Source organism: Miniopterus natalensis, chromosome 8 (assembly GCF_054644295.1).
Source record: "Miniopterus natalensis isolate mMinNat1 chromosome 8, mMinNat1.hap1, whole genome shotgun sequence".
In the NCBI taxonomy this organism is placed as follows: Eukaryota; Metazoa; Chordata; class Mammalia; order Chiroptera; family Miniopteridae; genus Miniopterus; species Miniopterus natalensis.
Genome location: NC_142088.1, coordinates 29730736 through 29852631, shown reverse-complemented (window position 1 = coordinate 29852631; position 121896 = coordinate 29730736). Strand labels below are relative to the sequence as shown.

General features: G+C 40.1%; 2 protein-coding genes across 3 annotated transcripts; one reads left to right on the top strand and one right to left on the bottom strand.

The window, feature by feature from the left end:
• Positions 1–949: 949 nt before the first annotated feature.
• On the top strand, positions 950–37680 carry MFSD6 (major facilitator superfamily domain containing 6). Its single transcript, XM_016216488.2, has 7 exons — positions 950–1475; positions 1606–3215; positions 19417–19514; positions 31601–31762; positions 32654–32752; positions 33936–34216; positions 36167–37680. Exons 2-7 carry the CDS (start codon positions 1657–1659, stop codon positions 36416–36418), a joined length of 2451 nt encoding a protein of 816 aa, XP_016071974.1. The 5' UTR covers positions 950–1475; positions 1606–1656; the 3' UTR covers positions 36419–37680.
• Positions 37681–43645: 5965 nt separating this feature from the next.
• Positions 43646–63786, bottom strand: NEMP2 (nuclear envelope integral membrane protein 2). 2 transcript variants are annotated; one of them, XM_087819699.1, is made up of 9 exons: positions 63591–63786; positions 56876–56991; positions 52677–52899; positions 52461–52533; positions 51264–51357; positions 50139–50253; positions 48313–48538; positions 44809–44985; positions 43646–44073 (listed from the first exon to the last, which is right to left on the bottom strand). In XM_087819699.1, exons 1-9 carry the CDS (start codon positions 63676–63678, stop codon positions 43932–43934), a joined length of 1254 nt encoding a protein of 417 aa, XP_087675825.1. In that variant the 5' UTR covers positions 63679–63786; the 3' UTR covers positions 43646–43931. The 2 variants fall into 2 exon arrangements, with proteins under 2 accessions (XP_087675825.1, XP_087675826.1); XM_087819700.1 differs by lacking the exons at positions 43646–44073; positions 44809–44985 and adding an exon at positions 45043–46642 and having other exon boundaries at positions 63591–63783.
• Between the last annotated feature and the right edge of the window lie 58110 nt (positions 63787–121896).

Below are 121896 nucleotides of genomic sequence, written 5' to 3'. Positions count from 1 at the left end.
ATTTCTTGGGATTTTCTACATAGACGATCATTTCAAATAAAGACAGTTTATATCTTCCTTTTGGATCTGCATAACTTTTGTTTCCTTTTCTTTTCTTATAGCCCTGGCTAGAACTTCCAGCACTATGTTGCGTAAGAGTGGTGAGAACAGGTAGTCTTGCTTTGTTCCCGATACAGAGAAAAAGCATTCAGTCCTTTACCATTAAGTGTACTGTTATCTGCAGATTTTTGTAGGTGATCTTTATCAAGGTGAGGCTCCCCTCTTTCCCTGTTCTTCTGAGACTTTTCATGAATAAGTGTTTAATTTTGTCAAGTGCTTTTTCTTCATCGGTTGATAGGATCATATTTTTTTTCTTTTTAGCATCTTGATATGGTCAATTACATTGATTTATTTTCAAATATTGCACTTTGGAATAGATCCAACTTGGCCATAATGTATAATTCTTTTTAGAGACTGCTAAATTTTCTTTTCTAATATTTTGCTGGGGATATTTGAATCTGTATTTATAAGGGATATTGTTCTGTAGCTTTCTGGTTGTTGGACTGTCTTTTTCTCTGAATGTAGGATTCTGGGTTGACAGTTCTTTTCTTTCAGCACTTAAAAATATTGTGCCCCTTCCTTCTGGTGTCCATGGTTTCTGATAAGAAATTGTGATTTGGGGAGTCGTTTTCCCCCTATTGGTAAATTGTAATTCCTGTTTCACGGTTTTCCAGATTTCTTCTTTGTCTTTGGTTTTCATTTTCTTAAACGGCAATCCATAAAAGCACATCTGGCCTAGCTGGTGTGGTACAGTGGTTAGAGCATCAGCCTGCAGCCTGAAGGGCAGGTACCTTGACTGCAGGGTGGATCCTGGGCCCCGATGGGGGCATGTGTGGGAAGCAACTAGTCGATGTGTGTGTCTCACATCAGTGGTTCTCTCTCTCTCTCTGCCCCCCTTCTACTCTATCTGAAAAGCAATGGAAAAAATATCCTCAGGCAAGGATTAATACAAAACCAAAAAAAAGCATATCTGCAGAAATGTATGTAATATAAGCTATAAGAAGGCTGCTTCCTTACCAGGATGTCCGTGTCATGGCTGTAGTGACCAAGTTCTGTTGCAAATATGCAATTGACTCCCTGTTTCTCATTGCATTTGTGCTTGTAGTTAAGAACTTTCTGGTTTTTTTCCTAGAAACTGAACAGTTTTAGCTACCTTTATTTTCTAAAAATTCTAGACTTCATAGTTCAGTGGATATCTTTGAACAGTAAAACCGAGAAACTATAAATACTATTTCTTTTCAATTCCCTATATTTGGTTTAGACATAATCCCTATCATTTGGACATCTTTCGTAGGAATCGGTGAAAAGATTCGAATGAACCTGAGCTATAAACCTGTCATTGGAAGATGTAATTAGCCAGTCAGTGGCCACAAAGGATATTTGATTTTTTTGAAAGCTTTTTAAAATCAGTATTATATGGCTGCAAGTGATAAATGGTGAGCATTCACTTTCACAATTACTATTTTTCAGCTGTAGTTTGAAACTCCTGTTTCCTGCAAGATGAAGCTTTATAGTTCGATATTGTCAATTTCATCACTAAGCCATTTTTTAAATTTTACTTTACAGATCAACAATCAAGACTGTGAAGGTCACACTTTCTGATGGTGGTGACGAGCCATGGCGACCGATGATAAAGTTGCCATCTTAACTGATGACGAGGAGGAACAGAAGAGAAAATACGTGCTCGCTGATCCTTTTAATGGTATTTCCAGGGAACAAGAGCCGCCTTCTAATGAAACACCCTCCTCCACAGAAACAAATGCTATTCCTGAAGAGGAAATAGACTGGATAGAGAAACATTGTGTTAAAATAAACAATGATCTTCTCATTTCCAAGGTCTTCTACTTTTTCTTTTACGCTGCATATGGCTCTCTTTACCCACTTCTGCCCGTATATTACAAACAGCTGGGAATGTCACCAAGCCAGAGTGGGTTGCTAGTAGGTATTCGATACTTCATTGAATTCTGCAGCGCCCCCTTTTGGGGTGTAGTTGCAGATCGCTTTAAAAAAGGCAAAACTGTCCTCCTCTTTTCTCTTCTGTGTTGGGTTTTATTCAACCTGGGCATTGGGTTCGTCAAACCTGCTACCTTGAGATGTGTACCAAAGATCCCCCCGACAGCTCGCCCCGCCAATTCAAGTCACCTGATAACCATCCTGCCAGTGAATTCTTCCGTTACGTCTTCCATTACCGCATCACCAAGAACGCGTGAGAAAAGAAACCTGCTGCTTTCCAGTGGGCCAGTGATGGCAGACACAGGGCCCAATGTCACAGAAACGTTAATCTTCTCGACGGCTCTAAACAAGACCAGCACGCCCACTCTGCAGCCTCAGACAGGTGAAGTTACAGGCCAGATTAATGACGTGACCTTGCATCCGAGCGCTGGAACCCCTGTCCCCCCCGAAATTGTAACCAGAGAGACAACCACTCCTGTCATCACTACCACCAAATCTTTACCTTCTGACCAAGTCGCTCTTGTTTATGATCAACAAGAAGTAGAAGCTATATTCTTGGTGATCTTAGTAGTTGTCATTATAGGAGAATTTTTCAGTGCCTCTTCTGTCACCATTGTGGACACGATAACCCTCCAGTATCTGGGAAAACACAGAGACCGGTATGGATTGCAGCGCATGTGGGGCTCCCTGGGCTGGGGCCTGGCAATGCTGTCTGTGGGCATCGGGATTGACTACACCCACATAGAAGTGCTGGTTTACGGAAAGGGGTGTAAGGCCCCTGAGTACCGCAACTACCAGATTGTCTTCATCGTCTTTGGAGTTCTCATGACCATGGCCTTGATTGTTGCTACTCAGTTCCGATTCCGCTACAACCACTTCAAAAATAATGGCAATAAAGGAAAAGAGGTGGAAATCCCTCAGGTGGAGAGAAACAGCCCCACTGAGTCCTCTGAGGAGACACCAACCACGACAAGCCCCTCGCAGACTGTCAGCTTTTGGGACTTAATCAGACTGCTCTGCAGTGTGCAGTATGGCTCGGTGCTGTTCGTGGCTTGGTTTATGGGCTTTGGATACGGCTTTGTGTTCACCTTTCTCTACTGGCATTTGGAGGACCTGAATGGAACCACAACCCTCTTTGGAGTGTGTTCAGTCCTGAGTCACGTGTCTGAGCTGACAGCTTATTTTTTTAGTCACAAGCTTATTGAGTTGATTGGCCATATCAGGTAAGAACCTTACTACATCTACCCCATAGCAATTGAACCTATCTTTTCATAGTTTTTTAGCTCCTTTGATCACATTTGTGGATATTATAATTTGTGTTGGGGTGGGAATAAGGCTTTCTGTTGCTTTCTCTTTTAAAAGGAAATAATGAACCTAATTGGATTATCTAAACCAAACAAACAAAATACGCTGCTTCCTCTCAGCATGCTAAGAGACTCTTACAGTAAATGTTTTGAGGCATAGGAACATCAATTTAATGAGCTATATTACCCACAGACCTTGAAGGATTCACCCAACTCAGGCATTTATGGAGGAGGGCTTAAGTGGATAAAGAGGATTATGTTTTTTCAGCCTTCACTTATTCTCAGCCACTTGCTGACACAAATAGACCTTGAATATGCGCTGTATAAAGATGTCTATTATATTTAATAAGGCTGTGATGTGACCCACCATAATCCCTAATTCATGATATTACATGGGGATAATTCTTATATAATATTTTCCTGATTTTTACATGAGTTTCTGTATTTTTATCTACCATGAAGACATGGGACATTTAAAAAATCTTCCTTCTACCTAAACTTTCGCATGTAATCCTTTAATCAAAAATTCTAAATGCCTAGTGTTTCTTCCTTGTAATGTTTCTCACCATCAGTGTTTGTCTGAAGTTGATCAAACAGTACCTTGCTCTTTGTAAGTCTTTTGCTTTGTCATTTGCTCTACAATGAAGAGCTAGCTATACTAAAACCATTCTTACCTCATAGAAAATACATGTCTGTTCCTAAAATTAGAAGTTGCCATAACAAATAAAGCAACTGTGTGTTTGTGTGTATATGGTAATCTTTATATCTGCTGTTTCTATGAGAAATTAGAAAGGAGAAATAGATACTGACAAGATGTGAGAAACATTGATCTCTTTTCTTTTAATTTCCCTTTTACTAACCGAAAAGAATATTTTCTAATTTAAAGTTACGACCTAGAATCATTCTTTTCCCCAAACAACTATAAATATTTTTCCATGTTTGGTTTGGTTTTGCTTTGCTTTGGGAGGCTGTGCCCTGTTCCTTCTCTTTCTCAAATCGTTCACCCGCTTGTTGTCACTAAACAAAGCCAGGCACTGTGTGGATGGTTCCCAGATCCAGAGTCCACAAGGCACTTTCAGTGGGGCCAACCTGCAAAGAGTTTTATAATATTAAGGACTTGGAATGGCCTCTAACCTTGTCCAGGTCATGTTTACTTTCTCTGAGCTGTGTAGATTGACAAAATGCGCGAGACATTTCTCTTCAGATCAGGTGTATGAGTGTAATTCCTCCTCAGCTATTAAAATCAGTCATTTATTTCCAGAAGGTTACCCAGTTAGGTCTCACCAGTGAGAGGAATTCCCAGGTGTCATTATTTAATCAGTCAATAGAATTAATTGAATGTTGACTCAGTACACAATATGTGTATAGGTTCTATTTTCAAAGAAATTGTCCAGTTCTTCTCATATGCTAAAAGAAGTTTCTTTTCTGTCTTTGCCTTTTGTCAGAGGAATATTTTTTCATGATAAAATCCTAGCATGTTTACAACTAATTTTGGTAATTATATGAGCTTACACTTGTGTTTTTCTTTCCTAAGCATTATTAGTTACTCATTACTTAAAAACCTACAGCTTACTTAATTTTTCTGGTTTTATGTACAATAAGCATCTTCCTTTTCTTAATGATGTGATGGAAGAAGGCTCTGTGGTCACGTTGCTGCTCCCAAGAGCCTACTGTGATTCTGTCAATTTGTGATCATTTAGCTCTTTTGGATTTTAATTCTGTCCATTACAATGTATTGTCTTAACCACTTTAAAAATGATTCTCATAGCTGTAGTGAGACTATGCTCCCCACATATTCAGGTAGAACGAATATGTGTGTTTTTTGTGCATGAGAATTTTGGGAGCCCAATCAGGTGGTGGTGGTTGAGGTTTGGGGGTTTGGAAATTTGGTGGTGACAGTTGAAACTTTTCATTGGAAAAATATTATACATTAAGTAACTGATGAAGAGAAGTTATTTTTTTATGGATTCATGGTCTTTATGCTTTCCTTGTTGGACAATAAGGAGGGATCACTATGTAGCTCTTACATATGCATATAGGTTTTTTCAATATTCTGTGACTGTTTCATTGGGGGTTTGTGTTTAGGGGTCAGCACTACCATAAAAATTGTAAACATCCTAATGTAGTCAAAAGTGGATTTTCCACAAATTCTTTATATTCATAATAAAAATTCCTATCAGAAAATAATTTTTGGAAACACAATGTTCAGTTTTGATCCACTTAGTATTTTAATAGCTCTGACAGTTAGGCCCTGTTTTTTCAAGGAATAACCTATCAGTCTAAATACACACACAAACGCACACACACACATGAATAGAGTATGTGATTTCTGATTTTGACCTTAGATTTTGTTCTTCTATGGGAAGTGGCTTTCTCAGGTAAATAGGACAGTGTTTAATATTTCCACTAAAAAAGGTCAATTTCTTTTTATTTGAAATCACAACACTTTGGAATTTACAGCAAGTACATTTCTAGACTAGTTTTTGTAAAGATGATAACTAGGTGTCTTTAACTAGAAATATGAATGTATCTTAAGGGTATATTCAATACCTTGCAGAATGTTTCAACAGCTGTGAGTAGGTTTGTGATCAGAATACATTGCAATTAATCATTTGTAAATGTGTAAATCATTACTATCCAATATTAGGCCATCATCTATGTTATTTGATTTAAATTTATTTACATTTTAAGGGACACACAAAAATCTACGCCGTCAACTCTGACTTTGCCCTGAAATTGTTACACTGCAGGTCAGTTTTGCCATGCACATGTTATTTGGAAGGGGTACTATATTAACCATTATTAGCCATTAATTACTACTTAATAGTAGCGAGGTATCCAAATGAGCTAGCCAATCAGCTTGGGAAAGAAGGAAACTCAGATGCCAATAGCCAGCAGAGGAACAAACAGGCTTTCCTGGTGGGGCCCTGCAGGAAGACCCAGAACAGATAGCAAGATGCTGGGCTACCAGCTGAGGACATGCGAGATAAACATATTTTCTTTGGAGGAAGAGCAGTTAGCAATATAAAAGGGAGGAAACTCTGCAGCTGGAGTGATCAGGGAAGGCTGTACAGAGAAAGGTGAATTTGAGCTGGCCACTGAAGGATCTAGAGAGGATCGTGATTATAATTTCTTTCTTTTTCTTATTTCCTCTTTTGGCCATTTTTGATCCTGGATCCACTGGCTCTCAGAACCTCTCCTCACAATGCAGGGCAGGGTGCTGATTGCCGAAGTCTGCTTTTCCCAGGGCCTGGTCTCCTGGGTTCTGCCTGGGTTCAGCTCATGCAGGGGTTCTCTACCAATTGCTTCACCAGGAGAGCTTTAAAAACTCCTAATACCCAGACCAATTACACCAGGCTCTCTAGAGTATGCCCAGGCATTCATACTTTTTAACAGTCCTCAGTTGATTCCAATGTGCAGGCAAGGTTGACAACCACTGAGTTGGGGAAGGTACAGATGGAGGATTAGAGCGGGGAGGAAACATAGCTCGTGCAGCATCTTGTGTGAGCTTAGGAGAATGCTCTCTCCAATCCCCTGGCCTCTGCTGGTTTCCACACATGCATGTGTTGATCAGTACTCAGCTGAAAACTCGAGGGGAACCCTCTGCAGCTCTCTCGACTCCTGTACTCTGCCTTCTCTCCAGGCTCTCGGCCCTGTCTCCTCCACTCAGGAGTCCTCTGTGCCCTGTCAGGCAGTGTCTCTGAGAGCTGCCGCATCTCAGTAGGGCTCCACCCACGGTGGGTGACCTGAGCTCTGCCAACATGGCCTTCTAACCTAGACCTTGTAGAGGCTGCTGTGGTTCTCCCCCATGCTCTGGCTTCTCAGCTCTTCCGTCACGTATCTAACCTTGAATTAAGACATATTACTGCCTGTTTCCCTTATTAGACCCTGACTCATGCTTAGGAGGACTTCTGATAGCAGTGAAGTCCTTCACCACAGTGAAGGAGCAGAATGGAAACAGAATAGCTCAGTTCTTGATTAAAAGACGAAGAGATCGTAGACCCTAACCAACTCTTTTTTTCTTCTCATTTCTTAAGGGAATATTATTTCTTCCTTAAAAACAACTTTACCACAATAAAAAACAATGTAACAACTTAGTTTTCATAGTAAATTTAACATTATAAGTTGTACATGTTCTAAAGGAACAAGTATTACTCGGTGTCATTTAAAAACTGTTCAGGTTAGTTGAACAGTTATTGAGGCTTAGAGAATAACAGGTTAATAGGATGCAGAGATGAGCACTAAAACAGATGGGGGTGGGAAAAATGGGGGAGATGAAGGCCACGTGGGTGCTGGAATGGGAAACACGTACTTTTTCCTAGGGCAGTGGTGAACCCTAGCAAGGTGTAGAATAGGGAAGGGCCATAGATTTTCACTTTTTTTGGACATATTTGCAATGCAGTGGGTAACTCTGAAGGAGGGAGCCCACTGAGAAGGTTCTTAAAATAGTCTTTAAGTGAGAAATGATACAGGCCTGAATTGCCGCAGTGGCAACAGAAACTGAGGAAGGGATGGATTTGGAAGGTAAAACTGGCAGAACTGTTTGGACATAGAAAGTGAGCTAGATACCCCCACATTTCCATCTTGGGTCCCACTAAACCCAAGAGAGGATTCAGAAGGAGATACAGAATTGGGGAAGCCATTTGAATTCAGTGTTGGATTTGTTGTTGGAAGCTGTTGGAGTGTCTAGCACAGTTGACTATTACAAGCCTGAAGCCTAATAGAGAGGTTAGGGTTGGGGATACAGATCTGGGGCAGTTCAAACCAGGCACATGGAAAAGATTGACAGATATTGTGGAGGAAGAGAAATGGCTGAAAAAGACCAGTTGTGGTTGTTTCCAAGATTTTACTCCCAAGTTTTTGATCTTATTAAAGTGTTGGTCTGTGCTTTATTGTTTAAAGTAAGTATCCTCATACTTAAGAATATTTTGTGTTTTGAGGGATTGTGTTGTATATTATTTACTGTAACCTGTGTCCACATCTTGCTTCAGGAGTAAATGACTTTCTGGGCACCCCTCCAATGCCATCGCCTGAGCCAGGCACCCTCTGTGAGTATTTGTAAGTGGACTGACGACGTATCAAGAGAGAGAGAAAAGTAAAGGGAATATAAGGAACAGAGGTGGAAAGAAATAGCTGTCCTTCCTAGGGAAGGGTTCTTCCTGTCCTTTGTCATGAAAGGCAGCTGTACCCAGTGGTTATACGCATGGACTTGGAGTCAGATTGCCTGGTTCAGGACTTGGGCTCTGCCACGTGTACCCTGTGGCCTTGGGCAAGTTATATAACTCTGTTTTGTCATCTGTAAATAGGCATAGTGTTAGTATCTACCTCTTAGTCTTTTTATGTGGGCTAAGTGAAATGAAACATAGCAATTCTTTAGAACAGTGACTGGCATATAGGAAGAGTTCAGTCCTTTTTTTACTATTACTTTGTCAGTCTTCTGATATGTTGATCCTAACTACAAGACCCATTGAATTTGATAAAAATACGGTGACTTAGTATAATATCAGAAGTGTACAGATCATTAAAGCTGCAAAGTTAAAATCTTTGTGGCTTTCAAAATAACTAACATTCCCCCTCAAAACCATCTTGGTCAAATTGCAGTATTCTCCCCCTAATTTATGATGACTGTAGATTTTTTATGCTATCCTTTGTGTGTGTTTTTAGGGCTTCATGACAGTGAGCTACCAAGTCTGTAATAGTTGGCATACAGAATGATTGTAATTATAGCTATTATTATTTATACATGGGTACATTTCTATTTTTCTATTCCTTTCCCACTTTCCCTGCAATGATGTTGATACTAATTTTTATAGGAAAAGCCTCTTAGAGCTACTTCAAGTATAGATTCTCATTATTAGACTGTAAGCTGTAGAGTCTCAAAAATAGAAGATCTGATGATCAAGAGCTGAAAGGGTGTAACCTGTTTTTTATAGTCCCTTGGAAAGAACATTTTGCAAAGAAATATATTTCTATATTATGTCGTAGCTGTTTGACCCGCTAATGACAGCATTACTGTTAACTGAGCTATTCATAGTTCAGAACAGAGGGCATTGTCGCAAGGTAGTACAAGTGAATCCAGGGATTTTAGTTACTGGTGTCATATCTGGTTTGTTTCTCTCCTACTTTTGGTGGCTGGGTTGATGGAGGCGCTCACTGAATTAGAGAGTGGGGCTAACTCCAAATGAACGGAGGTTCTGTGCTCGCAGACGGCCCCTCTCACCATCTCACTGAGGCAGTGGTCTTTGAGGAATGCACCAGACTAAAGACAGCTCCCACAAATTCATTACCTTGACAGCCAGTGTGAAGACCAGTGCAGCCGTCCATGGAATTGCTGAAGTTGGACATTTCTTATGGCCTGAATTTGCCTTTTAAGGTATATACCTGGAGACACTTGCATGCATGTACAAGGATGCTTACTTGCATACTGCAGCTTTTTGATAATGAAAAGGGAAAACAGTCTAAATACCCATCAGTTGGGGAACGGATATGTTCAATATGGTATGAGTCATAGGATGGAATTTATGCAGAAGTTAGAAGGAATGGACTAGATCAATATGTCAATATGGAAAGCGCTCAGAAATATGTTGAATGGGGGGGAAAGCAAGTTTCAGAATAATACACATTTTGGTACATTTATGAAAATTTTAATAACACATTTCAAAAGTTACACATATTTTATGGATACACCTACATGTACAGAAAGACATTTAAATTTGCAGAGGGGAAATACATCCCAAATTCATATTAGCCCCAGCTTTCTGGACAGGACATAAAAAGAAGGAAATTGGGAGAGGGAACAAAGAAGACAAGGGGAACCTACACTTTCTCTATAGTTTTTAATTTTTTCAAGGAAATATGGCAAAACATTCATAATTTTCCATTCTTGTGCTAGATATATGTAGTCTCTACATTTATATTTAGTATTTTCTATTGGAAAATAGCTTGAAGCTTAAATATACATATAGTGGATCAATATAATAATCCTCCTATAGAAGAATCAAATGTGTGTGTTTTAAAGAGATGTATCAAAATATATCAGGTAAATACTGAAATTTGGGCTCTTAATATGTACATTGCCCATATAGCTTTCCCTCGGTAGCATAAATACAAATGATTAAAAGTCTACTTTATATAATTACCATGGGGTCTCAGGTTTTATTTACCTTTCTTTAAAATGAGATCAGGTGCAGATTTATAGTATCTCATTAGGAATTAATACCAAACTGTACCCAACAACCCTGATTTGGATAGTAATTATAATATTTCTCTCTATATAAAAAGAAATCAAGCTACCAAAATATCCAAGTGACATCCCAAAGATCACAAAGTTTATTACTGGCAGTGATTTTGAGTATGGGTGTTTGCACCAGCTGTTAATATCTAGAATCCCACAGTGTCAATTTACTGCCCTTTTTTTGGTGTAAATAAAAAACCCAAGTAATCTGGCTAACCATATTTCTACTTACCCATAGAAATATTTGGTAGGTTGCAATTATATAATTTCATAGGATACTTTGAAGAGTAGATAAGAAATTTTCTTAGCTTACTTCATAGCATTCCTCTCCGAAGCCTTTCCAACTGGAAGCAAGAATACCACTCCATTCTTATATTTGAACTATCTAGCATCTTTTCTTTGCTTTTTCTCTGCTGAAAACAGCATCTTGGAATAGTAATCCATAAACAGACAAACAGTAGCTTGTTAACTTTTTCTTTCCTTTAAAAAGATAACATGTAGATTAAAGCTCAGACATTATCAGAGAGAATCAACACTAGGTTACATTTGTCTAAGTCCTACATCTCTGAACCATGCTTCTGCGTGTTGCGGTTGACTGCTGAGGACAGTGAGGAACCCTCAGCTGATGGAGCATTGGCAGTGGTCCTTGGTTATGACTGTGAGGTGTTGGCCAGGCATTTCATTCCCTTTAGGAGACTGAGAAAGAGAAGGGAGCCACTTTGTCCAGCCTTGAATCAAGTCATCTTCCTAAGCCCTGGTAGGAGTGCTGGGTAGTCTGGTAGTTATCCTGTTTCCTTTCACTCTTCTTTTTGCCCATTTACCTAGAAAGAGAGAGAGAGAAAGAGAGAGAGAGTGTGTGTGTGTGCTCTTGACCTAGATTCACATCTTGCACCATGCCTGACCTTGGGTATGTGTTAGCATTTAACTCTGTTAATCCTCAGGTTCCTCATTTATAAAATGGGCCCATTCTACCTCTCTGGACCTCTATTTCCTTGTCTGTCTATAATAAAGGGGTTGTGACTTCTAGTTCTCTCATGATCCAACTTTTTACATTGGTTGGTTTTACTATGTGAAAAACCACACATCAGACCTCACCCTTCCCTATTCACCACCCCAAGGACTCAGACTTTAAATGGTTTTTGTTGATAAGTCAGAGGTGTGCACAAAGCCATTAATGTAAGCTCATCCACGCCATGCCCTGACAACGCTGTCTAGTTGCTGATAGGGGATGTGATTTATGATAGCGGTTGCTGGAATCTGAATAGAGAAGTTTCTTTCTTCAAAGCCAGTGGACTTGAATGGAAGTTAGAACCCTAAATCTTAAACATTTACCCATGTTCTGGCTCAGATGGAATTTGTAAAAGACTTAGCTGCTCTTGCTGAAATATTAGCATTTTATTTAATGGTAGCTTACACATTTGCATGTTTTGCAGTTTTACCCTACATGTTCACTTGATCTTTTCAAAACCCTTATCGTATAACCGAGACAGTTAGGACCATTCCTGGGGAAAATCCACTTCCAGGATGCCTGTGTCCTGGATCCCACCACTTCAGCCAGGGTGCAGCATGTGCCACAGACCATTGTGAAAACATGAATTGGCACTGTTTGTCAAAAACTTTCATTTTACAGCAATCACGGGGAAAACTAAACAACAACCCCTAGATAACATAAATGAGTAAACATAGTCAGATTAGGTTGTAAAAAACGCTAACAATCCTCTTCTAAGGATGCAGCCACTATTTTAGAGGCCCAAAAAAGCTGCCACTCGTATCACACATTTTATTTCTGGTCTGAGGAGTAAATGGCTCTTGAATAAAACACTAGCATCTTTCACTAAATTTTGCTTTAATGGTGGAGTTATAAGTAACCTAGGACGTCATTTTTTGTGGGCTGAATTGTGTCCCTGAAAATTCATATGTTGAAGTCCTAATCCCCATTTCCTTAGAGTGTGACTGCATTTGGAGATAGGGTCTTTAAAGAGGTAGTTAAGTTAAAGTGAGGTCATTAGGATGGGCTCTGATCTAATCTGACTTGTGTCCTAATGAGAAGAGGTTGTGAAGACACAGGGACAAGGTGGCCATCTACAAGCCAGGGAGGGGGTCTCAGAAGAAACTAATCTGCTGACAGCTTGATCTCAGACTTCTAGCCTCCAGATTTATAAGAAAATAAATTATGTTGTTTAAGCCGCCTCATCTGTGGTATTTGTTACGGTAGCCCCAGTGACTCGTCACATAGGCCCAGCTTCATCCCAGTTTCAGTCCCTTCCCCCTACTCCTTGGGAGGTGGTTACTCAGCCTTGGCCTGGCTGCTCCTGGTGATGTGGAACTTGCTTCCTCACAAGGTAGCGAAGAGCTTGTGTCACTTAGGACTCCTTTCACTTGAGGTGGCAGAGTGGCATGTGATGCTGTGACCACAAACAAAGGAGCTGAGTGAGCTCAGAAGGGGTGGGACATCAGGTCACACAGGGGCGGGTGGGAACAGTGTGGCCAGTGGGTCCATTTGGCGGTCATGGGCTGGCGGGCAGAGGGCCGGGCAGCGCCTTGTGCGACGGGCCGCGAGGGAAGGTGTTTCCGAGTGGAATCCCGCCTTCTGTGAGCCGCTTGAGGCAGGGGCGCTCGTGGAGCAGACGGGCGCCTCTCTCAGCGCCGGCCTGTGCCCACCCCACGCTCTCCGTCCAGGAAGCACGCGCTGACGGCCGCGCTGACTCGCACACCTTTCCTCACCCTGGGCGTGCCTGTGCGCGTTGCTCACAGCCACTCACAGCAGAGTCAGAGCGCCGAGTAGTGTTGAATGTTCACTAGGATGTCGTGTTGTATTTAGGCCAAAATAGAAACCCAGGTGATGATCCCTTCAGGGTGGAGAGCCGCTGGTCAAACATCACACGTCAGTTACTGTGTCTGTTTATAGCTACGTGAAACACGGTGGCTGATCTCTGTTCATTCTCTGAGAAAGTAGATATACGCGTGGGGGAAAATTCAGTAAAGGGTCGGGGGTCCTAAACATCCTGCAGTGAATGGGCCCCGTACGATAAAGAATTACCCCATCCATAATCATAGTGGCCACATGAGAAACACCATTTTCAAGAAACAGTTTTTCTTTTTGCCTTCATGTTTTATCAGTTCATGTAAGATTATGTTAAATTATGTTACTATAGATTCACTGAGCACTTGAGCAAGGCAGGCTCCTTTTGAGTACAAAGATAAAAAAAGACACAGTCCTTGTCTCTCAGGAACTTACAGTCTTCTGTGTGCAACTGCCGAAGATTGTGACAATTACTGTAATGGAAACAGTGTAACAGAGGAACAGGGGGAGATAGGACCAGTTATACTTGGAGACATCTGGGGAGGTTTCTTGGAAGGAATGATTCCTTTCACAGACAGGACTCTCACAATTAGAGGTACCAGTGCCAGGAGGCGTGTCTTGGAAAAAGGGAGAAATATGTCGTCAGCTCTGCCAAGTCGAGCCAAGTGCTTAGTCTGGGCATGAGGCGTGGCAGTTCCAGCCGCATGGTGCTCAGGTCACTAACTCTGCGGCTGTGTCTTCTCCCCCACCTGACTGCTCTCCTGCCACTGTGGCATGAGAAGAGTACCATGATGGTAGCTCAGGGAATGCCAGCTATGTTCCTTTTAAACCAGCCAGCCCTGGGAGTGGGACACAGGATGGCAGGAAATGCTACCACAAGAGGACAAGAAAGGGGAGAGAGGACAAGCGATTCTAGATAGTTACAATAAAACCCTGTTCTGCTAGAGGGGCGTAGAAACCCTGACAGGACAATTATAGTAACATTACATCATGGAGGTTCGTTGGGAGGAGGGAGATGGATATGAGAAAAGAGGGATTTTTCTAGACTAAAATTTAACTCTTTCAAGGCCTAAACCTTATATTTTAATTATTTTCTAAAGAGTTTGGATGTATATATTTTCCTACCTTCTTCAACAAACCATAGGGAGCGTCATTTTACTAAGGTCATCAGTAGGAATCAGTGATTGTGCTGGAAATAAGCTTCGTTCCCGGGAGGACTGCACTGCTTACATTGAATGCTTACATTAAACACCAGAATCTTGACTGCAGTTAGCAGCTGATGTCTGCCTGGTCTAGAAAGACACCTCTAACAATACCTGAAGGAATGTTAGTTTTTATGTGCAATGACAAGTTTGTATGGACCGTAAAGGATGAGCTGGGAACCATGGAACCTGACCTAAGTGTGAGACGTACTGTTTACCATTCAGAAAACCTAAGCTGAGTCATACCTGAGGCAGCCTCTAGACTGTGCTGCAAGTACCGGGTATTAATGACCAGTCTTCCTCATTAGGAACTGGTGAAAACTCTTGCCGGGTGTAGCTGAGGAAACTGCCTGGGTGATCTGTAACCTGTTGGAACTGGTGCGTTCTGAATCTCGGTTTGGTGCTAGTCTATCTTCATTTCCCACGGTGCCCTTGAGTACCAGTTCTATGCATTGGAACCTGTGCGTCTTGTGACGCAGATTGCAGAGAATTTTCAGTTTACCTTAGATACTTCACTTCTGATTGAAAAAAATTCAAGGTATTTTGTTTTTATCCAGTGGTTTGTTTTTTTAAGGAACTTTTACGTTTTTCCGGTAGAGGCTTTACAAAATGCTCCCTGCAATTCCTCACTGGGCCGAGACTGGGTTCTCCCTGCATGGTGCTGCTCTTTTGTCTCTCAGATCTGAGCGTTGTAGGATAATCCTGCTTAGGTCTTTCTTTGCTGCTCATACCCTGTACTGGCTCTGGAATAAAGAATAATTTCCAGATTTGACTGGACTGGAAAACTTCACTCGTCTTTTTTTTAATCCTGACCCGAGAATATTTTTTCCATTGATTTTCAGAGAGAGTGGTGGGGGAGGGGGGGAAGAAAAGAGGGAGGAAAGGAGGGAGGGAGGGAGGGAAACATTGATGTGAGAGAGACACATTGATTGGTTGCCTCCTGCACAAGCCCTGATCCCGGCCAGGAATCGAGCCTGCAATCGAGGTTTGTGCCTTTGGCTGGAATCGAACCCAGGACCCTTCAGTCCTCGGGCTGATGCTCTAACCACAGAGCCATACTGGCTAGGGCTTCACTCATCTTTTCATAAATCCTTAGACTTTGATCCTTTTTATGTCTTTCATTTTTATATCTTTCAGACACCCTCCCTCTCTGCAAACTCTTGGGGTTTTACAGTCAACCTTTGTTCCCATTGTTCCCTCCGCCTGTAATGCTCTTTCTGTTTTTTTGATCCAACTGTTTCTAACCCAGAGGTCCCTGAATCCCCAGGAACAGCTAACAGCCTCTCCTCTGAGCTCCCACAGCACTTTGTCACTTTGTGCATATCTTTCAACTTACTTGCTTTCATATCTGTCTCACCACTAGACTGTAAGTTCCTTGAAGGTAAAGAGGATTTCTCTTCATCCCCCCCCCCCTTGAATCCAGCATAGTGTATATGGTACATAGCAGTATCTCAGTAAATGCTTGTTGAGCAAAATTCATGTTCATTGTGGTTTAGAGAGGTTCTTGGAGCATTGAGCCTTATTATAGATGGTTACAGTTAGAAAAGTAGGGTGTCATTACTACCTAAACTCTGTTGGGAACTGCAGAATGACTCACAATAAATTTTATCTATATTTAAATACTGTCTGGCTAGAAAAAGAAGTTCCACTTTTATTATAAGATTACCACCAGTCAGTTTGTCCTGCTGTTGTGTCCTCTGAGTTGTGGTTGTATAAGATATTAGAATCTCATAAACCTTTTCTCTTCCTGTTAGGCTTTGTTCAAATAGAGGATCAAGGTGTGTGACCAGTGATTTGGGTTTTCCCTGGGCAGTGTCTGCTGCTGAATCATTTGACCCCTGCCCGTGTTCCTCTTTATAGAAGAGTTCACATACGCCGGCCACCTGTTCCAAAAGTGCCTCTATTTCTTGCCCACCTTTATACTTGCTGACTTCCTGTTGTAGGAAGGAGATAGGAAAGTGCCGGTGCTGTTTCTGAGCTTTTTCATTACAGTTGTTCAGTATCTGTACCTCCCTGAGAAGCCTTTTCAGATTGTTCGTCTATATTTCTAAACTTCACAGTGGCCAGGAAAATTCTAGTACCCTAAACATGTGTTCTATATGCAACATAAAGAATTTGATTGGAGAAAAAAACAATAGAAGAATGTGATTGTCCAGAAGGTGATCTAGTAAATCACATTAAAATTCTAGTTTATTAGCAAATCCTTAATTTCATGGGAGTACATGTATTTGCTAGGGCTGCTATCCCAAAGCACCATGGATTTGATGGCTTTAAAAAAAATGTATTTCCTCATAGTTTTGGAGGCTAAAATCCCAAGGTCAGAGTGTTAGCAGGGTTTATTTCTTCTGAGGACCCATCTCCCTGGCGTCAGTGTCTTCACCTGGTCTTCCCTGTGTGCCTGTGTCTTAATCTCCTCTTCTTACCAGGACACCAGTCATATTAGATTAGTGCCCACCCATATGACATCATTTTACCATAATTACATCTTAAAGGCCCTATCTCCAAATACAGTTAGACTCTGAGGTGTTGGGTTTATGACTTGGGACTTCAACATATGAATGTATTTGGGGGGTGGGGGGAGACACACAATTCGCCCCAGAATAGTGAATAATGTGGCAGTTTAAATATTTCACTTGGATAGTAAAGAAATTCTTAGGTTACTGAGATACTTTTCAGTGACTATTCAATAAATATGTCAACATGTTTCCCTTTTCATAGATCAAAATACTGCCTTCCTTTCTGCCCATAATCTTACCTTTGCTGATTTCTTGAAGTCACTCGCTTCCCCTGAATGGCTGGTGAGGAAGGAATGCTAGTGCTCCTCTCTCTTTTAGAATTCTGGAATAAACATTTTTTCAGAAAACAAAAGGGTACTTGGTTACTCTCCTTTAAAATAATAATAACAACAATAATAATAATGAGGCTACCAAAGTAGTGTGGGCCTCAACATCTGTAGTTTTTAACAGTTACCTGAGTAAATCTGATGTACAGCCAAAATTTAAAAGAACTGCCTAGCTGGGCGTGGCTCAGCGGTTGAGCATCGACCTATGATCCAAGAGATCGTGGCTTGATTCCCAGTCAGGGCTCTATCCCCAGTCAGAGGCGTGCAGGAAGCAGCTGATCAATGACAACTCTCCCATCATTGATGTTCCAACTCTCTCCCTCTCCCTTCCTCTCTCTGAAATAAAAATAGATTAAAAACCCCCCAAAAACTAATGATATAGGCCAGGGGTTGACAAGCTGTACCCCATGGCCACATCTGGCCTGCTGCCCATGTTTGTATGGCCCCTGAACAAAGGATGGTTTCTACACTTTCAAGTGGTTGAAAAAAGTCACAATAATAATAATATTTTGTGACACATGAAATTTAAATTTCATTGTTTATAATTCAGTTTTATTAGAGCACAGCCATTCATGCTCATTCATTGACATTGTCCGTGGTTGTTTTCACACTATAATAGCAGAGTTGAGTAGTTGCAAGAGCCCTACAGAGCCCATTTACTGTGTGGCCCTTTATAGAAAATGTTTGCTGACCCCTGGGTTAGGCTAAGTCAAGTTTACCAACAGAGCTGGTTTAGAATTTAAAAAGGAGACAAAGGTTTGTGTAACTTGTATGTTTGTGTAGTGTATTTTGCATTTAATTTCCTGTGGTCCTTTTTGTTTGTTTCCTAGCGGAGGGACCCTGGTTGATGGATCTATAGCAAGCTTGGTCAACAAATTTTTTATCAAAGAGGATTGAAACATATACTCCCCCCCACCCCAAACATACAAGTACAAAGAATGTAGTGTCCACAGACTATGATAACCCAGACCTTTCCTTTGTAATACCCATTTCCTATCCTATTCCCAACCCCTCAAACTTTTTTGTCTTTCTCCCATCCTTCTGTTCCGTATCTGTAGTTAATACCAGCCAGATGCCTCCAAGCATTTTCTTTCCTTGATCCAGTGTTTGAAAAAAGGACAATATTTATAGGAATGATTTTAATATAAAAGTATAGTTGAGCAAGCAGGTTAGGAAAATACCAGTGATTGTTATATTGGTTTATTTCTTTTACGTCATCCACCTGAATTTAGAAAACGAGAAAAGCATTAAGGCTAGGAAGATGAACAGAAAATGGAAAACAACCAAGAAAGAGAAATCTCTGCCATCAGGTGGTGTTTTGTACAGAGAAGCAGCCACCATTTGCTTCCAACCCAGCCCATCCAGTTCAGAATGAGAACTTGTAACCTTATGCTTGGATACACCACTTTGGGCCTTTATTTATTTTGTTTTTACTAATAGTTTTGGTAGTGGTGATTATGAGGGAGGAAAGTGGCATATGATTTCATGCTTAAAAAAATAAAAATAAAGATGTAACAATTGAACTAATAGGAAAAAGTGTTTGATCTCCAAAGTTTATTATTCATCATTGGATGATAGTTTTGATGACCTTGAGAGTCTCCTTGTGAAAGTGCTTGGTGCCTTGGGAATTGCCAGAGAGGCCATGTTCATATTCATATGTTCTCATTTTCATCCTGTCGTGGCGGAGTAGCTACGCTCCCAGGCATGTTTACCCTGCAGCCACCTGGAAGGAAGCCAGCAATGTCATTACAGATGGCAGTGTGCCCAGCCTATCTTTAAAAAAAAGCATCCTCTCTGCTACTAATTAAGCTTCAGGAAGGGTGATGTTCGCCTTTATATTAACAAACATTTTGAAAGGCTGAGGGCAGATACGTTAGAAACAATCTTCTTATTCCTAGGAGTTCCTCACTTCCCCCTTCTAAGTTTGGAACACTGTCTGCTGGAAGATGGATGGTTTGGGCAGGGGAAAATATAAGTAATATCTGCATGTTTTGTATCTTATACTGGGGCCCCGACTTATTGCCTTTTGCTTTCTTCAGGGTTCTGTATATTGGCCTGGCTTGCAATACGGCTCGCTATATTTATATTTCCTATCTGGAAAATGCCTGGACTGTCCTCCCCATGGAAGTTCTTCAAGGTAAGTTAACAGCTGGAATTATAATTATTTTGCTACCTGACTGTGCTATGACTGAGTAAAAGTTGAGTGGCCTTCAGCACCCGACTCTACAAAGGAAGGGTGGATCTGCTGTTTTATCTGATTCTGAGGTGGTTGTTAAGGAAGAGGTGACATCAGTGGGGCTGGCTCTTAAGTTATTCTGAATGCTGTTCTGTGTTGAGCAAAACAAAGCTGGATTTGACTCACACCCTTTGATTAAACAAAGAGAGAGGAACTCTAGAATAAACTCTTATGTACAGTTGTTAGGCGTATACATCCAAAAGTGTTTTTAAATTGAATGGATTTATCTTTTAAAGATTTTGTTTTTGTATATTAACTACACTTAATGAAAAGAGTTATATAATTATTTTATACCTTCAGTTATTTTTGTCACATCTAGTGATTTATACTAAAGCTATAGCCAGGCTGTTGTTTTCCCTTTAAATCTTTGCTCAGATATGCTGGCCTGAATTCTTCTATTTGCTTTAATGCACTGTTTTCCATTAACATATAACTTTGAAAAAATTCCTAGGAGGCTCTTTCCATGTGGTTAAGAGCACTGAAAACATTGATATCTCTTCTAAGCTCATTGCCATGTTAGCTCAGATATTTCCAGACTGTATACTGAGAATCCCTGTTAGCAGCTAGGCTAAACCATTAAGTGCTTGGCATTACAATTAAAATAAAGGTCAGGACAAGGTCATTGGAGTTGAGGTCTTTTGCGACAGCCCGGGCTCCTAAATCATTATTGTACTAAGTAGTCTGTGATTATATACAATTTCATTGGCTTTATAGATTGCTATTATCATTTTCCCTGACCCTGAGGATGCAAATGCAACATGATCAACATAATTTCTTGTCATGATATCTAAGATGAAAGACTCAAAATTGGCTCTTCCCATAAGAGGGCTAAGGTGACCTCTGAAAATGGTTCCCTATTCACTTGACCCAGAAAACCGTACAGAATTATGCAAATCAAGAGGTTAAAATCTTTGTGTTGAGTTTAAGAACTCTCATGAAACTGCCCAGGCCGTCAAGGGTATGCATATCAGAAAAGCCACCAAGTACCTGAAGGATGTCGCTTTACAGAAACAATGTATGTCATTCCATCGTTACAATGGTGGAGTTGGTAGGTGTGTCCAAGTCAAAGAGTGGGGGATGGACGAAGGGTTGGTGGCCCAAAAAGAGTGCTGAACTTTTGCTGCACATGCTTAAAAAGGCAGAGAGCAATGTTGAACTTAAGGGTTTAGATGTAGATTCTCTGGTCATTGAGCACATCCAGGTGAACAAAGCTCCCAAGATGCAGCGCAGAACTTAGAGCTCATGGGCGGATTAACCCCTATGTGAGCTCTCTCTGCCACACTGAGAGGATCCTACTGAAAAAGGGCAGATTGTTCCAGACCGAAGAGGTTGCAGAGAAGAAAAAGATAGCCCAGCCAGCTGGTGTGGCTCAGTGGACTGAGCGTCATCCCATGCACCAAGAGGTCACTGGTTCGATTCTGTCAGGACACATGCCTGGGTTTCGAGCTTGAACCACACCAGCCAGTGTTCCTTTTGTTTTTAATATGAATTATGTTAAAAGGACTGTTTGCATATAAGTGACTCAAGAAAAGAGTAAGGGAGAGAAGCTTTTTAACGAAATGGTTAAAGGAACAATGCTAGAATTTTATGAGGGGAAAAAACAAATGCTGTTGTGAATCGAAAACTTATCGAAAAGGTATATTAAGTAGCTACTAAGAGGCAACATGCTGGGTACTGGGAATGTAATAAAGCCGTATATTAACTTTGGCCCCAAGGTCTCACCATCTGCTCTAGAAGCCAGATGTGTAAACATATAATTACCGTGCAGTATGTTAGATGGAATCAGAAAATGTGACAGGGAACAGAGAAGGAGCTCCGCGGAAGGAGTGATTAGCTTGTGAAACGGAGTGGGCGGATGAAGATACTGAAAGATGCCCCAAGGAAGCCGCATCCAGGCCGCATTTGGAAGGGTGAGTGGGATCCTCCAGGTGGCCTAAAGAGAACGGGCATTTTGGCCTAGAGAAGAGCCGTGTGCCAGAGCTCAGAAGCGGGAAGCAGAGTGGCATCTTCAGGAGATCTCCGAGGTGTGCCGGGGCTGGGGCTCCGCGGCTCGCCATTCCCAGCTGCTGCCCGGGACATGGCGCTGTAACACTTACATGTACCTCCGGGCGGTTATCCCAGGGTGCAGGGAGTTGGCCATGGACTGAACCTAAACAGGAATTCTCCTTCCTGTGTCAGGCTATAATTTATACCTCTGTGCTTCATTTCATTTTCCCCTGTGCCAGCAGAAACCCACTTACTGATCTGAAGCAAGTAGAAAGGGGGGTCTATAAAAACAAGAGTCTCCTTGTCTCACAGACGGCCCTGTGACCAGTTCCACAGAGCTCTTTGTGTCTAAAGCTGGAAGAGATGGTTTCAGTCCCTGGCAGAAATGAGTGCTGAGTATTTCGGCTGTATAACAAAAACAAAATCCCTTGCCTTTGTTTGACCCACGCCCTCCCCACAGAAAGCAGTACATCATCCATGTGGCATTAATCCTGTGTCACAGGCACATGCTTCAGACTGAAAGGTTTGTTTTGCCAGTCTGGATCCTTGCAAGGCTTATCCAAGCGGCTTTAAAGCCCTGTGCCTAAGGCACCTCTACTTAGAACACAGTAAAGACAAGAAGTGATGATGACAGTCAGTGAGTGATGTAGTTACAGGACACTCTTAGCTGCCCCTTTATCCCTTGACTGGAATTGTTGCCAGATGATTACCAAAGCCCTCGTCTGAAGAGGGGGAGAGTCGGGGAATGGCATGTGGGCGCTTGTCGTGGATGATGTTGACCGTCCTGACATTGAACAGTCACACTTCCACTCTGATTCTCAGCCAGCTTCACACAGGAGGGTCTGTCTCATCTCTCCGTCCTGTCTCCCCTTGCCTCGTCCCCAAACACCCTGAGAACCAGTACCACCCAGTGGGCAGCCGCAGGGGAGGAGGGGAGAGATGCGCTTCATTCGGTATCTCCCGATACCAGCCTCTTCCCCTTTTGTGTGGCGTGACTAGGGGAGGAAGACTCCTTGTTACCCTTCATCCTTGAAGCTCTGGGTCATCCTCAGCGTTAGTTTCCTCAGGCCATGCTGCTGCTAATTAGCAGATGGGAGGGGGTCAAGCAGGTTTTCTCCTCTCTAGGACCCTAGAAAGGAGGCTGTGCAGGTTACTTGGGGATCAAGGTTAGACTGCTGGATGCTGCTGGGAATTATGAGGATGCTTCTTACCCAGAATCTTTCTCACATTTAGTAGCCAATATTCTTTTGCAGACTTAATCTTTTAGCAGTCAAGCAACCATTTGCAGCAGATATATAGTTCTGTAGGCAACTGGTAGCACCATATAAAGAAGCAGGGATGCCCATAAGGAGCCTATAATTTATTTTAAGAAGAGACAGTGTGTCTAAGTGCCTAAAAGCATTGCTGGGTGGAGTGGAGGGGATGTGATAGTTTATATTTATTTCTCAAGATCTCATTTTAAACACCCATAAGAATTTTCTCCTTTACTTTTGTACAAGAAGCGTTTAAACATTCCAGATTGTGGTCAGGAATATACACTTTTGATAAAAATAAAGCCCAAATTTGTTATGTGCCTTCCTATGCAGGTATTGGTTGTGAACCCTTGAAAGACTTTGAGAAGACTGTAATCGAAATTATTCTTTCTATTAAAATATTTGAGTAAGGCCAGACTGGAGTTGCTGTAACTACAGAGGTGCTTTTAAGGTGCTTGAATTAATGGCTCCAGTACTGAAGGGTGAAAATGAGGCCTATGTCAGGTCTTCCTCTGCAGGACGCTGGATCAGTGGGGGCTGGGTTGAGATTCTGGTGAAAGATGTTTTTTTAATGTCACCAGTAGGAGGGCTTGAACTGACATGAAGCTTGCTCTCTCACTTAGTATGCCTATTCAGCTGAGTAAGAACCATGTTTTTCTTCTGGAAGAACATGGAGAAATTGTGGAAGGATTACTATGACACCCTTATCTGTGACAGTGGAAATTCTAGACATGATTTGTCTGTTCCCATCCATTGGAAATTTTCTGTCTGGCTTAACCCTTGAAACATAAGTAGCTTGCCACGTGACTATGCAAGCTAGACAGATGGTCTAAGTTTAGCATTTGAATTGATAAACTGGCATATGAAAGTCATTGCTGTTATTGTTGAAATTAATTTTTAATCAGAATAGTCTTATAAATTGTAATAGAGCAATTTTATTCTTTGTCACTCCCATGCTAAAACTTACTAAAAGTTCTTATATAAACTTTTCTTCAAAATCGATATTATTTTGTCTATTTAGAATTCATTTTAAATGTCTTCTGCTCTAAGAATCCTTTTCAAAAAGGCAATTGCATCCTACACTTAGCTCTTTTCAGAATTGTTCTCAAACTTCTGGACTGTGTCACATGGTTTAGCACTTAATTGCTGCCCACTTATTTTACAAATACTAGTTTTACTTCCTGACTTAGTTTTAACCCTTAAATGCAAAGACCATACCTTGTACTTTTTGAATTCTCTAAAAGATATGCACATAGTAAGATATACTATAAATGTTTGTTGTTTGATTGAATTTACAGTTCCCTGCAAAACGTACTATAGTCGATATTTTCTAATTTTTAAAGCTCTTGAGTAATACAGGAATTTCTATCTCAAAAACTGATAAATATGTGAAGAAAACTTGAAAGCTAAATTTAAAGGCTGACCCTTTAATATGATTGCTTTCTCCTAAGATACCATCCTGCCATCCATTGTACATCTGAAAAACATCAGTGTATTTTAATAATTTACTTATGCTCCTACCTCATTCTATAATTCTATTCTATTAGCTGAGGCAGCTTAAACCAAAATACGTTGTAATCTGGAAACTATAAAGTGCTTAGGCTTGAATTAGATTATTTTGTATTCCATTTCCCCACTCTAAAAGCTCTGTGTCTTTCGGCAACATGCTTAATTTCTTTAAACCTCAAGCTCTTATGCTATGGAATAGACTGATATGAGTATTAAATAAACTGATCCATGCAACTTATTTAGCACATTACTTGGCACATAGTTAGCCCTCAGTAAATGTTAAATAATGTAAAATAACAAAGGTAAAATTTTAAAAATTATAAATAAATAAAAATCAGTACCAGGGAAATAAAGGGTGGGGGGAAAGTAGGTTTACAGTTGTTTGTATAGAAAACAATACAATAATTAATAAATAGTAATACAAGAATAAAAACTGTTTTGTATACTCACAAGTATAAACCCACTTTTGCCCAACCCTGTATAATTTAGAAGATTCTGCTCTAAGAGGTTAAATTGCAATTATTCATTAAAAGCCTGGCCATAAATGACTAGTCAGTGCACACTGTTCTTAAAGTTATCACTGGGGAAATGAAAGTTTAACTGGATTTGATATCAAATCAGTCCTCATATGTGACTTGATGGGAAAAACTGATCATGAAGAATCAGTGTGGCCAGGTTTTGACAGTAAGCACAGTCAGTTTCGGATGGTAGTCTCCTAAAACGTGCTTTAAGGTATGCCAAAGGCATACTGCCAGTATGCAGAACTCATGAGAGCCCCCAAAATGTATCATCATTACAGACTTTTTAAAGCAGCTTTTTTTTTTTAAACTTGCAAGGTGAAGCTTATAGAAGCTTTATTTCCTCTGTCTATTTTTACTCATACATGAGATTTGGGTATTTTCTCCAACCTTACCCAGGGTACCTCTTATCCACAAGTGCTTTCTTCCTCATATCCCAACATGCAGACCATGCCTTAGTTTCATTTCACCATTCTTTTGCTCAGCTGTCATTACATGTCAAGCCCTGTGCTAGGTGCTATGTTTGTTCTCCTCAAGGAGCTCACTCTGCTCCTCCATGTAAATCCTGCCCCCTGTCACCCGTCCGGCTATAAGCCCCATGGTGGCTAGGGATGTGTTTTGTATATCGTCATATTCTTAGAGCAGAGCAGGGCTCAACAAGGGCTGTTGAATGAATGCATGAAGGAGATGCTTGCAGCGCTGTAACAGTGGTGGATGTTGGACTGCAACAAAATTGTTGTATGTCTTATATAAAGTCTCTTCTACGTGACACAGAAGGTTCATGCAGCTGCTGCAAGGTCCACTGCTCTTGGTAGGGTCCCCTGCTACTTTTGGAAGGTCCATTGCTGTTGGTGGCCCTGACTTTGGCATATATATTGGCTTGCTGTTAACCTGCTCTTTCCTCTTTTTCACGGACAAACACACACCAGATTCTATTTCCTGGTCTCCACTGCAATTAGATATGACCACATGACTGATTCTGCAGAAATGGAATGTGAGCAGAAATGACGTGTCACTTCTAAACCCAGCCCATAAATGTTCCCATGTGCCTTCCTCTCCTCCCTCCTCTGCCAGCTGGATATTGGTGCCTAGGGTACCCAGGCACTGAAAATGGTGGAGTCTCTGCAGCCTGGGTCCCTGAATGACTATAAGGAGCAGAGATGCTACTTACCCTGTCTCCTGCCCATTACACTTTATGTGAGCAAGAAAACATCTAATGTGTGAAACCACTAGATTCTAATGTTTATCTGTTACAATAGCTAGAATTACTTTAACTCATACAGACTCCTTCCTTTATTGCCTGTCCAATGGAGGTCTTTTTGTTTGTTTGTTTTTAGGAAAAATAAGTCTCTTACTGATTTTCACCAGGTTGATCTTTCAGAAGCTGTTTTTCATCCCAGCATTTGAGAAGTGCACTGAACTAATTGAAATGCAGGCTTTGGTCATCAGTGGAGAGGGTTTGTCACAACTGATTCAGTGTGCTAGTGCTAAAAGGATACTTATGTTTTGTTCAGTGAGCAGAAGCTTGTGACAGAACAAGAAAAACAAAACAAAAAATTCTAGTTCATCGGTACTTTGTCAGTTTTCACCCCTCCCAGGCATTATGATGTGATTTGCCCAAGCCAAGCAGAATTTTACAAAGAGCAACTGTCAACTTGGGAAGAAAGGATATTTTTCTTGCTCTTATATGCCATGTATTGCAATAAAGCATTCTTGTGGGCCAAGACTGTACAATCTTGAAATTCATGTTACAGAATCAGATACCTGTGTTGAATATTGTAAGGTAAAGAGTTATTTGGGGGCATAAAAAATATTGATAATATATATGATGTGAGCTCTTTAGGGAAGGGGGAAAGAAGGTACTAAGAATATACATTTTTAAAAATTGATAGATGGTTGGGCATGTTTGATATTATCAACAAAACCTCTCACAGTAGATGGTTACATTTACTATAGATTATCCTCAGTAGTTGTTATGAGGATTTATAGTGTATTTAAGCACTGAAGTTCTAAACTTACACACCTTGGGTTCAAATATTGTTCTACTACCCTGTTGTCTGTGTGACTTTGGACAAGAGACTTGAATCTCTCTGTGCCTTAGTTTCCTTGTTGGGAAATGAAGAAAAAAATAGTGCCTATTACTGGGAGGAATAAATGGGATAATCTGTGTAAAACACAGCACAGTTCCTCTTAGATTAAGATGCAGCAATATTATTAATGAAAAACACTTGACGGTAATCATAATTATTTCCAGTGGTTCTAGGTTATTCACATGTTAGTGTGTCCCCAAACACTGAAGATCTTTGGCAGTAGGTGGTATGAAGATACCTCTATGTTCCTGTTAGGTGTTGAAGATAATCCTGAGAAACCCAGTCATGGTAAGGAAGGACTGAGGATCTAAGTTTCTGTGACCTGTGTGGTCCTTGAGAGTCAGTCATTGAATTGCCACTCAAACATACTTATGAAGCACCTATTTATATGAGATGGTATTGAATGATCACTCACAAATATTAGTAGCTTTGTGACAAGTAGCCACGGAAGGGTTAACACATACTGCACGGAGAGTCCATTTGTGTGCCTTTGTTACTGCTATCAGTGTGTGTGTGGAGAGGTGGGGAAGGTAACATCTTTTTATTCTTACTGTTTGATCCACCAACTTAGTTATCTCATACTAAAAGGTTTAAAAAATTGTAGCTCCAGTGTAAACACATTTACCCATGCCAGTGAATAAATTTGCTCATTTATTTCATCAAATGGAGAACAGTTGTCTACTACTTTTTCACAGTTCTCTAATAACAAGTAAAGAAAGTAGAAGCATTTTCTTTTCCCAGCTTATGATACATTTGACCCACAAAATTTTAGAGGACAGTTGTTTTAGGTAGCACAATTATCAAGACTTCCTTTCTTGTCTTACAAATAGGTAAAATGGTGGAGGGTTTTAAATTTCTAGATTGCTTTTTTATTATTTTAAAATTAGAGGACCAGAACACACTGTAGTAAAAACATTGGCCAGAGTTTCAGATTATTAACATGATTACTAGAAGGTTGCATAGTCAAGTTTAAGAACAAGAACCATAATTCTACAATTGTCTTTTGTGTACAAAGGTGATGTTACCAACCCAATCACCTCTTGTGGATTGCTTAGTTTTGCTAGTTTCTTTTCAATGAAACGACATGGATTCTTCCATTTACATGACATTTTGAAACAAGGTGTTTCAGAGAAGCCAATTTAAATTCTACATCTGCTTTGGAAAATGTTGGTGTATACAGGCAGAGTGGCTTTCATCTGTCTACTTTTAGTATCAGAGAAAATGTTTTTTACTGTATGCTTTACTACATGAGCTGCTTTACAGAATGTAGTTCCCATTATCTAATCAGTCTCAGAAAAGCACTAAGGAAACTCTAGCAGTCTTAACTATAGAGAATCCTTTATATTTGCCACTTAATGCCAACCAACAAATTCTAAGAATAGTTTAAAAGTATCCTGACAGAAGTTACCCTGCTGGAAAGACTAATTATCTTAGAAGTCTCAAAGTTTTGGAAAACTCTTAGAATTAAAAAAAGAAAGAAAGAAAGAAAGAAACCCTATTATTGGAAGATTTTGTGCGTGCCCAAGCCTTCACACTTAAGAGAATAACTGCCAGAATTATATTTGATCTAAAATTATAGCAAAAACATATTTGTTATTTTTTTTTGGTTGTATAAATACATAGGCCCATCTTTCTCTACTTGTAAATCCTGCAATTGATTGCTCAAACATGGATACAATAAATTTGGCGGTACCATTAAAGTTTATTTACAACCATTTGATGTGGTTTCAGGTCTTTGATGATTTGTCTTTAAGAAATGATTTCCAAAAGCTCTGTTAGATGTTACTGTTGAATCTAAATTAATTTTGAATAAATTCCTTTTATTTCTTGGAATATTTTTCAGTTTTTCCTTAGTGTTGTTAATGTAAAAATATGTGTATCTGAAAAAGAAATGGAGTTGACAGCACCTTTAATAATATATTTAATAATAGTACTGTGTCAACTTTTATAATTAAGATTCTATACAGGCATTATTCAGTTCTGAGAAAGTCAGCATTAGCTAGGGTACTGAAATTGTTTAGCCAGATAAAGCAAATATTTTATTTGATTTATGTGTAAATTACATAAGTGTGCATGCATACTTCCTCTAATCATCTAGTCCATATTTCTAGTTTAAAAAAATAACCTAGTTGAAATGATTGCTGAAACATATATAAGCCTAAGAGAAACTATTTTGATGTTTTTCTGTTAACTATAGGCCATATAATCTAACATGACCAGTAAAAATAGTGTTTATTCCATTATGGATCTACTTAAGTAAAATCATCCCTGGTAATTTGATTGTTTGCCAGACATTGTGAATTTTTACCTTGTTGGGTGCTGGATATATTTGTAGTCTTATACTCTTGAACTTTGTTCTGGGACACAGCTAAATTACTTAGAAACAGTATGATCCTTTAGAGTCTGCTTTTTAAACCAGAGCAGTGTTTAGACTAGGGCTAATTCTTTCATAATACTAACACCAGGCTGTCCTGAGTACTCTATCAATCCCAGCAATCGAGTTTTTCCAGTTTGGCTGGTGAAACCAGTACTATTCCTGGCCCGGTATGGATTCTGAGTACTGTTTCTGTAATGCTTCCGAGTGCTCTTTCCCTGGCTTTGCAGAGTTTCTACACATGCTTTTGCTGATTAGTAGTGTAGTGCTCTGCTGAATATTTAAGGGAAACCATCTGCAGGTCTCTGGAGTTTCTCTCTGAAGCTCTCTCCTCTCTGGTGCTCTCTCCTGGAACTCTAGCTGCCTTGGTCTCTGCAGACTGTCAACTCCATCTCCTCAACCCAGCGGTTTGAAGCTTTCAAACTCTAACCAGGCAGTAAACAGGGGCTCCTCATTTTTTCCCCTTCTCAGAGATTACTGTCCTTGTTGGTGATGTCCAGTATCTTGGGAACTGTTATTTCATATATTTTGTCCAGGTTTTGGTTGTTTCAGGAAGGAGGGTCAGTCCAGTCCCTGTTAATTACATTTTGGCCGGAAGCAGACTAATGTCAGATTAAGTCTTAAATTTACACTAATCTTTTAGTTTAATTTTCCAAAACATAGGTTAAGAGTTTCTGATGATATTATCTCCAAATGAGATTATTTTTCAGGGAGCAAGTCCATGACTTAGTCTAGGTAGAACCACATGATTTTTTCCCTCCAATTTTTAAGACTATATCTCTACCTTCTTTCCTGATAACAAAATTTTTTTAATATTCAGTATTATTTTATACACACAATTTTTTAATCCCTTCCATTCATGAAAACTATCATGTCATTATCTTTTTATTACATTTAAAGCAGGGCTCTAATAAAGATTTAAATTCAGACAATGTGCAGTTGCTATACATTAACATAATGACCAAATTTTTTTCCTACCAGTTATCTTTATTCTTCCCTCCCTGCAATTAAACTGGTAACGAGTCATTGTAAATGGTCTCTACACTCTTTTGGAAAACAAATTGGCATAAAAATTGTTATGTCTCTTGAACAGTTAACCTCACCTGTAGAATTATAGCCAATGTAAATAATCTAAGATATGTAAAAAGCTGTGTCTCTAACAGTGTTAATCATGTTGCTAATTATAATGAAAAAAAATTGGGAATAATCTTAATGTCAGTATAGGTGCCCAATATATAAAGAACTCCTGCAACTCAACAGCAAAAACACCTCCAAAACCCCAAAACAACCTAACATCCAATTTAAAAAATGGACAAAGTATTTGAATACACATTTCTCCAAAGAAGATATACAAATGTCCAATAAACACAAAAATAAAGTAAAATATACTCAACCTCACTGGTCATTAAGGAATGCAAATCAAAAGCACAGTGAGATATCTGTTATACCCATTAGAATTGGTATTATGAAAAACACCAAAAATAACAGGTACTGGTGATGACGTGGAGAAACTGGAACTTTTGTGCATTTCTGGTGGGAATGTAAAATGGTGCAGCTATTGTGGAAAACAGGCAGTTCCTCAGAGTTTTAAATATATTAATACCCATATGACCTAGTAATTCCACTTCTAGGGATACACCCAAAAGAATTGTCAGCAAACTCAAACAGATACTTGCACACCAGTGTTCATAGCAGTAGTAGCATTAGCAATAGTAGCCAAAATGTGGAAACAACCCAAATGTCCATCAACGGATGAATGGATAAACAAAATGTGTTTTCCACATACAATGGAATAATTAGCCTTAAAAAGGAAGGAAATTCGGACACATATTACAACATGGATGAACTTTGAAGACATTATGCTAAGTGAAATAAACCAGACAGGACAAATACTGTTTGGTTCCACTTATATGAGGTACCTAGAATACTCAGATTCATAGAGACAGAAAGTAGAATAGTGGCTCTCAGGGCCTGGGGAAAGTTATTGTTTAATGGATATGGAGTTTCAGGTTGGGATGATATAAAAAAGTTCTAGAGATGGATGGTGGTGACGGCTGTACAATATTGTGAATGTACTTCATGCCATGAACTATACACTGAAAAATGGTTAAAATGGTAAATTTTATGTTATGTATAAAAGGTATCTTTTACAGATAAGTGTGTGTGTATATATATATTTTTTAATGAGTGACTCATATTTGAAAAAATAACCTGGGGAGTGCTGCTCAGACAACCCTCCATTCCTCTTCCTCTGCAGGAGTGACTCATGCGGCCATCTGGGCAGCCTGCATTTCCTATCTCAGTGCAGCTGTTCCCCCTGAGCTGAGGACGTCTGCTCAGGGCATCCTGCAGGGCCTTCACCTGGGTTTGGGGAGAGGTTGTGGTGCCATGATTGGAGGCGTGTTAGTCAATTATTTTGGTAAGAATGGCTTTCTCTTTTCCCCTCTCTTCTTTGATGAAAACTTACGATTTTTCAGCAATACCTCAGTAAACACTCAAATTAGTCCTGGAGATTGACAGAACCTAAACTCCTGTAGCCATATTCTCTTCCTAGCTTTCATGGTCGTCATAATTGTAAAGCAGTGTGCTTAAGTCATTGAGATGATTAGAGCTGGCCTGTAACTGTGCACACTTCTCTGACAAACAGCTCAGTGAGATGCTACACAGATACCTCAAAGGAGCCAAACAAATGAATAAGCACATGTGCTGTCGGTTTGAAGTCAGCGACCCTAACCTGCTGATTATAATGTTACAGGGAAGGAAATCCATCATTATTATTCCATTAGGAGATTCTGAACCTAACTATATGCTGACTTTGGTAATGTCACTACATCTGTGACAGCACAGTCTGTCTGCCCTGTCAGATCTCCCTTATTGGAAATACAGGGGCTGGGTGAAGATGGGATTATTTTGTTCTAGGATCTTCACTGCTCAGTCATCTGTGGAAGGTGGGCCCTTGGATGTCTGAGTTTATAGCGCTATTTGAGCTCCAACTACAGGGCTGTTAGGTAAATGGTCTTTATGAAGAAGAGAGCGCCACTGAATTTTACGGTGAAAGGCACTGAGAGATAATTGTTTACAAATGCAGTTTTAAAATTTGACCAATGGCAGATCCCATACCAGCCCCTGGGTCTCCTGACACCTACCCAGCCCTGTGTGCTCCCCACTGTGTGGAGCTGATGGCCACTTGCCATGTTCTGGTTCCCCCCAGCCCTGCTGCCTTGCCCTGAACTTAGGACATTGACAGTTCGGGAGGAGGGCTGCCGGCCCTCCCTGGAATCACCCTGCAGGGTGCTGCTTGTTTTCACAGGGGCTGCTGCAACCTTCCGAGGAATTGGCATGGCCTGCCTGGTGATCCTCCTGCTCTTTGCCCTGATCCAGTGGCTGGCGGTGCCAGATGAGGAAGAAGGTAGACATGTCCAGTCTTCCTAGTGGTTCTAAAGGTTGAAGCCGTGGGGAATTCCACACACACCCTCGGAAACCCAGAGGTGGCAACAGTGCACAGTAGCCCTGCTTGGCTAGACTGTCTCAGTGGCGTATCGGTCGACTCCTGTGTACCGTTGATGGAGAGAAGCTACCTACTGTGTTGAAAAGAGTATCGATCATCTTAAGTAGCTTGGGATATTCTTGTTTTTGTTTTGGTTTATTGGAAGTGTTGGTTTTAAATTTCTCTACTATTCTAAAGGTATTTCAAATTTAAATCAATAGATATAAGGCTATACAGTAACTTTCCTACTAGGGAGAGGAAGTAATATTATCTCTATGACTTTATCTTCCTTTGAAAAAAAATGTCTAAACCTTAACTTTGAAGTTTTCCCTCAATTAGGTATGGCCTTCATTAAAATTGTTATATAGAAAGAAAGTTACATCAACTATAATGTTTAGATGAGAACACATTTTCAACTTTTTTAAATCAACTTTTTTTTTTTTTTTTAATGAAGGCCTACCAGTAGAATGGAAATATTCCTGCTTAGCTCCTAGGTCCCAGAAAGGGCTCATCTTCTTTTGTATTCTATCCTGTGAGTGGTGATTGCTTCAAGTACCTGGGGTGCTTGTGTTAGGAAAACTAGATTGTTATAGAAACTCCAGAGACAGATTTTAATTTCAACAAGATATTCAGAAAGAAAGACCGACACTAGTTTTTCTCTTGTTCTTTTATGATCTTAACTGGATCATATCTCTTACACAGCTTAATTTCCATGCCTTCAGTAAGAGGCCAATAAAAATAGCTCTCACACAGCTTTTTCTGTTTTGATGCTTATCTTTAAAATCTCAATCCTATAAGTGGGCCTAAGGCACCATTCACTATAACCTATGCCCCACAAATGTTATATTAAGTTAAATGAACAATACATTTCATAAGTAAATAGAAGTTAATGTCTGTTAAGCCCTATAAGGAGACCCTGGAAGATAAACCTCATGTTCATTTGCTCAGAACTACACCAAGTAAAGAAGCAGCCTTTAGTGTACAGCAATTTATTAATGTCGCCAAGCATGGTAGAATGGGCTTATGGGATTGTCCATTTATTTTTATGTTTGTTTAAATATGTAGAAAACTCTGAAAAATGATTTAAACATGATTTTCTCTCCAGACAAGACAATGTTGGCAGAAAGGATTCCTGTTCCATCAAGTCCTGTTCCCATAGCAACCATCGACTTGGTACAGCAGCAGACAGAAGACGTCATGCCACGCATTGAGCCTAGACTTCCTCCCAGGAAAACCAAGCACCAGGAAGAACAGGAGGATGTGAACAAGCCAGCCTGGGGAGTCAGCTCCTCTCCCTGGGTGACCTTCGTCTACGCACTCTACCAAATTAAAGAGATGATGCAGCTAACAAGAGAAAACCATGCTTCTGAGATCCAGCCTTTGCAGGTAAACTTCCTCTGCTGGCCTACCTGAAGTGGGCTCAGTCTTTTAATTATTCAGTTATTCACTCAACAAGATTATGGAAGGTCTGGTGGGGGATACAGACATGTAGACAAATAATTTCAGTACTCTGTAGCAAGTGCATTGTAGAGCTGTGTACAACGTCCCATAGAGGGAAAATTCTGCCTTATGGGGTACAGGAAGGCTTCACAGAGAAGACAGTGCTTCTTGAAAGAAAGGAAACATATTCTTCTGATTTTGTAGATTTCCTTAAATTTTCAGTATTGATGGATACCAGTTGTAGTGAGGATATATGTCTCTTGCTTTGGGGGAAATTAATCTCTGTAATTCTAAAATTCTAGTGGGCGCAGTGTAAATAATATGATCTTAAATCATGTCTGATGAATTAATGAATACACTGAGTCTTTGTATGAGTCTGATAAGGAAATTTAATTCAGTGGAAGTGTAGTTTTGCTGGTGGCCTCACATAAAAGATAAAATGTGAGATTTTTCTTATCCTTGGAGGTATGATCTCTCCTGAGTAAAGTCAAATCAGGTTGATAAAACTGTGGGCAATTACAACTGAAGCTATATACTGCCTTTGGAAAATGATTAAGTGTCACTTCTATGAACAGTTTGGCCAAAGTAATGAGCCCACTTCCCTGTGTTTATGTTAATCACTCCCTTTTACTTTGTGTCATGTCAGCTCTGTATCTAGAGTAGCTTTAGAGGACACAGGAAAAACAATAAAGGGGAAAGACTTAAAGAGTAATTTGGGTAACTTCCTTTTTACAAAATTTGAACTACCTTTATCACAACTTTGTAAACGTATATTTTTATAATTTAAACCAAACCTCATTCTTCATTGATAACCATAATGCATTCTGGTCTGTGCATGATCCTACTTATTAAGATAATAAACACACAAATCCTCTTAGGAAGGAAAGTGTCGGGTGAGGGGACGTATACGAGATGTAAAGCAGGAGGTGAAGCAGGAGAAAGGATACCTTCTGCTTGAACAGCAGTGTTTTCATTACTTTGGGTACCACTCATCATTTTCACAGAAGCCTCTGAGGCTTAAGTATCATTAAATTTTTTTCTGGTATGTTAAGATTATATGTTAATAAAAACTGGCTAGTATGGCTCAGTCTTATGAAGAAGCCATTATTAAGATTTTTTTTTCATTTTAGAATCAATCACAGAAATAGTTGTTTGTATTTTTTGGTGTTCAGCTATTTGAAGTGATAGGTATTAATTCAGAGGAAAACCTGTTTGTTTGTTTTTAAAAGTGTGTCCTGATTTGTAAAAATCAGGAGTGTGGCATGGAAGGTAGCAGTGTGGCATTTACAGACATGCTATGGGTGATGTGCTAGAGCGAGTGTGGACTCAGTTACTTACAGTTTGTTACATGCTTGTTTACATTCCCTTTTTTTATGTGAATGTTATGTCTTATTTAACTTTTAGTGTATACCTATAAATCCCAAGTATATATAGGACTCTAAATTGCAGGACATTGTTTTCCTGGCCGTCTCTGAGACTGAAAATGCCTTACTTCCTTTTAGACAAGGTGCCTTCCAACTGCTGAATTCTATGGTCCCAGCAAGTGGTCTGAGTTTCAGTTCTGTGCCGCTTGCCCAGTGACTAGCCACTATGGCTGGTGGGAGCTTCGTAAATATTTGCTGATGTAAATTGTATTATTCCTAGTAGTAACAGGCGTTTTGATAGTAATGTTCCTCTATCCACAAGATATGTCTGCTTATAGTGTTTGTGTTTTTCATGCGGCTTTGGCAGTTGCACATAGGAAAAGAGATGAAAGGTAAGACATTCTACCCTTTTTCCTCTATCACCTGTTCCCTGAAGTAGTCACTTGAGGATGATCTCCCAGTGTTTCCTGTAAAAGATGGGTTAGTTTGCTAGCGCTGACCGTGAACCATCTCCCATTTTTTTTCCTTCCAGGGGACCAGTGAGAATCGGGGAGATTCTCCAGCTGGTGGAGCCCGGCCTGTCCCAAGTGAGATTCATTCCGACTCATCTAGAAACCAGCCATCCCCTCAAACAGCAACATCTCAGACGCAGAGCAGCTCTGCTCACCCCAGCGTGGACCAGCATGCAAAGGAGAGTGTGGACCAGCATGCAAAGGAGAGTGAGGGCCAGAATGCAAAGGAGAGTGAGGACCAGCAGGCTCAGCCTGCCACTAGGGGACACTGAGGGGGCCTGCTCGTCTCACACCCTGCATGGAACTGGGCTCCTCTGCCAGGACAGATGGAGAGGTGTCCCGAACCCAGCACACGCCTCACCTTGAGGAGCATCGCACCACATACACGCTTCTAAATATCTGAACCCATTAACATGGAAAACATACACACATAGTAGCTACAGTACATATTGGCAGAAAGAGTTAAAATTCCATAATCCCACTGGAATCACAGGAGGAAAATGGAATTCAGTGAGGACTTTCCGTTCTTTGGTTGGTTAGTTTAAGGACTACAGGACCTCTCTGCCAGGGCAGTAAGAGTTGAAGCTAGCAGTTACACTAAGTAAGTGGAGGGAAAGAAAGTGTTTCGAGGTGAGTGCTGACATAATTTCCCTCTTCTGATTATTTATTCTAATTATTTGGTTCTTAATGCAAACTGGGAAGAAACAATACACCTATAATTCTGTTTCTCTTAAAGAGAACCATTTAAAAATTGTCCGATTTAAAAAATACAGTAAGCAGATAAAAGTTAGAATATATGCTTTTGTTTAAAAAAAAAAAAGGAAAAAGTTTCATCAGAAACGTGGCATAGCTCTAGCAAATATATTTTTATATGTGTATGGTATATAATGAAAACAGTTGATTATTTGAGCAAAAGCTGTTATTGACTAAAGCTAAGCTGAGCTTTAAAATGCCTTTTGTTTTAAATGGGCTTTGAGACCAGAGGAGGGAATATTCCATAGACCCGACCAACTCAGTATCCTGTCGCCTGATAGACAGGGGTTTACTAAATACACTGATACTGTAAATAGCCTCTGTCACTATTTACAATTTTAGTGATTCAGGCTCTACTCAGATGATGGAATTTTTTAAAAAAAAATACTGAATTCCTAAGGGTTTCTTTAATTAAGCAGTACTATTTACAAATAACAGTATATGATTTAAGTGCCTGGGGGAGGGATACAGTTTTTAAAAATTACATAATGGGTCCAGTTTTTGCTCTTTTTGGTGAGAGGGGAAAAGGTAGTGAATAGGAAACCAGGACTGGAAAGGACAGTAAGAAGTAACTATACTTCCCAATGACTGAAGACACAAATCTCAGTCTATTCTTTCCCGGGAAGACACAGTCAGACACTGGACAGCTAGATGTGGGTATGCTGCTGAAGCTGTTACAGCTACTGTCAGAACAATGTCTGGGTGACGCGCATAAAGCTTGCTGCTAAACATGAAAGCCGAGGCTAACGGAGCCTGGGAGCCTGTGGAAAGGGAACGCTGCTTCAGCGGAGGGAAGGTCAGCTGCGCTGTGTGTGTGGAATAGCTGTGGGTGGGCACAGGAGGGCAACGAAAAGGACAGACTCAGAGAGAGCGCAGCCCTTTACCCCGACCCTGACTGCTTAAACAGGATCAACTGTAAAGTAAGAGCTGCTCCACGATATCATACTTCTGCCTAAAACTGCATCTGGGAGAAGAAATGCCACGCTTGGATATCTAGCATCACGAAACACAGCTTACAAAAATAACGGAAAGAAACAGAATTAGGCAAATAGTTATTTTTGCACTTGAACTGAAACGTACTGTACTATAAATTATCATGACTCATTTTAAGTGACCTTTACAAATCAGATGTATTTATTATGCTTATGTAATTATAGAAATAAAGAAGTGTGCGACAGGCTGAACCTCGCCTATGAATGTACAGTATGTGGATTTGTGAAACTGACTGTAGGCAGTCAAAATCTTACACTGTATCTTGTGTTTACAGTTCTGATGTGTTCATTTGAAAAGCCTGCTGTTTTGGAAATGCACAGTTGAAATGTTGAGATAAAAATAAATACCATTTTTAAATATTTCTTAAATGATAAAGAAATGGCCAAACCAATAGAAGTCCTTTACCTGGAGTGAATAAGAGCAGATTCAACAGGACTTTGTTATGAAACATGGCCGGTGAGAGCTGCTTCACTAATGCAGTGATTTCCAGCCTTTTAGAGCAGACACTTTCATGGGTTTGTGGACTTTGTGCCCTTTCTTCCTGTCCTCCAAGTACCATTTTAAAACATATTAAAGTGAATTCAAATTAAATTGATTTGAGAACTTTATAACCCCTCTTTAGACTTCCTGGAAATACCGAGGGGTGTCACAAAGCCCAGGATGGTAATCACTGCCTTAATGACTCATTTCATACTTTTTCCTCTGTGATTGTAGAAAAAGGGAACTACCCAAAGTGCTGAGCTTATGTGGATGCAAAGATGTTAGCAGCTAATAATTAAACTACTACTCAAAGCCTTAAGTAGAATAATAGATGACTGTGAAGCATATAGCTCCATTAGCCAGTAAGCCCCATGAAAAGCCTAAACAAGTCATAGGAAGAAAGCTGCTTTACTGGCCCTGTACAGCGGTAGTTGGCTAAGCACTTCCCTCTGATCTGCGGTCCCTCCAATACTGATGGAGCGGGGGCTGCTGCTGGCACCAGGACCATTGCTTACACAGTATTTCTTGCAGCCAATCCGGAGTCGAGCAGTGAACCGAGGAAAAAGGGAACAGCACCCATAGTCGCTGGGTGGTTCTTCATGTGCTGATGAGATGATCCTTTTATCCTTGTCACTGTCCCCACTTTAAATAGGAGGTTTCTGGAGCTAACACTGCTTAGTTCTGGGGCCAAGGTCACAAAGCCAGGATTCTAACTCAAACCTGATGCCACAGCGCAGGTCTACCAGACCGCCCTCCACCCCAGGAGGCATGGAGGCCACTCCTGCTTCGGTGTCAAACAACCAGAAAGCAGCCCTACTCTGAACCCCTACCTCATGTGCATGGTACTCTTATGTGTTTACATTCAGGATTTCTAGATATTCCCAGACACCTGGAAATCCAGCACCTTCAAATCCAGCTGCTTTGTTACTTGTGAGTCCCAGACCCCACACACTCTGGAGGCGACTTGGTTTGACATCCTGGCAGAGAAGACCCGGAGGGTGGCAGGGACTCGGAAGACCAGTGCCACAGAAATCAGGAAGGATTTATATCTGGTGTGTCTTTTTAAAAAATTATTTAATTTTTCTAATTTTTAGTGTATTTTACAGAACTATTGTTTGTGATGGACATGGGGGACTGGTCCATCACCCCAGCTAGTTTAGAAGCACTGTTGTGGACCATGATATACTGTACACAAAACTACAAGGCACATGTGACTGGCATATGTATAACATCAACAGATGCAGTCATCTCTTGAATGGATTAGCTATGGGGCCACTTCCTTGACTAACTTTTTTTTTGTTCTTAAAGACAGCAATAGAGGAAGTAGAAAGGGCGTGGGCACTGACACTCTGGGGCTCAAATTCTGATTCTACCACTTTAGCTATGTATGTCCTTCTGCAACCTTCTCTTACCTTATCTGAATCTTTCTTCAACTGTAAAGTGGAAACAATACTAAAACATTTTACAGAGTAGTTAGGTTCAGATGAAGAGGCATCGAAAGTATCTAGTACAGTGCCTGATAGATCTCCAACAAATACTGATACTTTCCCCCTTTCTCCTTTTCATCACTGCTTTTTTGGAAAATGGACCAAATCCAAAAACAAACATCCCCCCAAATTATTAAAACAATAAGCAAGAGCAGCTGTCCCGCTGAATGCACCTCCTAAGATTTATCCTGGTAAATACATACTCATCCCTAATCTCTGGTGACCCATTAAGGTAACAGGTGCAGGGATCATAGCAAAAATATGCAAAGTTACCGTAAGACAACAAGGCTTGTAGGCCAGAGGGAGACTTAAGGTTTTACCATATCTTACTGAAGAACATGCCCACTAGAAAGGGTTTCTGATATTGATCAATACCAAAAGGTTAGAAAAAGAATCACAGGAAAAAGTGTCAGGGCCTGCACAAAGAAAGGCGTGGTCTTTGCCAGCAGGCTGGGTGTCTCATCACTTCAGTAAGGTTAGCCCGTTGGGGGGGGGAGGGTGTTGCATTAAACTTCTTGGCCTGATGACATTAAACATGCAAATAATACAGCAGACGCCCTCTGTCCTCTGTTCACCAAGCAACGTTCTTACTACAGTTTGACCCCTTGTGGATCTGCCTTCTGAGAGAGAATCTGCTAGTCATATCAATTCAACTGTTTTATCCTTATGCTAGTTCTATTGTTGGCCATGAATCACTAAATGGACAGGCTATATGAATTGGCTAATATGAGAAAGGTCGTCTTAGGGTGCAATGACAAAAATCAAGGTTCTGAATCAATAAAGCCAAGAGTCCCGTCCATACGGTTACATCATCAATATCATACCCAGTAGGCTATCTCAGAAAGCAGCTGGCTCCTGGCATCACCTAAAAATACCTCTCACTGCAGGCTTCTTCAAAATTCCATATCCATTACGTTACCTATGCACAGGATCCTTCTATCAGCTGGACAAAAAAAGCTGATTTTAAAAACCACTTCTTGCCTGGCCGGGCGTGGCTCAGCGGTTAAGCGTCCACCTAGGATCCAGGCAATCGGTTCGATTCCCGGTCAGGGCACAGGACCGGGTTGCGGGCTGCAGCCGATCAATGACTCTCTCATCATTGATGTTTCTATCTCTCTCTCTCCCTCTCCTTTCCTCTCTCTGAAATCAATAAAGATATATTTAAAATAAAAAAAAAGATCTAAGCTCCACCTTTAAAAAAAACCCAAAAACTATACTTCTCTAACTCTGGGGAATAATCACATACAGAATAATATAAGATCCTTTTTCTTTTATTGACCTCATTTCAGGGGTCTTAATTCACCTACATGTTTAGATACATTGATGTAACCCATCATCTATTATAAACCTCTTAAAATCTAAAAGATGTTTTTAGGTTTTAAAAAAAGTCATTAATTCAAATATCATTCTAAATGTCAGATGGACACTCCCCTGTAATTCACCCCTAAGTATTATTGGCAAACTATATAACTAATTTGCAAGGCATTTTTTTGTGATATGTTAAAAACTTTTAAAAATAGCAATTGAATGATACAATTGTTCAAGCATGGCCACCTCCGCTATATCTAACCCACACTTTTTGGTCTCAAATAGTCCAGCTTGCTAACAACAGTAAGCTTTTGTGAGGCACCAAGCGAGTGTAAGCAATGACACAACAAAGAGTTCTGTTAGGCTCCGCAGTTGCACACCTCTGACTGTGAAGCACAAAGTGAACTTGCAATCACCTGTGAAGAAGAGAGCTATTTTACTGAATGGTCATTTAACCCATTTAAAGGCCTTTAAGTAAAGAAAGAAAGCAGGGGAGGGAGGAAGAGACTGGGAGAGAGGAAGAAAAGGAGGGGGAAAGATTCTTATGGGAGTTACCTGTATATTGCTTGATGGGGATTAGAACTGTGATGAGCACTATAATAAACCCCAAATCAAATGAACACAACAGAAATCCACCAAATATATTACAAGAAATGTTTTTAATGGTTTAACTTTTCACAGTACTCAAATAACAGACACTGACAAATCCATGATTTCCTCTAAAAAAACAACAACATGAAAAACAACATCCTGGAAGACTGTTGCTCTGTTTCCCCTTCTTGAGCTGTTTTTGTGATGGTTACTCCCAGCTTGGTCAGCATCTCTTTACCCTTGGCACGGGTAAGGCCTAGTGACTGTCCTGGGGGGATGTCTCCTGGGGACTCCACAGACTCTTCACATGTTAGTCCCACACATTTTGTAGGACACAGACTGCCTCTTGGGAGAGGAACATGGTGAGCACAACCAATGATGTACCTGATACATTTATGTGTCACCAATAAATATAATAATAAAAAATCAGATTGAACTATAACAAAAATGATGTTAGAATTGTTTACACTTATAAAACATCACCATCATAAATCTGAATGGAAGACTCTGATTTTTAAAATCAGAGGCTATGTGAATGCACAGATTGAATTTAGTGCATTTCACAAAAATAACAGAGCTTCTAATACTAAAAGGGTCTGGCAAAAACAGACCTATGAAACATTGACACACTGCTTAAAGAAGAAGTATCATCTGAAAACCAATCTAGAAAGTTTCAAATGGGTAGATGCACTATTATTCAACAATTTAGAACAACTCTACTAAATCTGGCTCAGGAAAGCAGTGCCTAAATTCTCTACAAGTCTCACCGCTGCAACCTCTCTTCCAGTAAAAGACTGCTCATTCTCTATGCCTCTGTTCTTTATGGTCCCATCACAGCAAAGAAGCAGAAGTTTGATTCTTAGAACCAATTTAGCAACATCTTGAACGCTTGGATTGTTTTGCCATGTCCAGATCTTTTCTTAGACCTATGGTTAAGCCTCCTTTGCTCAGGGTCAAAGCTCACAGTTAGTCTCTCATTTCACTCTGAAGTTACATATGATGAACCAAGAGCAACAGATTTGTTCTCTGTATGAAAGATCACAAATATGTTTTGTAGGAAATTGTTACCAACATATAAAACTAAACAAATTTTAAAAAATGAACGAGTCAACTCAAAATGTCACAAGAGATTAAATGCCTTCAATTTCAACACACAAAAAAATACAAAAAGTAATTCTAATTTCTAATCCTGATTATATGTCTATAAAAGTCTTATCAAAACTTTAAAATATAATCTTAGGAAATGTTCCCCTTCATCACAGTTACTAAACAGCTAGTTGGCCATTATTTTAAAAAAAGTCACCAATATTGTGAGACCCAAGGCTGTAGGGAGATGACCTCCTGGCTTGCCTTTAAAGGTCTCTTTTACCTGAGTCATAGGAAAGGCTAGGACTGAAGCTCCAGTCCCAGTGCTGCCTTTAAATAGCTTTATGGTCTTCAACAAGTTGCTAGGGCTGCCTTTAAACAGCTTTATTGTTTTGAACAAGTTGTTTAACCTCCCCAAACCTCAACTCCTCCATCATTAGCATTTTCTCAGCATGTGTGCCAAGGAATATTAATCTGAAAAATGGTTCTGTGGTCAAATTAAGTCAGAAACTGCTACACACAATTTCTCCTCTTTAGATTCATAATGTTAATTAGCATTAGTAAAGGTTCTGAGAAGTCCTGCAGTACTTTTGTTTAACTTTGTGTCAATCTTAGTTGACCTCAGAATCCCTTTACTGACTAATGCTTATTAGCACCTGTGGACAGTAGGTTGGAAAACACTAGTCCAGCATATCTCAGTCTCTGCCAGCACTTACATTGATAATATTTAGGAAGGTCAATGTAGTGTCTTGTGACACAGGTTCTGGGGATTGAGAGGATTTAATGCCCTGGTGTTGACAAGGCACCTGTTCCTGCCTACTGGCCCCTTGAAGATAAACACAATTCCCTTGTTCCTAATGAAAATCTTCATTCAAGGAAAGTAGTTATGGCAGTCATAGAATCTTGGTGGCCACCTCCAGTACAATAAATAGCAGAACTGGCCAAAGATGATCAGTTATCTTCAATACAGTTTAGTTTTCCTGTCCAGTGTGACTTAATTTTTCTCCATAGCAAATTCTTTTGCCACCGTTCCCTAGAACTTTAAAAGGATCCTTGGCTCTTACACACTTCCTGGTCCAGAATGCAGTCAACGTGCAGGTAGACTGTTAGCAGTCCCCAGGTTAAAGAGCTGCTCTTCCAAGAAGGCACCCCCAAGGCCGTACTGTTCTTCATGAAGACTAATTTCTTCCGGTGACAAGTGGCTTCCTCCAAGAACAAAGTCTGCAAACCTATTAAGTATTTTTTTGTTGTTTTAAATAAAGTTAATGTTATCATGGAAAGGTTTATTTGCAAGATAACAGTTCCCTTGCTATGAATTCTCTTTAATTAAATTGGATTTTGTGGCAACAGAGAATGGCATTTATACAATGGGTGTAAAACAGGAATGGCTTATGTGATTCTTCTCGAGATATTCAAGGGAAGGGTAGAGAAGTAGGCAGACATAAGCACTGAGTGCTGCCAAAGAACCCACTCATGTTTTCTAATTCCTCTCTTTTCTCTCTCTTGTTAGTTTATACTTATTTATTTATTATTTTAGTGTCAATACTTTCCCCCTCCGATCTTTAATTTGAGTGCATTGGTGTTTGAATAAAACTATGAAGAAGGGAAAGCAGTAAGGGAAAAGATGTTGGGACAGAGATGCCTTTCTTGGTGAACTTGAAAAATTATTTTCCACACCAGTAGAATGAGAAGCAGGTGACATAGCCCATTCCACCTTTCTCCTTCTCATAGGAAAGTTATCTTTATGGCCTTCCCTATAAAACAGGTCAGGTCAATATTTACTGACATTAGCCATTCTACTGTGCAAGTCAGAGCACTGAGGAGAAAGAACCTCTGACAGCCTCCACATCATGTTATCCAGGGAAGTAGTCTGTTTCTAGTCTGAAGTATCTGTACCAACCATCACAGTATTCTCACAATAACTCCAACCCCAGCTGTGGTCCAAGTAGCTGAACAGGGCTTACTTTTTAGGAGCCTGGAGTCTGGAGATGGCCAGCCAGGATGGAAAGTCGGGTCTGCGGCAGGCTTGGCGCAGTTCCTCCAGAGCACTGGTGGTTTCTGCATCAGCTTGTTCCCTGTATTCATCTTCAGTAAGATACTTAACTGCCAGCTTTCTTGACGTAAACCATTTCTTCATTTTCCTAAGACATGTGGCATTTGGTTGCTAGATTCCTGGCCATCTCTGATTATTCAATTCAACCCTTAAGATTTTGAAAATATATTTCCTTGACAGCAATAGCATTTCTTAACTTCCTTTATATTACTATACTTTTTATTTTTGCTATCGTGAATGAGGTACTTAGAACATGCAGTGTGAGCCTGCTAGTACATTTCCCCTCTTCTGGACCATCCTAAATAATGACCTAAGGCATTTGAGGATCAATTTCCAATAGAGATGTTAATTGTATCTTTCTTCCTTGGTGATTTCTAATCATACAGTCAGACAAAAGTCTGGCTTCTTTATGCTTGGCCTGCTGATTTTCTTGGGCACTAACAGAAGCAAGCCTTTAAGATGCCCTTTTATGGAGACACAGTAAAATCACTCACCACTTATCTTCTAGACAGAAAAGCAGGAGGATTTGTGGGATATCACCTCCACCTAGTGGTAGTGATTCTGACTAATGCTGGAGAGAGGGAGTGAATATTGTACAAGGGCTGTGTATGTACAATGATTTATAATAATTCTTGCTTTGCCACATGCTGAAGTGCTCATGACTGGAATTTTTTTCCTACCAGGTAAGTCCTAAAGGGAAGAACCTCATAAAAAATGGTAATGATGATAAGGTTTTAACATATATATTTATAAATAAGTTTTTAAAGTGATTTTGGGTAGTCTGAATTTTAATTTAACCAGCGATTTCCAAATCTGAATGAGCATCAGAATACCAGCAGGTGTTTTGAACTTGTATTTTTCTTAAGGATTGGGACCTGAAAATCTTTTAACTTTTAAAGATCATCTGGTGGTTGACATGCTAGATTAGGGAAGCACTGACATTATTTCCTTCTCCTTTTCTGAATACCTAGCCTGGTCTCCTAGAGGAAAAGCCTGGCCCCTGAACAGAAGACTGTGCACAGTCCTGGCTTTGAGGTTCACGTGCTGTGTGAACTGCGACAATTTCTTAATAGTTCTGAGCCTCAATTTGCTCATATGAAAAAACTGAAAGCAGCAGCATCTACCTCATGAGGTCACTGTAGAGATTAAAAGGTGATATTTTGTATAAAGTGCTTAGCACAGTGAGTGGCCCATAGTAAGTGTTCAATAAGTATGATAATAAAGATAGCTACCATATATTATAAAAATATATTCAAATAGTTCTTTGCAAACTAGAAAGTACTCTAGATATCAAGGTATGATTTCTTTGGTTTATTATTTAACCTATTAAGTTCCTGTTTTATCTTCACATAATTATTCACTAGCAAAATGAAAAGTTGAGGAAGTTATACTACATTTTGATTATTACATTCATGATAACAGAATACACAGCGAGTGCTTAAAAGAACCATCGTGCAGCTGACAGAACACACTCTGCCCTTGGCAGGGCAGTTGGATGTTTAAAGGGAAAGAGGAAGAAATTCTATTCTGGGTTCCTCAGGATGCAAGCCTGGCAAATGACCAGAGGCCTGGAGGATGTGAAGTGGTCAGCCTCCTCCCGGCAGAGGGACCTGCCACTATCCGGCTCTGACACGGGGTAGAGAGACCAGCCAGCATCAGCCTCTCCATCCTTGCCCTGCTGCCTTTCAGCTTCGCCAGTATCCTCTGCACAGGGGCTCTGTCCTGACACTGGTCCATTTTTGAACCTGTGATATCACCACACATGCAGTCACCAGGCCCATAAACTACCAGTTAGTTACCACAGTTTCCTTCCTTACAGCCAAGCTTGCCTCATAAATATTTATCAACTCCCTCTTCCAGTCTTGGTCTCACTGCCTTCAGGTCCTCATCTCTCCCCCAGACCACTGTGATGTCTGATGTCTGGTCTCCTGCCCAGAACCTCCCCCTTATACACACCCGCTGCCTGATGGGTGTTGATGGTCTCAGCTTTGATTTTTGCTTATTGAATATTTTTCTTTTCAAATTAGTTGTCAACATTTAAAAAGCGTAAGAACTCACATTGTAATCCATATTCCTAGCTTGTCTAGAAAACCAGAAGATCTGGCAAAGCAGGAACCACATTCCCACATGGCAACAATTGCTCAAGCTGAGTGGTAACTGCCCCTTTTCACTGAAGCTGCACTGTAAAATTTCCCAACAGTCCTCATGCTCGGCGTCACGCACTCAGTACCTGCCAGGGCCCCAAGCATTTGGGTACATAACTCATGTCTAGGCATCAGTCACGGACACTGACTAAAATGCATATTGGTTACCTCCTTCCACTGTATACAGACTAGATTTATTAGCAACGGCCTATGAGGCCTCTATGACCTGTCCGATGCCCACCTTGCTCACCTGCTTCATGATGGTACAGAACTGGGCTTTCTGTCAGGAAAGCCCTTCCTACATTTAGTCATCTGGCTATTTTGACTCATTAAGATTCAGCCCAGTGCCCAGCCAGTGTGGCTCAATGGTTTAGCATCTATCTAGGAACCAAGAAGTCATGGATGGATTCCCGGTCAGGACACATGCCCAGGTTGCATGCTCAATCCTCATAGAGGGTGTGCAGGAGGCAGCTGATTGATGGTGTTTCTCTCTCATTAATGTTTCTATCTCTCTATCCCTCGCCCTTCCTCTCTCTCTTAAAAAAAAAAAAAAAATCAATAAAAACATCTTTAAAAAAAGATTCAGCACAGTAATATCTCCTCCAGAAATTTTCCTGAACTTTATATGCGATAGTCCCTGGGCAGGCCTTCAAATGTATGACAATGTATGCCTCTGTCTCAACAAGTACACCTCAAAGGTAGGGACCATCTCCTTAATCTGTGCACCAGACATGAAAACAGGTGTTCAGTCAGATTCAATGAATGAGGAGAGACATAGCAAAGCTGTCATGACAGCAGTTGCTTCATCTTTCTGTATTTTCAAAAGGCTTAAGCCTTAATTTAAGAGAAAAGAAAGTCCTAAATATAAATAATATCTTTCAAACATTTGTGATTCATTTCTGTTCCCTAACTCTTATTTCATAAGTGCAACAAATACCTTTAAAGCAGTGTTTGGCCCAAATGAAAGAAAATATAGAATAAAGAAAATATAGAAATTTCAGGCAACCTAGAGCCCAAGTAATTTTGTCACTGATTTTAGTGAATTCTGGGTGAGCTGTACTTAGCCAGTTACAGTGGTGCACCTCTACAATCGAAATGAGATTAAATCAGATGCTTCTGTCCTCTGCCCTCCCCTCTCAGAGGGAAATCTCCAGATGAAATGCAGTTAGTTAATTATGAGATTAAATATGATATGTCCCAAAACTCCCCAAAATGATAAAAAACACCAGAGCTCAAAATGTCAAATTTATAAAGAAAAAAAAGATACGTACCACCTCATATACCTGAATGCTCTCTCTGGGTAGTGCAGACCCCGGGACAGCAGGATGAGGCTCATGACTGCGTATGCGAACTGAGGCACAGTGGCCCCCGAGTAGATCAGACACAGGGAGAGGAGCTGCAGTGTCCACATCAGGAGACGTGTGCTCCTCTCATCAACAAGGGGCCCGTGTTTATAACAGACAGCAAAGCTGAGGAATCCAACGACCAAGACATAGCCTGTAAAAGCAGAAGAATGTAAACTAATATAAATCTGAACTTGAAAATTTATGCGTAAAACCTTGACTGAGAGCTAAGAAAACACCAGAAAAAACCCTTCATTTTTGTTTTCTTTTTCCAATGAAGTAAAACTGAAAAAAACACTTAAGGTTCATTATTCCTTCCATGTGAGATACTAGGCTGACTTGTAGTAATTAAGGATGAATAATCATAAATTATTATAACATGTGTCTATTTTTTAGTCCAGAGTCCTAGAAGGACAATGTCATTATGGCTGCTTTGGTCAGGAAAAAGCCTCAGCACATGTCACAGTGGGCTACAAACCCTATTGTTTGTTTACTTTCTAGTCACAAAGAGAAAATGTATTTTTACAGTGGAGGGATCAAGCTGTCACCCTCGCAATCCAGTGTTCAATTTCAGCATTAATAATGGAGGGATGGTAAGGTATTCTGCGTCTCCTGTGGTGATCCAATGTGAAGTGCACATGGCCTCTTATGCATCCCACCAAATGCAATTCATTTGTATCTGAGAAAGCCTCAAGATCTCATTTCCAGTTTACAGGAAATACAAGGGAGAGAGAAACAAAGTTAAATTATATCACAAAGGAGTAATCAGAGAAATCCAAAAAGTGGAATATTCTATAGGACAACTAGCTTGGTCTCTTCAGCATATCACTGTGATGAAAAAAGAACTGTTATAGATTAAAAGAGACTTACAGGGCATAACAGATACAAAATGTGATTCTAGACTATATCTTAGCTTACACAAACCAACCATCAAGGATGTTTAGGAAATTTAAACATGGCCTGGGTAATAGATGATTTTATGTAATTATTATTTTTTTAGATTTAATACTTACTTGACTATAGAGGAAAATGATCTTGTTTTTCGGAGATGTTTAGTGAAGTATTTAAGGGAATATACCATAATATTGATAATTTACTTTAAAAAATACTTTGGCATAAAAAGAAAAATGAACTAAAAACATAAAATCTTAACATGAAACAAAGATGTACTGCTTTTGTTTTTGGTGGATAAACTTATGTGAGAAATTTGGGGTTAGGGGTTAGAAGAAAACCAATTCTCCCGTTCTCCATCATTTCCCAATTAAAACAATTAGAACAAGTTAGTGTTTTTTGGTAACATGAAACAAGGAGGAACAAGGGGTTTCTTAATGCCTCTCTTTCTGAAAAATCAAGTTTTCATTTATATTTAGGATTTCTCACCTTTCATACTGAATACATCAAGAAAAAGATATAAAGAGCCACATTTTAGAGAAATTTTTTCATTACAAGTTAGATGTGGTCAGAGTTAAACCACAATTCAAAGGCATATGTAGTCAAAAGGGGCAAATAGTTTTTTGCTCTTTTGATCATTAGTATAGAAAACTAAGAAGGATGTCATAGGTAAAGACTCTAAAATGAGATCTAATGAACTAAAAATCACCAACTATGGGAACAAAATAAAATATTATTTTTAACAGTACTTCTTAGTTCAAAATAAAAATTTAGATGCTGGAAACATATGTCAAAAGAAGGCCTCCAGTTGTACTTTTCAGCTTTACCAATAATAGAATGTATTTTTAAAAAATTTTACCTACCTAATACATATATTCTGTTTTCATACCACAGCCACTTCAGATTTTCCATCAACTGGCACACCACATAAACTGAAGCAAACCAACAACCAACCATTAAAGCCCAAAAGGTGCTATACTGTGTGTGGAAGAAAATAAATGACACAGTTTTTGGTTCATTCACTCTCATAAAAATAGAAGTAAACAAATAAACCTTTTGCATTAGACACTTCTACATCAAACTGCACTGAAGTCAATTCAACACTCTATAGAGTCTGATTAAAGGCGTGGTTCATGAACCAGCAGCTTTGGCATCACCTGGGAGCTGCTGGAATGCACTCTCAGGCCCCACAGACTCCTGAGTCAGAATCTGCACTTCAGCAGGATCCTCAGGTGACTTGCATAGAAAGTCAAGTTGGAGAAGCACTGTTCTAGAGAATAAATTTATCTCAAAATAATGCTGGAATTGCAAGCTTTAATCAGAGAAACTGCAACATTGGGGAACTATTAATAATGAAGAAATCCCCAGGTGTAGCAATGCTTCTATTCAAAGTTCTGATGGTTCAGCATCATGAGAGTCCTCAACTATGCCAAGATAAGAGAAATTTTCACTTAACATAAAATCAGTCCCTGTCATTCATAAGAAAAACATATTACCTAGAAAATAAAATGGTCTCAAAAACAGTATCACCAACCCTGGCCGGCATGGCTCAGCGGTTGAGCATCGACCTATGATCCAGGAGGTAGAGGTTCGATTCCCAGTCAGGGCACACGCCCAGGTTGTGGGCTCGATCTCCAGTGGGGGGCATGTAGTGTGCAGCAGGCAGCCGATCAATGACTCTCTCATCATTGATGTTTCTATTTCTCTCTCCCTCTCCCTTCCTCTCTCTGAAATCAATAAAGACATAAAAAATAAAAATAAAAAAGGAAAAAAAAAGTATCACCGAGACTTAATATTTAAGCCTACCTACAGTAACAAATAAATATGGAATCTCTAGAAAAGATACATTTTAAAGCCAGTATATACAATGCAGAAATATAGTTTGAATTAGAAATTGTCATAATCAATGTGAATTAATTTGACCAATTTTTCATGTCTACAAAGATCCTGATTCCCATTTTTTATTCATTTGCACACAATATACCTACCTTAGGGATTAACCTTTTCACCAGCAGCAGGAGAAAGACTAATGTCATTAGAATACCTAGCATAGTCCCCGAAGAGTAATAGAAAGTAGGGCTTCTGTCAAGACAAGCAGATAAAAGCCATTTAAATGCCAAGTCACACTATTAGTATGAAAAACATGTTTAACTTGAGGACAGTAGCCATAAAGAACACTAAAAAGAAAAACTCAGATGGGAGCTTTAATTACATCCTATACTCTTAAAAAATGAAATCTCTACCTGAAATTTATGGTAAATAGCTTGCCACTAACTCAAAACAGAATGTCTGAGTTATCTTCTGTTCAGAATCTGACCCAACAATAATTACTGAGCACCTGCCATGTAGCAGGCACTTGTCTGAGAGCTTTACCTGCCTTCACAACAGCCTGCGAAACAGCTATTCATGTCTAAATGTTACACGGGAGGAAACTAAGGCTCTGAGAAGGTAAAGACCTTCCCCGAGTCAGCGTCTGCTGACTAGAGGATTTAGGCGTGCGGCCCAGCTCCTGAGTCCAAGCTCTACCCTTCAGGTTACACAAACAACATGCAGTTTATGAGGACCACGGATGATATTAAACACCTGATTATGCTACAAGGAAAAGCTCAAAACTAAACAATGTTAACAGCAAGCCAAGGAGTAAAACATTAAAACATTACTGGAAAGAGATTCCTTTTTCACTAGCAAAGTTGTAAGAAACAAAATATCAGAATAATACATTTATCAGATATTTGTTAAATTCAACTTTCTGTATCAGAGCCACAAGTCTGGGAGGCCACCTGAATGTAAGAGAGAGCAAGGCATCAGCCATCAAAAAACCTGAGTATAAATCTCAGCCCCAGCAAGAACTAGTCATGCAATGACAGGTATTCGTTTCCTCATCTACAAAATGAGAATAATACAGAGTACGCATACTTGTTAAGAGGATCAAATAAATTAAAATAATGTATATTAATACATAATACAAAATAATGCATGTGAAAGCAGTCTAACATTTACATATCATAACTACATAACTATTACTGGTTTTAAAGGCTTTTCAAGCACAAGCTTCAGACCTATTGTTTGTAAAACCTAAAGCAAGACCTACCTGTAAACTAGTGTGGAAATATTTAGCTCAGCGTCAAAAATGTCCTATATTCTTTTTGATTCACAAAGTTAAGAAAGTAAAAATGAATACTTACTGACTCAAGGTCTTTGCATAAAAGAAGAGGAAAACGCCTCCCACAAATACAAGGAAGAGTCTGAAATCCACAACTGGAGTAAAAAAGACATACATAAGCAAAACAAAGATTTTGTGTCAATGTCGTGTTCATGAATAAAAAGAAAAGTCAATTTACTGAAATGTCACTCCAGAAAAACTGAACCAAGAAAATCCAATATAATGAAAACAGACTTACTGTTTCGATTCACGTGTATTGTATAATTTCTGACAGGCTTCACAGAGAAGCACACAGTCTCCCCATACGGACTGATGTTTAAAGTTATTTCATGAGACTCATTTGGTGTCCAAAATTTATAAATTGCACAATGGATAACAGAAAGAATGGTTTCTGGATCCTGGCAATTATGTCTTTCTGTGATATATACAATACTGAGCAGGCCCGAACTGGCAATTTTCACCTATAAAACAAGAATGAACAACTCCATAAACACAAGAAATTAAAATTCCTTAAAATCGTCTTAAAATCATACACGGGAGTAAAGAGAGCCCAAGATTGGTTGTGTGAAGAACACACAGATGTATGTGGCGGTGTTTTGATGCCCTGGATGGACCTACACACTGGAGCATAGACACTTTTGAAAGTGGATGTTTGTTCCCCTCAGTTGTGGTTGATTAAACTGCTTCTTCTAGTGAGTTATTGTGGCCAAGGGACATGTAAGCAAAGATGAAATAGAAAATAATAGATGGCAAACTATTTGGTTATAAACATATGAGAATAGGGTTTATCTCTCTACCATTTTCTACTATGACTGAGAAGAAGCATTTCCTTCTGGATCAGGCAAACAGATGTAATTCTAGCTTTTCTCACCACACCTCATGAAGGACCAGAACCCAACCTTAGGTCCTATTCAAGTCTCACAACAAAGCACTAGCTACAATGCCTAGTACATGGTGACAGCCCAGTTATCATTAAATGACAACCTTGATGATGCCTTTGTCCGTCCCTCTCTATTTCCTTTCTTTGTCCAAGATTAGGACAAGCCTGAAAAGGGGAGTGAGAGCACCAGCTTTGAATCTCAGGCATCAAGTGACATCACCCACTGTCTACCTACCCCTCATTTCTCTTGGATGTTAGCCCCTGGCTCACTGTTGCTCTCTCTCCAATACTACTCGCTCTCAAATATCTTGGGGATTCAACATACACAGTATGTACACCAAACTCCTTCCAATACACTGGCCTCTGTTCCTTGAATTCCTATCCTCATGTTCTTGTCCCCTACCTTCCTTAGCTAATCACTCCCATGGCCACACACTGGACCCTGTCAGTCCCAAAATGAAGCCCCAAACACAAGCTGCATTTCATGCACCTCACTGGCTGACCACTACCTATCTTTCCAGGATGCCCATTTACATCCCAACCCCAGAAAACCTTTGCCCCTACCATGGATCAAGCATCTTTACCCTAACCCTCACCCCCTTGATGTAGTCAGCCCCTTCTTATCCAGCTAAATTCCAAATGCGTCATTAGGAATCATACCCTTACATGTACCCTTGACTCTTCTGCATTCCTCTTTTTCGGTCACATCCACCTGCAAAATCCAACCCTCCACCTATTCCATTCTTGCATTTGTGCTACTGACTCTGCTGGAGAAACACACTGTGGTCTCACTGCAAACCCATAACTGTGAACCTAAAGTGGGACCGGAAAGCTGCAGGAAATTGTACCACACATTCCTGTCTAGTCACTCTTCCACTCTTCCACATGATCTCACAACATCTCCTTTGCCAATGCTCCAACACCTCCTCCTATCCCATAACCCCACCCGTCAGCATCTGCAGGCACATGTTCTGCTTCTGGCCTGTGGAGAGGAAATTTCTGCCACAGAGACTTACATGCTCCATTCTCAAGGCAAGCCCCCCAACTTGTGCACCTGATCTGATCCACCTCTGCCTACTCAAGGACATCCCTCCCAGTACTTCTTCCTGCTCTACTAGACCATTTCTATCATCATACAAACATGCTGATGTCTTTCCCATAAAAAAAGCCTTCTATTGTCTCCACTTTCCCCCACAGCCTGCACTTCCTCTCCTCCTATTTTCTTTAACCAGCTTCGATTAGGCTTTCGTTCCCATCAGGCTGTCCTTGACGCAGCCACAAGTGGCCTCCATGTTGCTAAATCAAACAATCAATTCATTCTTAGTCATCTTATGTGATCCATCAACAGTATTAGGCACTGCTGATCATTTCCTTTTCTTTATTACACTTTTTCCCCCAGGGCTTCCTGGACATCTTCATTAGTTGCTCCTTCTTTCTCTCCTCTGCTGGGACCCTCCTCCTCCCTGACCTCTTCTTAAAATAAGACCCAGGCTCAGTCACTGGTACTCTTCTCATCTCCACATAAACTCATTCCTTAGTCTCATGGTTTTAAGTACCATTTATAGATATACATTGCTACGCACTTTTGCAAAAAGAAACACAGGAAAGATACACCAAAAAACTAGTAAGACTACCTACAAGGGTTTGGTAGGAATGTGTAGAGAAATATGAGGGGCCGTGACACTCTGAAAATACCTTTGTGTATAGTTTTTTCCAGCCATATTAACACTGTACATACTAAAAATAATAATAAAAGCAACCCTGAAATGGAAACAAATATATTTCAAATGAATACTATACCCATATTGAAGGGCGATCGGTGGAAATGAATTAACCCAAGTAACTTTTGAGCACAGTATTTACATTATATGCCCTCAAACTGAAGAGAAAACACAGTGTAAAAGAATATTGAACTCCTGTTACTAGGTTTGTTTTACACAATGGTGTGGCTTAGCAAATATGAAATTACTTTCAGTGTATTCTAGGATTAGGCAAATAAATCAATATACTGAGGATAATGGGAACCAGGTTTCCCAGGGAAGGAAGTTACAAATATGGAAAGGAGGGAGATTAGAACTAACCCAGTAGCATTAGAGATATCAGAACTCATGGCTTCTGATATAGGTAGAGAGAGATATGTGAGCAGGTGAATGGGTGTGTATGTGTGTGTAAACACATATGATGATATTGCAATAGTAATAAACACAACTAACCCTGAATGCTCCTTGGAAAAATGTACGATTCCAGGGCTGGGTCTATGAAATTATAAGATAACCTGGAACATCTTGTTTGCCAGAGGTAAAGAAGTGCTCAAATAGTGGGCACAAGTTAAAAGGCCAGGAGCTAGTTTGAAGGGGCCAAGTCTAAGACAATTTGAATATCAAAATACATATAAAAAAAATCCAAAATAATAGACTGTAGTACAGTGGATGAATTGGTAATCCATGAGAGTCTATGGATCTAAGTAAACTGGAGGACGAAAAATTCTTCTTTATAGAAGAATGCTGATGAACGTAGAAGGAACAGTGGAATTAGAAAATCACCCCCTGGCAAACATCATGGTAACTGATTCAGGCAAGCACCATCAATGGATGATAAAACTAGGCGGTGAAAGTTTAATGAGGAATAGGATCTCTATATAGTCTCAAATTATCTGCTGAATATATTCCTTCTTACAGAGGCGAAAACAGTCATTTTACAGCTGTAAAACTCTAAATTGACAGATACTACCTTAACCAAGTGATCAAAGCAGGTATAAATCATCAGTAATGGTACAAATCAGCATCATGTGCCTACCGATATATCCTAGCTATTCCAGCAGCCTAGAATACTCTTTGCCCAGATACCTTCTTGGATAACTCACTCACTCGTTTGAAATCTTACTCAAATGTCACCTACCCCGGCTACTCTTTCAAATACTGCAACTTGCCCCCCATCTCCCTCATTCCACTTATCTTACTCTACATTTTCTTATTTTATAGCACCTAACTAGTTTTATAATTTTCTTCTTTTACATTTATGGCTTAAATGTACTCCCCCCCCACCCCCCAAAGAGTGTAAACATTACAGGAACAGGAATCTGTTTGATTTACTGATGTATCTGAAGAGCCTAGAATAATTCCTGGCACTTGTAGGTGCTCAATAAATATTTGTTAAATGTCCAATGAGGGAAAGTACTAGGCTATCGAGAGTAACTACTATATCTTGGCCATACCTGGTATCAGAGGTAACTGCAGATTTTCTATATAGAGGGGCTTGGGATGGGAATTATTTTGGAAAGTAAGCAAGAGGTGTTGTCTTGAGCTATGTCTAAACAGCAAGTACACTGCACTCATTTAGGTAGTATATCTGTTTGGAGTGGTTTGGAGAGGGGCTGGTGAAGAGAATAGAGAATGTCTCCTCCCACACACCCCTCCTCTTTGAACCACTATGTATGATCCCAAGTCAGCTTTCATACTGATACACAGCTCTAAGTCATACAAAAGCTACTTTCTACTCTTGAAATAGTACATTTTAATTCCCTGTTCCTAAGATATGATTTAAAAGTATGTTTTTACCTGCAGAGTTGACCATATGTATTTCCACTCAATTTGGGAATTCTGATAGTAGCAGTAACAGTCTGACCAAGACGTCTTAATTAAATCCATTTCCTTCAAAGCTCTGCACCTTGGAACTGAAAAATGTAAAAAATATATTCCCTAAACATTTAATTGCTCAGAATCTTATCTTTTTTTTTCTTTTTTACTCACAGAGATAACAGTAGCTGTTTTTATATTCTATGACCAAAAAATTCTTCTACATGGTAATTATAGTCTTTCAGTCTCCAACCTAGCAGGAGACAGACCAAAAATTACAGTCCAGTGTCAATACTTTTACAACATTTGGAGGACACTATAAGAGCACGAAGAATGGGCACTTCTTCATTCCTGAAGTAGAGGGAAAGAATTGAGGGTAGCTTCCCAGAAAAGAGGAAATGTGAGTGAAGCGTTGAAGAATTAAGTTGGAAGCAATGAAACAGAAGTCAGGGTGGAGGTGGCAAGTACGTACAAAACAATGCAGATGAGGGAAATCACAGAGGTGGTTCAGCCATTCACAAGGATGGAGTGTAGGGAACATAGGAGAACATTTAACACCTGTAGCTAGAGAGGTAAGCAGTGGTTACTATTACACTAAAGAGTATGGACTTCATGCCGAAAGGAGAACACTGAAGGATTTTAGGTAAGTATCAAAGTCTTAGCAGGAAACTGTTGACACTCAAAGGATTTAACTGAAGACTTCAAGGAAGCTGTGGGCAGGGTTAAGGCACTGACAATAAAGAATCAACAGCAGGAAGCCTTCAACACCCCTAGGCCTGAAATGGCTAAGAGAGAACCAGATGTTACTGGAGCCACTGTAGGGGTGGGGTGAAGGGGAGCAGTAGTCTAATAGCCTAATGGAATGTAATCACTATCAGAATTTCAGTGGAATGGCCGGGAGAGGTATGGGTACCTCAGCCTGTCTCTCCTGCCCTCCCAATGGTGCCTCTCACTGGCTAAACCCAATGGGAAGCCAGAGGGCAAAAAAGCTGAGGTGATGTGAACCATAGTCAATTTCCAGGCACTGAGCAGGCAAGGGAAGGACAAAGGGAGAAAAACAGTTCAATAAGTGACAGGAGCATAGTCATGTTTTAGAGAGAGCAATCTATAAGCAATATGAAATATCAGAGGGGAAGAAGACTGAAAGCAGAAGAACAACTAAGGGCTATCTCAGCAAGAAATGAACTAAATAGGAGGAGAAAGAACAGAGTAAAGAGCACTTAGGAAGTGGAATCAACAGACTTAGGGATTCATTAGAGGAGGGAGAGCAAGAAGATGATGTGAAGGTTCTGATGAACGGAGATGGTGAGGCCCTTCGCCCAGATAACGAATACTGGGGGGAAACTTGTGCAGGGAATGGGGAGAGGAGTTCAATTTTGGACATAGTGAGTTTTGGTTGGTGGGACTAAGTGAACATAGATTGGTCTGCAGCACAGGAGAAACCTGACTAGAGAGAGATGTAGATACATACACGTGTGTGTATATGAACATATGTGTTCCAATAAGAGAGGGATTCCCATCTATTGTTGGAAAGGGAGTAAATTCCAGTGGGACAGGTGAAGAGCATGAAGCCTAAGGTCCACAGACCCCAGAAGCCCCAGATCATTAAAAGAATGTTAGCTTCCAGCCAATTCTTTCTTCAGAATTTCTTCTATTACCACACATGTGCTCAATGCTAGGGGCTTTTCCTGTTGGGGCCACCAGGGTCCCTCCCTGCTGTCCCCTCTCCTAGTGGGCACCACCACTTAAAGGGCTGATTCACCTCCCATAAGAACAGTGAACCACCCTCTTGCTAGTGGTCAAAGGGAATATCCTCTGTGGGGTCTGAGCTTTGCAAATAAATGCTATCTTCAAATTGAGGTGTGTGTTTTTTCCCATTTGGTCCTAAGACTGTCTCCTAAATCATCTAATATTTGTAATTCTTAAGCGCAAGATGATGTAATTTAAGTATAGTGCAATAGTTTGAATTTAGGAGTAAATGCTTCTCTGTTGTCCAAGTCACAGTCCTCTTGCACTTGGAATACTGTAATGGCCTTCTAGTTGGTCTCCCTGCTTCTAGAATTGCCTCTATGATTTTCTTTCACAACCTATTCTCTAATCAGCACATAGATCTTTCAAAAACATCAATCAGAACACATGACTGACCTACTTAAAACCCTCCAATGACTTCTCATGGAACCCATAATAAAATCAACCCTCCCTTCCAAGGACCTAGGCACCTCTGACCTTTTCTCTTTCACTTTCCCTCCGCTAGGCTTCTCCAGCCACACCAACCCTCCTGTCCTCAAGATGCTTCCAATTTTCCTACTTGCTGTTTGCTCGTATATGGTACATCAGTGTATTCTGTGCATGGGCACTCCCAGTTGGGAGAACTTGCTTTGAATTTCATGTCTCCAACCAGCTTAAGGAAAGTACAAATGGAGGTAGGTTGCCCCACTGACAGGAACACTACTAAAAGCACTTGCAAACAGTGTCGCCCCAGGAAATCTCCAGAGTAGCCTCTGGCTTTTGAGATGCAGTTGCTGTCAAATTTATACAATACATGAGACATTACAGACAATGTGTCAACATTTCATGGTATCCTCTGGCTGCCCTCATTGTTATCACCTTTCTCCTAAGGTGAATGCATTTCAACCAACCTATGCAAAAATTCCTAAGTATCTAAGAAATTAGAAACTCACAGCCACAAGAAGCCACAAGCCTATCTCCAACTGCGTTCATGTGAACCGTAAGGCATAGGCTAGTTGGATGAGACATAAAACAGTGATTTGTGACAGTTAAGATTGTTACTGTGGCTGGCTTACTGCCTTCTTAGAGAGAACCAGATCTTTTTATCTTAGATCAGCGATTTTCAGCCGGTATGCTACAAGAATTTTTAAAACATGCAATACATCACTATTTAGTTAGGGACACTGGCCTCTTTCCCCTTAGACTGTCAAGTAAAAAAAAATTTTTTTAAATGACAATAGCCACCATAACAACAGCCATCCAGTGTGAATGAATCAAAATTATACATATTTTTTTTGGTGTGCTGCAGAATTTTAGTAATTAGTTTATGTGTGCCATGAGATGAAAAATGTTGAAAATCACCACCTTAGATTGTTTTAAAAGGTTATGTCTTTCCTAGGCCTCTCCTCCCTTCAGTGATCTTCTAGAAACTGCATTGTTCAGTTTCTACTTCCTCTATCTCCACCTGAGGGTGGGAAATAGAAAATGCAGCCAGCTTCACAATTTATCTGAACTCTATCACTTGTTCAGGACACGGAAGGCTGTGAACATGCCTGCCTGTTTGCAAGTGTCATTTATTCATGCAGCCTCAGTCTCAGCTGGTTCATTTCACTAGGAAGGGACTTGGTGGTTCACAATAATATCAACAAATCCCTTTATAGTGCAGTCCAGAAAACAAAGAGGAGTTTCTACGGATTCATAAAAATGCAACAATAATCACTCATTTGGTCAGGAGAGAACAACAGCTGCCTAGGGAGAGCTAGTGCTTCCATTTGAGGCTGTAATATGTCTCCACCCTGGACGGTACCCCATAACCTAGGTATTTACTTCCTCAAACCTGATTCAGATCGGGGGAAAGATCTAGAAGCATGGGCTATCCCAGCTCTGGCTCATCTCCCAAGCACTTAGGAGTATATGGGGACCAACCCTGAGTGCCATCCTTACTCTACCCCAGCAAGGCTGTGTCTCTAAGCCATGGAATAAGTGTCACCTTCCTTAACTCCCTACAGTCCTTGGCAGGCTCTCTTATCCTTTTAATAAACCTGAATTCTAGAGAACAGTATTTTTCTGGACAGTTGTGCCCCAAATGCTAAGACAAAGCACAATTATTTACATTACCAAAGGATTCGAGTCAGGGTTACCTTAACCAATGAGATCCCTTAGTTCATTTAAAATACCACTCAATTTATAAATATTGAATTAATCTAAGACTACATATTATAATATAAAAAAGGACAGCTGCATAACACTTCATTTAATAAATTTAAAATCACTCCTTTGTAGTTCTTTTACTGGTTTTCCTAAATGTATAAGGATGTATTTAAGTCAGAGTTTAGTCATACATAAGGTAAAAATATTCAGTCAAAACTTCAGAAAAGGGCAGGTGGTACTTAAACCTACTTATAGAATATGCTAAAAATAAAAGGCACAAACACTCCTCATACCTTAGTAGATCTTATTCTCCAACATAAAAATATTTCAGCAATGTTCCTCCTGAAAATTTAAGCTTACATGGTCCTCATATGAGAAAAAAGTATCTTCAGGTGAGACTATAACAATAATAAAATCACTTATACTGTCATTTTCTCCATTTGACTACAACTGCTCCTCTTTTGGTACAAGAAAAGGGAGGCAGAAGAACAGGAAAAACAAAAAGCAAAAACTCAACAAACCTTAACTCCTGAAAGTTCAAATGGAAAAAGGGTTTTTTGGGGGCATTATATTGTAAATTCACATTGTCAAAGGAGTTAGCATGTAGCACCAAAGTTACAAAGAAAACTTCTCTGTTCTACTAACCCTAGTTTTTGTTTTGTTTTTTAACATGACTTGAATATAAATCTAGATTCTTTTTATTTCTCCAAGAGCATGCATAACAGAGAATGAAACTGAAATTTGCACGCGCTGATTATATTCAAATATGATTTCAACTTCAAGTACTGATTTTTCTTCTCCCATAGATGAATTTGAATACTGTAGTTTCGAATGGCCTACTGCTACAGTTCAAGCCTGGGAACGCAATGCAGTGGCCTGAACTGCATCACAGGACAATACGCGGTTTTTATGAACCTCACCCACTGGTTGCAAACCACTAGTGACTCTTCGCTTGAAGTTTCTCTTCCTCTCAGCCAGACCTGCCCCTGACTTTACATCAGATAGGGTGACAGAAAGCTGGCCTCAGTCTAGATTTTCTCCATTCCAAGACAGGGTTTTTAGTGCGTGTTCAAGGCGGAAATTTAGAACAGGAAGGATAATCTAATCCAAGCCTCTCACATTATATATAGGCCCTATTTTATGAAAGAAAGTGCCAGCTGTTTGATCTTAGGGTTCCTCATTAAAACTAATACTTTTAGAGCAGCAATGATTCTTAGACTTAGTGTAATCCAGAGGTTTCAGCACAGTGTCACTGACACATCACAGGACCCAGGGTGCTTCGTGGTCCATGTTGTAAAGCCTACCTGGAATGGTGAGTGTCACTATAAGGCTCATAAATTGCCTTTTTTTTTTTTAAGCTGTGGGCTAGAATTTTATCAACTCAGTGGGCACCTTCAAGTCTCAGGCAGAACAGAAACTCTAATAGGCATTTAGGTATGCCTTTGATTAACAAAATAGAGAAGTGAACTGTTAAGACTAATCTGGTGACAAAAACTCGAAAAACACTGGATTCATTGAGGCAAATAAAAAGGTGAGGAAAATGTTGGAAACCATTGAGCAATAGAACATTTTCATTTTACTGATGAGAAAACTACAGTCCATAAAGATTATGTGCCTGGACCAAAGTAATTATACAAGTGGGTGGCTGAATATAATGACTGAACTAGAACTCAAGGTTCTGGATGTTGGTCCAGGGCTACTAAAAATATTCTGGCTGTTGCCATGCTCAGAAACCCTCTTTCTTGGCAGTACTGTGATTTACTTTCTCATCAGGATATACTGGTCTCATTTCTTACTAAGCCTTCATTTTCTCATCTGTAAAATGGGTTTATAAACGTTACCTATCCCCCTATACGACTACTATGGGTATTAAATAAGACAACGCCGTTAAAGCACGTTAACACTGCCTAACACATAGTAAGCACTCAACAAATGTCTGTTCAATGTAAATTAGTGTAAAACAGTTCCCCAAGGTAATTAACCAAAACTTTCCTGACTTGGCAGCTGTAGCAGAATCTGATAACTGCCTCCATCCTTGGACAAAGAACCCTGATTTATTGGGGGGGAGAGGGGTGCCCAGCTAAAAGACCGCACTTGGTCTCCCGTGCAACCAGAGGTAGGCAATGCGACGAAGAGAAATTGGTGGGCAGTGATTCCAGGAAATCCTTTAAAGGATGCTATGGGAGAAAAATGAAATTTAGAAATGCTAAGCTCATGGCAAACAGTAGCAGTTGTGGAGCTAGAACTCCCAACTTCCACATCCGAGCCAGGACCCCGAGAGCACTGCACAGGTAACCGCACCACTATGAGCAGCTGCCACGGCCTGTTTCCCATGCACCAGGCACTGTACACATGTTGAACAAGCCAAGGAGCCTGCGCGGTATGATTATCTCAGTTTTATATTTGACCAGTAAGGTGACTCGCTTAAGGTCACAGAGCTAGTGCGGGGCCGGGGAACTTCAGTCAGATGCTGAAGCTGAAGCTGGAGAGAGAACACGGCTTTCAGCCCCAATGGCCGTGCTGAGGGGTCACCTGGGACCGACCACAGCGCCCTGAGCTCCGGCTGCTGCAGGGAGAGCTGGGCCAGGCTCGGAACTCCGCGGCTGCCTCCAGTCCTAAAAACATAAAGGTCCAAGTCCCGGCAGAGCCAGGGGAGCCCAGAGGGGAGGAGGCGGGTCCGCCGCGGGGCAGGCCGCGCCCGCCGGGCGCCTTCCGCGGGCAGGGCAGCGCCCCGCGGCTCCCGGCCTCGCCGCCCGGGACCGGAGCGCCCTCGCGCGGACCCGCCAGGCTGCAGTCGGGGCGCCGGTGCCGCGGTTACCTGACAGCGGCGCCTCTTCCGAGGGCACCGCGCCTGCGGGCAGCGTGGCCAAGAGCAGCAGCCCCCACGGCGCGGGGAACGGCCGCATTCCGCGCGGCGGTCAGCTCGGTGCGGGCCCGGGCGGCGCGAGCCCCGGAGGCCCCTCAGCTGGCGGGAGCAGAGATCGCGCGGTCCGGGCGGAAGAGGGGGCGGGGCGGGGCGCCGAGGTCCGGACGCGGGAAAGGCCGAGGCCCCGCCTCCCGCGGCCCGGGAGGAATCGCCCGGGGCGCCCGCCCGCCCGCCCGCGGGGCTCGTGGGCCGCCGGGCGGCTCGGGGACCTGGGTCTGGGCCGCTTCCGGCCTCGGGCTTCCGGGCCTCGGCCCCGGCCCCAGCCCCGGCCCGGCGGCTCGGGCCTCCGCGCGGGTCTCGGCGCCGGCGGCTGCGGGAGGGGCCCCGCCTCGGGGCTGCTGCTTGAAACGTGCCTGACCCGCGGCTCCGGGAGGGCTCAGCTCTCCCAGCTCCCGGCGGGGGCAGCTCCCCCGGCGGGGAAGGCGCTTCAGCAACTTCCCTTTTTAGAAGTAAAAGTCAGTTTCTTTATTTTTCCTCTTTGGTTTTTATTTTCCTTTTTGTAACACGCAAAAACAACTTGGCGATTTGGTTGCTTAAATAATATTAACTTGTATGTCAAGCTCAAAAAACCCCCAACATATTTCAGTATAAAGAGGCTGGAAAACGTTCCCTCACCAATTTAACACACACCTTAAAATTACCATGCATTAAAAAAAAAAAAAAAAAAGACAGTAGGGAACTGATTGGTGGTTGGGGGCGAGGGTGGGGGTGCAAAATGAGTGAAGGTGATCAAAGGTGACAACTTAAGGTTTTCAGAAAAGTTCAGGTGTAATGCACAGCATGGTGACTGAAGTTAACAATACTGTATGTTATATTTGAAAGTTGCTAAGAGTAGATCTTAAAAATTCTCAACGCAAGAAAAAAAATTTTGTAACTGTGAGGTGATGGATGTTAACTTATTATTACTTTTTTAATTTATCTTTATTGTTGAGAGTATTACAGGTGTCCCATTTTCCCCCCCAATTGACCCCTTCCACTTCCCTCCCACCCCCTCCCCAGGCCTTCACGTCATTATTGACTGTGTTCATGGGTTATGAATATATGCATATAACTTCTTTGGTTACTCCCTTCCCACCCTCCACCCCCCCTTCCCTCTTTCCTCTGAAATATGATCGTCTGTTGCATGTATCAGTGTCCCTGGATCTATTTAGTTCATCAGATTCTTTTGTTCATTAGTTTCTTCTTAAAGAGGACCCTTCAACTTTTCCTGTAGTGCTGGTCTGGTGGTGATGAACTCCTTTCGCTTTTTCTTATCTGTGAAGCTCTTTATTTGACCTTCAATTCTAAATGATAGCTTTGCTGGGTAGAGCAATCTTGGTTGTAGTTCCATGTTTTTCATCACTTTGAATATTTCTTGCCACTCCCTTCTGGCCTGCAAAGTTTCTGTTGAGAAATCAGCTGACAGTCGTATGGGTGCTCCCTTGTAGGTAACTAACTGCTTTTCTCTTGCTGCTTTTAAGATTCTCTCTTTGTCTTTAACCTTTGGCATTTTAATTATGATGTGTCTTGCTGTGAGCCTCTTTAGGTTTCTCTTTTCTGGGACCCTCTGTGCTTCCTGGACTTGTAAGATTATTTCTTTCCCCAGGTAGGGGAAGTTTTCTGTCATTTTTTCAAAGAGGTTTTCAATTTCTTGGTCTCTTTCTTCCCCTTCTGTTACCCCAATAATACGAATGTTGGGCCTCTTGAAGTTGTCCCAGAGGCTCCTTATACTATTTTCATATTTCTGGATTCGTTTTTCTTTTTGCTCTTCTGGTTGGGTGTCTTTTGTTTCCTCATGTTCCAAATTGCTGATTTGATTCTCAGTGTCCTCTACTCTACTGTTGATTTTCTGTAAATTATTCTTCATTTCAGTTTGTGTAGCCTTCATTTCAAATTGGTACTTTATTATGTTATCGATTTTCTCAGTTATTTCCCTAATAGTATGCTTAAACATCCTTATAAACAAAATTCTGAACTCTGTATCTGTTACTTTGCTTGGCTCTATTTCATTTAGTTCCTCTTCTAGAGATTTCTTCTGTTCTTTCCTTTGTGACATGTTTCTTTGACTCCACATTTTGGCTGCTTCCAGGTGTTTGTTTCTATGTATTAGGTAGAGTTGCTATGTTTCCTGGAATTTGTAGAGTGGCTTTGTGTAGTAGGTGTCCTGTAGGGCCCAGTGGCTCAGCCCCCTAGTCACCTGAGCTGGGCCTTCTAGGTGCTCCCCTGCGTGGGCTGTGTGCACTGTCCTGTTGTAGTTGAGCCTTGGTTGCTGGTGGCATCACTGGGAGGAACTGACCCCCAGGCCAATCAGCTGTGAGGACCAGCTGCAACTATAGCCAAAGAGCTGCTGTGCTGGAGACACCCCTATGGATCAGGATTTACTTCAGTGGGGCTTTGGTGTTCACCAAGTGCGCCCCCTGAGTGTGTCACTCGTGGATGTGGTAGGGTTATAATGCAACGTGGTCGAGTCTGACCACCAGATGCACTGTCTCTGGGACCTCCCGGGAGGTGCAAAGTCAGCCTCTGCCAGTGCCTTGCCCAGGGCCACACAGCAAACAGTAGATGGCTGCTACTTGTGCTGGGCTTGGAGGTGTCCAGGAGAGGCCAAGCTATGAGCCAATGCAGGCTACCTCTAGTGCCAGGCCTGGGGCCACTTATCAAGCCATATGGGGCTCGCTGCTGCTTGTTCGAGAGATTTTGGGAAAGTCCTAAGCATGAGGCTCGAGAGGCCACTTGCACAGAAAAGCCCCTGGAAATGGCCTGGATGAGCTGCAGGTGGGGAGGGGCGGGGCCTCCGGGAATCACGGGGCGGGGCCAAAGGTGTGAGTCAGGCGCTGGTGAGTCAAATATGGCGCCTGCTTCCAGGCTGTGTGCCGGGAGGACTCGTCAAAGGAGCCATGGCCTCCACCAGCTCTTCTGCCCGGGAGGAAGCCGCCCTCCGCCTCTCGCCCGGATCTGAGGCAGGTTAGTTCCTCCCCGAGTGTCCTGGGTCCTTTCAGGCTGCTGCCCGGCGCTGGGCTCAGAGGGAGCGTCCGAGTGAGTCTGTGCCGGGCCCTTTAGAGGAGCTGCTGGGGCTCCCGCAGCCTCCGCGACCCTCAGGGACAGTCCCCGCTGGTTTCACAGCCTGGAGTTGTGGGAACATCTCTTCCCAGCTCTGGAGCCCTGGGCTGGGGGCCTGTTGTGGGGCTGGGACCCCTCCCTCCTCCCTCCTCTGGGAAACCTCTGCTGCCGCAATTCCCTCCTGGGTTTAACCCGCGGCACCAGGTGTGGGCCCGCGGCCGCGTCTCCGGGATTCAGCCCCGACCCGCCCGCGTCCCCGCCCCGCCTCCCCGTCTCGGTGCTGCTTCAGCTCCCTGGCTGTGGGGCTTCTGTTCAGCTGGATCTCAGGAGGCTCCGAGTGACGGTGGTTCTGTGTTTTAGTTGTGATTTTGATGTGGTTGCGAGAGGCGGCGGGTGCAGCTGTGACCTACGCCGCCATCTTGTTTCTCTCCTCTAACTTATTTTGATGATCATTTTGAAATGTGTACCAAACTATTACACTGTACAGCTAAAACTAATATAATATTATAATATTATACAATATTATATGTCAATTATATCTGAATAAAAATAGTATAGAACTATCAATACTAATATTGAAAATTAGTATAGAATTTGCAGCTGTAAATAATATTACACTGTACATTTTTAATTTTTTTTTTTAAGAACAGACCCTCCTCAGGCCCTGGAAACCCATTAATGTGATTCGATATTTCATATTAAACATTTACTAGAATAAAAGGTCATTTCCTCTTTTCTAATTCTGGTCTTCTGCTAAAGTACCTCAGAGAACCCAACTGTGACAGTAATCATCCTCTAAAAATAGCTCAGTCTTATTTTCCCTAAAACTCTGAGTAGGACTCACTAGCCTTTCCCTGGCTTCAAAGGAAGGGTTGACTAACTGCCCTCAACCCCCTGACACCACGTACACACCAATATATGGCTTTTAGAAAGTTCAGAAATCTTGTTAAGAACTCTTCCAGGAATGGTTTTTACAAGTAAATTATTATTACTTGAACTCCCTTATCTGACCCTGAAGAGTGTCTCCAGGGGAAATGGCAGAGCCTGATGTGCACTTGCCTCTTGCACAACGTTTTGAGATTTTGTTTTGTTTTGTTTTTCCTAACCACATTCATTTTAATTTAATTTAATTTTGAGTGGTACTATGGAAAATGGAGATAAAAATGAAACAATAAAAAACCCAAAAGAAGGCAAGAATTGGGGGTGGGGGGGAGGAATGAACAAATTGACAAATAGAAACAACTTAAAAGATTAGTAGGTTTAAATCCAATCATAACAATTATATTCAATATAAAGGTCTCAAAACCCTAATTAAAAGGCAGACACTGTCAGATTGGAAAAACTTATTTGTATGCTATTTACTAGAAATACACCTTAAATATAAAGATACGTAGATTAAAAAGAAAAGGACAGAAGAAGATATTCCAAACACCAATCAAAAGAAAGTCAAGTGGCTACATTAATACCAGATAAAGTAGACCCTGCAACAAGGAATATTACCATTAATTCAGTGTGTCTAGGGTAGAGCTTGAGATTCTGCATTTCTAACAAACTCCTGGGTGGTGTAAGGATTGTCATTGAGCAGCAAATCCTTAGAACACTAAGCCTGTAGATAAACTGGCAGAATAAGGGCAGATGGAAGGATTCTAAGATGAAGCAATTGGGAAAATACAGCTTACTGTATTATCCCCCTTAGATGTTCACAATGATGAATAGCATACTAAATACTTTAACATTTCTGAAGTCAATAAATTTGTAGTAGGCAGCCTCTAGGATGGTCTCCAGTGATCCCCTCTATTTCCTGGTATTCATGCCCTTGTGTAATCAATGCCCTCCCCTTCAGTGTGGGCTGCAAATATGTACTTGTTTCTAATGTATAGTATATGGCAGAAGTGCTGAGATGCCACTTTTAAGATTAGGTTATAAAAAGACTGTGGCTTCCTTCTTGGTTGCTCTCTCACTCTCTCTGGGATCACTGGGTATTGGGGGAAGCCAGCTACCATGTTGTCAGACAGCTCTGTGAAGAGATCCATGTGAATAAACAGATATTCCCCAAGAGAACTTTGAGATGATTTCAACGCTGTTGATATTTTGATTGCAGCCTTGGAGAGACACTGAGCCAGAACCACCTGGTTAAGCTGCTCCTAAATTCCTGACACTCGAAAAATGTAAGACAGTAAATGTGTACTCTTTCCACTTGCTAAGATTAAGGGTAATTTGTTATACAACAATAGATAGCTAATATAAAACTAGTTTAACTTTTCCTACCCTGTGTTAAGATTTAAGGATTAGTTTTTACTCAGGCTGTGGTGTTTCCATAATAATCTATCTTTCTTGGTATGGAGGAATTCTGGATGACACCTTTGATTTGTGCATATACTCCACCCAAATGTACGCCTGATAATTATTTTTCCAAAATAAAATCTATTAACATCCCAAGCATACATAGTTTAGAAGACACTACACTTAATCTTTAGCACAGTCCTATTTCAAAGTCAAGTTACAGCTGTATAAAGAACTTTAGAGTACTTAGGCCAGTACCCTTTGTTAAAGGTGTTAACATGTGAGCACCATGCCTAAGCTTCTTTGTGGTGGCAAAGACACCAGTGAGAAGGAGAAATAAGGGAAGACAGAATCAGGAGTATGGTCAGATTTAGGAAGACTTATAGGTCCTTTGATATCATCATGGAACATTGCTTCCTTCTCACGAGAAGCAGAGGGGATTAACAAACTGATTATTGCAATCTATTGTTCTTAAATTACAGCAGCATTTGTGTATCTCTAGGACACAAACTAAATTAATTAAACAAAACAAGACCCCATGTGAACAGTAGACCTGCAGAATCTTTTGTTGAAAGCCTCCTAGGACATTATGCAGACTTGCTTCCTATCTCTCCACTAGAAAATAGAGAAAAAGTTTGCCCATCAGTGGGTCAGTAGGGTGAGAAAGTCGTAGTTAGGCTCACCATTAAACTTGCCCAGAAAACATAAGACAATTGTAACTGGATACTAATACCAGCCCATAAATTTCAACACAAAAAGGAATGACCAGAAAGGACAAAATTCACTGCCTCTTTGAAGCAGTTGCCCAGTTGTGCCTACAGATGTTAGCTGTGGACTTCTGGAAAACATCCCATGTTTTCCAGAAGCGCTGATGCTTGGGGGATCTGGATCTCATAGAGAGTGAGGACATTAGCACTCTTACCAGAATACTAGTAGTGTGGGCAATAAGTAAATGTATAGCATTGTAAATGCAGATTTCCAGGGCATACTCTCCAGAGACTGATTCAGTCCATTTGCTGTAGTGCCTTAATATTTACCCAAGTGATTCAAAAACATTAGTATTAAATTTTGAGTTTGACAAGTTTCATGCCTGACAGTAAGTAGCATGTTAGATAAGTTTGCAATCACAACTAAAATACTGTGCGTGCATTTTAAGTAATGCAGATTGCTATAATATGACACATATTTATTGAAAATAAGAGCACTGTATAATAAAGAGCTTCCTTTATATTAATTAATGACCAGAGTGCTTGAATTCCATTTAACCATTTCCACATGGTATGAAAAAGATTACAAGTCAATTTTCAGCCTCTGCATTTCTTATTCCTAGAGTTCTTGCTCTTCATAACTAATTAATTTTCCATAACTGTCACAGGAGTACAACCAGTTATTATGAATCAGAAGTAAAATTTAGTTCATGTCAGAAATTATTTAGGAACTTTCACTTGGTTTCTAGGTAGGTAGAACATTTAATTAAATGAATTAGAAGAAAAAAGGCAAAGTTCTACTACTTTGGGTTTTTTCATAAAGAAAGATTTAGTCTATTACTGCAATGATACCTGCCAATGCCATAAAGATTACAGGGGCTGTATGTTATCATTTCTTCCTTTAAAAAGTTCCCACTTTTAGAATTTTACATATGGAGAAAGAAAAACAGGCCACTTGAGAGTTCTCCATAAAGGAAAAGAATAAAAATAGAAGTTGACGTGTTGGATCATGTTTTTCTTAGCATATTTCATGTAGGAAATACTTTGAAATTGACTTGCCATATACTACTAGTTCAGTAGCTTTAATAATAATTCATGTCAAAACTGAAAGATGGTGTTTCAGTATGAATAAATAATATTGGGAGGAATTAGAATAAAAAATTATCAAGAAATAGATAATATCTTCTCTAAACTAAGTTGCTAAAGCCCTTTGTAAAAAAAAATAATTGGTCAAATTCAATTCAAATCTTTCAATTGCAATTGAGAGTAAAATTCTTTAAAGTAGCGGTTCTCAAATTTTGGTGTGAATAAGAGTAGCATCTCCAAAGACCTTTATTCAATGGGCTCAGTGTGTAGCCTGGCAATCTATATTTAGGATTCTGAAGCAAATAGTCTTTTGACCATACTGTATTAGTGATGGGAAAAAATATTCAAAAGTGACTGATGATTAGTTGATATGGCTGGAAAATAGTATCTGTGGGAAAAGATTGAAGTACTTGGTTAATCCAAAGAAAAGAAGGTTGAAGAGTTAAAACTTTCTAAGAGTTAATTTAAGGAAATAGGATACCGAAAACTGGTCACCAGTTAATTGTTACATTAAAAAAAAAAAAAAAAAAAAAAGAGTAAGGAAGGAATAGGTTTAAATTACAGGGAATAAGCTTAGTATTGCACTGTAGATACATTTTCCCAGCATTGGGACCATAGTTTATATCTTACCTGGATACCATCCAATTCCACCACTCCACTTGATTCCTAAGGAGTCCCTGCCAAAGTTTTCTTTGCAGCTAACACACCCTTAGGAAACATTTTTGCTCAATTGGTTATTCTCTACAATCTAGGTCCCCCCACCCCCCACCAGATTAAGTTTCATTAAAACAATTTGCAGTAAGATAATTATATTTGAAAGGTTTTTTTTCTTTTAGGGAAAGCTATAAACTGCAGATATCCTTTTCATTTATGTTCTTTAACTGCTTTTTTAGTCATTTATTGGCAATGAAAAAGATTTGTGTATGATTTAGGAGTCCTTCAATTCAGTTAAAACAGGGATTTTCTCCTCTTGCTTTCAGTTCCTGGTCACGTACTTCATAATGTCCTCAGTGGTCACAGTCTGTCCAGAAAATTCTTCAGTCTATTTTCTTTCATGTATTTTTGGAAAGAACTCAAGTATTTTTTAAAAAAGGGCATGCGGGGGCTGAGAGATAGAGATAAATATAACAGTCTCATATTTTGTTCTTCTGCTTGTATGCTCCCTCCTCTTTCCCCCCAACCTCTCGCTCTCTCACTGCAAGCCAGATCTCAAAAACTTCTATTTCCAATATTGCTGTCTATTTTAATTCTATATCTGGTGAGACCCAAGTGTATTTTAGAGTTGTTATATAGATTTTTTACTCCCTTAGTTTCCTAGTATGCTATTGTTGATCATGGGAGTGGAAAGAAAGTATAAGCAACTGTTGGGAAGAAATTTATAATGTTTTATCTGTAATAAAAAATAGTATTTTGTTTTAATGAAGAAAGTTGACACAAGAATCTATCTGTTCTGAACTGTTTTTATAACAAAATCATAATTTCTAGATCAGTCATGTTTCAACAGAGATTATGAAGAGTAGAAAGTATAAATAATTCAACTAATATGCTTTTAATTTTTGCTAATGTTGTTAATCATATTTTGCCTCTAAAGTCTTTCTGCCTGAAATTAGATATATTTTTGCTTATATTAAGCAAAGTCTGTAAAACTAGATGAAAAAGAGTAGTCGTAACTTAGTTCATTTCAGTACCTGCCCCCCCCCTTCACTACATTTGTTTGCTGTGATTAACAGGCCCTGTCCATATTGACAGGGTCTAGAAGTCTACCTGTATTATCAGAGTATGTATTAGGATGTTTCCAACTACAAGTAACAGAATTTCCAACTAAGTGTCTTAAACAATGAAGACATTTATTATGTCATATGGAAGGAAGTCCCAGGGCAGGATGATTTAGCAGCTTAAGCATGCTATGAAGGTCTCAGACTGTTTTCAAGCTTTCTGCTCTACCACGCTCAGTTTGTTGGACTTTGTCCTGAAGCTTTTCTCCTGAAAAAAGCTGCCATTATTGCTGATACTGTGTCCTCCACAACTGTGACCAAAGGCAACAGGTACTAACTCCCCTTCTATCCCTTAAACAGAGAAGTAAAACCATTCTTAGAAGCTCTCACCTTCACCCTCTCAGCAGTCTGACTCCCTTCCTGGTCCCATTAGCAAGTGATTAGCCCTGGCCCTTGATAAATTGGGTGGAGTGGGTGTCTGGCATTTTCAGCCTCTACAGTGAGAGATAGTTTCATAGAAGACAAAAAATTAGAACAGAAATAGGGACAAAACACTATGTGATATGTATTTTTTAAATATGTTTTTTATTGATTTTAGATAGAGAAAGAGAAAGGGAGAAAAACATAGATTGACCTCTTGCACACCCCCTACTGGGGATCGAGCCCATAACCTGGGCATGTGCCCTGACCTAGAATCAAACTGGGGAGCTCTCCGTGCATGAGAGGAGGCTCAACCAGCCGAGCCAAGATGGCCAGGGGGCTATGCAATACGTTTGACAGCTCCCAAGCCTTCATAGGTGTCTGAAGATGGTAATCTGAAGTTTTATGCTGACTTGATCAATGAGTTTTATTCATTATTCTAAACTTTGATAAATGTGTTTTCTTTTTTGAAATTTATACATTGACTCAAATTGGGAGTTGCTTGTTTATCAAGTACATATTGTGCCTTCAATTGATCTCGTTGTTTTCTTAAAAATATTTTTATTGATTTCAGAGAGAGGAAGGGAGAGGGAGAGAGAGATAGAAACATCAACGATAAGAGAGAGTCATTGATCAGCCATCTCCTACACAACCTCTGCTGGGGATCGAGCCCCCAACCCGGGCATGTGCCCTGACCCAAATCAAACAGAGATGTCCTGGATCATAGGTCGATGCTCAGCCACTGAGCCACTCTGGCCAGGCTGGTCTTGTTTAGTAGATTTACACAACATCCTTACTCTAAAGCATTCAGTTTCCTAAATAGCAAATATTTTCCATTCTAATAATGAAAGAGAAGAAAAATCAGACAGAGTATGGTTTACAATGGGGAAAGTAAGGAGAAGATAATAGGAATCATAGAGGGAAAAAGCAAGGAAAGAGTAGAATAAGCAGTGACTAATTTGGATGGTCTAATGTGAGAGTTCAGTTAACTAGGTCACTTGCCACTTGGAATGATGGGGAAGAGAAGCCATAAGACACTGGAGCAAACAGAAGGAAAGGGGGAGGAAGTCAACTCCTTTTTCAGGCATGCATTTTGCAGGTTAGAATCTGTCTGTCCTAACCGCATTGTAGGTGTGTCCCGGGAAATGCAGGTTCATATAGGTTGGCACTCCCTTTTTTTTTTTTTTTTTTAATTTAAAGATAATTTGCTTAACAATGATCTTTAAAATAATCCATCTAAATATTTACAGCTCTCAAATTCTCTCAGCAATAATGAAAACAATGTTCAAATAGGCCAAGGAAATTTTTAGGCTCTGAGTTTCAAAGGGCCAGACCCTCCCAGTGATTGGGGCTTTATAAAGATTTATTCCTCTATGTAAGATCGAAACCCACTTTATAAAAAATGTTCACCTAAACCCCGTAATATTTCTTGGATTTATTTTAAGATTAAGAGGTTACTCGTCCTGCCTTCCATTTCATCACGTTCTTTATTGCCTTTTCCCTCTTTCTTCTCTTTGCCAGGCATACGAATCTGGAAATATTCTTTTTAATGCTTTATCAATCTTGAATAATACACATGAGAGAAACTTGTTGAAACTCTCCCTTTGTTGTGATAGCTATCCTTTATGTTAAATAGTTTGTAACTTTTAATCATATCTATTGTAAAATAAAAGGTTTAGAAAACAATGCAAAATAAATGTATACCTTAGTGAGTTATTATAAGACAAACATCCTTATAGTCAACCCCCAAATCAAGCTATTCCTGTGCCTCATCTTCATTTCAAACCACCTCCCTCCCCCCAAAGTATACACCATTCTGATTTTCACAGTAATTATTCCCATGTGTTTCTTAATAGTTATATGATCCAAGTGCACATCCATAGACACTTTATTTTGCCCATTAAAATGTTTTGTGGCTATGTCTTTTAAATCTCTCATTCTACAGGTTCACCCTTCCCGCTTCTCTTCCTTATGATTTACCTGTTGAAGAATATAGTTGTTTTATATTGACATTATGTGAGAATATAGCCTTTACATATCATATTTTCTTTTAACTCTCATTTAATATTAGTTCTTTAGATAACAAGGTTTAATGCATATCATCAATCCTTATATTGTTGTCTCTTTAATCATTTTGATTGTCTACAACTCATCTTTTACCTGATTCTTCAGGAACGGCTAATAAAAACAATATTCTCTGAGTTCTTGCATATTGATAACTTGTTTTGTGCCTTTTATAGTTGAAAGTCAGTTTTGCAGGGTATAAAAGCCTTGGTTCATGTTTTATTCCTTGTGTTTCTTAACTGTGTTATCCCATAAAGTATAGCTGTCAAAAAACACACCCTGATAATCTAATTTTGACTGGGTATTTGATGAAATAGTTTATTTTTCTTTAAATCTCATTCATTTTACCAGAAATACGTCTTGGTATTGATTATTCTGGGTCAAATTTCTCAGCTACATACTGTTTTTTTTTCCATATGTCGTTTCATATTGTTTTTTATTTAAGGAATGTCCTCTTTAATTATAGTTTTTAGTATTTGTTTTGTCCCCTTGTTTAGTATTTCTTCTTCAAGGGTTTTGGTTATTTGTGCTTGAATCTCCTTTATCCATCTACAATATTTTTCACTTTCCCTCAAATATTTATTTTTAAAAATTTTTAATTTAGAAATTTCCTTTTACCTTTTATTTCTCTTATAATCTGTTTTATTATGTTTGCTTTTGTGTTCCTTCTAGTTTAGTGTCATTTCTGAAATTATGCCTCAAAAAGGTCTATCTCCTGAATTCTGCTACCTTATTGGCAGAGTTTTTAACTGTTCTGAGTATTAAAAATTTTAATGTTTTCATTTCATGTCTTGTATCCTTTTAAAATGTATTTTAGCTTCTTTTGAGATACAAGGTTATAGTTTTGTTCTGTGAGCATGTTTTTTAGATATGGGGATATTATTCTGCTCATTATTTTTCTTAGAAATAATTTTGCAAAGGATTTGGTTTCAATACTTTTATGTTTCTCATTTTTATTTGAAAATGGTTTTCCAGAACTTTAAGTAGGAGATGTGGCTGAGTAGCTTTTCTAAGTTCACAAACTTCCTCTTCTGCTGTTTTCATGTAGTGTTAAGAAGAGTCATCTTGCTTTATGAGATTTCCTGGTTCTTTTCCCTTCCCTCACTTTTATCTGGGCTTCCTCTATCTATTCTATTTTCTGTCCAGCTCAATTTTGATCCCACTCTCAGCATTTCTCTTCAGTGTGATATTCTGTCCTGGAAGGAAGTGCTGGCAGATCAGTCTGTAGAGAGAGCTCATAGGCCTAGACTTCTTAAGCACCCTCAGTCTTTGTAACAGACCCTTGTACTCACCATCGACTGGTTTGGGCAAAACCTACCACACACTTTCCAGTAAATAGTCACTGCTTTTTGGAGCTCCTCCCTTTCTCAACTCTGTCAAAGTTTGTCAAACTTCACTGCTTCTGTACTTTTCCTGTTAAGATGCTGATATAATTCAGGTCTGCTGGCTATTGGTGGTTTGTCTTCACTCACATGTACTTTGAAGTTTGAGTAGATGCCTTGTAATCTAGTGTCAGAGTAAATGTTGTATATGGATTTTTGATTTTGCTAAGTTGTTGCTCTGTTTTTATGTTGACATTTGGGTTTAAAATTATGCTGCTGTTGTAGCCCTCTTTCCAGAAACCACCAAATAGATTTAAAATGTTCCCTTTTGTAAGTAGAACTCACAGTTTCACAAGAATCAGAAGTGGTAAACTGCTAATAACTTCCTAAGCTTTGATAATTTTATTATATCTTCAGCAGGGTTTAGGGAATGTAGTCTCAGTGTCCAAAAGCCCTCTGAGAGGTTTAGGGCAGCATATTTTGTCTAATTCTAGTAGAATTAAACAGACAAAATTTCTGTGCCCTTAAACCAGTTAAAGAAATGAGATGTTCTAGATATTAATGGAAACCAACTTTATATAAACTTTGGTACAAAGCAGGTTATAAGCTGAATATTATAAAAATAATAATCTTGTTGTAATAGAGGAGGTGTGTTTACACAGTATTTTCACATATATTATTTCATTTCATCCTCAAAATGATCCTCTTAGGGGAGGTATTGTTATTGTGAGCCTCATTCTTCAGAAGAAGAAATTGAGCTTAGAAGATTTAAATGACTTGATAGAAGATTTTAGCAGGGAGGACTCTTACCACCTCTATGTGTAAAGGGTTTACTCTTTCATAGAATGCTCAGTTTTGGAGAGATCCCCAAACAGCACATGGGAGGAAGTAGAACCTGCCTAGCCAGCTCTATCAGTCTCATATGTCCTGAGGAACCATGGGGTGACAGGTGCTGTAGGTAGATCTCTCTGTTGAGAGCCTTGCCTAGCTCCTCAGTGTCTGTATGTGACAGAGTGGCATTTGAACCTAGGTTTTTAGGCTCTAGACCCTATGGTTTGCTTTTTCCTGCAAGTTAAGTCAGCTTCAGCAGTGAGCTTTGTGTCACATGCAGCACCGAGTAGCTCCATGTGGCATCAGTACACCTACATGTTTCGGGACACGAGTACCTTGGATTCACCGTAGATGTGAGAGGACAGTATGAGAGCATTTCTGGTGCTTGTGGCAGTGTTACTCCAATGTTCACTCCGAGCAGCAGAGAGGAGAGTCCTGTCTTATACCTTCAGGCAGTCTTTCATTACATTTTAGTATTAAAATTCCTCCAATTTTGTCCGGCTGGCATGGCTCAGCAGTTGAGCATTGACCTATGAACGAGGAGATCGCAGCTTGACTCCCAGTCAGGGCACATGCCCGGGTTGTGGGATCATCCCCAGCAAAAGGCGTGCAGGAGGCAGCCGATCAATGACTCTCTCATCATTGATGTTTCTATCTCTCCCTCTCACTTCCTCTCTCTCTGAAAACTAAAAAATAAAGCCCTAGCCCGTTAGGCACACACACACCCCGGGGGGGGATTAAGGGTCCCAGGTTCTATTCCTGCCAAGGGCATGTATCTCAGTTGCAAACTTGATCCCTGGCCCCGGTTGAGGCAAGTGCAGGAGGCAACCAATCGATGTGTCTCTCTCACATGTATGTTTCTCTTTCTCTCCCTCTCTCTCTCCCTTCCACTCTCTCTGAAAAGCAATGGAAAAAATATTCTCAGGTAAGCATTAAAAATAAATAAATAAATAAATAAATAAATAAATAAATAAATAAATAAATAAATAAATAAATTCATGCAATTTTTAAGTTCTACTTTGCAGTATACCTATGCTATTTGAATATAAAAAGAATATTTTCCGTACTTGCCAGCAAGTAAAACTTCATACAGGGAGACCTAGACTGTTTCTCCAATGGCTTTTAGTGCCTCCTGGCATATTAGCATGTACTCCTAAAGTGTTCCCCAGTTTGAAAGCATGAGAGGAAGTGGAGAGAAGTAGGCTGTGGCTCCATCATGGGAGTTGGAAGGTTTTGCTAAATATTTGGACTTTAATCCATAGACACTGAGGAGCTAATGAAGCATTTCAAGAGAGAAAGTGAATTTGTAGTTTAGAGGAATGGCTTTGAACTTCTTTGATAATCATCTACAGTAAGAAATATATTTTACGTGACAATTCACATACAGATTATATATATTATATATGCATATGTATGCATATGAAAATGTAAATATATATATGTGTGTGTGTGTTATGTGACAATGAGTTGACTGACTCTTGGAGACCTTATAAATAAGTGATGGCCATAATGTCCTGTCCTCAACAGCTCCTGTAGGCTCATGCCTATGGCTTCTTTTACAGAGTCACTCCATCTCATATCTGGCTTTCCTCCTTTCCTGCTGACTTCTATTTTTCTCAGCATTATTGCCTTTTCCAAAGAATTCGCCTTCTCCTATGTGCCTAAAGTAGGACAGCTTCAATTTTGTCATTTTTGCCTCCAACGATGTTTCAGGCTTAATGTGCTCTAGGACCTACTTGTTCATCTTTCTGGCTGTCCCGGGTATCCACAGGGTTCCCCTCCAACACCATATTTCAAATGAATCATTTTTTTACCTTTCAGCCTCCTTCACTGTCCAACTTTCACAACTACACATAGTAATTGGGAAGATGAGGGTGTGGATAATCTTAGCCTTGGTCTCTAATGACACATCTTTGCTCTTGGTGAAATTTCCTAATTCTGCCATAGCTGCCCTTTCGAGTCTCAGCCTTATGTTGATTTCTTGGCTGTAGTCTCCATTTGAATTAATGACTGAACCAATGTTGACAACGTTTTTTAATGACTTCAGTTTTTTTGTGTGTTAGATTTGTGAATTTCTTCTGTAGCCAGGATTTTTGTCTTCTTGTTCAAATGCAATCTTGCTTTGGCACTGTCCTCTTTCACTTTCACCAGAAGTTGCTTCAAATCATTGTTGCTTTCTGCCAGTATGTATATAAGAATTGAAAATTTAATGAAACTTTACTTATCCTTATGTTTCCATTCTGGTCTATTTCACCTAGGAAAAGTTAATGCAATCCACTAAATAGGCTGCACAATACCTAATGGATTGCACTTAAAATTGAAAAAAAAATTATTTTGGTGGCAGTATGGAGGAAGGGTGGTGAAAGAGATACAGCAAGATCATGCAGAGTGCAGATAGGTCAGAACAATTAGAATATAAAGCAAGGCAGTGGCAGTGGGGATGCAGCTAGAATCCACAGGAATTGGTTTTCAATTGCTCATGAAAATGGTTTTGGGTTTCTGGCTTGAGTGAATATCTGTTCCACTTATGGAGAACAGGAAAACAAAATACAAGTTGAGGAAAAAAAATGAATTCTGTATGGAAGTAATTTTGAAGTATATGCTAGACATCTAGTAGGTACTTGGGTAGGAGAGTTGCAGCTTAGGAAGAAGATGTGGGCACAATTTAGGTCCTAATTAAAGCCAAAGGAATGGGAATAAAAGATTGCCAGAGTGAGTAGAAAAGGTGAAATGAGAAGACAGCCAAGACAGAACCCCAAAGAGCAGTTTCATTTAAAAGGAGGGCAGAAAAAGAAGAACCTGAGAAGTAAGCCAGGAGAGCAGAGTCTCCTGTAAGCCGAGGGTAGAGAATTTTCAAGGAGAGAGTAGTCAGCAGAGCCCAATGCCAGAGGAAAATCTAGTAAGATAAAATTTAGCAATTAAGAGGACATTATTTCTTGAGAAATAGTAACAAAGGGGGATGGTGGTTTAGGCAAGCAGTAAGGGGAGAAGGGTCATAAAAAAGGACAGATATGTCCTGAGAGGTAGATGGAGAGGGGACCCTGGTCCCTGACAGAGGGTCCAGGAGTAGATGAGGTTTGGCTGCTCCAGGAAGGTAGTTGGCACCTGGGAAAGCTGTCAGTGAGTTGCAGAATTACCTTTGTTCTGGAATTCAGGGACAAGTCACCAGTTTCTAGAAAGGAGAATGGTGAGAATGAGGCAGGTGCTTAAGCCTGAAGAGGTGGGAATTCTAGCCAGGTCTCTGAGACTGCGAGTGAGGCACAGGGATTAAGGCACCTACCAACCTTGCTGTATATTATGTGGGCCAGACTCAGGATGTGGGGCAGGGGGCCACTTGGAAGTCCTGATACATAAATTTGGGGCAGAATAAGAAATCAGGTGATTTAACTGCTGAGTTCTAGAGTGTTCAAACAAAAACTGCTTCAATTTCTGCAGCCTGGAAGGAGTACTGAATTAAGTTATGAGCCTGCAGGTAAGAGTCAGGCATTCCCTGCTGTGGGGACAGGAACATTTAAGAGGGTTGGGAGCAGTGGGCAGAGGAAAATAATGAATGAAGTGGCTGCAGGCTAGTTACCACCACCAGATCATACTTCTCTCCTTTAGTCAACTGCTTACGTACACCTAGCTCCTCAATGCTCATTAAACTGGTTTTAACATCTTACTGCTCTCTCATTTTTAAAAATATTCAACTAGAGTTGACATACAATATTAGATTAATTTCAGATGTACAACATAGTGTAATTCTACATTTAAATATGTATCTTATGATGCGATTACCATGATATATGTAACAACCATCTGTCACTGTACAAAGTTAGGATATTCCTTGTGCTGTACCTGCTCCCTCGTTTTTAGTGTGTGGAACAAAAGCTTTCTATGATTCATTTACTATTTGCATGTTAGTCATTTTATCTTTTTGAAAATTATACTCTAACAGCATAAATAATCCAAAATTAAAGAAAATATGACACTTTCTCTAACCATTATGGATCATCTTCTTTTAAAAACAAATTGGGCATCTGGATTAAATCTTTGAACATCTGGACAAATATTCCATTTGTTGGTGATATCTTGACTTTAGGTGATATTCTCTTTAATTCAACAAATATTTACTGAGAGCCTACTCTGGGCAAGAAATTTACATCTGTTAACTTCTGACAAAAAGAATGTTAAAAGTTGTTTAGTAGTACCATGAATTTATTATAGATTCAGTTCATTCACCTCGCTGATCCTCCAGGTGTGTAGGAGGTATAACCACTCTGACTTAATCCTGTCAACTGTAAGCTTAATAGATTGAGTTCTGGGTGGTATTAAGAATCCAAATAAGTTTTCATATTTCAGGCTATTTTTAAGTACTGAAATACTGTATTTGTGTTGGCACAATATTATTAGTTTAGTATATTTAAAAATCAGAAATCTGAATCATTCATGCAAAAGGTATCCAGAGAATTTATACACTGTATAAATATTTCAGATGGAGCACAGCTGTACTCATCATGAAGCATTTGAATGCTATCGAACAAGAAGAGGAGGGGAGGTTCCCAGACCCCATTACCACCATTTCCCCAGGACCCTGCACACCCTTTTCTCTGGAGCGGGATGCTCTCCGCTCTGCTCAGTACCTTTTCTCCAAGGATAATTCATTTCAAACAGAGCCTTCTCCAATCACCCTAGTTGAGAAGACCCAAGAAGTAGGAGAGGGTAATCTCTGCCTGGAACCTTCACTCTCTCTCAGATAGAAAACACCAGAGGGGAAATGAAGACCATATGTATTAGTTTGCTAGGGCTGTCATAACAAAGTGTCACAGACTGGGTCCAGGCTTAAACAACAGAGATTTATTTCCTTAAGTTGTGAAAGCTAGACATCCAAGATCAAGATGTCAGCAGGGTTGGTTTCTTCTGAGTCCTCTCTCCTTGGCTTACAGATGGCTAACTTCTTCCTGTGTCTTCATATGGTCTTCCTTCTGTGTGTGTCTGTGTCCTAATCTCTTCTTATAAGGCCAGACCTGTTGAATTAAGGCATACCCATAAGACCTCATTTTAAGTCTGTTACTCCTTTAAAAGCCCTACCTTCATATGTAATCACATTTTGGGGTACTAGGGTTAAGACTTCAACATATAAATTTTTCTTTTTTGGGGTGGTGACACAATTCAGCCCATAACATCATACATGTCTATTTCTTTAAAATAAAATACAAGCATTTATATATTTTGCAAAATAAATGCGAAAATACCAGTATTACAAATAACATCACAGCTATTCTCATAGTATAATGAGTTTAGTTACGTAATAGTATTGTGGATAGATAGATTTTCTATTTTAGTGGCCCCTGCAAGAGTCTCAGAGGCTACCAACTTTATTTTTTAAAAGTAAGGGGATCTTATTTATTTATTTATTTATTTATTTATTTATTTATTTATTTAAATATGTTTTTATTGATTTTAGAGAGCGCAGAATGGAGGGGTGGGGGGAGAAACATCAATGAGAGAGAAACATCAACATCGATTGGCTGCCTCCTGCACGCCCCCTGGTGGGATTGAACCTGCAACCCGAGCATGTGACCTGACCAGGGATTGAATCTGTGACCTCTTGGTGCATGGGTCGACGCTCAACCACTGAGCCACACCAGCCAGGCGAATCTTAGTTTTTATTTTACTGCATAGTTACTGCTGCCCACTGTTTCATCTTGCCCTTGACTATGTCCTCAACACATAGAAAACATCTGCATGAAAAGCTAGCCTTAAAAGGGTAAATTAAAGGACTTTCGTGAAAGAGAAGAGAAAGACAAGAAATCTTTGGTTTGGAATTCACTGGGCTGACCAGAAAAAAAAAAATCCAAACAGTCCTCTCCTTCTTTGGGAAGTTCAATAAGAAGCAAGCCCAGCAGATCTGAATCAGCTCAAAGGGAAAACACAGGCTAAGACCAATAGAAATGGGATAGGAACTCATTAGCTAAACTCCAGTCTGATAAGGCCACCTCCAGGCCAGGAAGCTCCCATTGTTACATAGTTACTAAGTGTCCCCAGTCTCCCTCCCAGCTGCCCATAGAAATGCCTTCAGCACCAGAGTGGAGCTCTTTCTAGTCTCCCAGCCAGTCCTCTTGGTGGTGTCAGTCCACCGGCCAGTCTTTTTGGTGGTGTCCTCAGCTTCTGCCTCCTAGTTTCCCACTTCACATTTATTCCAGGAGACCACTGTGGGTGGAGGCCAGTGCCCTTGTATCTTATTCATGTTCACTGATCAATTCATTCACTCATTCATCAAACTTCATGGACTCCCTACCACACTCCTTGGCTAAGTCCTTTTTAGCTCTCTGAATCTTAGTTTAATTCATTCTGTAGATGTGGTTGTTCAAGATGATTTCTATTTTATCCTAAAATTACATGAATCTGTGCTTCAGTTTCAGACTTTAATGCAGGGTTTTAAAAAATCCCATTTATACTGACAAAAGGAACTTAATATAAATGCCTTTGGTTAACTGGGAAAGAAAAGTACCCCTTTCTTCCTGGGATTTTAAGGCTTATTTTAGATGGAAAATGGAAGCTCACCTCAACCATGAGTCTTCAGCTCATTTCCCTGCACTGCCTTGGGCTACTCTTGTTTATGGAGACAACTCAGAGATCATTCTTAAAACTACATAAAAGTTGAAACATTCTTCAGCAATGACATTGGCAGGTTCTCCACCAATTATCAGGCTAAATAATACAAAAATAATTCTTAAAAACATAAATTAAAAAATTCAAACTGCTCTCTGTAAGATGGCATCAGAAACCTTTACTTTTGAAAATTAGAATTGCTAATGAATTATTTTCTAATGCACTTTTTGTATGCTTCTATGGATATTTTCTTAAAACCTTCACATTTGAAAAATGGCTTTGTACTGTTTTCTACTCTGGCCCACTCATCACCTACACATACCTGGCCTCCTACTCCTCGCTGACTCATGGGCCCAGCCTCCTCCCACACACACACTCAGTGACCTGGCACCCACTATCCACTCTCTGCTTTGTTCTCCCACAAATCCACTCACTCATCTTCTCTCCTTCACACAGATAGACATATTCACACTCCCACTGCATAGCAGCCAAAGGACAATAATGGCTTAGGAAGGAAAAAAAGAATTTTCCCAATGACCATTATAGTGTGGGTTTTTTAAATTAACAAGCTCTAGCCACAAATGAGCAGCTGATAAGCAGTTCTTTTATTACTAGATTATGTTTTCAAAACTCCCCCATACACAATAACTGGATTTTCTATTTTTGAAAACTGTACCAAAATGTATGTGCACTTTTTAGAGTGTTGTAACTTTTTTCAGTGAAAACAGATGCCCTTATCTTTTGTCCAAATTGAAATCTTTTACTCACATTTTGAAGTGAATGGGTGCACCGAGACAATAGCTCAATGGGTTGGTTATTTGTAATGACAGTGTCTGAACCATAGCTGGAATCAACAGGCTGCTTGACAAGATTAATTGACTGTGAATTATGATGGAGCAATTCCAGAGCCAACATCAAGAATAGGAGCCAGCCAGCTCATCGAAGCCCTGCCAAGCCCTCTCCACTTTGTGGGGCACACCCCAGGTGAGGTGGGGAAGCCAGCCTCTGCTACTAGTGTGTGTGTTTTAAGGCTACCAGAAAGGTCTTCCCCAAAGCACCTTCACCTTGATGTTGTTATGTCTTAAATTGCTTTGTACTGAGAGTAATTCCTGAACCTTCTCAATATTTAAAGTATGAAGAAGTAGAAAGATATTGCTGGAGTTTCTTTCCATTCATGGCAACTATTTTTATCTTTTCAAGGAGTTAGATTATATGCCACATGATGTGAACAAAATTTATTCTGCAATATTACAAATCTACTCTTTAATAGGAAATATGAGCATAATAATGGGTTTTAAGGATTGCACAATTGAATTTGTGTTGGTATTGTTTTGTTTTGTTTGGCATTCTCAATATTATAATTAATGTGAACTCTTCAAAGGAAGGCTGGAACCATTTCTCCTGCTCATTTATGGCTCTGAGGTGTAGCACCATGCCTCACACATAGGGACACTCAGTTCATGACTGGAAAATTGCTTCCTATCCCAGGTAATTCCTCATGTTAGCACTGAGCCTTAGGGCCCATTTTATTCTACATTTTACCCACCAGCATTTTACTCTTTATTTTGAGGAGAGCTACTCTTTTCTTTAAATTTCCACAATGCTGGGTCTGCTCCCTTTGCATTTATCGCTTTCTCTGATATATCGTATTTTATCTTCATGGCTTGTAAGAACTTTTAAGTTAGATCTCTGTATGATTTAACTTTATATCCTCACACAGAGCTCCTTACATAAAAAGCTCCTTGCACAAAATGATGCAAGCAAAGTGCAAAAGAGCAACCAAGAAACAAATACCTCCTAGCCCATTCCACAGCTGTGGTGATATTATTGCCATGAAATTTCTAGTTGCTGGCTTCCAACTAAAAATGGTAGAATGAACATAGGTATATAGGTCCTCTCTGTAGAGACCAAGAGAGGGGTTATGAATGGATGAGAGACAGCAACAAATATTTGATGAAAAAAGAATAGAATAGTGGGAGATACTGAAAACAAGATATGCTCAGGACTTGGAGGCACCAGATTTGGAGGAAATTGAGGTGAGGTGTGGGTTGCAAAGATTGAGATAAATTGAGAGCTTATATGTTGGATAGCCAACTACTCTTTTACCCCCAGGCACAGAAAATCAGCAGCCAGGCTACTCGCTCCAGGCCCAAGAGGAGAGGAGATGGGGTGATTCTTTCTTGGAGACACTCAGTAGGAAAGGCCTGAGCATCAGGGAAATCAGGCTGATAGAAAACATGGATAAGGCATGGGGATGTAAACAGCTAAATGAGTTGGAAGTCTATGCAGGTAATGGTTGGATTATCTGTACTCTCTCCCCTGCCATACAATCAAAGCACTGTTAATCAAGCAACTTACCGCTAGGCCAGTGTTTTTCACAATGTGGGTTATGAAATCAGTTATGATTAGTAGATTAGGGAATCATGAGTCATAGCCAACATTGTCATGAGTTGCGTTCCCCAAGAAGCAGACTCTGAGAGAGCGCTGAGTTCAGAATGTTTATCAGGGTATGCCCTTGGGATCAACACCTATAGAAGAAAGAAGTGGAACTGTGATTCAAGGCCCAATGACCTCTAAAATCGCTCTTCAGAATTGTCCCAAATTAGGCCAAGATGGCCAGGCATTTATTCCTTTTAACCTTATTTGGGGCTAAGGTCTTTAAAGAGGTGATTAAGTTAAAATGAGGCCCTTAGAGTAGAGCAGTAACCCAGTGTAACTGGTGTCCTTATAAGAAAAGGAAGAAACACCAGGGGCATGCAAACACAGAGAAAAGGCCATGTGAGGAAGGTGGCCATCTGCAAGCCAAGGAGAGAAGCCCCAGTAGAAAAATGTACTACTGGTCTTGGACTTCTTGCATACAGAATTGTGAGAAAATAAATTTCTCTTGTTTAAGTCCCCCAGTCTGTAGTATTTTGTTATGGCAGCCCTAGCAAATTAATACAACCCCCCTGGTTGAAGTGTGACCTTGGGCATGGCCACTCTCTGCACTGAGACAGTCCCTGAAGGGGCTGGCAGCTAAAGACTGCCCACCAGTAGCAATCTCAGTGACTGGGCAATCAGTCCTTCATTACAAGGGATCTATCTGATTGGTACATTACAAGGTATGTCACAAATATTAAAGAAAATAAAATTCAAAAGACTAAATAGAAAACAGAGTGCATTATATTTAGAAAAAGTAAATATTGTTTCATGAAACTGTTTTGCATATCTATATATCTATACATGTACGTGTATGGACTGGGATGTGATGAAAAATCATTTCTTACTTTGAAAAATGTTTAAAAGTCACTTCCCTAGAAAAGAAATTAGAGGAATGTTTTCTGAAAAAGCTAAACAGCCCCAGAAAAGAAACAAAATGTTTTCTCCATCATCATAAAGCCCATCACTCTATAACAGCTACCCACCCACGTAGAGTTTCTCATCAGCTTTTTAGTACCCTATTCTTAAATATGAATGGGGGGAAAATAAAATAAAAATAAAGACCACCAAGCATGTAAGACAACCTCTAACCTAAAGCAGAAGCGTCAATATGATAACAGAAAATAGAATACAAGAGGGAACTATAGAGAATAAAAAATATTGTTTACATGCTAAGTTATAGCCTCAAAAGTTATGAACTTATATACATAAAATGAAAGCAGAATGCTGTGATGAAAGAACAATTAAGAAAAAAGCAGGAAAGCAAACCATCATGCTATATGCCTTAAAGTTATACAGTGATGTATGTCAATTATTTCTCAATAAAACTGGAAAGAAAAAAAAAATCTGTTGTTAAACAAAAAAGCAAAAGAAAACAGGGCAGAGGGCTCTCGGAAATTAAAAATATAATAAAAAATTTAGTACAAGAATTGAAAGACAGAGTCAAGGAAATCTGCTGAAAATAGAACCAATAGATGAGTAGGTGAATAATAAGAAATTATAATTGTATAGTACCCTTTAAAACAGGCGGCTCTTTGCCAGAGGCTACATCATAAAAACGGTTGGGAAACACTGCCTTAAACAGATGCAGTAAAAATCCATTATAAGAATTGATAGTCATTTAGATAAAGTCTTTTTCAGTTATTTCCTTATTAAATTTATAAGAAAAGTAGTTAAATTAGCAAGTCTTTAAATGATACTTGATGTCCCACAAATCTGAATGGAAATTAGGTAACCGTAGATTTATATATGAGTTTGGATTAAGTTCAGCTATAAGTAACTTAACAAAGACCCCAAGATAGTAGTTTAAACATTTAGATCATTACTCTCTCCGGTAAAAAGAATTGTGGAGAAAGCTAGCCCAAGCAAGGCTAGCAGTGGCTTCTCATCATCAAAGATACCACTGCTTGCCCAGCTGGCGTGGCTCAGTGGTTGAGTGTCTACCTATGAACATGGAGGTCACAGTCAGGGTACATGCCTGGGTTGCAGGCTCAGTCCCCGATGGGGGGGCGTGCGGGAGGCAGCTGATCAATGAATCTCTCTCATCATCGATGTTTCTGTCTTTCTCTCCCTTCCTCTCTCTGAAATCAATAAAAACACACACACACATATATATATATATTTATATTTATATTTATTTATTTATATTTATATTTATATTTATTTATTTTATTATTTTATTTTATTTTTTTAAAAAGATCCCACTGCTGCCCAGCTGGGCGTGGCTCAGCGATTGTCAACCTAGGATCCAGGAGATCAGGGTTCAATTCCCGGTCAGGGCACATGCCCGGGTTGTGGGCTTGATCAGTGACTCTCTCATCATTGATGTTTCTCTCTCTCTCTCTCTCCCTCTCCTTTCCTCTCTCTGAAATCAATAAAGATATATTAAAAAAAAGAAAAAAAGATCCCAATGCTTTCAGCTTTTGCCCTTACATTGCTTAAGTGTGAGTCTCAGGTCAGGGAATGGAAGCCAACACATCTATACTCCAAAGAGCAGGATGAAGAAAGAGAAGAAAGGGGTCCCCTTTTTCTTTTAGGGAGACTTCCCAGAAGTCACCATCCTATTTCCATTTAGGTCTCACTGGAGGTACTTAGTCACATGACCAAATAGCTGCAAATGTGGTTATATATTATGGTCTTTTGGCAACATGTCCATCTTAAAGTAGGATTTGTATTAATGTGAGAGAGAAGAATGAATAATTGTCATGTGAACAGCAGTCTTTACCACATGTTTTAGTAACTGCCATTTACTTCGTTTCAAACAAAATCAATCTGTCAACTAGTTATTTAACATACACTGCTAAAAATGCTGATATAAGCATTAAGGAAAACCAATTAGCAAGTCTGTGATTTGAAGTCTTGATTATATTTTTTGTTAGATTTCATAATTCATGATTAAGGCAGTGTAGCTAGGGGTAAAAACTCAGATTCTGAAGCAGACTGCCCGGCTTCCATTTGTTAGTTGTGTGACTTTGGGAAAACTGCTTAAGAACTTTGTGCCTCAGTTCTCTTTTTGGTAAGGAGGACATGAAAATAATAATAATAATACCCATCTAATAAGACTTGGGAGGAGTAGCTGAGTTAATACAGGTAATACTGTGTGTGGCATATAGTAAGTGCTCAACAAATGTTAACTATTCATATATCTTTTACTTAAATTAAAACTTTTTCCTTTAAAATCATAGGTAGCCATGACAATCTGATTTTCTATTAAGAATTACCAGGTATGTAGTATTTTCCTGGTTTTGCACTTGTAGATACTTAAAAAATGCTGATCCCTGAAGTCAAACCATGGGTCTTTTTACTTGACTTCATAAGTGTTATATCCTATACTAGCATTATGAAAGGAAAAGAACTTTGGCATTGGTAAAAACTGAACAATACCGGGCTTGTCTCTTTTTCCCGCCCTTTCTCCCACTTCTTTTTAATAGATTGTAATGATGATATTACACGCCCCCCTCACCCAACGTTTAACAGTCTCCTGTTCCCCCAAGGCTGAACGGGTTCTTGTTATTTCTACCCTCAGCACTGCGGCGGCCATCCAGAGTCACGCTCCCTGAGCATTTCTGGCTGCTCAGTTATAAGTTGCCCGGATTGGCACAAAAATGCCACCTACATAGGTGTTTTGAAAATTTTATTTTTAATATGTTTTTATTGATCACAGAGAGGAGTGAGAGATAGAAACATCAATGATGAGAGAGAATCATTGATCGGCTGCCTCCTGCATGCCCCCTACTGGGAATCGAGCCCACAACCCCGGGCACGTGTCCTGACCAGGAATTGCACCATGACCTCCAGATTCATGGGTCGAAGCTCAACCACTGAGCCACACAGGCTGGGCTACATGTATTTCTTTATTATTTTCGGGGTTGTTTTTTTTCTCTCGAGGTTTTCCTCAAAGATCTCCACAAATATGAGAGGATCTATTTTCCTTTCAGAAAAGTAACATTTAAGTGAAAATTTGATGATTAATTGCATTAAAACTATAGCTAAAACACTTTCTCACTTTTTTAATAATAAAAATTATATCAATGTCATCTTAGAAAAAAGCATATTTCCATTAACATGTGGCTTTCACCCTTGGACCTGAGGCAACCGCTTCAGTTGCTGCCATTTCCTTTTTAGAGAGTCGGGGTGAATAGGGCATGAAGAACATGTGCCTCATCGCTTTTCTGGGCAAGACTGGAAAGATGCACACATTCCTTCTGTTCATACTCCATTGGCAAGAACCTAGTCATATGGCAATACCTAGATTCAAATGTGGTCCGTAGGGGGCTGTCCCTATACAGCTTGAACTGGATGTGGGTTCTGTTACTAAAAGGACAGGACAGCTATGGAGCGTGGTGGCAGTCTTTGTCACACAAATGTATCGCGTAGTTGCAATATAATAAAAACAATTTTATTTTGCTTTTTACTTAACATCAACTATATCAAAAAGGTTTTTTCATGTTTCTACATAGTCTTCATAACTATAAAATAATAGCATTATAATAACTCACTGAGTATATAATCAATACATTCTTTAACTCCTCCTATTGTACAAAATCTAGACTCTTTCCAGTTCTACACTATTATAAACAATGTCACAATAGATCTTTTCATGAGTATAACTTTTTCATGTTCTTGGGATGATTCCCTTCGGATAAGTTCCCAGAACTAGAATTCTTGGGTCAAAGGGTGTGTGAACGGTTTATGATTCCTAATGTTTTTATTCCAAATTGGTTCCTGAGAAGGCAGTACCAATTTGTTCCCAAAGAAAATATGCACATTTTTTCTATGAATGTGGAGAGGGAGACATGTTCACATATCTTTGTGGGTAGAATAGTTTAAGTTTTCAGGGTCTGACTGGAATGGTCAAGAGACAACACAAGACTTGGGTTTGAATCTCTTATTTTGCCATTTCTTAGCTATATAGGAGGCAAGTACAGTACTTATTCACCCTGTGCCTCACATGTCTTATTTTAAAATTAAAAATAAAAATATTTCCCTCATGAGGTTATGTAGTAATCATTAAGGCTATTGACAAATATTCTCTTTTACCACTTTCTACACGCATGTTAAAAAGTGTAATTCCCTGCTCCCTTGAAGACAGATATGGCCATGTAACTTGCTTTGGCCAGGGAAATGGAAGCAAAGTAACATGGGCCATCTCCAGGCATACATTTTAAGAAACTGTATGTCATTTGCCACATTCTTTGTTCCCTTTGCCATGTGATGAGAAGTATTCTGGATCATGCCAGCTCTTTAAGTGAGTCCTAGAGTAAGGATGGCACAGAGTGGAGCCCCAAGCTAACCTATGATGAGTTTGTAAATTGAATGAAAAATAAATATTTGGATTGTTTTCTTTAAGCCACTGAGACTTTGGTATTGAGACCTCAACATAACCAAGCCTACCCTGACTGCTGTAGGTATTCTCAGGATTAATAAAATAATATGCTTGAGATGTTGGATCCATGGTAGAGCCTCAATATATGCCCTTTACAGTAATTACAATGATTCATCCAGTGCCCTCTAGATGCCAGACATTTGTATACATTGCCTCTAATCTTGAGAACAGCCTTGCATATCATAAAGCCTCCATTTTATACAGGAGAAAAACAAAGCTGGGGATGGTTGGTGTTTTGCCTAACATCATCCTGCTAAAAAGATGCAGAGCCAGGATCCAAACCTGGTGTATTTCTTCTCATCTTTATTTTTTTTTCCTTGTCTTTGAAAGTTTATGGCATTATTATTTTTTATTATTTACATCACTGTGTGAATTTCTTTATGAAGTTCACATTTATTCCTGCAACAAAACCTTTATTTTCTTAAACTTGTTGCAAGATACAGAGAAGTTGGGTCAAAGGTACAGGACCTTGCTACTCAAGCCCCTGCTTGTTTCCCAGAAGAAACCTCATGAACTCAAGTACCTTTTACATTTTTCTTGGCTTGAATATACCTGAGAGCAGCTAAGATTTATATGCATATGAAAGGGAAAAATGGCTTCAAAACTGGAGTGGAATGAGTCAGAATAGAATGAGTTAGATGAATTAAGTAAATTCTCAAATCCAACTTGACTGTCTCTGTCTTTTAACAGTTTTATTAAGATATACTTCACATACTATACAATTCAACCATTTAAAGTTACAATTCAATGACTTTTAGTATATTCAGAGTTGTGTTTCCATCACCCCAATAAATTTTAGAATATTTTCATTCCCTCAAAAAATAAAATCCCACAACTCTTAGCTGTCACCCCAACCTCACCATCCACCCCCAGCTCTAGGCAATTACTAATTTACTTTCTGGACTCCATCTCTTTTTACAGTGGTTCCCAGAATGTCAATTTTCCACTATCCCCAACAAATGGTTCTTCCTCTCTTTCACTGCAGCCCCACTCCCAACCTTGCAAAACTTTGTTCAATTATTTTTTTAAACTTTTATTATTTTAATGTTCACCTGAGGACATGCTTTTTCTTTTTATTGATTTGAGAGAGAGAGGAAGGGGAAGGGGAGAAAAAGAGAGAAAAACATTGATGTGAGAGTGAAACATTGATCGGTTGCCTGCTGCATGTGCCCTGACTGGGAATGGATGGGGGAAAGAACCTGCAACCTGGGTAAGTTTCCTGACCAAGAATTGAACTGTGGCCCTTCAGTGTATAGGATGATGCTCCAACCAACTGAGCCACACCGGTCAGGGCTTGTTCAATTATTTTTAATTCAAACCTCAAATTTGAAAGTATCTAGTGTAATAAAATAATATTTTTCTAAAACTTTTTTTTACTTACTCTATTAAACTTAGAATTACCTTGCAGTATAATACTAAAGATTTAAAAAAACCAAAAAACTTCAATTTTTCTGAGCTCTCATCTGTTCATGATATGATTATCCAGTTTGAGAAGCATTCAGAATCTTTTCTTTTTCACAGTTCTCCTATAAGCCATTTCACAGTTTGTTAGTACCTCTAACTCATTATATAAAGTGGTCAAACAGACTAGATTAAATTAAAATTACTCTTACATGAATCTGGTTTTCAAAAAGTGTTGGTCAAGAGAAAGGCAGAAATTGAAATTAATGGTTAAAAAGAGTATTCAAGATCATCTGTGAATTTTAGTGACCTATATTCACAGTTACTGTGAAGAGTTTCTGATTTATTTTTTGTAATGTTCATGGCCATGAAAAATTACTGACAACTTGTTTATTCAGGTTGCATTTGTTACCTTGAAACTCTTAAATTATCTGAACCAAATGCTTGGAAATACTGATTTCTAGAACTAGCACAAACTTCCAAGGCTTGTTGATGGGAGGTAGTCCTGATGCTAACAAATTTTACTGATATAAAATAAAACAAGAAGCAACAAAATGCAGCTAAGCATTAAGAGGAGGAGAGATATGGGAGGGACAGATGAATTGCTCCTTGTGAGGAAAAATATGAATGAAATGTGAATGCTTATACACCCCGAAAGATAGTATTTCTACAACATACTGAATTCAGGTGAATTAACTAATTTACAGAGGTGGTCTGGTTCTGGTCTCTACTTGTGCTGTGCTGACTTGTTTTCTGTGTGTTTTGGATACGTGTGGTGATAGCAACCAGTCAGGTTCTGGTAAAACCCAATCCAAAGAGATGTGAAGCCTGGACATGTGAGGCTGAATAAGCACATCCCAGAGCCATAATGTATATTAACATTGTTGGGCAGTTATGGCAACGGAAAAACAGTGTTGATGAACAAGAATGCTTAAAGGGCAATGGCTTCAGAAAAAACAGGCACTTCATAGGCAGAGGACATGGCATACCTTTTCTTTATTATTTGAGCTTTGCAAATTCTAACTTTGCCCTAATTATAACTGCCCTGTTCTCATGAAGTTTACCTTTAGCAAATGTTTATTCAGCAGCTACAAATTTACACATAACTCACTGGGTTAGAACTGTGAGAAATACCGTAGAGAGATGACAGGACCCGTTTTCTGGAGATGGTGTGAGAAAGCACAGACTGCCTTTGGGGATCCATGAGTCCAGTGTGTAGACTATTACCTTGGTGGGGAAATGGGAGACAGAGTTGGAAAGGAGTATAGGACTCAAACTGCTAGGTTCTTGAATGCCAAATTTATACATTAGGACTTTATTCCTTAGAAAGCAGGGACTCACTAGGTTTTCTTTTTCTTTTTAATGTGAAAAGGAAGTGGTCAAAGCTGTCTCTGGCTATTTGTTCACATATTTTTTGGTCCCGTTGATATGATCTTTTTCAGATGGTAAATTTTCAGCGAACAAAAACAACATCTATCTTGCTTGTTTAATGTCCAAAGCAATGTGGTAGGCTACGCTTAATATTAAGTTCATGCAAACAGCAGCTGTTATTAAAAATTCATGTGCTCTTAGTATGGAAAGAAAAAAACATCCTATTATCCTCAGTATTTACTTAGCTAAACTACCATCTGCCTCACCAAAGAAAAATAAGAAATCCAGGCAACTGTGGCAAATCATTTGCCCAAGAGATTCCTTTTAAATCCTAGTGAAGCTATCCAGTGCTATCACGGAGCATAGAAATACTATAAAGTCTTCTGTATTATGTTGATTTAGGATTTTTTTCAACCTTACACCTGTAGGTAGATTTCAGGGGATTAGCATGTATTTTAAATATCTAAAGTTCTGGCTAAACATAACCTTATTTCCCTCTTTCATTGCCCTTTATATCTTCTGTGGGATCCCCTAGCCCTGAGTAACCTACCCTGATGGACAGGCTAGGCGGGACGCCACCGCAGGCACCATACTGTCAGGGCCTCTGAAGAAAGGACGGGAAAATCTGCAACAGGGTTTGAGGGCAGGAGGAATGATGGTGACTCCTGTAGGGCCTACCCTGGTTCCTCCAGGAATTTAGAGGGGGAAACGGGAGTTTTTATAGTTTCCAGAAATAGAACTGACTGCCAGCTTCTTTCCATCCCCTGTCTTAGCCTAGCAGTGGGTGCAGAACAGGCAGGCACATGCAGGCTGAGGCTTTCCTGCCTGTGACAGCTCCAGATTACAAATGTGCAGAACAGGATTAGGTGCCAGCTTTCCCAGGCCCAGCGAGCAGAGTGGGGCGGGCTGGGATGAGGCGCAGGAAAATCACAAAACGAAACAGAGATAATGGGACAGGGAAGTCGGAGTAGGAGGTGCGGGATCAAGGCTATGAGCCGGCTGAGTGGAGGAAAAGACGGGGGCAGGAGCCAGAGAGCCCGGTGCTGCCTCGGTGTGCAGAGAAGAGCCGCGTGGGCGTGTTTGCCCAGGACGTGGGCGCACGTGTGTGTGCCGAACAGGCAGCAGGGAGGGGTTTTATTGATGTAGGAGTGGGAGGGTGTGTGCTGCAGGGTGTGGAGTGCGGGGGTGGAGAGAAAAGAGTGCAGGGCGAGGGAGGAATTTTATGGAGTGCCAGGAACACCCATTTAACAAAGGAAAATTGTCAGCTGCCAGAGAGTCAAATCTCCTTTGTGGGAATATTTCAGCTCCCCATGGTGGATTCTGGCGGTAGATCCTACCCCAGGATGCCTGCCAGATGTTTGACCCACCAAGGGAGGGACAGAGTGTTTGGATTTTTACCACACCCTCATTCATGATCTTTCCCAGGAACTGATGTTTTTCCTTGTGTATTATCATAGCGCTGGTCACAGAGCAGCATTTCTTGGCAGACAGTCTAGTGAACAGAACTGTAAATTACATAGAAAAAAATACTTCTTAGTCTTCGTTTCTTCATGTGCTTTTTGATGGCCTATGGAACCCTACTGTAATATTTCTCTGCCTTGGTTCCCAATTTTCCTAGTAACAAAAAAGAATATATTAACTAGTTAAGGGAAATATGGCATAGAATTAATAACTGCAATGAATAAATAATGATAAAGGCCAATGGGTGACAAATTTTAAATCAGTATGAGAAAGAACTTCTACTAATTAAAATTGTTCAAAACCAGAAGGGATTGATGTAGGAGGAGGTATGTGTCATGTCATTAGAAGTATTAAAACAGAAGAAAGATGACCAGTTGTTGGGTGTTTAGGGGGAATTCCAGCAGCAAATAAGAGATGTACTTAAGATACCCTGAAGAGTTATGCAAAACTCTGAGATGTGACAATTCTAGGACTATACAGTGCTTTAAGTAGTACAGAATTATTTCAAATATTAAAGTACTTTAAAAATGAAATAATCAAAGTGTTAAATGATCAACTAACAATGTCTCATGTAATTAGCACTGTTACTGGACAGGCTGTATGTATAGTACATAAATGCAGAGAGAACTAGAAGCTCAAGTCCTCCATAGGAACCCCGAAACAAACTAAATATACAGAAGAAGGGTATGCTATGTACCAAGGAGAAGTACTCAATAAAAACAGGCTAGAACTCACCAGTCATTCCTGAATAGCCTCTATTTCTGTGAGCCATCTAATTCAACTTGGTATAGTGCTGAAAGAATGCTAGAAATTTTCTCTAATAAAACTTTCGGATGTTTGTTGACCACCAAGTTCAGATATATACTAGATGCTTCTTTGAGAAATGGTACAAAAGTCCTCAGAGCTTCCTTGGCTTTCCAAGAACTGTTGATCAGCCTTCTCAAACATTAATGTGCATTTTAATCACCTGGAGACCCATTAAAATGCAGATTCTGATTCAGCAGGTCTGGGGTGAAGTCTAAGATTCTATATTTCTTTTAAAAATATATATATATTTTTATTGATTTCAGAGAGAGGAAGGGAGAGAGAGATAGAAACATCAATGATGAGACAGTTGTCATTGATTGGCTGCCTCCTGCGCGCCGACTGGGGATCGAGCCCGCAACCCGGGCATGTGCCCTGACTGGGAATCGAATCTCGATATCCTGGATCCTAGGTCCATCTCAACTGCTGAGCCACGTGCAGCCAGGCTAAGGTTCTATATTTCTAAGAGACGCTGATGATGCCTGTCCGTAGTCCACTCAAAGATGCAACGCCATAGATGAAAGCAGTTAGGGAATTCTAGGTACTCATCTATTTTCTTGGGCAAGGGCTCACACTGTGTCGGGAATAAATGCCACCTATGGAATCATGTAATTAATAATATAAAAGGAGAGGAACTTTGAGATGCTTTCTAAAAAACAATTTGGCTCCTTTCACTGGTATATGTGAGGGAATATGAGATCTGGTGTGGGCTGGAATGGGTCTCCTTAGGGTGATGATGATATGGTCTATTAGGTTAAATGTCAGGGACTTCTTGGGAATTCCAGACTACACGGTCAAGTAGATGAAGTCTGTTTTAGTCTCCTCTCACCTGCTTGTCTCTCCCTTCTTAGAACATGCCCTGCCCTCAGAGAGAACTTTGATCTTTTCTCTCAGGACTTTGACCTCAACTAATTGCCTTAATATCTCTAAGGAATCAGATGGTAAAGAATATAAGGTGTGACCTTTCCCAGGGAACTCTTTAACACTCCAGATTTTCATGACACAAAAGGATAAAGCTCCATCAGTAAAATGGCCCTACAACAGGTATAAAAGTGTATTTTGATAAGAAGGCTTGCTTAAACTGCTTTTGCTTGCTCCACATACTGACCTTACCCACGACAAAAGGAGTAAGAAGTGGCAGTGTTGGGAAGTCATAAGAAGGGTTTCAGCCCAGCCAGTGTGGCTCAGTGGATTGAGTGTTGTCCCATGCACCAAGAGGTCACAGGTTCGATTCCTGGTCAGGGCACATGCCCAGGTTTTGGGCTCAATCCCCAGTAGGGGGCATGCAGGAGGCAGCTGATCCATGTTTCTCTCTTATCGATATTTCTATTTCTCTCTCCCTCACTCTTCCTCTCAATATAAAAGGCAATAAAAACATTTTTTTTTAAAATTATCATCCATATTTTTTTAAAAAGAAGGGTTTCAGTCTCATTCTAACTCATCGGGATTGAAAAGGTCATAGGATGAAAGTCTTGGTCTAAAGGAAAGACGTTTAAGGACATAAATTAGCTAAAATGGTTACTCATTGTACATTAATGAATTAGAAATAATTGGATTCCACTGTTTCTCATCTCAGAATAGATAGTAACTAATGTATCATACATTTTAAACTATCATGAAATGTAAGAATTATTTGCTCCAACCATCCACAACTTAGCTCCCTGCATGTTTTGTCTATCTGAAACACAACTAAAAGCCAAGAATTATGCAAAGTTTCCCTGAGTAGGCAACATAGATGTCATTAAATACGCTGAAGCTCATTTGAGATAAAGGTTTTAGTGGTTATATAATCGACATCTCCCACTTAATGTCAGTAATGCATTACTGAAAATCAGATGTTCTACACACAAAAAAAGCTGACTGGAAGTGTACTTCCCTTTATTTTAAATGAGTAAATGTATAATGTGTTACACATTAGGCCAAAACCACCAAAAATTTCTTAACAAAAACATAGTAAAATGTATATATGTAAGTTACAAGCTCCATGCCATGATGTAAAATGACTAAACAATGCTTGTAGATCATCAAAGAATTGATGCAGCTCTTAACAGCTGATTTGTATGCTGTGATGTCTCTCTTAGTCTCAGTGACAGAGAAACTTACCTTTGATGACAATGTAAACTTTTAAAAGTGTGTGTACATGATTCTGACTTTCTATCAATTATATTTCTTTTCTCACATACTGCTTTTTAAAAAATGTTTTATTGAGTTTTGAATATATAAATATATATTTTTCCTATAAAAACATTAGCTAACCCCTGGCCAGGTAGCTCAGTTGGTTAGAATGCCCTCCGATACACCAAGGTTACGGGTTTCATCCCCAGTCAGGGCACATACAAGAAACAATCAATGAATGCATAAATAAGAGGAACAACAAATTGATGTTTCTCTCTCTTTCACTCTCTCTCCTCCCATTCCTCTCTAAAAATAAATAAATAAATAAATAAATAAATAAATAAATAAATAAATAAATAAATAAATAAAAATAAATACATTAGCCAAAAAGGAATGCTGGAGCCTGCTTGCATTGGTTCACAAGAGCCGATAGTTAAAATTTCAGGAATTTAGCAAGCTGGTTGATATCACATTGGCAACTTGAAATTGCCCATGGTGGGAGTATTTACACAACAAAAATAGGTAAATGCTACAAATCGGGGATTCCTCCCACACCCATGAAAGCTTACCAGCACACCACAGAGTATGCCTATATTGTATTTCATCAAATGTAAGATGTTATTGGTTGTTGGATGGACTATAGCATTACAATAAGAATATACTAGACTTATGTCCTCGTAAAAACAACCCCTAAACAGTGGCTTACTCAACAAACATTTATTTCATGCTACAACAAGTGTCACTTGAGACCCTCTGGCTCTACTTAGTTGCTCAGGAGCCATCATCTCTATAAGAGGCTTCAGGGTTTCTTGTGGTGAGAGAAAAGTATCTGGAGGTCAAGACCTAGTTTTTCTATGTTTTGATCCAGAAATACTACCAGTCTCTTTCCACCCACATCCCTCTAGCCAGAACCAGTCACATGGCACAACCTATTTACAAAAGTACTAGGAAGTATGGGGACAGATTGGGTGAGCACCATGTTTCAGTCACATACACCATTATTTTGTATACAGAAGAAAGTAAATCCACTATCAATTAAATTTGACTTAAGGCTTTCTTATAACATAGAATGAGTTATTTAGACACAGATTTTTAAAAAATCATTTATCACTCTTTTGCACACCAAAGAGGGTAAATTAATCAAAACAAATTGGTTAGCATATTGTCTAAAACATCTGCACATTTTGAGGTTGGTTCTTCTAAATCACTTTTGGATTCAGAGTCATTGGTACCTGTGGTTTTCTATAGACACTGCCACCAAAGCATGGGTGAGAGTGCTCCATTACTGTCTCTAAGATTTCTTTCAAACCATGAACATCCAATGTGCAGGTTTTAATTCTGGGGCACAAGGATCCTACTAGAAAACGTTCATGGAAGGTTTCAGACAACAGGTTTATACTCCAACCTCAAATATACTGTAATGATTTATTGTCTGGAGCTGTGCAGTTGCCCAGTCAGGCCCTGATGGGAACAACCAAGTCACTGTATTTTCAGCAAGCTCATTTTTTAATGGACCAGTTTCTCAGAGATACAGGCAACTATATCATGAATGTTACTTGGTTAAGGATTACTGTGAAAAGCCATAGATTCTAAGATGTGTCTTGATTTCAGGGATGTTGAAATCTAAAAAATAAATAAAATAAGTGTGTTTTGGAATCTATTAAATATATTCTCCAAAGGGGGAGCTTGGACTGAAACTCAGCCTTAAAGATTTTTGAAAACTTAATGGGCAGAAGGAGGGAGAAAAGCCCAGTGATTTAAAAGCTATAGGCAGTTTTATTTCATCCCTAGAGAATGACAGCTAGAATTCACTTTTGTTCTTTTATTTTTGGAAAATCATCAGAATGAGTCATTCAGGTGTTTAAACATAAGCAAAGGCCTTGTTCTGAATTGGCGATTTTCAATCTGGGTGACTCTGAGTTGCTAAACTCTCTGTGTTATAACGCGACAACAAATGACTGTTTTGAAATCTGAAGAATTACCTCTCTGCACTTTGTATTTCTCTTAGATAAAAATATTTATTTTCTTCTAGGTGTGAATTTAGATTTCACTGTGCCTGCAAATTATCACTTATTCATTTGGATATTTGTGTGCATTCCTGTTCAGAAGCAAAATCTGGATATTGCATGAAAAAATGAGCAGGCAAGATTTGCTTGTCATGCCAGCAGACAGATCACAGGAACAGAACTAGACTTGTTAGGGCTCAGTCAGGTATAGACTGTCAGCGTCTGTGGGCTGTGCGAGGTGGAATAATCTAGAACGTATTGATGTTGGACTGCTGTGTTTTGATGCATTACCCTACTGGGAACGATAGGACCAATTCATGCTGCTGTTGCTCTGTCATCTTAGGAAAAGTATTAAGATGCTGGTACCAATAAATGATGATTGGAGGAGTAGACCTTGAACTGGAGGGAGGAAATGCCTCCCTCCCTTCTCTGGAGCCTGGCCATGGACTTGTGCTTGGAGTTCTGGGTACTTTTGTGGGCGGGTTGGGGTGGACAAGGGTGGGAGCTAAACAGGCACATTCTTGTGGAGGACTCAGAATGGGTCTGAGCCTCCCTGAATTCGGGGGGAAGCTCATCTGGGAACCAAATCCAGCAGCAGTACTAGAATGCACTTCTTTTCTGTTTTTATCCAGCCTTCAGTTGAGCTTGTTAAAAGTACAGCCTGGTCTCAGGGGGGTGTAGCGAATAAAGAGAAGGTCTCTCGCAGCTGAGACGACACGGCGCAGGAGAGAGGAAGTAGGTGGGAGCAGCATATTAGGAGTGGAAGGGCTCGATCCTGCAAGCCCACTCACGTTAGTGAAAACAGAAGCCTGGAGAACGGGAGAGGACCAAAAGTTTTATTTGAAGTAAGCACAAATACTGAAAGAAATGAGAACAAACCACACAGCTCCCCAGGACCAGGCTATACTCAAACAGTGCCAGGCATGTCAGCCACTGCCCCAGCTCCTCAGGTATCAGTCTCCTACGGCCCAGGACAGTAACGCCTGCTCAGAATTTGGTGAGTTCAGTTTAAAATCACATAAGAGTTCATATCACCACTGAGGAAGATTTTTACACAATTTCTTAATATGCAGAAACTACTTGTGATACAGTAGCGTAACCTCCAGCTGTTTGGAATATTTTGGTATTGTGGGTGTTGGTTTCCCTGAGAAACCCGGGTAGCCAGAGATTTGCCTGTTCTGTTGATGGCACTGGCACTACAGGATATTCTGAAGACAAACACGGTATTTTCCCTGAAAGCACTTGGAGATGTTCCCTATGTGTTTCTAACAATGCTCTAGCAGCTCATATGAATCTAACAAGCATGAATTTATCTAAATCTTTCTTTATCCTATTTATATTTGTGGACTATGCAACATCTTGAGGATAATGAGTTCCATATGTTTACTACCCACTGTCTGAAGTAATGCCATCTTTTATTTATCTTTAAACTACTTTCATAGAATTTCAATGGGTGCCCTTGAGTTTTAGCATTCCAGGATTTGAGGATGTTCTCACTCCAGGGCTGCCGCTAGCAGAGGCTGGGCTTTATACAGATAAGAAAAAGCACGCCTCGGCACTCAGTTCAGGAATGGGTGCTCCCTCTCTTGGGCAGATGCAGCCTTGTGCCAGGTGCATGACTCAGTGAACAGAGCACAGCTAGATTTTAGTACCAGCAAGGCCCCCCCCCCCCCGCTCACCATGCCCTTGGCCGGCTGCCCTGGCAGGGTACAACTGGTACAATGTATACAGCAGTCCTGGGCCTTACCACATAGGTCCTTCAAAGAGTTTACGAATTTGGATAATATCCTCTCTCAGGTATCATCTTTCTAAGGGCTCTTAGCATTCCTGTTTATTCCTAATTTAGAGCCTGTTGACCCTTCTCTGCCTTTCTTCAGATGTGGGTCTCAGGCTGACGGCCCAGGCACTTTCTGCCCCTCTCCTCAGGACACTCAGCAGGCTGTTGGGCTTTGGGGCAGTTACAAAACATAGGCCGGAGGAATTAGTCAATAGTGGGTTCCACTCCCAGGGTTTCAAACGGGTAATTCAGGGATCATCATCTTATAGTTTAAATTTATTTGCTCTAGACTCACTGTCTGCTTGTTGCCTCTGCAGAGAGTTGCTGGATACTTTTGTAATCATTTTCCAAGCTTGTTGAGGTCTTTCTTCATTTTATCTTCACCAGCTACGAACTGTACCACCCATGCCTGCCACCTTCCAGGTTTCATTCTGTATTTCCTTTCCAAAACATGTCCTACTCCTAAATCATACAAGAGCTAGCAATGATATAAGGATAATATAACCTTAAATAATTCAACCTTTAAAAAATACTGAAGATCATGCATTTATTCCCCCTCTTTTTAAAAAAGAAAAATCTTTAGGGCTGTTCTCTTTTTAGATACTCTCACCCAGCAAGTACCTGACATTTGCTTGATGCTCGATGAAAGAAGGAATAACTGGATTCCTTTTAGTCAGGTTTGGTTTGGTTTCATTTCTTGTTATGTGAAGCGGTCTCCACTGTAAACATTTGCAAGGCCCCCATTCTCCTTGTTCTGCTCAGTGGACATTGGAGCTGTAGTGACACATGGGTTATGTGTTAACATTTCTAGTAAACTGGACACAGCACTTAGTCATCCCACCAACGTTAATGGTTCAACTCTTTCATCCTGGGCCTTTGTCCCCATATTTAAAATGTATCAAGTATTTCTAAAAATAAAACTTCAATTTCAATTATATCTATAGATAAAATGCTTATGGGTTTTCTAAGGGATACATGTTCTATGTCAATCTTAACTAATAGAGGGGTTTTTTGTTTTTATTTCTGTTTTTAACCCTCACTCTAGGATATGTTTTTATTGACTTTTTAGAGAGAGAAGGGAGAGAGAGAGAGAAACATTGATTGGTTGCCTCCCACACAAGCCTGGACCAGGGATAGAACCTGCAACCCAGGTATGTGTCCTGACCAGTAATCAAACCTACAACCTTTTGGTGTATGGGATGACACTCCAACCAACTGAACCACGCGGCCAGGGCAATAAAAGAGGTTTTTATCCTAAGCATTTTCTCTTCAACAGAGAATTCTTCAAGTTACCTAATTTAAAAATTATTATACAAATTTTTTAACACACAAAAATAGTCAATAGTAAAAGGAATCCCCAGATACCCACCATCCTGTCTCAAAAGTTTTCAACAGCTCTTGAATTTAATCTAGTTTTGTTTGTTTTTAGCATGCCTTCACTTCTATTGTCCATGCTATGCCTGAAATTCTTAGGCGCTTCCTCCTCTTAAGGGGATTTTTAAATTTTAACCTCTTGTGGAAGGTTGAAACTTTATTTTTGTAATCCCAAGTTCCCAGCTTCTCTATTTATTATCCACAGAATGATATGAGCTATAGATTTAATTCCTAATCACCAGGTGTTGGAGCATTAGTCCCATATTGTTTGTTGCTGGATATTTGTCTACACTAATAGAAATAATTCTCCACCGATCTCTTGTATTTCTACACAGCCTTCTGAACAACTCAGTAACTTGCCCTTTGTCCCTTTAAAAGGATGTTTGTACGGCCAAGAGACTTAAAAATGACAGGTAGTATGTCTCTCCTTGGAGTGCAGAGCAGGCATATTTTATTGACCATTGTAAAAAGATTCTGGCTCCCTGTACTCAGGGTGTGTCTCCTGCATGGGTGGATGTCACCTGATCCTACTGGGACTTGAGGAACTGATGTAAAAATGCCAATGCTCTGGCTGTTACAAGTGCTGTGAGAAGTAAACTTCTTCGTCTCAGACCTAGGAATCTCGGGTTTTCTACTAGCATCCATGAAACTATGGCAGGCGAACTTACTAGTTTGAAAGCAGGGTAAATGCCAGAACCTTCACAGTGAAAGTTTTGGCAATGCAGGTGGGATATTGACAAAGACATGGTTTTTGGAAGAGGAAGGATGAGTGCCCTACCCACCATTTAATAGAATTTGAGGGAAGTCCAAGGAATCAGTAGTGAATTGACTAAACTTTTTGGCCAACTGGGAAATAAATGTTTTTTTGTTTTTTACTTTATTGCCTGCTAATGAGAAGGAATTGGGAAGGTAGTTGCAGCCTGAATGTCAGGAAGTAGGTTCAGAGAGAGTAGCCTGACCAGTGTGCTGCTTGTTGCTAAATCTCTGGGTGGGGAACTTCCTCAACAACCGAGGGCTCAACCTCAAATCTGCCCATTGTAACAGCTGGTACTAAGAGTCATCCTGAGTGAACAGAAGGTTCCATTCTCATTCAGGCAAGTTACAGAGACGCACATCCACAGTGAGCATGAAAGGAAGGAAATTTGCTACTGCTTTGGGCAAAACCCAGACTAGTCATTAAAGCTTCGGCTGGTCTCTTGGGAGATGAGGGGGTGGGGTGTGTAATGCTTATTAAGAATGGCAAAGCTGAGCGTTCTTACAGCTCAAACCCTCCTGCAAGCTATAATGCTACCTCTAGATCCACATGGAGATGACAGTGAATCCTGGCTGCTGTAAGGGAGCACTGACCTTTCGGGGGAGATTTTTCTGAGATAGAAAAACTCCTGTGGGAAACTGCATATGAGGATTGACTAGGCTCTTACTACCCTCGATTGGGTTTACAGTGTTGACGAATGAGAATGAGAAATTGATTGCTCTCTACCCACTCCGACCTCAGCCACTTTAGGGAAAAACAATTAGAAGTGGGGTCAAGATTTCCCTACCCTAAGCAGGATCAAAGGCCGTGCACATCTATCTCAGTAAGATTCATCCATCTTGGAGTGAACCAAAACTTCTGGGGTTCGGTTGAATAATGGAGCCCAAGTCACTATCCTACCTGGACGTGTGAAAGGAAAAGGCATGCAGATTCAGCTAATTGGGTTTGGGCAGGGTTCACAGTGGGCAAAGGAAGCTAGACTTGGTGAGCCAGTTCAGTATACTGTTGGTGCTGGTTCTGCATCTTAATGTCAATCAGAATTGCTTCTACTTCCCTGTCCATTAAGTACCAGAGAGGATTCTCCCCAGTTGAGAAGAGCAGCACATAGAGAATGCTAATGGGACACATAAGCAATTTTAGTGATGCCCAGGGAATTTAGGTGCCTTGGAGGAGCACTGAAAACATGCTACTGGCCTTCCCATGCTGATGAGACTGGTCTTGATCTTCGAGTATCAGTGGTATGGGTGCTATTAGTCTGTAAAATGGGTTCAGCTGCTGTCATGATGTCTGGCACACTTGGTGCTGGTGGAGCAACAACTGAATTTAGTTGCCAGTGTGTGTGTCATCATTTAGTGAGTGCCTCTACCCTCTGATGTCCAAAGCTTTTATTATATAGATAATATCCTGTCAATTGGCACGTCAGAAGCCTCAGTTCAACTACTCTGATTGTAGTATTATCATACCCCTATTATCAGAGGTTGCTGATAACCATGACAAAATTTAGGGGCCTGATGCCTGAGTAAAGTTTTTGGAAACTACGTGGGTAGATTCACAACATTTAATTTCTCTGGTAGTCAAGGAAAAACTGCTGCCTCTTTGGCCCCCTACCACCAAAAAGGAGGTCCATACTGGGCACTTTGAGTACTGGAGACACTATGTGCCTCACTTAGGATTCTATTTGGTTCTTTATATGGGCTAAAGTACAAATTGGCATCCTCTCAGTGGGTCCAAACCAACAGGCTGCCCTGGAAATGTCCAGAAAGTTATAACACACTCTCCAGTTTGGGGTCCTTTAACTCTGATGATCTCTCTGAGCTACAGGTTTCTATGACTGATGATTATGTTGAATGGAGGCAATCCTCCACCCAGAGATGCTCCTTGGGGGTTTTGGATATATTACCTCCCTGATGCAGCTACCATGAACATGCCTTTTGAAAAGTAGCTAATAGCTTGCTACTGTGCTCTTATCAAAACTAAATGTCTGGCCCATGAAAGCCTTATGACTCTTTGACGTGATATTTCTATTTTGGGGTGAGTCAACTCAGATTCAATGACTAACAGAGGGGATGGTCTCCAAAAGCTTCACTTGTCAATGAAAATGGCATATTCAGGAACACCACCAACTTGGCCTTAGCAGCAGGTAGGCTTTACATGTAAAAGTGTACTTGTTCCTTTGGGAAAAATCTGTCTCCCACTACGCCAACTGAGGCAATAACACTGGCTCTATAGGGTCCTTAGCTCACAGCAGTTTCCCTAAATGCGTGGGCCTGATTGTTCTGTTAAGCTGAAACCTGGTGGTGTTCACTGGGTTGCTGTGGCTATTCAGCTTCAGCACCAGTGATGCAAACCAAAAATGAATGAAGTTGCTCCACTCAGTGGACAGAACTCAAGGCTGTTCTCAGGGCTCTGTCCTTGAAGAACCTTGTTATATTTTTTATTGACTCTTGGACTGCTGCGAATAGTCCAGCTATTTGGCCTGCTACTTAGAAACTAAAGATGGCAGATTGAAGACATCCCTCTTTAGGGCTGCAAACTGTAGAAATAAATTGTGGCTGCTGATAGAACTTTCTAGAAAAGACCATGCTCTGATGAGAATTACTGGTCTCAAGCTATTGATTAAGCCTGTACTGCCCAGATTTCTTCCATCCTACCTGAATCTGTCACCGTACTGGACATGGAAACATACCCACCATCATAGACTGGGCACAAAGTAAAGGCCTCCATGTTTCAGACATACAAGCTACTTCTGCCTGGCAGACTTCGAACTCCTGCCAAAAAGTGACCCATCTGTCTTGCAATGAGGGAGGACACGTCACATGGGGCACTAACAGCACCCACTCCTGGCAGATGGACTACATTTGACCTTTGATCCCTCTTGGGGCTATCCATGAGACTTCACTGCTGCTGATAATTTTTCAGGTTATGGTGTTTCTGTTCCAGTCTGCTCAGCCAACTCTGGCCACAACATTGTGGCCCTTGAAACTAATCCATGTCAAGTTTTTGACTGTCTGAACCATTTGAAGTCTGACAATGGTATGCCTTTTATCACAAGCTATTCAACAATAGGCCGATAGTAAATGTATTTAATGGACCTTTCGTGCTCCCAGCCATCCATGCACATCTGGTATTGCTGAGCATTGAATTGGCCTCTTTGATAATTGACTCAATATTTCTGACTCTACCTCCCTCTCTTCCTCCTGGTCCAAGACAATTTGACAAGTGAATGTAACTCTCCCTGGAAGGGGATCATTTTCTCTCAGGTGCTTCCTGGGTAATTATTAGGATGCAAGGGGTAGGAAGTTAGAGTTTTAATTAGAAAATTTATGACTCTACTCTGACCATTCCAAAGCATGATGCTTTTACTTTTTTCTTAATGACAACCCCAGACCAGACTGGTTGATTCACTTACTATTGCTATGAGTAATAAACCATCCTTTGTCACTGATTTATTTTAATTTTCTTATTTCTTCTACCAGATACATGAAACTATGGCAGGTTAATTTATTCACTTGCATGTAGAGCACAATAGCAGACTCTTCATAGTTCTTGACACTATCCCCACATTGAACAATCTGGATTATAAAACAACATCATAGCACAGAGCTCTACAGAAGTGATGTTTGCTTTTTACCTTTCTACCTAGTGAAGTCAAATTGATGGTGATAACTGATATACTCTTATGGACTCAGAAAGATTATACTAAGAACATTTTGACAAAAAGTGGAAATGAGTAGGATCCAAGCACTATTTGTTCCCTTTGTATTGCCACGCAGGGTAAGAAGCTATATTTTCTTTGCCAGTTGCCATCATACTTGTAGGGTCCAGGGTGTGATTACCTACAGGAGAGTGTGCCGCTTAATGACCTTTCCTCAGTGGTGGCTCAATGTGTACAACAAAGAATCTAATTACAGTAAAGATTGTACGCAGCTCAAATCAGGGTTGCCTAATTGAATCTAATATTGTTGCTGATAGAGATGAATATGTTTAAACAATTTGTTGTGAAAGTGCCTCTTATACTGACTATTATGATTCAGCCTCCATGCAGTGAGATTACAGTTCAGGAGGTCCCTGATACTGTAGGGATAATGCAGGCTCACAGTGTGTGAGTGTGTGTGTGTGTGGGGGGGGATGTGCACGCACACACACGTGTGCACACATGCTGCCTTTCAGAAGCTTTTACAGATTCAAACCCAGGCAGAATGAAAGCGCTATTTTCTTATTTAGTAAGGAGGATTTCTGAGGTTACCATAAAGCACAACCTCAAAATGTCTTTCTGTTAGTCAGTGTGTGACTTCTGATATGCAGCATTTCACATATCTTCACATGCATGCAATAGCTGCTGCTCATAGAAACTTCATGAGGCTTGGGGGCCTGGAAACTGAATATAGTTCAAAGATAGGCCTGGAATTGGTCTTGGGAAGTTGGACTATGACATATTATTGCTGTTAGGGAATTTGTGTATGGTTCAATTCACAGTTATTGAGTGCCTACTATCTGCAGGTATTGTACTAGACACTGAGAGTACACAGATGCTACAGTGTTTGCCCATGAAAAGCTGTAAGTTTACGGGGGGCAACCATGAACGGGCCTGTAAGTCAATAATTACTCTACATGTGGACGTGTATACAAGCTGCTAAATGGAAATGCAGAGGAGGAAATGACTAATCCTGCCTGGGATTAAAAAAGAAAATTGAGAGTGGAAAGTGGTTTTGGGGCCCAATGCTGTGTTTAGGGAGTGTTATATAGAACACTGCTGTGTGCGCCATGAGGCTTAGACCTCTCCAGAGGTATAGCAGAAGGGTGAGCTTTGGAGTTACACAGCCTTAGGTTTGAATTTCAGCTTACCCATGAATAACCACTTAGTTATGTGACTGAGTAGGGAATTTAACCTGTTAAATCTGGTTTCTTTATTTAATAGGAATGATGGTATCACCACATTGAGTTATAAGGATCAAAGAAAATAAATCAAAACTGTACACATAGTAGGTGCTCCCTAAATGTTAGTCTCCTGTCCCTCCTCCCCTTCTCTCCCAACCCTCTATTGAGCATCTAGAAGAGCCAAATTACCAGTTTTCTGGGAATGATCATTTGGTCATTCTTCAGGGAATCAGGGCAGATTTCAGTGTATTTTGGAATTTGAAAGTCAAATAACTGAGTGTAGCAAAGGGAGAAACTAACAACAACAACAACATAATTTTTGCCAGTTGCTTTACATACATTCTCTTTTTTTAATTCTCAAAAAAACCTATAAAGGAGGTAGTGTTTCCCCCATATTGAAGATGACTTTCTTACCTACTGTAATATTTAGTATACTTAATTCATTTTGGTGTGTATATGTGTGTGTGCTGCCCTTCATTACCTTGACAGGCTTTTTAAAAAAAATTAGCTCACAAATTTAAGTACAGATATGTTCCAAGACCCCCAGTTAATTCCTGAAACCTAACCCTATGTTATACTATGTTTTTTCCTATACATGCATACCTATAATAAAGTTTAATTTATAAATTGTCACAGTAAGAGATTAACAACTGTTCTGTTTTATTATTAGATTAACAATAACTAATAATAAAATAGAACAATTATATACTGTAATAAAAGTTAAGTAACTGTGGTCTTACCTTCTCTCTCTCAACATATCTTATTGTACAGTACTCACCCTTCTTGTGATGTGAGATAATAAAATGATACAATGCCTTATTAAATTGATAACTTCCACCTTTTTACTTAAAGGAAGCACTTTACAGATTCTCTTTGGCATGTTCGAATTCCCAGCATCACTACTCTTGTGCTTTGGGGCCAGTATTAAGTAACATACGGGTAACTTGAACTCAAGCCCTGCGATACCAAGACAGTCGATCTGGAATCAAGACGGCTACTAATCGACCAACATCTTGTTGGACAACGCTGGACAAAGGGAGGATTCACATCTTGGGTGGGATGAAGCAAGATTCTCGAGGTTTTATCGCACTACTCAAAAGGGCATGCAATTTAAAACTTATGAATTGTCTATTTCTGGAATTTTCCATTTATTATTTTTGGACCACAGATGACTGAAATTGCGGAAAGAGAAACTGTGAATAAGGGGGGCCTACTGTACCAAGCTTATTTTCATCTCGGGTGTTTCCCTTGCTGCTCCTTCTGCTCGAGGTCACATCTTCCTAAAGTTGCCTGCTGTGAATATTCGGGCTATAACACAAATGTGAGCGCCCCAGCTAAAGCAGCCCTGTCTTCCCAGTGATTATCTGTTAAGTACTCAAAAATATCTCCTTTATAATATACATCATGATCACTATTATTTCTTACTTATTTACATGCTTACAGTATACAAGCTCCTGGAGACAAAAACACCATCTTGCCCCCCACTGTCTCCAGAGCTCCTAGCAGGCAGCTATGAACAAAGAGCAGGAACTCTGCGAATCTCTGTGAGCTGACAGGCTTGATCTTTGTAAAATAGTAAAACTATTTTATCTATCAGCTATTAGTGCAGGGCTTTGCACATAGTAGGTATTCAAGAAATATTTATTGACTAGAACTAGCTACAAATATCAGTGAATCAGAGAGACAAGGGGTGCCATTTGAAAAGGCTTTACATAATCGTTCTGTGTTTACTATTTTTCTGAATATTAAAGAAAAAGTAAGCTTTATAAAAAATACAGATAGGTATGAAGTAAAGCTCTACCACTGAAAGAAAACCATTGTTAACACCTTGGTAAACATTCAATAGATTTTTCTCCTATATGCATGCACACATATAATTTTTTAAAAAATTGGTATCATACATGTATGCAGTTTTAAAAAATATTTATCTTTATTGTTGAAAGTATTACAGGTGTCCCATTTATTTTCCCCCACTGACCCCCTCCACCTTGCTCGCCCCCTTCCCAGGCCTTCACCCCATTAATGTCTGTGTCCATGGGTTATGCATATGTGCCTATAACTTCTTTGGTTAATCTCTTCCCACCCCCACCCCCCTTCCCTCTTGCCTCTGAGATACGATCATCTGTTGCATGTATGCAGTTTTTGCATGCTTCAGTTTTAATAGAAAACTCGCCAAGTATACTTGCCAAGAAATAATGCTTATTTTATAATATGAAGACAAACATTAAGATAAGTTAAATTGTGTGCTTTACTTACATATTCCCAGTGGTGATTATAGAAAACAAAGAATAAGGTTTGCATTGGCACATCTGTCTTTCTGGGCAGCTGGACCTATGCCCCATGCCAGGGGACCTCTGCAAAGTGGAGAAAAAAAGAATTCTCTAGAAAAGTTCCTCAAGCCTGAGGTGCTTCCTATTTTTATTTAGATCTAACTCTCCTTCCTTAGGTAGAAAAGCATTGATTGCTTGTCCTTTCATATTTTCTAGCAAAAGATGGTATCACTGGAAGAAAACTACTAAGCCATGTATTTTTACCTTTATCATAAACTTGGATATAACACAACACGCCCCCCCCCCCCCCCCCCCCCCGATGGAACCATACAGTTGTGGCCACGCTATCAAAATGTCAGAGGCACTGTCTTTCTGGGAGGTGAGGGAAAACAACTTGATTTGGAAATCTGGAATATGAATGTATATGAATATACAAATGATATTTATAGATCCAAATATAACCACCCGCCCATGAATATACAGAGTTGACATCAAGCCACTAAGCTTAAAAATGTGGGTGTTTACAACTTTTTTAAAAAGAGGCATTATTTGCATTAAAAATATGTTTTCTAATTTCCAAAATAGTCTGTGAAATGAATTAGGAAAATTGGGTTAAGCAATAAGGGGGAGAAAAAGAAAGCACTGGAAAAAAAAATGGAAAAAATGCATATAAATATCACAGTCTTTTGTGCTTTCAGCCTTTTATATATACGAAAGAAGATGGGATATTGTTTGTCCAGTTCTGACTTTGCTCAGCTCCCCTGTGTCAGTTTGGCCAAGTCACTTTCCTTCCCTGAGCCTTCATTTCTTCATCACCAACATAAAGCAAGAGAGAAAAAAGGAAAGAAGCCAGCACTAGCATCCCATGTGCCCCACCTAAGCAGTACGTAATTTCCTTTCTAGCTCTAGCATTCTATGATTATTACTGTTTAAAAAATATATCGTGTTATTTTATACAGATTAATTATATGGGCCGTTGCTTTTTTTCTCTCTGCCTTTTTGTTTGTTTGTTTGAAGGATGTTGGTAGGTAGTTTTGCAAAATGGTGCCTTATCTGCTTAAAACTTCTTGTGTGGTTCCTACCAACATGGCTGGAATTCCCAGTATCTATTAGGTGTACTTTGAAAGCCTCAGGTGCTGGTTGAAGTTTTAGTTGAGCCAAAACCCTCCTCAAGAAGGTTTACCATGGCTGGTCACTGTTCATAAAAGGAGGTGGTGATCTGCCTCAAAAAGACTGTGGTAAGGGACAGTCATTTCAAGCTGTGGTCAGAGAGATAGGGGAATGGGTGGGGAAACAGAAGTAAGTGGGATGTATGGTTTTCAAGAAAAAAGGAACCTGCCATAAGTGATCAATGGTATGTGAAAATAAAATTATGCTGAAGTCCCCTACAGCTTGTGGATGCTAAATAAAGACTCCATTACCATCCACAAAACAACTCCCTGGAAAGGAAACATGTTACCTGAAAATGTTCTGTTGTCTTGAACAAGGAATTAGAAGGTGCAAAGAAAAAAACCACATCTAACTAAAAGGGATGAAATAAAAAATGCCCACTTATAGTCATTGTTAAAATACACGGTTAGAACTTTCAGGACAGAAGGAGATACTCGTGGAGGTGCCCCATGCAGTAGTAGAGAATCCTAGGCTGAGGCACAGGCCCAATTCTGAAACCTTGGACTAAAACAAACAATCCCTCTGATTGTTGACCGAAATGCTTGCTTTAGAACTTTTACTTGAAAAATGGGGGGGAGCAAAGAATTTTAAAAAATCTATTCTGAGCTTTCCCCACATCTAGTTTGAAAGTTGAATTTCTTTACTGGAACTGCTGATCTGTAAGACAACCAGTTTATGTGGGATTCAAAGGCCTTTTAGAGTTCACATATGGATATATTCTACTTGTGTGCCAATACTGCACATACACACACACCAGCCCCATTTGTATCTCCAGGCCAGCGTTTTTCATTCTCTGAACTGTTGATATTTGGGGCCAGATAATTCTTTTTGTGGGGCTGTGCTGTGTGTTGTAGGATGCTTACCAGCATCCCTGTTCTCTACCTACCAGATGCCAGTAGCACCTCCTTTCTTCCCATATTACCCCTTTCCTCCAGTTGTGATAACCAGCTTTATTTCTAATCACTGCCAAATGTTTCCTGGGGGACAGAAATCTTCCCTGGTTGAAAAATCACTGCTTTAGGCTGAGATGAGGACCTTTAGTGAGGGGTGGGTGAGGAGGTGGAGATGGGAAGAGAAGTGAGGACAATGGGCTTTCGTAGGATTCAGATACTTAGTCTCAAAGTTATTCTATTTATGGAAATTATTCAAAGAGGCTTACAAGCACTTTTAGGAAACTGATTTTTATTCCAAGCAAGCCAATCTTACAAATATTATTTTAAACTGTAACTTATAACTGCTCTTCTACAGAATGTCTTAATGGATTCAAAATTTGTCTCGAAGAATGCTGTGGATTCATTCATTGTTTTTATAACTCGTGGCACTGCTGGCCTTCCACTTGGAATAGCATCAAGTGATGTTTTGCTTTTTCCCCCAAAACTTTGCAAACTACTTTGATATGTTGCTCAAAATCCAGTTTAGCAGGATAAGTTTTTTTTTCTTCTTCTTTTTTTTCTTCCTGCAGTTCTCAAATTAAAGAACCCACTTTGTCTACGAACTAGGAGAGCAACTATTTTTAATCTCAATGTAATTGAGGCATAGTTATCTAGATCCATTTTACTGTGTTGGCTTAAATTATTTTGCTACCAGCAGAATTGTACTTTGCATAAAACAATGACCTTACTGCATAACCTTATGACCAAACCTTAGGAAGGAGTAGGAATTAATATACCTTAATCTGAAGCTTAAGGACACACCTTATCCACATCTTTGCTTGACTTGTCTTTTGCTCCCTCAACATAGAAAAACACTATAAATAGTGAAGTTTGTTTGTTTTTTGGTAGTAGCACTCCAAATCCCTGCTTTCTACAATTTGTTTCAACCATCACTTAGATGCTTGAAACCTACCCATCTTGAGCACTCACTGTGGATATGGATTTGTGCCAATTTTAAGCAGATTTTATTTTCACAGTAAAACTGTGCTGTAATGAATGTTTTCCTTTTTTTTTTTTTTTAAATCCTCACCTAAGGATATTTTTTCCATTAATTTTTAGAGAGAATGGAGGGGAGGGGAAGAGAGAGAAACATTGATGTGAGAGAGACACACGCATGCACCCTGACTGGGGCCTGGGATGGAACCTGAGCCCCAGGTATGTGCCCTTGACCGTGAATCGCACCTGCCACCCTTCGGTGTGCAGATTAACACTCTAACCACTGAGCCACACTGGCCAGGACTTTTCCCATTATTTTGATATCAGTGAAGATTAACTAACACAAAAGTTATTGGTTTCTCCATCTGTAAATGCAGGGTAGAAATCAAGAAATTGGAGAGAAGAAATCTACAAAAGGTAGGCTGGATTTTTATAAAGCCAAACATCTAACATTATAAGATTAAGGCATGTGGTGAGAATTCTGTTTCCTATTGCTTTACTACTTATCATCAAGTAGACAAAAAAACAGAAGCTCTTGGGCTCAACTTTCATTTTCACCTGGATAGATGGCAAGCCCAGAAGAATGTAAAACTCTTGAAACGTCTGTAATTTCAGATGAGTTCTGTAAAAAAATATATATATTTTCTGGCCTATAAATCATTCACCATATTTTTCCATATTTGCTATTCACTTATTAGTAATGTGTTCAGTATCAGTAAATAGGAATAGCATAAATATTGCTGATGCATTTAAATTTAAAAAAATTTTTAACTTTAATTCTTTTAATGCTTTTAGATTCTGTCTCTTACATTAGCTGCTGGGCCTCTAATCCGGTGTTGCTTTACTTGGCTGTGTAGGAGTTATGTAAAATTATCCAACTGATATAAGCCAGGTGTTCACAGCTCTTTATGCCTCAGGGACTACACTGGAAGCTTGCCAAGAGTAGGTGTCTGTGACCTATAGCAAGCATGACAAAGATGGCACATGGGGTCTATTTTCAGTGTCCCTTAGGCAAGTTGTCTTCACAAACTCACCCACGTCCTTGAAGCTCCTCCAACCCCCAGTCCCAGTCACATTCCCTCTCCCCAATCACCCAGGAGAACTGTATTTGGTAAAAATCAGATCTACGGCTCATTCCTGCACCAATACAAAGAGTTTGCAGCAGCAAGGTGGCCTTCGTGCTCTTCCACTGCAGAGCGCCATCCTTGCTGCTGCACCTCTAGCTGGTCCGAGTGGTCCCAAGCACCTAGAGCCTTATAAAATTATGTGTTGAAGGTTTCTAACGTCAGCTCTATATGTAACAGAAAACAATGCATTTGCCATCATTAACAAACAGTATTATTTTAAAAAATATTATCTCTCGCTCTTCTTCTCATTCCTTTCTTTTTATGTGGTTCCTAAGCCTTGTTTCTTGATTATCCTTTCCTAGGAGGGTGAAGAAACAGGTTAAAAACCAACTACAACATGTTGGCAAAGGAAAGGAGGGCACAAGGGAAGGATTATCAGCATTATTCTTGGAACGAGGCTGGCGCTGCCAGAAAGAAATTTTTTGTTTGGCATAGGAATGTGTAGCGGCAATCATGGAGCCAGCAAACAGTAACAATGCGTCCCTGGCTCTGACAGCCAGAGTTCCTGCCTTCCTGTAACTCTCAGCCCCAGTGCCTTCCTGGGAAGGCTGCTCAGGAAGGAACTGAGGAAGAACAAATAATTGTTGTGGGTTGAATTGTGCCCAGCCCCCAGCCCCACCAAAATTCATGTGTTTAAGTCCTAACTTCCAGCATCTCAGAATATGACCTTATTTGGAAACAGGGTCATTGCAGACATATTTAGTTAAGATGAGGTCATACTGGAGTAGGGTGTGTCTGTAATCCAATATGACTGCTGTACTGAGAAAAACGGAAATTTGGGCAGAATCACACAGAAGAAGAATCCAGCGAAGACTGGAATTATGCTGCCACAAGTCAAGACCTATCCATGTTCAAATCTCCCTTTTCATTCCTTCCCCTTATCAAGATAGTAAAAGCCCTAATTTTAATCATTTTTACCTGTAAATTAATCAACTGACTGTAATTTTGGATTAGTGAATTTCACTTGACTTTTTTCTCTATTATAAAATGGAAGAATGTGTTATAATTTGAAAGGAAATCCAGGTATGAACAAGCAGATGCCGACGGTCCTTCTGTCCAGATACAGGTGCCCTCTTCCTTCTTTCCTTCCCTTTCTTCTTTCCTTTTGGGGGCGTGGATGGAAAAGGGGTATGGAGAGGGTCACCCTGAAGACAAAAGCTAACGGTAGAATGATTTTAATCTTTTGAGGATGACTAGAGGGGATCAAATAGACAAGGTGGTCATGGTCTTTGTCCTACCCCAACAATGAATTCTGTGACCTGAATGAGGCTATAGATCTTGACAATGCACTTCTCTACAGGTGGTAAGTCCACCTTCAGGCAAACAGTTTCTTCCCTGGCCTCTTTTCCTTTCTTTTGAATACTGTACAGTCTCCTCTCCCAACCCTTTCCATCCACGAACTTTAACAAAAATGACCATGTGCCAATCAATTAGTCCAGCACTGTTAGGAGTTTGCAAACATAATATTGCTAATCTGAATATAACCCTGAAAAACAGGTTAATATTGTTTCAATTTTACATGTGAGATTCGGAGAGGCTAGGTAACATCCTCAAGGTCACACAGCACTAAGTAACCAAGTCAGGGGGATTGGGTCTCTTTAACGCCTCAGCCAATGTCAACTGAGCCCCTGCCTCCCAGATATATTTTGACGTCGCCTGGCAGTCTGGAATTCTTTTATAAAAGATATGGCTGTTTTTACTTTGCTGCCTCCCTAACCTGACCTTTTGAATCCCATTCTCATATCACCTACATTAATTCCGCCTCCATCTGAATGTCTCTTGGGCACTTCGCACTTCATGATATCAAAACTGAACACAAAACTGCTATGTTTCAGTCTTTAATGCAATCAAGTCAGTTGCTTAAACTGGAAACCTGGGACTCTTGACTTTCCCCTTTTTCTCACTCTCTTTTTTTGAATTGGTCACCAAGCTCTAAACTCTCATTTTAATTTCTAACTGTTCTCTCATTCAAACTTCCATGTTGCTATCAAAATATTTTTTTTCCCTAAAATACACATCTAATTATGTCACTCTCTGGCTTATAAATTCACAGGATAAGGTCAGAATTCCTTAGGATGTTACAGACCACCCCTTACAAGCTGACACATTCCTATCCCACTATTCCCTGCTACAACCATGATTCTCTGGCCCATTCCCACCCACTAGGTCCTTTGAGTCTATGCTTTTGCACCTGCTGAATTTTCATTTTCTTTTCCCATGTGGTCATCTCCTATTCACACAAAACCAAGTTCAAATGTCAGTTTTGCTGAAAACCCTCCCTGACTTTTCTGGAAAACTTGGTGCCTCTGCACTGCCACAGCTGCCATTATATCCCTTGATTATAAGAACACATACCATTGTGCTGGGAGTGTCTGTTCATTGAGTACCTCTTGCCCCCCACTAGCGTGAGAACTCTCTGATGGACAAAGATCTAGTATCTTCTAGTATCATACATCTTGCGCTGTTTCTGGCACATGATAGATCCTCAATAAATACTATTGGGCTGGATTTCATTGACGTGCATCTGAGGAACAAGGGTCTCATGATGGTCACCTTCTAGCCTTGTGCTTGTGATTTAAATACTGACTCACAAGTAAGCTGAGGCCTGGTTTTGCTCAGGCCTCAGCAAGATTTCAGAGTTCATCTTTTCTTTCCTACCAGTAATAGTCCCTCTCCTGATTTCAGATGCTTACTGACCTCATATTTTTGGCCTGTCCCTTTCCCCAAATCTCAGGAAGAAGCTGGAATCATCACTTGCATCCTAACTAAAATTCTCAGATCTGCTTCATACTAGCTGGAATCTTGGGCAAATTCTTAACCTGTCTGAAATTATTTACTCATTTATAACATGGAGATGATACCTGCCTCCTAGGGTTGCCATGGAGATTCAGTAAAAAACTAAGTAAAACATTAGCGCACATAATAATGGCTCAATTATTAAAATTGATTAATTAAAATAAAACTGCCTCAACATTTCTCCCAAGAAGACATACAAATGGCCAGCACATTCATGAAAAGATGTGCAACTTCACTAGCTATTAGGAAGATGCAAACCAAAACTACAACAAGATACCGCTTCATACCCATTAGAATGACTGTTATCAACAAGGTAAGTAATAAGTTTTGGAGAGGTTGTGGAGAAAAGGGAGCCCTCATTCACTGCTGCTGGGAATGTAAACAGGTACAGTCACTATGAAAAACAGTATGGAGTTTCCTCAAAAAATTAAGAATAGCCCAGCCAGGCGTGGCTCAGCGGTTGAGCATCAACCTAGGATCCAGGAGATCGAGGTTCGATTCCTAGTCAGGGCACATGCCCGGGTTGCGGGCTCGATCCCAGTGGGGGGCGGGCAGGAGGCAGCCAGTCAATGACTCTCTCATCATTGATGTTTCTCTCTCTCTCTTCTTCTCCCTTCCTCTCTCTGAAATCAATAAAGATATATTTTTTTAAAAAATTAAAAATAAAGCTACCATATGACCCAGCAATCTCTCTTCTGAATACATACCTGAAAAATTTGAAAACGTTTATTCATAAAGCTATATGTACCCTTATGTTCACTGCAGTGTTATTCACGGTGGCCAAGACATGGAAACAACAGAGTGTCCCTCGGGAAATGATTGGCTGAAGAAGATGCGGTACGTATATACAATGGAATACTTCTCAGCCATAAGGAAAGACAAAATACTGCCATTTGCAACAACATGGATAGATCTTGAGACTATTATGCGAAGCAAAATAAGTCAGATGGAAAATGTAAAGAACCATGTGGTTTCACTCATATGTGGGATATAAAACTGAAAGCAATAAATGAACAAATGAGACAAACAAACAAAAATTCATAGAACAAACAACAGTATGATGGTTACCAGAGGGAAGGGGGGTGGGGAGGTAGTAAAGAGGGTAAAGGGGGTCAAATATATGGTGATGGAAGATTTGACTTTGGCTGGCAATTACACAATGCAATATACAGATGATGTATCATAGAATTGTACACTTGAGGGAAACTTTGGGAGTGATAGATAAGTTTACTATCTTGATTGTGGTAGTAGTTTCATGGGTTTATACACATGTCAAAACTTCTCAAATTATACACTTTAAATGTGTTGTTTATTATATGACAATTATACATCAATAAATATATTTAAATATATCTATTTCATATTTTAAACTTAATTTTGATAACATGTTAATTTTATGTAATGAACATAATCAGTATGTAATGTTAAATCAAATTAAATAGTGGTTGAAGGTATTGGTCCTCAGATCTCAGCATGCATTGGAATCTGTTTCTGGGCTTTTTCAAACACAGATTTCTGGGCCTCACCCCCAGAGTTTCTAGGTCAGTAGGCTGAGAGTTGGGTCTGATAATCTGCATTTTTTAGACACGGTTTTTTCCAACACCTAAGTTTGAATCTTGGATATTTTGTTTACTAATTGTATAACCTCATACAATTTTATTATGTCTCTAAGCAACAGATTCCCCTAATGAAAAATGGTAATGATAATAATTGCCTCACAGGGCCTTTGTGTGAATTAAATGATTAAAGTGATTAGCATAATAATTCTTGGCACATAATCAGCCAATGAAATAACTGATTGACAGTGTGTTTTTGTTTTTGTCAGTTTGGTTTCATTTCTCCATTGATGAATTGGTGGAGAAAATAGTTAAATAGTGACAGTTTTAGAATAGTTAGCATTTCTTTTAGATGACAATGATTTTTACCTCAAGGGTTGGTTGGTTTCTTATTCTGAAACACACTAGATTGAAAGGAAAAAGAGAGGCACAGAGGGGCCTCTTTGAACGCTTAGAGTTGAGTTCACATTTCCCACAGAAAAAAGACAAGTGCTTAGGTACAATCCACAAAACAAAATCGGTTATTTGCCATATTGCCTTGAATCTACACACATTTAAAATGCATTAAGACATTTTGTATTTTACAATAAATTCTTTTTAAACTGAATTTATTGGGGTGACATTGGTTAATAAAGTTCTTTTGAATTTTATTATTCAAAAAAGAAATCTATATAATTGTATTAACCGATGTCACCTCAATAAATGTAATTTAACAATTAAAAAAGAAAGAAAGCTGCTTTATTTATAATGATATGCTAATTCTTCCCAAGGCCCTTACTTAAACATTGCCCTTTATTTGTGGATCCAGTGATCTCTTACTGAAGAAACCGGTTTGTTTAACTGACATCTCTGGGTAACTTCCTCGCCCCTCGCACCCACCTGGGTCGGCGGGAGGGAGGCCCGGGCGGGGCGCGGGTGCCCCCGCGTAAGGCGGGCGGGGCTCAGCGCGCAGCGTTCCCGGGCCGGCGGGTACCCCGCGGGCGGACGGGTGCTGGGGACCCGTCTCCCAAAGAGGGTCCGCGGGGGATGGAAGCGGTGGAGGAGGGCAAGCTCGTCAGGAAACACTGACGCGGGAACGGGAGCCAGGCAGGGTTCCAGGGGACAGGTAAGTGCCAAGTCCCGCGCTTCAGCGGTAGCTTGGGGGGGGGGGGGGGTTGGGGAGAGAGCGGGCGGCGGCCGGGCCCCCGCGGGCCCAGGTGTGGGCGGGGCTCCCCCGGCGGGACGTTTCGGCCGCGGGCACCGCGGAGTCCCCCGCAGCCACCGGAGCCTAGGTCTCCAGAAGGGTGCAAGTCAGTCACCACGGGTGGAACCAGAGTGTCGCTGAAAACGAACAGAACTCCCCAAGTGATCCCAGGCTGCCGCTGAAATTTAGAACTGCTCTCATCCAGCCCCTGAAATCACGCCGCCCAGATTTGGGCGCGGAGGTAATTTAATGTATGAGGGGGAACTGAAAGCTCATCCGATCCTACCCCTGTATTTTCTTTATTATTATTATTGTTCTTTAAATCCTCACCCGAGGATATGTTTTTATTGATGTTTTTTGAGAGGGAGAGAGAGACCTATCAGTTGCCTCCCATACACACCCTGACCTGGACTGAACCTGAA

Bases quoted from the DNA above. Each gene is read 5' to 3' on its own strand.
- NEMP2 (XM_087819699.1), bottom strand. From the start codon at position 63,678: ATGCGGCCGTTCCCCGCGCCGTGGGGGCTGCTGCTCTTGGCCACGCTG. The intron at 50,254-51,263 runs GTAGGTATATTG...TTCCACACACAG, and splicing joins TGAAAAGGTTAATCCCTAAG to TATAGCACCTTTTGGGCTTT. The intron at 44,074-44,808 runs GTAAGCCCTGTT...AATACTTAATAG, and splicing joins AGACTCCAGGCTCCTAAAAA to GTTTGCAGACTTTGTTCTTG.
- MFSD6 (XM_016216488.2), top strand. From the start codon at position 1,657: ATGGCGACCGATGATAAAGTTGCCATCTTAACTGATGACGAGGAGGAA. The intron at 31,763-32,653 runs GTAAGAATGGCT...TTGTTTTCACAG, and splicing joins CGTGTTAGTCAATTATTTTG to GGGCTGCTGCAACCTTCCGA. The intron at 32,753-33,935 runs GTAGACATGTCC...TTTTCTCTCCAG, and splicing joins GGTGCCAGATGAGGAAGAAG to ACAAGACAATGTTGGCAGAA.